Source organism: Callorhinchus milii, unplaced genomic scaffold (assembly GCF_018977255.1).
Source record: "Callorhinchus milii isolate IMCB2004 unplaced genomic scaffold, IMCB_Cmil_1.0 Scaffold23, whole genome shotgun sequence".
NCBI classification, from domain to species: domain Eukaryota; kingdom Metazoa; phylum Chordata; class Chondrichthyes; order Chimaeriformes; family Callorhinchidae; genus Callorhinchus; species Callorhinchus milii.
Window position 1 is genome coordinate 9,025,428 of NW_024704764.1, and position 113,523 is coordinate 9,138,950.

At 52.0% G+C, this 113,523-nt stretch overlaps 11 protein-coding genes across 17 annotated transcripts in view; 6 read left to right on the forward strand and 5 right to left on the reverse strand.

The window, feature by feature from the left end:
* cntd1 (cyclin N-terminal domain containing 1) overlaps positions 1–2,082 on the forward strand; it is a gene marked incomplete at its 5' end in the record, with an annotated part of 2,578 nt that extends 496 nt beyond the window's left edge. Inside the window, 5 exon segments of the mRNA XM_007911899.2 lie at positions 74–245; positions 490–652; positions 1,050–1,194; positions 1,525–1,621; positions 1,753–2,082. Coding sequence (XP_007910090.1) covers positions 74–245; positions 490–652; positions 1,050–1,194; positions 1,525–1,621; positions 1,753–1,860 — 685 coding nt within the window.
* A 740-nt stretch (positions 2,083–2,822) lies between these two features.
* On the reverse strand, positions 2,823–11,458 carry becn1 (beclin 1, autophagy related). The gene is made up of 12 exons (XM_007911900.2): positions 11,365–11,458; positions 10,343–10,471; positions 9,094–9,161; positions 8,926–8,981; positions 7,982–8,072; positions 7,316–7,452; positions 6,556–6,750; positions 6,096–6,242; positions 4,941–5,090; positions 4,522–4,582; positions 4,227–4,369; positions 2,823–3,722 (listed from the first exon to the last, which is right to left on the reverse strand). Exons 2-12 carry the CDS (start codon positions 10,467–10,469, stop codon positions 3,554–3,556), a joined length of 1,344 nt encoding a protein of 447 aa, XP_007910091.1. The 5' UTR covers positions 10,470–10,471; positions 11,365–11,458; the 3' UTR covers positions 2,823–3,553.
* Positions 11,459–12,238: 780 nt separating this feature from the next.
* psme3 (proteasome activator subunit 3) lies at positions 12,239–22,169 on the forward strand. The gene is made up of 11 exons (XM_042343386.1): positions 12,239–12,337; positions 15,347–15,379; positions 15,847–15,909; positions 16,473–16,580; positions 17,088–17,136; positions 18,169–18,281; positions 18,623–18,691; positions 19,772–19,839; positions 20,329–20,383; positions 20,962–21,048; positions 22,017–22,169. Exons 1-11 carry the CDS (start codon positions 12,293–12,295, stop codon positions 22,095–22,097), a joined length of 771 nt encoding a protein of 256 aa, XP_042199320.1. The 5' UTR covers positions 12,239–12,292; the 3' UTR covers positions 22,098–22,169.
* An 8,040-nt stretch (positions 22,170–30,209) lies between these two features.
* On the forward strand, positions 30,210–35,924 carry aoc2 (amine oxidase copper containing 2). Of its 2 annotated transcripts, none has more exons than XM_042343364.1 (5): positions 30,210–31,878; positions 33,550–33,838; positions 34,447–34,576; positions 35,085–35,380; positions 35,786–35,924. In XM_042343364.1, the coding sequence occupies exons 1-4, from the start codon at positions 30,300–30,302 to the stop codon at positions 35,361–35,363; spliced, it is 2,277 nt and encodes a 758-aa protein (XP_042199298.1). In that variant the 5' UTR covers positions 30,210–30,299; the 3' UTR covers positions 35,364–35,380; positions 35,786–35,924. The 2 variants fall into 2 exon arrangements, with proteins under 2 accessions (XP_042199298.1, XP_042199297.1); XM_042343363.1 differs by having other exon boundaries at positions 35,085–35,365; positions 35,786–35,922.
* Positions 35,925–39,222: 3,298 nt separating this feature from the next.
* Positions 39,223–44,612, reverse strand: g6pc1a.2 (glucose-6-phosphatase catalytic subunit 1a, tandem duplicate 2). Its single transcript, XM_042343384.1, has 5 exons — positions 43,962–44,612; positions 42,587–42,696; positions 41,903–42,008; positions 40,453–40,568; positions 39,223–39,948 (listed from the first exon to the last, which is right to left on the reverse strand). The coding sequence occupies exons 1-5, from the start codon at positions 44,189–44,191 to the stop codon at positions 39,434–39,436; spliced, it is 1,077 nt and encodes a 358-aa protein (XP_042199318.1). The 5' UTR covers positions 44,192–44,612; the 3' UTR covers positions 39,223–39,433.
* Positions 44,613–50,424: 5,812 nt separating this feature from the next.
* aarsd1 (alanyl-tRNA synthetase domain containing 1) lies at positions 50,425–57,762 on the reverse strand. Its single transcript, NM_001292804.1, is given in 12 exon segments — positions 50,425–51,029; positions 51,523–51,617; positions 51,936–51,990; positions 52,323–52,414; positions 52,782–52,848; positions 53,301–53,431; positions 53,927–54,043; positions 54,614–54,770; positions 55,259–55,316; positions 55,686–55,845; positions 56,000–56,128; positions 57,694–57,762. Coding segments are annotated over 12 exon segments (1,239 nt in total). The 5' UTR covers positions 57,733–57,762; the 3' UTR covers positions 50,425–50,890.
* Positions 57,763–59,937: 2,175 nt separating this feature from the next.
* On the reverse strand, positions 59,938–65,032 carry ptges3l (prostaglandin E synthase 3 like). The gene is made up of 8 exons (XM_042343391.1): positions 64,773–65,032; positions 63,917–64,057; positions 63,408–63,474; positions 62,855–62,953; positions 61,952–62,038; positions 61,523–61,576; positions 60,912–60,941; positions 59,938–60,631 (listed from the first exon to the last, which is right to left on the reverse strand). Exons 1-7 carry the CDS (start codon positions 64,799–64,801, stop codon positions 60,933–60,935), a joined length of 486 nt encoding a protein of 161 aa, XP_042199325.1. The 5' UTR covers positions 64,802–65,032; the 3' UTR covers positions 59,938–60,631; positions 60,912–60,932.
* Positions 65,033–66,296: 1,264 nt separating this feature from the next.
* Positions 66,297–83,574, reverse strand: LOC103172411 (ceramide synthase 6-like). Of its 4 annotated transcripts, XM_042343381.1 has the most exons (12): positions 81,006–81,015; positions 79,058–79,181; positions 77,359–77,559; positions 73,622–73,727; positions 72,915–73,045; positions 71,231–71,288; positions 69,550–69,600; positions 68,950–69,042; positions 68,440–68,568; positions 67,975–68,081; positions 67,293–67,449; positions 66,297–66,782 (listed from the first exon to the last, which is right to left on the reverse strand). In XM_042343381.1, exons 3-12 carry the CDS (start codon positions 77,550–77,552, stop codon positions 66,705–66,707), a joined length of 1,104 nt encoding a protein of 367 aa, XP_042199315.1. In that variant the 5' UTR covers positions 77,553–77,559; positions 79,058–79,181; positions 81,006–81,015; the 3' UTR covers positions 66,297–66,704. The 4 variants fall into 4 exon arrangements, with proteins under 4 accessions (XP_042199315.1, XP_042199316.1, XP_042199317.1 ...); XM_042343382.1 differs by lacking the exons at positions 79,058–79,181; positions 81,006–81,015 and adding an exon at positions 83,454–83,574; XM_042343383.1 differs by lacking the exon at positions 79,058–79,181 and having other exon boundaries at positions 81,006–81,034.
* rundc1 (RUN domain containing 1) lies at positions 80,770–91,121 on the forward strand. Of its 2 annotated transcripts, none has more exons than XM_042343366.1 (5): positions 80,770–81,165; positions 86,512–86,670; positions 87,840–88,038; positions 89,585–89,677; positions 90,226–91,121. In XM_042343366.1, exons 1-5 carry the CDS (start codon positions 80,770–80,772, stop codon positions 91,089–91,091), a joined length of 1,713 nt encoding a protein of 570 aa, XP_042199300.1. In that variant the 3' UTR covers positions 91,092–91,121. The 2 variants fall into 2 exon arrangements, with proteins under 2 accessions (XP_042199300.1, XP_042199301.1); XM_042343367.1 differs by having other exon boundaries at positions 90,229–91,121.
* A 7,183-nt stretch (positions 91,122–98,304) lies between these two features.
* rpl27 (ribosomal protein L27) lies at positions 98,305–102,139 on the forward strand. The gene is given in 5 exon segments (NM_001292847.1): positions 98,305–98,346; positions 100,240–100,323; positions 100,669–100,838; positions 101,356–101,466; positions 102,059–102,139. Coding segments are annotated over 4 exon segments (411 nt in total). The 5' UTR covers positions 98,305–98,346; positions 100,240–100,242; the 3' UTR covers positions 102,108–102,139.
* Positions 102,140–104,008: 1,869 nt separating this feature from the next.
* ifi35 (interferon-induced protein 35) lies at positions 104,009–111,231 on the forward strand. 2 transcript variants are annotated; one of them, XM_042343377.1, is made up of 10 exons: positions 104,009–104,131; positions 104,728–104,776; positions 105,726–105,776; positions 106,413–106,571; positions 106,924–107,040; positions 108,067–108,214; positions 108,457–108,563; positions 109,141–109,327; positions 109,882–110,009; positions 110,300–111,231. In XM_042343377.1, the coding sequence occupies exons 2-10, from the start codon at positions 104,768–104,770 to the stop codon at positions 110,546–110,548; spliced, it is 1,155 nt and encodes a 384-aa protein (XP_042199311.1). In that variant the 5' UTR covers positions 104,009–104,131; positions 104,728–104,767; the 3' UTR covers positions 110,549–111,231. The 2 variants fall into 2 exon arrangements, with proteins under 2 accessions (XP_042199311.1, XP_042199310.1); XM_042343376.1 differs by lacking the exon at positions 104,009–104,131 and adding an exon at positions 104,260–104,349 and having other exon boundaries at positions 104,730–104,776.
* The last annotated feature ends 2,292 nt before the right edge of the window (positions 111,232–113,523 follow it).

A 113,523-nucleotide genomic window follows, 5' to 3' on the forward strand; every position in this document is an offset into this window, starting at 1 on the left:
AATCGAAATCTTTTCCTCCCGAAAGTTTTCCTTTCGCACGAGGCTGACGGGATTTCGGTTTCGTGATCCGCAGGTTCATGATCCGATACATCGAAAAGCTCCGTTCGTCCCCGCAGCGAGATTCCGACAAAAGAAAATTGGAACAGTGCGGTTGGGGTTTGTTGCAGGTCAAAATGCGCGATCATTTCATTCTGCGGATCATGTCTTGCGTTCAGATAGCGAGCAAGCTCTCGTTCCATTATCAGGTAAAGATATGATGATGATAATAATAATAATCCTTGCGATTTGACACAGAGCCTTATCATGTCTTCGAGTCGTCTCAAAGCGCTTCAAAGAAGTGAATCGACTGTATATTTTGCGGGCGAAATGCGGCAGCAGTGTAATATTGCAACAGCACGGAAAGGGAGAGGGGAGAGATTGTGAGGGGGTGGGGGGGGTGTTTTTTAATATGTGGTTTAATGGTCTCCATCTCTCTCCCTCTCCGCACAGATTGTCAATAATGCTATCGCCCTGAAGTTCCTGCAGTCTCTGGGTTATTCCTATAAAAAGGAAGATATTCTCAACTCGGAGCTTCTCATCCTCAAGACGCTGAGCTTTGAAGTGAACATTCCCTCGCCCTTCACTCACACCGAGACCTTGCTGGAAGTCATGGGTAGGTTACAAAAGCCTCCGGCTGCCAGTTAATCCACGCTGCTTCCTTCTAACAGAAAAAAAACTAACAGATCGTTTTAAAAACAATGTCGTGATGTTATCATTTCAACTTGGACGTTTATACTAATTGGATCACACACTTAGATATCGGACCACAATGTTTGTTGTTTAGAAGCTTGATGCCATAATAATAATAATAATAATAATCCTTGCATTTGATGCACCATCACGTCGTCGATGTCTCAAATGGCTTCAGGGGATTTTACAGTCAAGTGCAGTCACTGTATCTTTGAGACGTCTCGAAGACATGATAAGGCGCTATATAGAATGCAAGGATTATTATTATTATCTGGAAGTGAAATTATCTGAATATAGTATCGCTTCAATGCTGTTTCCAGGGTACAATGATCCATCTGTCCCAGTGAAATACCTGCACAGTATCTCCTTGACAGTGCTGAAATATGTTTACCTCACGAGAAACACCATCTACGAAAACCTACTAAAGATTGCCATCGAGAATTCCTCCCCCAGCGATCTCCAAAAGCAAGTATTTTTTTACATGGAACACACATAATCTCAAACCTAGTCTGTGTTCAAGGTCAATATCAGTCTTAACTTTTATTCCTACTCTTTCCTTTCGAAAATTCCAAACCCAAACTTAAGACAGTTACAGATTTTGCAGAATGTTCAATTTATTTGTTGGTTCCGGTAGATTTTAAGACCTTTAAGTTTAAAGTTTCTCTGTTGTCGTCAGTCCTCCCCCTCTCTCCCCACCCCCCTCACCCCCCTATCTCGGTGTGCCCAGGTATTTGTTCCCGGTGGTTTGACTTTACGTTGTTAAGGAGATAAGGTTGTCTCTTTACATTGTTTTAGAGCCAAATTTGTGTCTGTAAAAGAAGACTGTATGCTTCTCGCTGTTGGTGTCATTGGAGCAAGCGCATTCATACTGAACTACACACCTTGGGACAAGGTAAGCAAACAAGCACAACATAAAACGACTCTGGACGGAGGGTTTTGGGGTCAACAGAGGTCTTTTTCACTGTTTTTAGTGCAGGATAGTAGCAGGGGATTATTTCTGACAGAGATATTGTTTCTTTAAAGGTCATGGAGCAGTTGGCCTCCATTAGTGGGGTGACCGAAGAGAGCATCTCTGAGTTTTCTCAAGTTATATTAAGGCAGATACTCGCAGGAGCGAGCTACGCACAATAACTTCCACCACAAGTTTGCTGGAGGCGTAACCAGGATTGTAGTGATCTAACAGATACCAATCTACAGCACTTAAGACTACCTCGCTGGGCATATTTACTGTAGTGTTTAAACAACTAAGTAAAACAAAATTGTATCCTATTGTACATAGATATGATATCCCGCTACTTAAGTCACGTCCACTTAATTACTATAAAAATACTCGTTATTAAAACATTGCAATTCAAAATTCATGATTTTCAGTATTAATTTTTGCAGTTTCTCTATGAATTGTAAGATGTATTAATGGAGCAATATATTAATAACAAGCCTTGCGTTTGATATAGCACTTTTCACGTCTTTCAGAAGTTTCGCATGAACTTATTATAAAGCGATTTGTGTTTGGTAAGCAAACGTGGCAGCCAATTTGTACACAGCAGTGTACCCCCCCAATGTACAGTATTATATATTTCAAGCCTAAAAAGGTTAGGGGAAAAGCTGCATTTTTGACAAATTTGAATTGGTTAAAAAAAGGCTTAAACTGAAGATCATTACTGCAAGTGTTTGATTTACATCCACGTTATTAGGATGTAGGACATATTACCCTCTATCAAAGCTGAGTCAGTGCAAAGGGAATTAGATACATACCCGAGCATAAAGATATAAACACAATGAATGCGTAACGAGGGAAATTGGATTGGAGTAGAAAGCTTCAGAGGGGAGCCAGCACAGAATGGGGTAACGACAGGCTAAATGATTCTATCGCTGCCGTTCGTGAAGCTTTGTGTGCCCACAACTAGAAGTAGCACCAACACAAATCGCATGGAGCTCAAGCTAGTGAGCTCCGGTGATTAAAATTAGTGGCAGGTAAAGAGGTGACCCTTGTTGCTGTTTACTGTACGTGGAAAACGAGGCTGATCAGGGCAGCTCATCTTTAAGTACTCCTGAACATCGAGCAGACACAAAGTCACATCAGATAAACGTAATGCCGTTCAGCAACGTTTTATTTTGATAGCTATTGCGTTTTATTTTATTTGTACACAGCAATGTGAAGTACTGAACACGTTTATCATACAATCATTTTTTTTAAAAAACATTTCATCAGTGCACCAACATCGCAGCAACACACTGCATCAAGTACTTGAATTATTAGATCATTTACACATCTGCGATCATTTTTAAATCATCATTTACAAACCAATACACAACCGCGATTTCAGAGTGAATTTGTGTAAGAAACTGTGTGTGTGTGTATATGTTCTTAATTACAAAACCCCATAATAATAATAATACTTGCTTTCTGTGGTGCTTATAATGGTAAAGCTCTTGAAATTGTCCATTCACTGAATCAACTGAACTGCTTCATGTTTTTCTTGTCAGCCACTGTAACGTACTCTGACCCTCTGTAGTGTACTCCAGCTCAACTGCAGGTTAACCTTCCCAACAGCAATGAGAAACGGTGTTTGTTTGACACCGTTACACTGAAATACACCAGAGAGAAGGCCTTCTTTACCATTTTGTACAGCGGGGAGCACAACCATGACCAATATTCCCAACAGTAAAGGGACCCAAAGCTCGAGAGAAAATTCTGCTCAGACCCGTGGGAGTCTTCTCAAACGGGGCAGTAAAACTGTGAACAAAAAGACATGGGGGAACTCGGTGGGGAAGGGGGCAAGGGGGACGGGAGAGAGAGAAACACTGTACAGTCGTCTCCTTGTCACTTATTGTAGAACTGGGAGGACACCCAAGCCAAGCCCCACTTCAGGTTGGTTAGCATGAATTTGAGCGCCTTCGTCCATTGTTCTTCCGAGTTGAATTGGGTTTTGATGGAGTAGGAGCCACCGCTTCCTCCCGTGTCTTCAATCTTTCCCTTCTCCACGTCCATTCTACGGAACCAAATCAACACAAACAGGTCCTGTCAGTGAACGACTCGCATTTACCTGCCAACGGGCGGCAGATTATGGCAGTTGTTGTAGATCCAAGTTGTTGTTGTTCAATATCGACTAGAAAACCATAGCTGTAAATAATTCTTTTGCGGAGATTATTTAGCAGGATTGAGGTACCCTACTAAATAATGACCCCAAATTATTATTATTAATCCTTGCATTTGATACAGCGCCTTATCAGGTCTGCGAGAAGTCTCAAAGCGCTTCACAGAATATACCGTAAAGTGAATTGGACCTCTATTCTCACGCCAAGCATTATGGATTGACACTAAACGTTCACGTTTATAAAAAGATTGCACGAGCTAATGTAAGACTTTTAACATTTTTATTTCATTTTAAAAATAAACTCTGTACGCTCAGCCTCTAAGGTATTCAGCCCCACGTCAGCTGCTTTTGAATTCGAATAAGAAAACTGGTTTGGTTTAAGCAAAGCGACGTTGGTACCTGTAAGGGAGGCAGAAACCTGTGTCTCCTCGTTCCACCTCTTCTTTAAACTGCTGAACACAGTCCAGAAATGCCACCATGGCGTGATCAAACTTGTTATCCCAGAAAAACCTCAGGCCTCCAGAGCAGTACAAGGGCAGCTCCTACAACATGAAAAGACACAAAACTTATTTAAATATAATAATAATCCCCGCATCTGATTATAAAGAACTGGATCAACCCATTTGTTTTAAGGAGAAAACACACACACACACAACTATACAACCAGGGTTGTTAAACCATTGAAAATACTGACCTTCGCTCTGTCTGCAAGTGATTCCAAGTATGAGTGGTTTCCGTAAGGGACAAGATGGTACCTGTAATACAGAGAGATTTCATTTCAAACGCCGAGTTTTTATCCATCTCCTTGACAAGGATAGGTTTTAGCTTCCCCCTTCTTCCACTGTCTCTTGCTTTGCCTCGCTCGCCCCCTCCCTTGCCCCCTTCAAGGCCACGTCTCAAGACCCTCCTCTTCGACCTCGCCTTCGGCTGTGTCTGGGATAAGCTACGGTCGGAGGCTGGCAATGTGGCGGCGGAGGAGGAGGAAGGCGGTCCTGTCCTGGTCAGGGACCGGATGTGGGGATGGAAGGACAGCCGTGGGTCGAACCCGACGCCTAGGTTGCGTACCGATAATCATGAACCTGTTGGAAGTGCAGCAGCGAGGCTGATACGTACCGTTGAAACTTCAGGCCCATCTTGTTGGCCAGCGCGTGTAACAGCAGCACGGTCTGTCCCCAGGCTGCGTTAATCTCGTTCCACTCCACAGGGAGGCTCGGCAGGCGCCCCAGCCGAAAGTTATTGATCGTTCCAAACTGCCCGCTATGCCTGGAGTTTGCATCGTTCAACAGTGATCGTTTCAGTCCGGATTGCACGGAAATTTCACAGAATTGTACAAATGTTACAATAATGAACCTTGCATTTGACGTAGCGCCTTATCACGTCTTCGAGACGTCTCAAAGCGCCTCACGGGAACAGGAGGAGGCCATTCAGCCCCTCGAGCCTGTTCCTCCATTCTATAAGATCATGGCTGATCTATACCTCAACTCCAATTACCCACACTGGCCCCATATCCCGCGATACACTTTGCAACACAAGTGGTGCATAAGAGAGGATGTTGAATCTATAATCTATTCACCGGACAATATAAATTTGATATCCAGTGTTAACCACCATCACTTGGCATTAAACCAAATTACCCATTTTGCCCCATTTTATCAGTGGTAAGTTTATCCGATCTATTGGTACATTTGCTGAACGGACAGCACAAAGTTTAGGAAATAGCCTCAACCCATAAATTGGATTATTGTTCTGAGATCCTTCACAGCCACATAATATCCTCTTTGTCGTAGCTGATCACAACTAAGTGACTAAGACGTGCCTATTTATAGATACACTGACCTTACGTTTTTGTTATCCTCTTGAAATACTATTTATATAGTATTGTAACGTGGCCTGTTGTTCCCATGAACGGTGGCGTTGCTTTAGTGTTTCCTTGTGCGGCTTTACATTACTAAACTATAATGATAAATCCTTGCATTTGCTATAGCATCTTATCACGGTGTTGAGAAGTCTCAAATTGCTTCACAGGATATACTGTAATGTGAATTCTCTGTCTATTTTGTGGGCGAAATGCCAATTTATAAATATTTATTCTCATCGCACAGATATGCATTTTAAGACAGATTTTTCGCCTCCCACTTAAACAAATACACAGTACGGGGACAGGATGGTTTGCATGTCATCAATTTTGAAAGGGACCACAAACAAATGAAACCAAACAAATGTCAGGGGCAGAAACTCAAGCCACAGATAAACGAGGCCGGTGCTCACCAGATGTGGAACGTAGCATTGAACACGTTGGTTTTCTTCAGTTTATCTAGCTGGACCTGAGCATATCGCATCTGATTCTCAACACTCTTCAACTCATCATCGAGCTCCAGTTGCTGCCTCTTAAATTCCGAATATTCCTTCTGGTACCTTTTGGAGGGTGGTGGCGGGGGGAGGTAAATACAAAGAGTTGAGCTAATCCGCTCGGTCGGTGTGAAATGGGTCACTTTAAGCAACAGCTTTCCTTGGGTATTAATGTTTTAGCGTTTCGCCCACAAAATCCACACACGGTCTCTTTGCCTCGCTCCCTCCCTCGCCTCCTTCAAGGCCACGTCTGAAGTCCCTCCTCTTCGACCGCGCTTTCGGTCACTCTCCTACTCTCTGCCCTCCACCCCTCCTGATCCCCCCCCGCCGCTCGGGTACAAATCCCTGACTGTCCAGCGCCTTGAAACCATCTACTTACTGGGCTTCCTCTTGATTGAGTCTGTCGGTCTCTCCTCTGACCTTGGACAGCTCGTCAGACACCTTTTTCCGCTTGACCTCCACATCCTCCAGGTCCTGGATGAGATGGTCCTCCTCCGATGTGAGATCTTTCAGCTCCTCCAGCAGCTTCTCCTCGTCTTCCTCGTTCATTTGCTCGAGTATTTCCAGACAGTTTCTGCAGCGGCAATGCACAACTCACTTTGAGAGCAAGTGTCTAAACAATAATTCAATGACACCCCCCAAAAAAAAATGTCCAGGTGTAACTTTGCCTTGGCACCTCTTGCCAATGGGTTCCCGTAGCTTAGTGGTTAGAGCGCCCGCCTTGCAAGAGGGAGGACCTAGGTTCGATTCCCAGGCAGATCAGGGCAAAATCTTCGGCAACTTTCCTTACTCCGCACACACGCCTGTTTACTTAGAAGTAAGTAGGAACCCGGTTGTTAGTTGATTGGCAGATCGCTTTCTGGGGCTAAAAATCCCTCCAAAGAAATTTGCTCACTCAATCCACGACTGTGAGCAATTGGCTGCCGCGTTTCGCCTACAAAAATACACATTATATTTTGAGAAGCGCTTTGAGACGTCTCAACGACGTGACAAGGTTTAACGGGGCAGAGCCCGATGCTGAGCTGGGGGCGCGGGGGGGAGAGGGAAGAGGTGACCGTAAGCATGGTCAAAAATGAATCTGTCCTCTTACCGGGGGGCGGGGGGGGTGCCCTATTGGTTGCTGTAAGCAAATAACCTACTTGTAGTTCTGACACTCGTTCTCTGTGACGTTCAGCTGTTGGTCCAGTTGATCGAGCAGCATGTCTGTGCATTCCTCACACAGAGGGTGATCCACGTCCGTCTGCCCAGACATGATGTCAAACAGATCGCTGGTTACCTACAAGTAAAACGCAGGCGGAATAACATCAGTGTGTGTTGGGGAGTGAGAGGGCTGAATGGTGATCAAACGACAGTGGTACCTGGGGAGAAAAAAAGGAACAAAGGCCTACCCAATTTGTCCTTCGGATGAGACGTTAAACCTCTCTGCCCCCGTCTGCCTTTCCAGGTGGACGTTAAAGATCCCAAGGCGCTATTCGAACAGTTCCCACCCCCCCCAAGTAAAATTGGTCACTCACTCCATGGCTGCTGGTGGGACATTGCGGTGTGCATTGGTGCTGCCGCATAATACAGTCACTGCACTTCACAGTAAATCCAAGGAAGCGCTTTGAGTTGTCCTTCCAGCGTGATAAGGCGCTCCACCAAATGGAAGGATTACTATGGCCTATCTTTCCACCTGAGACTAAATGCTGTTCACAATTTAGTCTTTTCCCGAGTAACATCCCATTAGATGCTCATTAGAGAGTGAAATGCCGGCTGCACAGCTGCATCAGACCAAAATATACAGTCAGTTAATCAGTCAGACTAACCTTCAGCCTTCGGCTAAGGTTTTCCATGGTGCCGCCATCAGAAGCCTCGCCAATTAGCGTGAAGCTGTTGGCACTTTCCGTGGACAACATCCTGCAAAAGAACATAAAATAAGTGGTAAATATTTGTTGGTAACGAACCTCCGCAGTGCAGTGGTTTGAAGCTACAGCATTCCATTCCCTGGTGTGTGTGTGTGTGTGTGTGGGGTGGGGGGGAAGCGGGGAAGAGATTTAACTAGATTCTCACCATAGCTCCTCTAACTTGAGTTTGGTGATCAATAGACTCATTTTTAATCTGAACAGACCAAGGTTAACGTTTCAGAGGAAAATATTACCTGTTAACGCAACCTTTATGCTTCAAAATTCAAAGCTGTTGCCAAGTCAGGCATTCCCGAATAATTCCATAAATTAATTAGAAAGGTGAGGGAAGATCGGGAGTAAATTCTAATTCAGTGCCCCGAGACGTCCTCCCGACCGGAAGGGTATACTATACAAGTGTAATTTGTTGTTGTTGATAATCACGGGAGAAAATATAATTTTTTTTAAAGAGGAAATATAATGGATTACATTTTGTTGCTGTTGATAATTATGGGAGAAAGTTACATTTTCCCGCGGGAGGTGCTGTATCAAATGCAAAGATTATTATTATTATTATTTTGTTCACTCTTTGCCTCGTGGAAGGAGATTCAAGGTGCGGTTATAGTTCTGCTGGACCCAAGAAACAGTGAACATGAACACTGCCTTTCTCCTTGTGAGGAAGTACTGAACTCTTCCCTCCCCCAACTGTGCAGGTTTGAGAATCATCCATAGGCCAACTGCCAGAGCACAGTTACCAACACTGCCCAACCCCTACCACCACCACCAGCGCTGGTCGAATAGCTAAAAGCCCAGCGTACAATAAGCCACTGAATGTCACAGTAACAAAATCAATGAAATTATCTCTTTACCGAGCCGGGGGGATATACTTCCGAGACACGTCCTGCCTGTTCTCCAAGCACAATTCCTGGTGGGGAGGAAGAAAACGGTTTCAAGTCGGAAAGAGTTTCAGCAGCAAACACTCCGGCGTTTATTTAAAACACGTGCCTACAAAATACAGGGACCGGGTGAGTTCTTACCTCAGGCAAGTTGCCCTCCTCTGCCCGAACGTCCTCTGGTTTTACAGGCGTCACCATGACTAGAGGGGCTGAAAAGATAAGAGATAACCTTGTTGTGATCTTTGGCTGCAGTTCTCAGTCCTTATTTCTGATAAGCCAGCTTCACTTTTGCACCCACCTCTTACTTGAGGTACTTGTAGATATTATGCAGTATCTTATGTTCGCAGTGCGATCATTTCAGTTTACCAGATAATCTGTTCCACCCTGTTTTGCCACTTCGCCGTATAATCACAAGGAGAACGTGCAAACAAAACGAGTCGTTCACTTCACGGCCGTTTGCAAGACGTTGCTGTGCACAGCTCGGCTGCCGTGCTCGCCTACAAAACGCACAGCCGCTAAACTGTACAGTATATTGTGTGACAGACGAGACGTCCTCTTGATGTGAAAGGCACCATATTAATTGTTTATATATAAAAGGGAAAAGTTATCGTAGAGCCGTACAGCGCAAAAAGAGGCCATTCGGCCCATCGAGTCTGTGCCGGCTCTCTGAATAGAGTAATTGATGTCAGTCCCACTCCCCGGCCCTTTCCCCATAATCCCGCAAACCCGTCCTCCTCAAATACCCGTCCACCGCGTTTTTAAAAGTTGTTATCGAATCGGCCTCGACCGCCCTTTCAGGCGATGCGTTCCAGATTCGAGCAACTCGCTGCGTGACAACATTTCTTCTCCCCTCCCCTCGGCTTCTTTTAGAGACTATTTTGAATCTGTGACCTCGAGTCACCGACACACCCACCAGTGGACACAGTTTGTCCCTTTCTAACCTGTCAAATCCTCTTATGATTTTGAAGACCTTATCAGGTCTCCTCGTAACCTTCTCTGCTCCAATGAGAATAATCGCGGCCTCTCCAGCCTTTCCTCATCATCACGGTCCCTCATTCCTGGTCCCATCCTCGTAAATCTCCTCTGTACCCTTTCCAATGCCTTAACAACCTTCCTATATAGGACTGGGCGCAGTATTCTAACTGAGGCCTAACCAGTGGTTTATATTGGTTAACCATAACCTCCTGACTCTTGTACTCTATGCCCCTTTTACGTTATGACACTTTTTACGTTACAAGAGGGAGATTCAGCGGAAAGAAAGTTCACTGGACTCCTGCAACACGTCGCAGTAATACTCCTTCCGTTTCAAAACACAGTAATTAAGTTGCTCGAACTTTTTGCTTGGTCTCTGACCCAACTGGCGTCAAGAGTCTGGCGGTGACCTTCCTACCTGTGAGCTCCTGAATGGTGACTTTATCCAGCACATTGAAGGAAGTGTCCAACTTCAGGGGCTGGCTGCAGCGCTGGCACACAAAGCTCACCTGCATGGTGGAGCTTGATGACTTCGAGCCCTCCATATCTGCAACACGGTAAATAAGGGCATAAGGAATTTGCTAGACGAAAGGGGGCCGTGTTCCGTCCAGTTCACCCGACACCGTCCTGGCAGTCGCTTGCACATGTGATGTCCCGAACTATATATATATATATATATATATATGTGTATTGCATCCCGAGATATTATTTCTTAAGAGAATCAACACGTTTTGCTTCCACCGTCTCCCTCGGTAGCCGTTTCCGTAAATGACAAGACTCGGGAGGGTGGGGGGGGGGAGGGAGAAAAGAGTGAGAAAAGGTCATTAAGAACATCAAGCTGTACTTCCCCCCACACCCCTCCTAACCACACACACACACACACACACACACAGGATTCCTAAACCGTCCTAACATTTGAACTTCCTGATTAATCAACAAAAACAAGTTCCATTCGACCAAAACACAGCAGCACATCCACACATTCACTCACCAGCTTCCCTCCTCACTCACTCACTCACACACACTCACATATACACTCTCACACTCACACACACACTCACTCACTCACACACAGAGCATCCGGAAAAAAAAGATTACTTATTACGTTTTAAATAGGAATCAAAGACAACCACCGGGGGAAGGCGTTAGAGGGAGAGGACATGATGTGATCACAGCAGCGCTCTGTGTCACTACACAACACTTAACTACAACTTCCTTTCCTCAACCCCCCCACCAGCCCACACTCCACTCCCCTCCCAAACTATTCAGAGTTTTCGATCAGGACATAAACCAATGCGTGATTTGTGGTGGTGTTGTTGTTGTTGGGGGGGTGGGGGCACAGAGACAAACAGAAAGACAAGGTGGTGAGGGTGGGGGTGGGGGGTGATATATATATCTATCTTATTTGAATGTCTGGGGTTAGGTGTTGTAGTGCCTTACCTGTGGTTTAAGGTAAAACCGCTTCGAGTGTTCAGCCCATCCCAGTGTGTCTGTGGGAGGGGGTGGGGGTCAGACAGACAGACAGACAGAGAGGGTGAGGGTGGGGGTCAGACTGACAGAGAGAGTGTGAGGGTCAGAGACAGACAGACAGAGAGGGTGGGGGTCAGACAGACAGAGAAAGAGTGTGAGGGTGGGGGGGTCAGACAGACAGACAGACAGAGAGTGTGGGGGTTGGGGTCAGACAGACAGCGAGTGTGAGGGGGTCAGACAGACACAGACAGACAGAGAGTGTGAGGGGGTCAGACAGACAGAGTGTGAGGGGGTCAGACAGACAGTGTGAGGGGGTCAGACAGACAGAGAGTGTGAGGGGGTCAGACAGACAGACAGAGAGTGTGAGGGGGTCAGACAGACAGACAGAGAGTGTGAGGGGGTCAGACAGACAGAGTGTGAGGGGGTCAGACAGAGAGTGTGAGGGGGCAGAACAGACGGAGTGTGAGGGGGTCAGACACACAGACAGACACACAGACAGAGAGTGTGAGGGGGTCAGACAGACACAGACAGAGAGTGTGAGGGGGTCAGACAGACACAGACAGAGAGTGTGAGGGGTCAGACAGACACAGACAGAGAGTGTGAGGGGGTCAGACAGACACAGACAGAGAGTGTGAGGGGGTCAGACACACACAGAGAGTGTGAGGGGGTCAGACACACAGACAGACACACAGACAGAGAGTGTGAGGGGGTCAGACAGACACACAGACAGAGCGATGGGGAGAACCTCTGACGGCGTTTCCGGGTTTTGCGGCAACAAAACACAAATGGCAACAAATGGCGACCGCCGGCGGCCAATGGGGTGTGAGGCGGTGACGCCACTTCCGGTCCCCCCCCACCACCGGCACTCCGCTCCCGCGCGCCACAGCCCCGTCCCACCATGTCGTCAGGACTCCTCAAACTGGACAGTGAGCTGCGGACCAAGGTACCCCCCCATATAGCCCCCCACACCCCCCCCCCATATACCCCCACACACCCCCCTCCACACCCCCCCACACCCCCCCATATACCCCCCCCACACCCCCCCATATACCCCCCCACACCCCCACCCCCCATACACACCCCCACACCCCCCCCATACACACCCACACCCCCCCACATAACCCCCCCATACACACACCCCACACCCCCCCATACACACCCCCAAACCCCCCCATACACACCCACACCCCCCCCACATACCCCCCATACACACACCCCCACACCCCCCCCATACACACCCACACCCCCCATACACACCCCACACCCCCCCCCATACACACCCACACCCCCCCATACACACATATCTCCACATACCCCCCCATACACCCACACACACATACACCCCCCCACACCCCCAAACACACATACACCCCCCCACCCCCCCTCCACACCCACCTCCACATACCCCCCCATATACACCCACACACACACCCCCACATACACCCCCCCACACCCCCCATATACCCCCAAACCCCCCCACATACACCCCCCATATACCCCCCACAACCCCATACACACCCCCACACACACCCATATACCCCCCCACACGCACACACCATATACACCCCACACACCCCATAAACACCCCACATACCCCCCCCACACACCCACCCCACACACACACACACACATCCCACACACTGCCTCCCCCCACACACACCCCCACACCACCCCCCCATACCCCCCCACATACACACACTCCTCCCCCGCACACACCCCCCACATACCCCCCCCACATACACACACTCCTCCCCCGCACACACCCCCCACATACCCCCCCACACCCCACAAACACACACCCCCTCCCACACTCCCCACCCCACACTCCCTCCCCACCCCCCATCACACCCCCTCCTCACACCCACACTCCCCCTTCTTTCGCTCCATCTCTCCCCATCTCTTCTTTCTTTCTTCTCTCCCCCCTTTCTCTCACTTCCCCCCCCCTCTATCATCCCCCTCCCCCCTCTATCATCCCCCCCTCCCCCCTCTATCATCCCCCCTCCCCCCCTCTATCATCCCCCCTCCCCCCCTCTATCATCCCCCCTCCCTCTTTCTTGACATTTCATTCATTTCCATCATTGTTTCCATAAGGACAAAAATATCTAAACAATTCTTTCTCTTAATATCACAAACTCTTCCCTTTACTCCCACTCAACCCCCCCCATCCCATACCCCCCATCCCATACCCCCCCATCCCATACCCCCCCCCATCCCATACCCCCCCCATCCCATACCCCCCATCCCATACCCCCCCCATCTCATTCCCCCCATCTCATTCCCCCCCATCTCATTCCCCCCCATCTCATACCCCCCCATCTCAAACCCCCCCCATCTCATACCCCCCATCTCATACCCCCCATCTCATACCCCCCCATCCCTTCCTCCCCCCCCCCCCCGCAGCCCATGTGCTCTCAGCCCGAAGCACCGACAGTTCGACATGTGCCACCGCTTTCTGTTCTTTATTTCTTTATCTCTGTATCTCTTCATTGAGTCTCTTTCCCCCCCACCGTCCCCCGTCTTCTCTCCATCACTCACCCCCCCCCCCCGTCTTCTCTCCATCACTCACCCCCCCCCCCCGTCTTCTCTCCATCACTCACCCCCCCCCGTCCCCCCCGTCTTCTCTCCATCACTCTCCCCCCTCCTCCCCCCCCATATATATATATATATATATATATAGAAGTGTTATTGCTCTCAGCTCTGTGGCTGAGATTTGATCACAAATCCGTTTAATCCGCGTTGTTGATGGTGGTGTCACACACGGGGGGGGTTTGACGCTGATGGGGATCCACATCCCCGGGTCGCGGCGAATGGTTTCCTCCGGGTCTGGAGACGATTTGATGGGGCCTTTCCCTCCCCCACAATGGGGGCCGCCGGGCATTAAATACCTCTCTCTGTCTGTCTCTGTCTTTGTCTCTCTCTTTCTCTCTCTCTCTCTCTGTCTGTCTCTCTCTCTCTGTCTTTGTCTCTCTCTTTCTCTCTCTCTCTCTGTCTGTCTCTCTGTCTCGCTCTCTGTTTGTCTCTCTCTCTGTCTATCTGTCTCTCTTTTCTGTCTCTGTCTGTCTGTCTGTCTCCTGTGTGTCTTTCTCTCTCTCTCTGTCTGTCTCTATCTCTCTCTCTGTCTGTCTGTCTCTCTCACTCTCTGTCTGTGTCTCTCTCTCTGTCTGTCTGTCTGCCTCTGTCTGTCTGTCTGTCTGTCTGTCTGTCTGTCTGTCTGTCTTTGTCTCTCTCTGTGTCTGGAAGGGGGTTTAGTGAGCGAGCCGGGCCCAGATTGGGGGGGTGGGGGGGGGGTACTTGCTCTGTTGGATGGTGTTCACAGCGCGAAGTGGATTTGGCTATAAAGTGTTGTTCTGTGGTTTTTCCTTCCTGGGAGGATGGGGTAAGGGCGGAGGGGGGGGGGGGGGGTTGGTTGTGGGGCTGAGAGTTGGAGGGGAGGGAAGAGAGAGCGGGTGGGGTGGGGGGGGGAGAGAGGAAGGGAAAGGGGAAAAGCAATGCTTTCAGTACAGCTTTGCAGCCCACATCCATCCACTCCCCTCTCCGTCTCGGACATTCGGGGATTTGGACCCGAAACGGGGAGTGGGGGGGGGTGGGGGGGGGTGTGTGTGGCGTGTGTGACAGTTCCCATTCTCTGCTCTTTCCCACACTCCCCCCACACCCAACCCCTTCCAAGCGCCATGTCCCTGGGTCGGTATTGAACGCTTCCCGCCCTGGGAGCTGGTGAGACATTCGGGCCGAGACGTCTCAACGCTGCGGCTGATTCGCTTTACTCGTTGCGACAGCCCTTTGCGCCCGACCCAGCGCCTCGCCTTCGCCGTCGTCGGAACGTCTCGGAGCTCGGTCCGGGCTTTACCCCGGAGCCGCGCCGACCTTGTTATCTGTGTCGTTCCTGCTTTCCGAACTGTCCCTTCACGCGAGGCCCAAACGCCGTATGTTTTCCCCCTCTTTCTCTGTCCAGGTCGATGCTTTCAGGGAGCGAATCACCAGTGAAGTAAGTACACAACATCCACTCTCCTTTTGTGTCCGGGCACTTACCGCGACGGGTTGTTAACCCGAGCCTTAAACGTGTCCCGTGCCGCACCCAGACAGACGTGCGTGTGTACCGCGCGCGCACGGGTATATCCGCGGGTTCGGCTTCGGTGCCGAGGGGTTCCACCGGGTGTCCGACACGCGGCTGGGCAGGGAAACAAAAAGATCAGCTCGCGGCGCTCGCCAACCGGGACCCGAACCGAACTGTCCCTGGTGCTGTAAGCAGCGGCTCTGCCCGCTACACCGTGGGTGGGGTGGGGTGGGTGGTGGGGATGGGGGGGTTGGGGGGTAGGGTGGGGGCTGTAGTGTTGCTTGGCATTTACCAGTGAGTTTGGAGGTTGAGCTGCGTTGTGTGTTTGTTGGGATGTTTCGCGCGTGAGTTATTATTATTTTTTTGCTCTTCCTGATCGGATTCCTCTTGCGTTCCAGGCTGAAGACTTGGTTGCCAGTTTCTTCCCGAAGAAGTTGTTGGAATTGGATTGCTTCCTGAAGGTATCGAGTCGGCAACGCCAGCCAGATATCCCGCTAAGTTTTAAGTTTAAATATTTAAACCGGACAAGGTTTAACGGAGGGAGACGCAGGGCGGGGGAGGGGCTGTGCCTGAGGAGGAGTTTGCTATATTTAACAAGAACTGTATCAAAAGGGGGGGGGGGGGCGTGGGGGTGTGTGGGGGTTGGCTCCGGGTTGGAGATTCGGAGGGTGGAAGGGGGTCAGAAAGGCTGAGGGCTCACCAGCCCGCTGATGGTGGGGAGGGTGAGTGGGAGGCTGGTGAGCGATGGGATTCGAAGAGATCCCAGACTACAAGCTTTCAAGAACAAATGAGACAGATTCCTGTGAGGAGATGATATCCGGGGGATACAGTGCAGTATATAGTTTGGGGACAGTTGTTGTAGTGCAAGCGACTGCCAGGATGGTGGAAGACCCAACGGGGTGGACCTTGGACCTAGCAAGCTCTTACGTTCTTGCAAGGGGCGCCGCGGGCGCTCTTATTTGCCGGGTTAAACCCGAGGATGATTCCGTGCGCTAACCCGCTGTGGAACCTCCCGTTGCTTCAGGAGCCGCTGCTGAATATCCAAGACTTGGCGACCATTCACTCGGACCTGAACCTGCCTGTGCCCGAGCCCATCGTCCTCTCCAACAGCCACGATGGGTTGGACAGCGCGGTGAGTAGCCGGGAAGTGCGGGGGTCGGATGGAGCGCACGCTGAGCGAGCGAGGGGACCTGGGGTCGATTCCCGGGCGGGTCAGGGCGAAACCTTAGGCAAATTTCTTACCCCACACGCGAGTGCGCGCCTCCGTTTACCGAACAGTCAGGAGGAACCCGGTTGTTAGTCGATTGATGGATTGCTTTTCCGGGGCTAATAATCCCTTCAAAGTTCTTTTAAAAAGAAATTATAATGATTTGGTCGCTCAATCCACACTGCTGTGCGCAATTAGTGGGGGGGGGGGGGGGGTTAAGGGCATTAAGGGATCTGCAGGGAAATGAGTAAAAGGTCTCGTGGGATTCACTCTATGGCAGAACAGACTTGATGGGCTGAATGGCCTCCACCTGTTCCTATCTTCTTAGATGCGCTGAAAGTGTCCGGCTCAGTTAAAGTTGCTCAGCCTGTGTTTTCCTGTATGTTCGGGGCTGCTTTGTACTGTAAGAAATATTTTATTCACTCGTTTCAGCATAACGCAAAGAAGAGGAAACTGGAAGACAATGAGAGTAATTGCTCAGGTAACACACAACGGTCCCACTTCGCTTTATACAACGATAATGTGGAGTCCTGTAGCTCAGTGGTTAGAGCACTCGCTTTGCAAGTGAGAGACCTGAGTTCAATTCCAGGCAGGGCGAAACCTCGGGCAAGTTTCCTTACTCCACACAGAGCCTAATAATAATCCCTCCAAAACCAACAACAATAATAAATTGGTCATTTTCAATCCACGACTGTTTGTGGGACATTGCTGTGCGCAATTGGCCGCCGCGTTCGCCCACAAATATACAGTCAATTCACTTTACAGTGTGTTCTGTGAAGCGCTTTGGGACGTCCTCCCGACGTGAAAAGCGCTATATCAAATGCAAGAATTATTATTATTATTATTATTAATGTGGTCACTCGACCCACGACTGTTTGTGGGGGGAGAGGGCGCTGCTGTGCCCGATTGGCTGCCGCGTTTCGCCCACAAAACGTGCAGTGGGTTCGCTTGACGGTGTGTCCTGCGAAGAGCTTCGAGACGTCTCAAGACGTGCTGAGGCGCGATATCAAATGCCAGGATTATTATTATTATCATTATTATAATCGTTGCATTTGATGTAGTGCCGTCTCACGCCATCGGAGACACCGTCCTTCAGACGAGACGTTAAACCTCACTCCCCGTCCGCCTGTTAAAGATTCCAGTGGTGCTATTCAAACAGAGAAGGTAGTTTCCCTCTCTCTCTCCCTCTCCCGGTGTCCTGGCTGACACCCCACCCCCCAAATAAAATTGTTTGTGGGATGTTGTCCTAGAAACACAGTCACTACGCTTTTACAGTCGGTCCAATGAGTGAATTCTCGTTGAGAGAGAGAGAGAGGAAGGAAGGAAGGAAGGAAGGAAGGGAGAAAGAAAGAAACAGAGGCACTGTGCTGCGCGTGGAGGCGGAACAAGCGCAAAACCGGCGGGGGGTTTGATGTAAAGCGTAGTGACCGTGTTTTGCGGCCAAACCTGCGGACGGCGACGTGGGGCGAGGGACCCTATCTTATCGTTCCCGTCTTGTCTCCCCCCGTCGCAGGCACCAAGGTCTTTGTGATGCCGAACGGGATGTTGAAGAGTAACCAGCAGCTGGTGGAGATGATCGAGAAGATCAAGCCAGAGATCCGCACCCTGATGGAGAAGTGCAACACAGTGAGTCACGTCTTGTCTCTCACCCGGGCACCCCCCACGCCGTCAAACCCCTCTGAGACGCTCACCCGCGCGGGGGGAGTCCTTGCCTTTGTAATATTGCTCCTTATCGCGTCTTCGAGACGTCTCAGAGCGATCAGGCGCTGTATCAAATGCCAGTACTCTTATTATTATTTCACAGTGATTCCCGTGAGGCGCTTTGAGACGTCCGGCCAACCTGATCCAGGCGCTGGACCGAATGCGAGGATGGTGGCGATTATTTATTACTAATAATCATTAATAATAATAATAGATGTTGCGTTACCGTTTCTCTGTCGCTAACGCCAGGGTTTGTTGTTTTTCAGGTTAAGATGTGGGTGCAGCTCCTGATCCCCCGAATAGAGGATGGCAACAACTTTGGAGTTTCTATCCAGGTACAAGGCTGCTCGGGTGACCAAAGGTTTGCGGGCTCGAACCCCCAGGTCGGGGACGTTCCCGTGGGAAGCGGCTGCGGGCAGTTGTGTCGCCTACAGTTGCACGCAGTCACTGCGTTTCGCAGCGTTTCCTGCGAAGGGCTTTGAGACCTGATGAGACGCTGTACCAAATGCCATCACCTCCAGATCATTATTACTATTATTATTACTGCGTAGACAAAAAAAAGGAGGCCTGAGGTCCATCCAATTGGCCTTCTAGTGTCTTGGTAGTCGCTCGCTGCAACGATGGAGATGTTGGTAGCAACAATTCTATACGGATTAGTCCACAACACCCTGGGAAGCTTCGATCCAAAGTTTCCTGGTTTTCTCCCAATGTCCCCAGCCATACTCCCCATTTCCTGTATGTCACGTCTCAAATGATTCATGTACTGTCTCCCCAAACGTGCCTTCCTACCTCTGCGGCCTCCTAAGCCCCTACCAACCCGCCCGCTCCCTCCGCTGAGCCGGCTCTGGCTGCTCCACGTCCCCCGACCCGCCCGCCAACCTCTGGAATTCCATCCCCCGATCACTCCGCCGCCTCGCCCCCTCCTTAGCCTCCTTCAAGTCCCACCTCAAGACCGTCCTCTTCCACCATGTCATCGGCCACCCCACCCCCTCCCTTCTCCCCCCCCCCCCCCCCCCGATCCCAGCTCGGGTCTGAAATGCTGTACACTGTCCAGTGCCTTGGGAGGTCCTCCCGACGTGAAAGGCGCTATACACATGTCATCTTGTTGTTGTTGTTCCTAAAAGAATTACGCCATTTACTGTTAGGGCTCAGACCAGGAGGAAGTGTTGAGGTTCAGACACTGTCTCTATCAACTTCAAATGATCAACTGGTACCGAGTTCTCTCTCTCTTTCTCTCTCTTTCTCTTTCTCTCTCTCTCTCAGTCTCTTAGTCTAATGGAGCTTTCACCTTAATATTCATTTATTTCAAAGCGGTGCTGATTTCTCTCACCAATCCTTGCTTTTCCCCTCCTCCTTTCCCTCTCTCCCTCCCCTGCCCCCCCCCCCCTCCAACCCCCCCACATCGCTACCCGCAGGAAGAGACTGTGGCAGAGCTACGCACGGTAGAGAGTGAAGCAGCTTCATACCTCGACCAGATCTCCAGGTGTGTTGCAGAGCATTTCTGCGTGGTGGCGCGGTGGTGGGGGGGGTTGGGGGGTATATGGTGGGGCGCGGGGGTGAGGGGGGAATTACTGAGCTGCAGTGGAGCAGGTCATAGTCGCGGTCAAACAGCTGAAACGTCGTGGCTGTGAAATGTTTTTAAAAATGCTACACGTGCACAGTCACTGCACTCGACAGCAAATCTCTTCTCCCCACACCCCCCCAGCCCCCAACCCCCACACCCCCCCCGGGGTGAGGTGCTTACGAGGCTATTGCTGTATCAGAGGGTGGGGTGGGGGGGGCTTTAAAGAGGAAACCGTGCTGGTGGGAGTGAGCAGACATCCGAGTGAAAGAATTTTCTCCGCTCGTGTACGTGACACTAACCGTTCTCAACTCTCTCTATTTGTCTCTTCCTCTATTTCTCTCCCTCTCTCTCCCTCCCTCCCTCCCTCACTCCCTCCCTCCCTCCCTCCCTCCCTCTCTGTCCCACCAGATACTACATCACAAGAGCAAAGCTGGTGTCCAAGGTGGCTAAATACCCACACGTGGTGAGTACATTCGATGCACAAATGCAGCGCATTAGCCTTCGGGTGTTACAGGTTACCCTCACGGTCTGCGGTGTTGGAGGGGGTTCTGTATTCCCCTCTGTTTATCCTCTCCCCACCCACCCCCCCCCCCCAAAAAACAAAGTGCACCTCAAGGACTTCTCCAGCGTGTGCTTTAAGCCGTGTTCCCCGTCTTGCCTGTTCGGGCGGACGTCACAACGATTCCGTGGCGCGAGTCGAAAACCCAAGGGAGTTCCTTTTCTCCCAGTGTTCTGGTTAACACTATTCTCCCTTCTTTTTTTTCCTATTTTTACTCTCTTTTTCTATTCTCTCCCCCCCCCCCACCCCAATAAAATCAATCATTCTCTTACCGTTATCGCGATCATCCAAACCCCCCCCCACACCACCCAACCACTGCCCCAGTCGTTGCTGTGCACGTGAGGGAACTTCTCTGGGAGACGTTTGGAGAGGGATCATGAAGTTGTAAACTTCCCATCGGGAGCAGCCATTTACCCGCTTCTCTCTCTCTCTCTCTCTCTCTCTCTCTCTCTCCCCCCCCCCCCCCCACCTCCCCCCCCCAGGAGGATTACCGCCGTACGGTGTCTGAAATCGACGAAAAGGAATACATTAGCCTGCGACTAATCGTCTCTGAGTTGAGGAACCAGTATGTAAGTATCTCTCGGTTCCTCTACACCTCGAGCCCCGTCGAACCCGACGACTTGGACTCGCACAGCGCCCACTTCGCGCACGCGGGGCAGGGTCTCGGGAGACGGTGGGGGCCGGGAGGGGTGGGGGCTGTCAACAAGTCGTAGCTAATTCAATCGCTTGCAGGAAGCGACATCCATCCGCAGCGATCTGATGACCCGGAAGTTGGTGGTTCATGTTGGGGTGAGTGAGGTGGGGGGAGAGAGAGAGAAAGGGGGAAAACTCGATTCAAAATAGCCTTTTTTTCCCTTAAATTATCCGTCAGAAATCTGAAAGGGCACAACACAGCGGATTTTCTGCCAGTGGCAGATAAGAGCAACCACGACACGGTTACTCCGCGAGTTGGGTTAGAGTTTGGGTCTTGCTCTGCTCCAACCTGTTCCCAAAGACCGGTGGGGATCGGGAACGCTCTCCTTGCCCCCCCCCCCCGAAAGGCTGTGGATTATGGCTGGATCCATTCGGAATCTCGAGACTGAGGAGGACAGGTTTTTTAAGTCAGGGTATCGAGATATTTCACACACACACACACACACACACACATATACATATATATACATAAATAGAGGATATATAAAGTGTTTCGCCTATAAAATACACAGTCGATTCACTTCGCGGCGTGTTCTGCGAAGCGCTTTGAGACGTCTCGAAGCACGTGATGAGGCGCTGGGGTCAAACGCGAGGATTATTATTATTATTATTACACGGGGCAAGGTCAGGTAATTGGAGTTGAGGTACAGACCAGCCATAATCTGATAGAGCGGCGGAACAGGCTCGAGGGGCCCTGAATGGCCTCCTCCTGTTCCTAATATTCCTCTTTCTTTTCTTTTAACGGTCGCCTTTTCCCTTCTCGCTCAGTCGACAGTCCTGTTCCTAATATTCCTCTTTTTTTTTTTAACGGTCGCCTTTTCCCCCTCTCGCTCTCACTCGACAGGTGACGCTACATGACATGATTTTGAAAAACATCGAGAAAATCAAGAGGCCAAGAAACAGCAACTCGGAGGCACTGTATTAGCGATCGGATACTTTGCAAACCCGTCTCTGTAAACCCCTCTCCCTCCCCCTAACCCCCCACACACGTCCCACCCACCCCCCAACCCCACCCCCACCCCTTACCCACCCCCCGAAAAAAAAAAAAATCCTCTCACTCTCCACCTCCCTCCGTAAATAGAAGACCACCATTGCCTTGCTTTGCGGCGTGGGGAAAAAGTAAGTCCGTGCTTGAGAAAAGGAAAAGGATTCGGGGTTCAAAGGAAGGAAAAAGCACAGAAATTTAGCGGCGTTTCAGTGAAGTATTGCAGGAGTATTTTTTTTCTTCTCCTCCTCCTCCTCCTCCTCCGGTTCACCTTGTACCTGTGCGTGGTGTATAGATTTTTTTTTAAAAAAAATAATAATAATAATAACAATAATCCTCAGGAGCTTTGGTTTGGGTTTTTCCCCGCTTTTTGCCTCGACGCAAGCTTACGGCGACGTGCGGTGCTGGCGGCCAAGGGTTGTGTCTGGAGACAGTTTTTTTTTTTTTTTTTTACGCGCGCGCTTCCAAAAGGTGGTGTGTGTTTTGCGCTGTGCGTGTGTGTGTTTGTGTGTAGGGAGTGGGGGGGGAAAATAGCGTTCTCTTCCCCCCCCACCCCACCCCCCACCCCCACCCTAGCCATCCGCCCGCCAGCCTTTATAATAATCCTCGCATTTGATATAGCGCTTTTCACGTCGGGAGGACGTCCCAAAGCGCTTCACAGAACACACTGTAAAGTGAATGGACTGTATATTTGTGGGCGAACGCGGCGGCCGATTGCGCACAGCAATGTCCCACAAACAGTCGTAGATTGAAAATGACCAATTATTGTTGTTTGGTTTGGGAGGGATTATTATTAGGCTCTGTGTGGAGTAAGGAAACTTGCCCGAGGTTTCGCCCTCTGCCTGGGATTGATCTCAGGTCTCTCGCGATTTTCGGGCGAGAGGTTTTTGACCCGACGAGAGGGGCGGATATTTTTTGTGTGTGTTTGTGTGTCGGGCGTCTCTTTCTTTCCTCCTCTCTGTGGTCTGTGAAAGGTAGAGGTGTGAAACTCTTTCCTCCCTCCATCCCTCCCTCCCTCCGTCCCTCCCTCCGTCCGTCCCTCCCTCCCTCTGTCCCTCCCTCCCTCCCTCTCAGCAAACTCTCCACTCTCCGTTCAGAGCTGCTTTTGTCCTCAGCCGCGAGCGAGTTCTTTTTATATAAAGAGAAAAGAAATCCGCGTGAAGACGCGCTTTATATCTCGCGCTCTCCCGCAGTGTAAACTCTCCCCCTCGTCCCCTAACCCACTGCCCCGAACCCCCCCCCCCCCACCCCTCCTCTCCCCCCACCCCCCCCCCCCCACGCAGTCTGTTAGTGGCGGATCATTTCCGTTCGTCTCGTTTGAATAGCGTTCTATAAAGTAATGCGGGTTTTTTTCCGCCTAGGCCTTTTTACGGCGTGTCCTCCCCTACCTGCCGGTGGGATTTAAATGAAGTTACAGGTCCCAGATAAGCTCCGTGTTATCGCTCTTAAACCTGTTCAAACACCCCCCCCCTTCCCTCTCCCCACCCGCTCCCCCCCTTCCATTAAGATACCAAAGTGGTGATTTTTCTCATGTGTTTCCCACCTTGAGTTTTTTTATTGCGTCGTTTCACCTGTTGCGTGGTGTGTGCGCGTGTGTTGTGTCGCCTCTTCTGTTTTAAAGAGGAAAAAACCCTCCACCCGTCCTTCTCTCTCCTCGCGCACCCTCCCTCCCTCCCCCACCCCCCACACCCCGCGCCCCCCCTCTCCCTCTTCCCGCCATCCAGTTTTTCCCCAACCAGTGTTTTTTTTTAATTATTATTTGCCATCTCTTTTTTTTTTCTCCCCTACCACAGAGGTTTTGAAACCTGTGTTCAGTGGCCCCGGACTCGTTAATTAAAAAAAGAATGAATTAATGTTTAAGTGCGCGTGTGCCGTGTGGGTGTTTTTGAATTAATTAATTGATTGATTGATTAATTTTAAAAAAAGAGAGAGAGAGAGAGAGAGACCCACACGGACAAATCGTCTCGACTGCCAGCGAGCGCGGTGTTCCGACCGTGAATAAAGGTTCCAAGAAAAAAAAAAACACCACCAATAAAATGTTCTTCCTACGCGTGTTTTCGTGTGCGTGTGTTTCGGAAACCGTGATCGCGCTCGTCAAGAGCTGAGCTCGAGATCCTCGTCGGGACCGGCGCGCGGTAGGGACGAGGAGACCGTGCGGGACCGCGGACGTAATAACGTGTGGGTGGTCATGTCGCTCGGTGGTTAACTCTCGAGCGAGCGAGCGAGAGGACTCCGGGGTTTGATTCCCAGGCAGCGCGCAACCTTGGGCGAGTTTCCTCACTCCGCGCGCACCCCGTCTTTACCCGGCGTTAAGCAGGAAACCCGGCTGCTAAGGTGGATCGCTTTTCTGGGGGGGTGGTGGGGGGTAATAAACCCTCCAAAAATAAATAACTACAAGCGACCACTGTGAGGAGCTTGTGGGCCGGAGGATGGCGAGAGCGAGACTCTCTCGTGAGAACAGTTCTAATTCGATCCGCGACTCTGCCCGAGATCTGCCGCCGCGTTTCGGCCGCGCAAAGTCTGCGCTTGGCCGCGCGCTCTCCGCGGAAGGCTTTCGAGACGTCCCCGACGCGGCCAAAGCTCCGCCTCAAACCGCCAGCCCGGTTACGTGACCGTTTGAAGCCCCCCCCCCCAAAAAAAAAGTCGACGGGTTGTAAGATGAAACACGGATGCGTCCGGGGGTGGGGGGGGATACGGGAGAGGGCTGGAATCTCGGACGTGCTGCAGATCCCAGTGGGCGGCTGTCGGGGGGACTGAGCCACTTGGTTGGAACTCTCTCCCTCAATCCCTCCTCCTCCCTCCCTCCCTCCTTTCAAATCCCACCTGAAGACCTTCCTTTTTGATGGTGCTTTTGGTCGCCTCGCACACCACCCCCCCCACCCTCCCCACCCTCCCCTTGCCCCCCCACCACCACCACCCACTCCACCCGGCTCGGTGCCAGACTCCGCCGCTGCTGAGCGCTGCTCCGTGAAGGGTAATGTCAAGCGATGGAATCGCACGTCGGTGCTCTGCTGAACGCTGCCCTGTTGCACTTCGAATTCCTCTCTCCCCTCCCCCACCCCCTCAGCCCCACTCTCTTCCCCCCCCCCCCCCCACCACCACCTCCTGGTCGAGCAGAGGGGCCTCTTTTGGGGCTTTCACATTATCCCAAAGCAGCCGACGTTTGACAGTCTTCCTTCCAGAGCAGCTGGAGATTCCGCTCATACTTGAACGGAATTGGTGTCTTATTAACCCTTTGGGGCCACAATCCCTTGCCTTCAGCCCTCTCTCCTACCCCCTTTCCCCCCCCCACCCCACCCACCCATTGTGTTCCAAGCAGTCGGAAATGTGTGGCGCGCGTGTGGGACATCGACAACAACAACGAATTACATTTGCGCGGCACCTTTCGCGTGGGGAGGATGTCCCACGGCGCTGGCTGGGCCGTGAAGGGTTTGCCCCCGAGTCAGGGGGCGGGGGGGAGGTTTGAAGGGTGACCGAAGGCACGGTCCGTCAAACAGGAAGGTCTTGAGACTGGCCCCGAAAGAGGCAAGAAAGCGGGTGAGGGGAAAGGGAAAGAAACCGACTGCTGATCTCAGGGAGGGCTGTGCGTGGGGGGCAATGGAGCAGGTGAGTGCCCGCCGAGCAGAGAAGAGAAGAGCGGGCAGGCTGGGGAGACGTTTGAGCCGAGGCCAGGGAGGAGCAAGACGGTGGAGGGCTTTAAAGGTGAGGACGAGGGTCTTGAGCTCGATCCTCCGTGGTGGGAGTGTGGGGGCGGGGGGGAATCAGGGATAGAGAGGCAGTGGCAGAGGTCGGTAATGTGGGACTGGGTCATGGCACGGACGCGGGGTATCAAAAGACCGCTACAGAGTTTTCGATCGCAGTTGGTTTCCTCAGTTGTCCCGACCCATGAACTTTCTAAGCAGAGCCACAGAGTGAGGCTGTGGGGGGGCCGGGATGAGTGATGGGACGGGGTGGGGGGGGGGGGGGGGGGTGCAGGCGACAAGGTTGAAACTGCGCAATACATTCGGGTTAACGTAAGCAAGAGGTTGGCAGTTTACACAAAGCTCCAGTGTTTGCACAACACACAGCCCTCCACGCCAACTCCATTCGTGTCTGGTCAGCGATAACGACGACATCGACAGCTTGCACTCGCGCCGCGCCCCTCGGGCCGGGGCTCGGGGCCTCCCGGAGGGCTTGGGAGCTGAAGGGTCTTCCCTTGTACGGTATCTTTGTTTCCCTGGTGTGTTTGGGAAGGGAATGATAACCATACGGACCACACGGTGAGAAGGCCAGCAATTATTTGAAGGGGGGGGAGGAAAATTGGCACGAGAAAGCTCCCTCGTGGTTTGTACCAGCGAGACTTGGCAGGGGAAGGGGAGGTGGGGGAACGGTGGGGCGGGAAGTGGGGGGTGGGGGTGGGGGTGTTGCTGTTGTGCTCAGCGCTGTTCAACAGCATAACGTCACCAGAACACTCAACAGATGTGACATTGTGCAGTTGCTTCGACGCAAGCTGTGGCTCCGTGTGAAGCCGCTTCGGTCTGTTTGCCCTGCGTGGGGGGGGGTGCAAGTTGTTTTATGGGGGTCAACAAGTGGTCGCCGCCCTTCGTATTTTTGAGCTGGAGGGGGCGAGGGTAGTGGGGTGGAGAGACCTTCACTGTGATCGGGAACAGTCCGGTGCTAGTCCCTGCGCGTTTGCATCCTCAGATCAGGGAGGGTGTCTCGAGGCAGGGAATGCTGTAAAGTGTAGTGACTGTGTGTGTGTGCGTGAAGCGGCAGCCAATTAGCGCCAGGCAGCAGAGATGCTGTTCCTTCCCGGCTTCCCACCCCGACCGAAATCAGTCGTTCACTCCGTGGCCCTTTGGGGACGGTGGTGAGAGCACCGCGTCCGTCTTCTCTTTTCTCTCCTCTTTCCCCCTGCGTTCAAAAAAAGAATCACAAGCGGTAGTTTTAAGTAAAGTCTCCAGTTCCTCTCTTCAGCGGTTCGGAAGCTCAGAAACTTCTCTGGGTTACGGAAACCGCGTAATCTCCGTATCTGGTCCGTGATAACAGCAACAACCACTCACATTTACATTAGTTCGCCCACAAAATACACTGTCGATTCACTTCCCGTGAAGCGCTCTGGGACGGCTCGAAGAGTTGATAAGGATTATTATTATTATTATTATGATTATTGTTGTATATAACGGCCCTTAAGATCCCGGAGGCTTGGGAGTTTGCGGCTGTTTTTTGTCTTGTTTTGCTGTTGTCAGCAGTGGAATAACTTCCATACTGTGAAAAGGGAGCTATCTCTTCCGGACCTTATTGCTACCGGAGGGGAAACGTCTTAGCGTTGGAGACATGTTTAGACATGGATGGCGGCAGCTGTATTAGACAACCACGTGAGGAAAACTCCCCTTTACACACACTGAACCTCAGCAAAATTCTACTTGTTGCCCAACCATCCGCGGGAACTCGCACACAAACACTGGTGTGGGCTGAACTGATTGATTCAGCGCTCACAGCCCAATGGCTCGAATTAATTCACAACTAATGAGTGTAGGTCATGATACCGGAGATGTATTTGCCGCGTAAGTTAGAATAGCCCTGAATCCCAATGAGAGGTAAGCTTTCCGCCCTCCTGCCCCACTCCCTGAATCCCTGTGTGTCAACCCGGATGAGTGGTAGCACTCTCTCGCTCTCTCTGGCCTCTGAGTCAGAAGGTTGTGGGTTCGAGCCCCACCTTAGGACTTGGTACCGCATAGTCTAAGACGACGCTCCGTTGCAGTCACTCCACCTTACAGTGCATCCCTTGAAGCCCTTTGAGACGTCTCGAAGATGGATTAAAGCCAAGGATTTAGGCACTATCCCACTACCTACGCTCCCAAAAGTGTTTTGTTGGCTTTACGCTGCGTTTCAAAGAGCTGTCAGCCCTCAACGAGATGAACCGAAGTTCCCAGGAACAAATAGTTAAAGTCGGTCAGAGGAATGCTTGAATTTCCAGCGCGTAACACATTCCAGGCTTTGGCTTACTTCCATATTTAGCTAATTGAGTTGAACTGCTGTTCTGACGAAAGAACATGGAATTGCCAGGCTGGTCCCGTTATCACGGGTCCCTGAAGTTCACAGTGGGGGCTTTATTGAACTGAATAATATCACTACCTCTTCCGTGCCACTGAGACAGGAGAATTAAAATAAAAACTAACCCGACTAACCGTAGCCGGTGTTAGCAAACGGTTAAAAGTCTCGGCTGTGTCTGGAGTGGCTCTGTGAGCCGAGCAAAGCAAAGACTCAAGGCTCTTGACCGAAGAGGAAGGGGTTTGTTGGAAACAGAGTGCTCTGAGAAGTTGTGTTCCTTGGGTCCCATAAAACCAGTGACTGAGGGGGTGAGTGGGTGAGTGGACGGGTTCAGGACACTAAGACGTAAAGTTTCAAATGCTCCAGTTGCTGTGTGAGCCATGAACGTGAAGTTACCGTGGTCGCCCTCAATTGGATCCTGGTGATGGGTTTGAGCAAAGACCCAACTCTGCCCGGTGGCCATCCCACACAGATTTGATTGAGCAGCAAAGGGACTACCCTACCCTGGCCCTTTGGTTTCTCGACCATCAGGAGAGCAAGCCTCCGAGATGACCTGGCGCACGGAGCCAAGATCGAGGGGAACATTTTGGGGGAATGTCCACACTCACTTTTTTTTTTACACTTCAAGGTTGATTTGGACCTAAACGGTAGGTTTGCATGATGGATTAATTCACAACTAATGAGTCACGTCAACAAATTGTGGCTGTATTTGCCGTGTAACCTTGCGTCGTGTCAAATCCCAAATGAGAGCCAATCTTCCAGCCATTTTGCCCCACTCCCCGAATCATTCTGAGTCAGAAGGTTGTGGGTTCAAGCTCCACCTCGGGACTTGGTGTCACGTAGTCTAGGCTGATGCTCCAATGCAATGCTTGGCGTGGCGGAGTGGGGTGGGGGGTGTTCTAGTGTCCCAGGTGCTGTTCTTTGGATGAGACGTTAAACCATCTGCCTGTTCAGGTGGCCCTAATCGAAAAGAAAACGGAGCTTCTCCTTCCCGGAGTCCTGGCCAACAATCCCCCAAATACGTTTGGTTCATTGCCCCACGACTGTTTGCGGTGACGCTGCTGTGCACAAACTGGCTGTCGCGTTTCGCCCACAAAATACACAGTCGCTCCACTTGTCGCGCTCTGAGACATCTCGACGACGTGATAAGGCCCTGCATCCAACACGAGCATTAAAGCCTACGATTTATGCGCTGTCCCTCTGCGTTTAAAACAGCTGTCAGCCCTCAACGAGAGATGAGGAGATTAATTATTGGCTTGCAATATTCTTAATACAAACAAGTGAAGTCGCCTGAACATTTCGGCGTTCTCGCTTGCCGTTGGCTTAGAGGTTTTACTCGGGTTGTTGGCTCGTGGAATGAGCTCCAGGTCACGCCTCCATCACTAGCCTCCATTATATGTTAAGTTGAACCTCCCCAACCCTCTACCCGCTGCCTCCGCCCGACTGACTCCGTCCTGCTGCATGTCCCTCGCACCCTCCACTCCACCATCGGTGGCTGCGCTTTCGGCCACTACCCCCCGAAACTCTAGAACCCTCTCCGCCTTGCTCCCTTCCCTCCCCATCTTTAAGTCGGGTCTGGAGACCTTCCTCATTGACCGTGCCCTACAGTCACCTCTCACCTCCGTCTCAGAGGAATCGTGGCTTAACTGTGCTTGAAGCGGGGGCGAGAGAGTCATTAAACGAGATCCCCGAAGATCACAGGGAGGTAGAAGATCCGTTATCCAACTGAATTACGTCACGACTCTCCTCTGTGCCTCTAAGGGAGGATTTTAAGAAACTCCATAGATGGTGTTAACAAACAGTTAAAGTCTCAGCTGTGTCTGAAGGATCTCTGGGGACCTGAGCAAAGCAAAGCCTCAATGCTCTGACCAAAGGGGAGTGGTTCATTAGAAACAAAGTCTGCGTGAAGTTGCGTTCCTTTTGACTCCGTAAAGCCAGTGAGTGAGTGAGTGAATGAGTGAGTAAGTGAGTGAGTAAGTAAGTGAATGAGTGAGTGAGTGAGTAAGTGAGTGAGTGAGTGAGTGAGTGAGTGAGTGAGTGAATGAGTGAGTGAGTGAGTGAGTGGGTTTAGGACAATAGGTCTCAAATGCTGCAGTTGTTGTGTGAGCCATGAATGTGAAGGTCTTATTGACGTTCCTGGCACTGGCTGTCGTTGCCATCATCGCCCTGAATTGGATCCTGGCGGTGGGTTTGGCCAGGTCCCCTACCTGCCCGGTGGTGGTGCTAAACGACAAGATTCATCAGGAAATTGAGCAGCAAAGGAATACCCTACCCTGGCTCTTTGGGGACCTCAGCCCAGAGGAGATGACCAGCGTGCTGGAATACCTCAAGTCTCACCTTGAGGTGAAACTGGTGAGCTGTAACAAGGCACTGCCCAGCGATAATTTCATTTACCTCATCGAACTGCAAGTGCCCCCCAAAGGGGAGGTGTTGAGGTTTCTCAACGGTCAAGGGAGCAAGCCTCCGAGGAAGGCTCGAGCTGTGGTTGTGTTTGGAGGCCAGGCTGAACCCAATGTAACAGAATACATTGTAGGGAACCTTTTAAAACCTACCTACCACAAAGACGTGACCTCCCAGAAATACCAGGGGGTGAACTTTAATTCCAGACCGCTCCCAACTTCTGAATATGTGGAGATATTCTTCAAGATGGGTTTGGGCAAAGTAGCTCAGGTCCTGAAGGAGAGCTTCGGTGTTGATGCGAAGGGCTTGTTGCCATTGGATTCTGCCCCTCGGGGCTTCAAGTCTGGGGACAGAGAAACCTGGTTCCCGTTCCTCAGGAACATCGGTGGGTTGTTTATGCATCCGGTGCCCTTTGAGGTGTTGATGGACCACAGCAGCAAGAACAGCTCTGATTGGAAAGTCAAGAAGGTCTATTACAACGGCCAGTACTTCGATAGCCTGGAGCATTTGGCCGATGATTACAGCAACGGGCGTGTGAAGAAGATAATGCTGCACAGAAAGCAGGATGAGCCCAATTATGCTTCCCTTAAACCTCGAGGAGAAACTAGAAAAGTCCTGCCCCCAATGCAATATGAGCCCGAGGGTATCAGGTATCATTATGAGGAGAATTGGGTCAACTATTTGGGTTGGAATTTTGCCTTCAGGCAGAACGTGGAGTCTGGTTTGCAGTTATTCAATATCGAGTTCCAAGGGAAAAGGATAGTCTATGAGCTGAGTATCCAAGATCTCACCAGCGTGTATGGAGGTATCACACCATCCATCATGAGGACAAAGTTCCTCGACACTGCCTATGGAATTGGGAGATTGACGAACGAACTGGTTATGGGAGTGGACTGTCCCTATGTTGCCACCTACATAGACACCCACCATTTTCTAGACTCTGAGGAACCCCAAACTGTAAGGAATTCCATTTGTGTCTTTGAGCAAAACTTCGGGAAGCCTCTCAGACGCCACACTTCCAGCTGGTTTCCTCCCCTCTCGTACGGAGGGCTAAGCAACAGCGCCCTGGTCCTCAGATCGATATCAACCATTGGCAATTATGACTACGTGTTTGATTTCATATTCTACCAGAACGGGGTGTTGGAGACCAAGGTGCAAGCCACAGGATACGCACAGACCACGTTCTACTCCAAAGACGGGCTGAAGTACGGAACCAGGATCGAGGAGAACATTTTAGGGAATATCCACACTCACTTTTTACATTTCAAGGTTGATCTGGACGTGGAGGGTAGGTGGCTGTCGGGCCGGTGAATGTTGAAAGTTTAATAATAATCTTTGCACTCGATACAACGCCTTATTATATCATTGAGACAGTCATGGATTGAGTAACAAATTTTATTTTTGGTGGTTGCGGGTTGTGGGGGGCGGTGGGGTCGGGGGTGGGGTAGAGCGATCTCCTAATCGATTAACAACCAGGTTCCGACTTACCGCTAGATAAACAGAGGTGTGTGTTGCGTGTGTGTGTCTGTGTAAGGAAACTTGCCTAAACAATAAGAAAAATTGGTCATTTTCAATCCACCACTGTTTGTGGGACATTGCTGTGCGCAATTGGCTGCCGCGTTCGCCCACAAATATACAGTCCATTCACTTTACAGATTGTGAGTCAGCATTCTGTGAAGCGCTTTGGGACGTCCTCCCGACGTGAAAAGCGCTATATCAAATGCGAGGATTATTATTATTATTATTAAAGGTCCTCCCTGCCCGGGATTCGAACCCGGGTCCTCTAACCACTACGCTACGGCGCTGTTGAAGCTCACCGCGGACTCCCAAACCTAAATAGAGAAAAGCCACAGAGCCAAAAAGCTTTGGAGGAATTCAGTCCTGACTCACAATCTGCCAACAATTATAGTCAAATGGCTTCTTGTATCCCCGCAGTCCTATCGCGGGAGCATTGAAAGTCCAGAAGGAACACAGTCTTGATTTGCAAAGCAGATTGAGACCCTCTGGGACGGAACGGAACGGGGTTGGGGGGGTGGGGGGGGGGAGGGATGAAAGACTTGTTTGTGAATCGAACCGCAGTCTGCGAAGCCTCCGCCCCCTCCCTCTCCCCCCTTTCCCCCCCTTTGCCTCTGCGTGTTCGCTCACTTTATATATACTTCGGGTCGTGCCCTGCGGTCCCTAATGATGAACAGTCAGTTCTGAGAAAGAGCAAATAACATGACCTTCGCAGCTGCAAGAGGAGAATTAGTTGGAATGAAGAGACTGAATCTTGTTGATTCCTCACCTCACTCCCCCCCCCCGCGCCCCCCCCCCACCCCGCCCGCCCGCCCCCCCCCCACACTCCGTCCCAACCCGCTCTTACCCTTTCTGCTCGCGCGCAGTCAACGAAAATAATACTAATATTAAGAATAATCATCATAAGAATCCTCGCGATTGATACGGCACCTCGTCACGTCGTCGAGACGTCTCAAAGCGCTTCACAGGATATATTGTGAAGTGCAGTGACTGTGTACGGGGTGGGGGGGCGGGCGGGCGGGCGGGCGGGGGGGGCAAAAGAATGGGCAGCCGATTGGCTGCCGCGATTGCCTACGCAACGCACAGCCACTTTCGCAGTAAAAAAAAATAAATCGCGTGAAGCGCTTTGAAATGTGCTCGTGCCGCAGTGCGGCTCTGTGGGATATTTATTAATATTATTATTATTATTATTAGGAGCGCTTAATCATTTTGTGTTGGGGGGGAGACACGCTGCTGTGCGCAATCGGCCGCCGCGTTTCGCCCACAAAATACACAAGTCGGTTCGCTTGACGCTACGTCCCGTGAGGCGCTTTGAGGCGTCTCGAAGAACGCGAAGAGGCGCCGTGCGCTACCCGAGGGTTATCATTTTGGCAATGCTTCCCCACGGTTCTCTCGGCGGACGCCAGTTTAGGGGTCTCTAATCGCTGTCGTTCCTTCCCTAAAGGGACCCAGAACTGTTTCGAGACCAAAGACGTGGTGTACGAGAAGCAGAAGAACCCTCTCAATCCCGACGTGGAGGAGTTTATGCCCACCATCAACCGGCAGGTCCTGGAGACCGAGGACCAGGCGGCTTTCAAGGTGGGGCAGAAGACACCCAAATACCTCAGCTTCATCAACCTGAACAGCAACAATGAGTGGGGTCACCCGCGAGGCTACAGGATCCGGGTTGTCAGCTACACCCCCGATAATTTGCCCCCGGAGGATCCGCAGGAGAAAGGAATTTCCTGGCACAGGTACGTTGGGGTTGGGGCGGTGGCAGCGGGGGAGTAGGGGTGGGGATGGGGGCGGGGGGGGGGGGCTGGTGGAGTGGGGGGGCTGCATTTCTGTGAGCGAGTAGTAATCGTGGACGGAAAGTGTCGATTCTTTCAAGAGCAAATGAGATCGATTTCTGCTGGAAAGTAATATCTGGGGCGACGGCGTACAGTCTGGGGACAAGACATGTGCGAGCGACTGCCAGGGATGGTGGAAGGCGAACCAGATGGACCTCGGTCTTCTTCCGCCAGCAAGTTCTTACCTTCTTATGTCCGAGTCCAGAGGCAGGGGCGTGGGGGTGGAGGTTGGTGGGTGGGTGGGGAAGGGGAACGGAGGGGGAGGTATGGAGGGCAACAGGAAGTGAGGCCTGGGACCTAAAGAAAGTTTCAAGACCCTCCTCATCGACCGCACCTGCGGTTTCGCCCCCTACCCTTCCCCCCCCCCCCCACCCCCTCCCTCCCTGTCCTCCAACCCTTCCTGATCCCAGCCCCCGGCTCGGGTCCAAATCCCCGACTGTCCAGCGCCTCCTGACGTGAAGGGCGCCGTGTAAACGTCATGTGTTGTCGTTGTCGTCGTGTCTGGTGATCAGGTACCAGTTGGCTGTGACCCAGCACAAGGAGGGGGAGAGGACGAGCAGTAGCATGTTCAACCAGAACGACCCCTGGAATCCCGCCGTTTACTTTGCCGGCTTCATCAACAACGAAACCATCAAAAACCAGGTAACAGTATCGTATAATATACAATGCGGAGCCAAACTCCCGATTCCAACTCCCGCTTACGTCTCAAATGGGTGGTGTCCTGCCGGCCTAATTCCGAAAATTATTAGCCGCAGGTTGGGCGAGAGCCAAGGCTTGGGGGGGGGAGGTGGGGGGTGGTGGTGGGATCCCAGAGTCTACCCGGCTAAACCCACACGTAGCTTGGCCATTGATAGCGCTGTCTGGCCAAGCTCTCCCGCTGCTTGTCCAGCTCGGACCATCCAACCCTTTAGGGCTTTGGCTGCTGGGTTAACAGGAGCCGAGTGAGAGGATTCCCTGCCCCCAGTGACTGGTCGGACCCTTCCAAGGGCAACCGAGGCCGTCACAGGTAGAGGGCTCAATTCCCACATTCCGTTGCCAAACATGTCACCTTGGGGCCAGCTCTCCTCCAAGGTGACGCGTTTTTTTTTTCAGCATCTCTCCCTCCCACACCCGACGTAACATCGAGGCCGATTTGTTCCCTGTTCAAAAGGACCTGGTGGCGTGGGTGACGGCCGGCTTTCTGCACATCCCGCATTCCGAGGACGTTCCCAACACAGCCACCGTCGGCAGCGAGGTGGGCTTCCTCCTCCAGCCCGTCAACTACTTCAAACAGGATCCCTCCATCTTCTCCATGGACTCCGTGTACATCGAATCGGCCAGCAAAGAGCAAGAAGACCACTGCAAGACCAATCCCATGGCCTGCCTGCCTAAAATGGCCAGCTGCGTCCAGCCTTTCCCGCTTTTCACCTACGGACAGACGGAGGATTAACCGTGAGAGTTGTGTGTGTACGTCTGTGTGGGTGGTGGAGGGGGCGGTGTGGGGGGGGGGGGGGGGGGGGTAAGGGGGGAGGTCTATGTCATGTTGAGGAAAAAAACCCAAACCTTTCCATTGCCAAGTGACCAGCACGTTCCCGGAGAGTACATCAGGGTGTAGAATCGTCGAATCAGAGAGTCTTACAGCACAGAAGGAGGCCATTTGGCCCATCGAGCCCGTGCTGACTCTTTGAAAGAGCCACCAACTAGTCCCATTCCCCCTCCCAGCCCCCCCCCCACCCCCCACCGCCCGCTCTAACCCCATAGCCCTGCACACTTACGTCGGGGGGTGGGGTGGGTGGTGGTGGTGGGGGGGGGGGGTGGCAGTAGTTACGAATTGTGGCCAACTTCACCCTCTGACTCTCTCTGGTTTTGTAGATACAGTCGCTCAGTGGATGGACAAAAAACAGCGACACCACATCACCAAACATCGCCAGAATCCGACCAAATGTACATACACAGTGTTTCCCACACAGGGGGGGCATCGCGAAGCGCTTCCCATCGCTGCCCGGGCTCCCGAGCCGGGTGAGTGGGGGCGTGGGAGAGGGCGGGTGGGGGGAGTGGGGTGGTCGTGGGGTGGGGGGGGGGGATGGGGGTGGGAGAGGGAGCCTCACTATTGCAGCTCAGTGGATGGTTACTGCACTGCACCACTCATTTATTCACTCACTCACTCACTCACTCACACACTCACATACTCACTCACACACTCACTCACACACTCACATACTCACTCACACAATCACTCACACACTCACTCACTCACTCACTCAATTACTGACACACTCACTCACTCACTCACACACTCACTCACTCACTCACTGACACACTCACTCACTCACTCACTCACTCAGACACTCACTCACTCACTGACACACTCACTCACTTACTCACTCACTGACTGACACACTCACTCACTCACTCATTCACTCACACACTCACTCACTCACTCACTCACTCACTCAGGTAACCACATGGAGAAACATGTCTGACAAACTGTGTTTCCCAACCACTATGTTTAAAGCCAATCTTAGTCTTGTGAAAGAGTTTCAGTTTCAGATATTTTATTATTAATAATAATAATAATAATAATCTTTGCTTTTGATATAACGCCTCATCACGTCCTCGAGACATTTCAAAGGGCTTCACAGGATACACGGTTTACTTTGGGGGCGAAACGCAGCAGCCAATTTGCACGCGTCCCGCAAACAGTCGTGGATTGAGTGACCGAGCGCAAACTCACGCACAAACACACACACACACACACGCACACACACGCACACACACACACACACGCTCACAAACACGAGCACACAAACACACACCCACACTCACAAACACGAGCACACACACACTCACAAACACGAGCACACACACACCCGCACTCACAAACACGAGCACACACACCCGGACACACATCACACGCGCACACAACCACCCGCACCCACACGCACACATCCACACCCATACAAACACACACACCCCCCCCCCCCCCCGCACACACACACACCACACACGCTCCTAGTTAACTGGTGGTCAGATAAGTTGTGACGGATGACTGAGCACTGAATTGTCTTGAATGAGGGATCGTTGCTAAGAGTAATCAGTGAGATATTGTCTATACTCCAAACGTCTCACGAGAATGTATCATAGTCACTGTGTTTGATAATGATCACCTTCGGCCGTAATTAAAAAAAAACAACAGCGACAACATCTTGTGTTTACAATCAATATACTGTCGTTATTATTGTTGTATCATTATATTATAATATTATATTATTATACAATAATGATCCTGGCATTCGGTACGGCGCCTCGCCAGGCTGTCGAGCCGTCTCAAAGCGCTTCCCAGAGCATACGGTAAAGTGAAGGGACTTCTGTGTATTCTGTGTGAGCGAAAGGCGGCAGCTAATTGCGCACAGCGGCGTCCCCCCCACCCCCCAACACCCCCCCCCCCGGCCACCACACACACACACGCGCGCACGCACACACACACACACACAGTTGTGGGTTGAGTGACCGCATTTACACAGCGCTGTGAGGGACAACAGGGAAATTCCGTGGGTGCGGAGCCTTTCCCGTTGAGAGGACGTCCCAGGCTGTAGCAGCGGGAGGTAACGGCGAGTCATGCCAACTGCTGTCTCCGTCCCTGGTTTGGGTGCGTCTCCGAGTGATTCAGAGCTGTGTTTTTTTCTCTCTCGCGAACAGCTATCGAACGCCAGGCTATTTCTCCAGCCGGTGTATTATACCACCCTCTCTCTGCAGGTCAGTCCAACTACAGCCTCACAGCCCTCTCCTCACCTGCCATTTTGCGACGCTGTTTTAAAAAGCATAGAATTCATCATTACGATCGTTAATAACCACAACGGTGCTCACTCCGCCGCCGGATCCGCTCTCAGGCGGAGCGGACCGGCCGCGCGTTCCTTCATTTCAAGCCAAAGAACCACACTCTCAGGCCGGTCCGGCTCCTCGGTCCGGCTATCGCTTCGACGAGATGGGTTTAATGTCTATTGGGATTCGTAAGGGAATGAGTTGTGGGGCTGGTGTGTGTGTGGGGGGTGGGGGGGTGCGGGGGGGGTGGGTTCAGGGGGAAGCAATGGCCAAAAAGCGGGGTCGAAGGGAGAGATGTGCTCGATCAAATGTAATGGAGTCAGCCAGAGTCACTGGGTAAATGGGTAGAAATATAAGATTGTCACCAAATTACCGAAGGAGGTGCGTTCGGGTAGTTTTAATAACAGTCCTTCCATTTGATTCAGCGGCTTTCCCTTCTGGAGGGCCACCCAAAGGGCTTCACGGAATGGACTGCGTTGGTGGTAAAGTGCACTGACCGTGCGTTTTATTATAATAATAATAATTCTAATAGTAACGATAATAATCGTTCCTTGCATTTTATGAGCGAAGGAGGCAGACAGCAAGTTGCGCGCAGCAAAGCACTGCGGTGAGGAGGAGGCGTGGGACGTGGGACATTAAAATTAATCAAAAATAAAGTACGGTTAAACCCGGTAAGAGCGCAAGATGGAAACGCAGTGAGACAGGAGTCCGAGGAGTAACTTCACAGCTATTTATTTACGACAAGAACTCTTCAAACATAACAACAAATTTACAATTGCAATTGGTTAAAGCTGATCGATCTTCTCGATGGAGCAACAATGTAAAATAAATACCCTCCGGCCCCAAGTTCCCAGAGCGGGTGCGTTGTCTGTGTGTGTTTGTGGGGCGAGGGGAGGGGAGGGGTGGGGTGGGAGGGTGGGAGGGTGGGTGGGTGTTGTGTGGGGGGGTGGGGGGGGGGGGCGGGTGTCGATGGGGATTCGAACCGTGCCCTGTACCTGGCAGGTGTGTGGGTGTCACATTGTCACACATTGGGTGTCACTCTGGGTGTCCGCACTCTGACTACTGGACAATCTGCGCAGAAGGCTCCTCGGTCAACCTCCTCCTCTGGACATCTCGCTGGAGGGAAGACTTGGGTGATTGGCAACGTCGACAGACACGGTCCTCGACGCTCACACCGGCTCCGAGCGCCTCCCAGGTCCATCGCTGACGGACTGAGTGTAGTGACTGTGCAATTGTCGGGAAGGAGACAATAATGGCCACCCGGCAAAGGGAGGGGAGCCCAGGCGGCTGTTATCCGGATGATGTTGACTCGGATTCTCAGGAAGATCAGGAGCGAGCGCGAGTGCGAGAGGGAGAGAGAGAGAGAGAGAGAGAGAGAGGAACCTGGAACACGATCAGAATTACGATGGACGGACGGATGGACGGACGCCCGCCATTTACACAGGTCAGCGAGCAGGTCACGTGGCGCACAGACAACTACAACAACGACGACAACAAATTGTCCCAGGACGACAGAACAGGAGGTCACCAGGCAGAGCAGGAGATCCCACCACAGTTTGGGAATGTCGTCTCTATTCAGTTGGATTCTGGTTGCCGGCACATGAAAGGCAGATCGATTGCTGGAAGGAAGGATTCCCGTCCCCTGTCCCCTGCCGGTGCTTTACCCTCCCCTCCCCCAGGAGCCTGGCGTTTTCTCGCTTACAGGCCCTTGGCGTTGTGCGGAGAGGACACGAGGTGGGAGAGGCAGTAGGGGATGATGGCGGCCGAGGCCAGAGGCACAGCCGCGCTCTTGCAGAAGGAGAGGAGGTAGAAGGGCAGCTCGGCATGGGTGGGCGGCTTGACCGAGTCGAACAGGTGGAGGAGGAGGAGGGAGGCCCCGATGCAGCCCAGCCTGAAGGCCGGCTGACGCCCCCTCTTGCCCCCGCAGCTCTCTGCGTACATGGGCGAGTTGAGGGCCAGACCGAGGCCGAAGAAGGCTCCCAGGTTCCTGACCAGCCCGGCGAAGGGCGTCGTGTCCATGTGGACCCACTCGTCCCTGGCGCACCAGCGCTTGGCCTTCTCCACTGACCACAGCAAGTCCACACCCAGCACCAGGAGCAGCAGGTAGAAGCCCAGAGCGAAGAAGAAGAGAAACAGGGTGACCTTCAGGTATCTGGCCAGCGTGGCGTTGTAGATCCCGTTGATGCGACCGAAAGCCTCGGCCACCACCATCCCTGAGCACAAAGGCAACAACAGCAATGAGTCAATACATTATTAATAATAATAGTAATAATAATAATTAATAATCCCTGTATTTGATACAGCGCCGGCCTCATCGCGTCTTCGATAACGTCTAAAAAGCGCCCGACAGAGACCCGATTATCATTATTATTTTTTTTAATAAAGAGAGATCATTTGCCCCGGAATCGCGATCCGCCAGTCGACTGACGACCGACCGGTGAACGGAGGCACTCGGAGCGAGGAAACGTGCCCAACGTTCGGGAATCGAACCCGGGATCCTCTCGTTTGGGCTCCAAACAACTACAAGCCCCCCCCCCTCACCCCCACCCCCCACCACCCCTCGGGTTTGACGCAACACACGGCGTCTTTCATGTCGGCTCTTGTGAGTTTTGTGGGTGAACGGGGTAATGGAGCGAGCCCTGGGTGGGGGGTGCAGGGGGCGGGGAGGGAGGGAGAGAGAGAGGGAGGGGGGGGGGGGTTTGGGCTTAGGCACTGACCTGAGATGACCCCCATGAAGACCTGATGGGGAAAGTGAGTGGCCACAAAGACCCTGGAGGCACAGACGCTGATCTGCATGATCCAAAAGGCTCCCCACAGCCCCGCTCGCAGGAACCTGTCACACACAGAGCAGCACAAGGTTACCCCCACCACTTCCATGTCGCTCACCCCTAAAGCTCGAGGCCTGACAATCCGCCCCGAATAGGGACTCCGCCCGTTACACCCAGTTTACATCCGGACCAAACCCGGAGCCGAAAGCTCCTCTCCCGGAGGAGAGATTGTAGGCACAGGAGGATGCCGTTCAGCCCCTGAAGCCTGTTCCACCGGTTTATTGGACCCCGGCAAATCCTTCCATCCCCGTTTACTGTCTTTTCTGTAAATCCCTTATAATCCATAATCTCCAAATAGGTGTGTATCTTTTCATCCCTTTATTCTTCCCTCCCTCCCTCTCTCTCTCCCTCCCCCTCTCCCTCCCCCTCTCCCTCCCCTCAACAACAGCAACAAGATTTCATTTATAAAGCGCCTTTCACGTCGGGAGGACGTCCCAAGGCGCTGTACAGTTGGGTCGGGACCCGAGCATTGGGGGGGAAATGGTCAGGGTGAGGGGAGGGAGGGAGCGAGGAAGGGGTAGAGAGTCGAGAGGGGAGCTGAAGGCACCGTCAAAGAGAAAGGTCTTGAGACCGGCCTTGAAGGAGGAAAGGGAGGAGGCGGCGAAGGCACTGAGGGATGGAGTTCCAGAGCCTCGGGGCTGAGAGGCTGAAGGCCACCGATGGTAGGGCGGTTGGGGCGGGGGATGTGGAGCAGACCGGAGCCAGAGGAACGGAGGGTACAGGCAGGTAGGTAGGGGGATGGTAGGTTAGAGAGGTAGGAGGGAGCGAGGCCGTGAATGGCCTTGTAGGTGAGGATGAGGATCTTGAATTTGATCCTCTGGGGGATGGGGAGCCAGTGGAGGGGNGTGAGGGCGAGGGTGGGAGTGATGTGGTCGCGGTGTCTGGTGCGGGACAGCACACGAGCTGCAGAGTTCTGAATGACCTGCAGTGTGGAGGGAGGGCCGGGAAGGCCGGCGAGGAGAGAGTTCCCATAGTCCGGCCTTGAGGTGACAAAGGCGTGGACCAGAGTTTCAGCCGCGTGAGGGGTGAGGTAGTGCCGTAGTCTGGCGATATTCCGGAGGTGATGGAAGGCGGTGCCGGTTGTGGTGCGGATATGAGGGAGAAAGGACAGCTCAGGGTCGGACAGAACCCCGAGGTTCCTGATGGCTTTGAGAGGTGGAGAGTGCGGCCTTGGATGCTGACGCTGTCAGCGCCTGAGGTGCGGAGGCGCTGACGCGAGCCAATCAGGAGGGCCCTCCCTCCCTCCATCCATCCCTCCGACCATTCATCCCTCCGTTCTCCTGAACGGTTGGTGCTCTCACGCGGCGAAGTGACCGTTCACAGGGAGCAGGACACTGACCAGCTCTGGATGCGATGCTCCTTGTTGCGGAGGGCAAAGGTCAGGACCGCTGTCACCATCACGTACCAGATGCCCGCTGACCCCATAGCGTGACCCGAGGGGCTTCCTGTAACACGGGCGCGGCGTCAGGTCAACAACAACAACAACAACGACACCAACAACAACGACGTACATGTTTTTGCACGGCTTTACACAGCGCCTTCCCAGTCGGAAGGACGTCCCAAGGCACTGGACAGCGAGGGACTCGGACCCGACCAGGGCAATATAATAGTTGTAATGATCCTTGCGTTTAATAGCGCGCCTTCTCACGTCTTCGCAGGACACACTGCCGTAAAGTGAACCGACGCGGGCGCAGTTTGTGGGCGAAACCCGGCAGCCAATCGTCCCCCGCAAACCGCCGCAGATTCAGCGACCAAATTATTACTATATTAATCAAAGGATTATTACCTCCGCCACCCCCCCCCCCCGAACCGTGATCAGGAAGGAAGAGGGTGGGGGAGGCAGGGAGGGTGGGGGTGGGGGGGGGGTGGGGTAGGAGAGTAGGGTCTTGAGGTACGCCAACAACAACAATACAGTGCCTTTCACACAGGGCAGCGTCTCGGAGCGCTTAAACCACGAGAGCCAAACCCAACCCAGATTTCCTGCCGGTCACGACCCTCCTGGTCTCCGAGCTCAGGTACCTACCTGGTCCTGTCTCGCAGGTGATGGGAAATTGCTCCAGGTCAGGTACGGGGGAGCCCGCGTAGTAAGAGGTTTCGTGCACCCACCAGTAGGGTCTCTGTCCGAACAGAATCCTGCACAGAACAACCCCAAAGGGCAGGTCATTGTCACAGCATTGATCGCTCTGTGTGTGGGTACGCGTGTGCGTGTGTGTGTGTGTCTGTGTGTGTGTGTGTGTGTGTGTGTGTGTGTGTCTGTCAGTGTGTTTAGGATCATCTAATACTAATGATGATATAATATTCCTGCCTATTAATGCCAGGTATGTGACTGAGAGACAGCATCAGAGCTCTTGTTGAATAATAATAATAATCCTTGCATTTGATATAGCATGTTATCTATATATGTGTGTGTGTGTATTACATATAATATTATTATTATATACGCCATTGAGGTGAGATAAGGCGCTATGCCAAATGCAAGGATTATTATTAATTATTATTAAAATCCTTTAAAGAGCTTTCAGATGTCCTAAACATTATAGGCAGGATTATTATTATTATTATTATCATTATTATTATTATTATTATATTGCTATAAATCGCTGATGATAAACCTTGTGAAAGGAGGTAAAAGTTGTGGACGGTGTTTTAACCTATTGTGCTAATCCTGCACTGAACTGAGCGCTCACAAATGCTGTCTGTCTGTCTGTCTGTCTGTCTGTCTGTCTGTCTGTCTGTCTGTCTGTCTGTCTGTCTGTCTGTCTGTCTGTCTGTCTGTCTGTCTGTCTGTCTGTCTGTCTGTCTGTCTGTCTGTCTGTCTGTCTGTCTGTCTGTCTGTCTGTCTGTCTGTCTGTCTGTCCTCCCAGAGTCCTGGCCAAATGGACCCATCAGTCAACGACATTGTGGCTGTTAACTCGGAAACGACGCTGGATCCATTGGGTCAGAAGCCAATGGTCTCCAGCACAGGGCTCCTCACGACTGCGGCATATCAGGGGTTAAAGAAAGCACTAGTGTGAGGGGAGGGGGGGAGCGGGGGAGGGGGGGGGTTGGGGGAGGGTGGGGTGGGATCGGGGGGGAGGGGTGCAGAGAGTCAGTGAGATGTGTCCGAGGGATTGACGACACCGCATGTGTGAAACGCACACGTTTGGTCAAAAATAACTCAACTCGCACCCAACCTTTCGAAGCGCTTCACGGGATACACTGTCGAGTGTAGTGACCGCGCGTTTGGTGGGCGAAACCCGGCAGCCGATGGCGCCCGGCGGCGTCCCGGTGGATGGAGTCGTCGCCGTGCGCGCCTTGGCTGTTTTGCGTGGACCTGTCCCCCATCCCACGTCTCCCCCCCCCCCTCCATCGCAGACTGTCAACCATTAGACAGATCGGACACCGGTTGGGAAACTCACCATTTGAAGATGAGGTTGAGCCAGTCCCCGATCACGGCCACCCAGATCAGCTTGACCCCCACGGCCTCGCACACGTGGAACCAGATGGGGAAGAAAACGAAGAAGGTGTTCCTCAGGTCAGCCACGAACGAGATGAAGGTGAACCAGCCCTGAGAATCCTTGTAGTTCACCTGTAGATACTGCACCAAGTCCACCCCAGAGCTGTGTAGCAGGTCCATTCCAGCGTCCATCTACACCGAGGTAGGTCTCCCCCTCTCTCTGTGTGTGTGTGTGTGTGTGTGTCTCTCTCTCTGTCTCTGTCTCGCTGTGATGTTCTCCTCTGTCTGTCTGTCTCTCTCTGTCTCCCTGTGTCTGTCTCTGTCTCTCCTTCTCCGCGTCTGTCTCCGTCTGTCTCTATCCGCCTCTCGCTCTGTCTCTGTCTCTCTCCGCGCGTCTGTCTCCGTCTGTCTCTATCCGCCTCTCGCTCTGTCTCTGTCTCTCTCTCCGCGTCTGTCTCCGTCTGTCTCTATCTGTCACTCGCTCTGCCTCTGTCCCTCTCGTCTCCTCTCCTCTCCTCGCTGTGTGTTTCCTACTCTTGCCTCGAGCTCTCCGGGTCCGTTATATACCCTCACAGGCAACAGACACCTGCGCAAACCGTGATCTTTGGACTGAGCAAACTTGACTGAGAAAAAAAAAAAAAAAACACGTGCAAAGCACATTACGCCAACTGACGCAGCTTTGATGGAATCCTCCTACGACTGACAAGAAAACAAACGGAATCACTCCATCTATTGATCGGGTTAATAAAAACAGCCGTAACATCGTCAGACAAAGTTCCTGACTACACCGGGTTACAAAATCTGCTTCTGTGCGTTTTTGTTTTTCCGCTTTTCTCAGCGCCTGCGAGTGTGTGTGTGTTTGCAATGCGGTTTCTTTTGTTGTTGTTGCTGTTGTTTAAACGCCCCCCACCCTCCCCGCCCTCTAACGAGGTTATTTCGGCGAAAGGTTAAATTGCTTTTCGTCTTTAATCAGAGCACCACTTTGTCTCGGGGGCTGTGATGAGAGAAGACGATCGGTCGGCGATTCCCGGCCGGAGATGTTTTAGTTTTGCTGCCTCTTTCGGCTTTGTTTATTCATCATTTTTGTTATCGGTGTTTTCGAGTGAGTGTTAATTAAGAGCTTGTGAAACTCTGTAACTCAGTTACTCGGGACAGGAAAATCAACAGCTCAAACTTGTAAACACTCTGTTGTTGCCTTATGTTACCCCCAGAGTTGTTGACGGGGTGTGGGGGTGTGGGGGTGGGGGGGGGGGTGGGGGAGCTTTGCTGCAGCAAAGTAATAAAGTAAAAGTCATAACCCCTTAAAAAATATTATGATGATAGCAATAACAGTAATTCGGGCACTCAATCCACGAGCGTTCGTGGGGGGGACTCCGCTGTGCGCCGTCGGCTGCCGCGCTTCGCCCACGAAATGCGCAGTCACCGCGCTTTACGGTGTATCCCGTGAAGCGCTTCGAGGCGTTTCGACCACGACGTGATGAGGAGCTGTGTCAAACGCCATTCGGTTCTCCCCCACTCGCCCCCCCACCCCCCACCCCCCACCCCACCCCGACGTTGGGCGCTGTGAGAAAACATCGTCACCGTTACAGGAAAACTTAAACTGCAGACGGTTTCTAACGTTGAAGCCGAGGAGAGGCTAAAGTCCAGGGAAAGGCTGCACGTGCTGCATTCATGGGCCCGAGTGACTGAGCGCCTGGTTTTTAATCGCTTTAATAATTATGACGGCCTTTTTTACAGCCACGGGATTCCCTTCATCGACCCACGTGCCCGACAGCGAGACACAGCCCGGACTAACGGACACATCTCTCTCTCTCTCCCTCTCTCTCTCTCTCTCTGCAGCCTTTAACAGATCATGACAACATGCCGCCTCGGCGCGCCCTTCGAGACGTCTCAAAGCACTTCACGGGGTACAACGTAAAGCGTAGTGACTGTGTGTGTTTGTGGGTGAAACGGGGCAGTTTCACTTGCGCGCGGCCGGTTGAATAGCCGCCGCTGTTAATCGCTCCGGGAACCCTCGTCCCCTTCCCGCGTGAAGTTGTGGTGGTGGTGTTGGAGCAGCGAATAACGCGCGGGGTTAAAACTAAGGGTCCGTCACCGAGCGATGACCGGAGGAGAGGAGAGGCGAAGGCGGGGACACAGGAGGGTACCTGGGGTGGGGGGGGGGTCGGGGTCGAATGGTCTGGAGCCTCAAACCCAGTTAACGTTTAATAAACCTCCTTTGCGGAGAGACTTCTAATGGATAACCAGAGAGAGAAAAACAGACACCGACTCGGGGCGGTGGGGGGAGGCGGTGGGGGGGGGTGGGGGGAGGGGAGGTGGGTGGGGGGGTGTGGGGGGGAATGCGGAGGGGAGGAAAGTGACTCGGGGCGTTTTAGCGACGATGCAGCAGAAAATGATTTAGCCGTTCAGTTTATCTGTCAGACGCTGAGCTCTCTCTTTCTCTCTCTCTCTCTCTCGGCCAACGATTCACCTTCTAAAATCAGTCGTCCGCTTCGAGGCTGGGGGTGGGGTCGTGGGGACGTGGCTGGGAGCGAATTGGCTGCCGGGTTTCGCCCACAAAATACACAGTCACTACGCTTCGCAGAAGCGCTTTGAGACGCCCTCCCAACCGGAAAGGCACCCGCATCAAATGTAAGGGGATCGCTCTCATCATCATTATTATTATTATTATTATATTCTTTATGATAAAAAGAAAATTATCCCTTCAAAATAATAATAATAATAATAATAATTTGGTCGCTCGAACCACGACTGTTTCGCTGCTCCGCGCGATTGGCTGCCGCGCTTCGACCCACAAAATACACAGTCAATTCCCTTCACCGTGTATTCCGTGAAGCGTTCGAAGACGCGATGAGGAGCTGTATCGAAAGCAAGGACTTATTATTATTATTATTATTATTAAATCAGAGAGCGCGAGAGCGAGAGAGAGAGCGAGAGCTGCGGGGCCCGAGGGAGGGGGGAGAGCAATTATTGCCGCTTACCGGGTGTACGTTGGGAATAACAGTGAGTGGATTCCGCCCCAGGTTACAGCAGAATAATTGCCCCCGCGCGCCCCGACTGGAGCGGGACATCTCCGGCTCCCTGTCCCCGGGGCTGTGCGGGACACAGACGCGGCCCTGTGCCGGCCACGGCATTGACCTGGTTTTTCTCGCTGGGTTTTGAGACGAGGCTCGAGCTGATAACGGAAACAGTGAGAAGCTCTCGTCCGCGGAATAAACCCTGAGTTGGCCGGGGAGAGGGTTGGTGGGGGGAGGGGGAGGTTTGGGGTGGGGGGGGGGGGGAAATAAACAAACAAACAAACAAACAAACAAATAAATAACGTAATCATTAAGTAATATTTGTGGTCACTCAGTCCGCGACAGTTTGTGGGGACGCTGCCGGGTTTCGCCCGCCCACAAAGACACGCAGCCGCTCCCCGTCGCAGCGTATCCCGTGAGGCGCTTTGAGACGTCTCGGAGACGTGATGAGGCGCTGCATCGAAGGCCGGGATTGCTATTGTTATTATTATTATTATCATTATATAACCACAGCAAAAAATGACATTTGTACAGCGCGATTCAAGGCTCTGGACTCAGACGTCTCAAAGTGCCTTCGCAGAATATACCGTAAAGTGGAGTGACTGTGCATTTCGTGGCAGCCAATTGCGCACGGCAGCGTCCCTCGAACCCCCGTGGATTGAGTGACCCGTTATTTTTTTTCTTTCTCGGGAGGGATTATTTCCCAGGGCGAGCGATCTCTCCAATCGTCTGACACACAGGGCAGTGACGTGACTGGGGGGGCCAGCGGGAGCCAGTTAGGGAACATGGCTGCGTCTTGTCACAAACCCCGGCCTTGTGGGGTCAGGACGTGCGTTAGGATTTCGCTCTCGGTCCGTCCCAGTGACGTGGTTTGACGGAGGAGGGCGATGACTCCGTTCGGACCCCGGGGTTTGCTCAGAGATTACCGATCGTTGGTTGCAAACAGCCCAGATAACGCCAGGCAGCAAAACAGCCGTGGCCTCACACACACTAACCCCTGAGCTCCCGAGACAGCCATCGCCAACTGCTCACAGGACACCGACCGCAGAGAGGCCGAGAGACACGGTGAAGTGCGGAGAGCGAGCACCGGGCCGGACCCCGGCTTCTACAGGGGGATTTACAAGGCCCACCCCCCCCCCACCCAGGGATGGTTCACCATCATCTCCCATCAACCTCCGACTTCCCTCTTTCCGCTCTGTGCAGCAACAGCACTAATTATAATAACAAATCCTCGCATTGGACACGTCTTCGAGACGTCTCAAAGCGCTTCACAGGATACACTGTAAAGTGGAGTGACTGTGTTACGTGCGGAGGGGGGGGTGGGGTGGGGAGATCAACAACAAATGACATTTACAAAGCGCCGGGACAGTCAAGGGTTGGGACCAAAGCTCGGGGTTGGGATCAGGAGGGGCGGAGGGCAAGTGGGAGTGGGAGGACGACCAAAGTCGCGACCAAAGTGAAAGGTCTTGAGATGGGCCTTAAACCCAGACCTGATACACGTTCTGGCCCCCAACCCACCATAGGTGACCGAGCCTTGTCTCATGTCGCCACCCCCACCCCCCACCTCCTTCACCCCTCCCTCCCATCTTGCAATTGTTCTTGTTATTTTGGTGAAATTCACAGATTACGGGCGGGAGGTTAATGTGTGACAAACTAATCATGTTTACGTCTGTGGCCATGTGTATTCCCAAGGTGTGTGGGGGGAGGGGGTGGGGTGGGTGGGGGGTGGGGGAGACAGAGACTGCGGGAGAGGGGAGAGGGGAGATTTAATATGGGACCGTAGGAATTTACAGCACAGAAGGAGGCCGTTCGGCCCATCGGGTCTTGTGTCGCTCCCTCGAGAGCAATGCTTTCCCCGAACTCCGAATTTCTCTCCCACTGGATCCTGAGTGTCCACCTTTAACAACGGGAGAGGGAACTGGAGGGAGGACAGGGGTGGTGGGGGGTGGGGGGTGGGGAAGGGAGGTTCCAGAGGCGGAACGGGCTTGAGGGGCTGAATGGCCTCCTCCAGTTCCTATATATATATGTGTGTGTGTGTGGCAGGGGGTGAGTGGGTGTGCGGAGCTTGAGACGGGAGGTTTTAGCCACAATCAGACAATGTGGCTGATCATTAACTGAAGTGGGGGGGAAGAGAGGTCAACATCAGGAGGGGGAATGGGGGGGTAAGACGCGATGTCAGGAGACGTGATAAGAAGGGGTATTTAATTTAGTTTGGCGCTGTGGTCACACACTCACTGATAGGCTGTTCCAGAGTAGGGGTGTTTACGGTGCGGAGGGTGGGATGGGGGGTGGGGGGGGGGGTGGGTGGGGGTGGGGGCACAGGTCGTAGGTCAATTCCTGTGTAAGGTACAAATGTTATTTATTAACCCTGGTGTTTGCTGTCTCCTCTCCCCGTCCACCCCTCTCCCTCGTTTGCATTTGACAGAAGGTCACGTTATTGACCCAAACTCTTAGGCGTTGGGGGCAACGTCTAAGAACCCCCCCACCCTCCCCCCCCACCAGCGTTGAGCGTCAGCCCGGATTGTGAGCCCGTAAGCCCTCCCCGACGAATCGGTTGACCCCCCGACGAGAGAGGGAGAGGGAGCGAGAGCGAGCGCGGGTGGAACCCAAGCGGTCAGTTCAGTTCAATGAGTTTGAGGTCTGGACACTGAGACACTCGCTGCAGAGTCCGTGACTGGTGCCATCTTCTGGCCATCAGAGTGACTGCTACCACTTGCTCAACTGTTGGCGGAACACGAAACCGAGCTCAGGGGGTGGGGTGGGGGGGGGGGGGGGGGGGGGGAGAGGGGAGTCGGTTCGCGGCCGGAGAGTAAGGTCTTCACGTCCGATCCGATGGCTGGTAAAGAGGGGCGAGGAGGGTAAGTATCGCCCGGTTTAACCAGCTTTTTGACAGCGAGAATAATCCTTACATTTGGGCACAGCGCCTCATCACGTCCCGGAGATGCAACGGATGCGCTGTAAAGCGCAGCGACCGCGTATTTTGTGGGCGAAACACGGCAGCCAATTGCGCCCGGCGGTGTTGTCCACCACAAGCGGCCGTGGATTGAGTGACCGATTTTTTTTTTAAGGGGAAGGGATTATTACCCCCAGAAAGCGATACTCGAAATCCACTAACAACCGGGGTTCCTACTTACTACCGGGTAAACAGAGGCGCGCGCGTGAGTGCGTGCGTGTGTGTGTGTGTGCGTGTGCACGTGTGTGCGCGTGTGTGGAGGAAGGAAGGAAACTTGCCGAAGGTTTTCGCCCAACACCCGGGGATCGAACCCGGGTCCTCCCGCCTGCGAGGCGAGGGCTCGAACCACCGTGTTCAAACCCCGGTGCTGAAAAGGGCACGTGGGACCCGTGGGGGGTGGGTGGGGGGGGTGGGGGGGGGGGGGAAAGGAACACAGAGAGCCCCTCACTCAGGAGAAAAGTCAAACCGAACTTTAATTTCACAACAATTTTAACCAGATCTGACGACACAGTAAACACGCGTCGGAAAGTACGACGGCGGCTAAAAATAACAGCGTTAAAAGTAGAGAAAATAATAAATATCCTGTCAACGTGTAAAAGCCTGACGTTGACCACACTGTGAAGGGAGCAGAGCATTAAACGACGATAACAACAGCGGCAGCAATAAACAGAAGAGGTCGTACAAGCGGGTTGATACGCGCACGGGGTTGGGCTAAAATGCGGGTTGGGCTAACCGTGGGTAAATCAGGCGCGGCTGGCCCTCAAGTCAGTATTGAAGCGTGAGCAGTTTCAGTGGAATCACCCGTCATGTCTTTAACGCTCACTAGGGGAGGCTGCATGGGTTAGGACGTGGGCTATTTAGCCCAGATTGCACGTTAACCTGTTTTACAGTGTGTGTCTGTCTGTCTGTCTGTTCCGGACTCTATTCCTCCTTCGTGTCCGGGGTCTCCAGGTGTTTCCGCAGCAAAGCCTCCACCTCGGGTCGTTTGCCCATCTTGTTGGCTTTGCCCTGGTATCGGCCATTCTTCCCGGCGCCTTTACCGTCCAGTAACAGCAGCGCTCTGTGGCCGAACACCGCAACAGAGGGTCACCCGGGGGCCGGGAGCCTGCTGACCGCAATCACGCACTCACACGCACACGCCAACGCACCCCCAGAGAAGCGCCCACCAACAGGCGCCCAACACACACCCACCGACACGCACCACCCACCAACGCGCACCCGCCCACCAACACGCACCCACCCATCAACGCGCACCCACACCTCACAGCACTCCCTTTCTTGAGGACATGTTTCCGTTCGTGCTTTGACCCCCCCATCGTGTTCCCTGTGGCGTGGTTTGGCGGGGAGGAGGGGGTGTTAAAGAGAAGGGGGTGCCCACCATGATGAACAATGCTTATAAGATCACGTTGCAGATATTCAGGGGGTTTTGTGTGGGTTTTACTCCCTCTCCATCCCCTTCACACCCGGCCACCAGCCTGGTTCAGGTGATGGCTTGGATGACCCCCTTCCCCCCACCACCCCCTCTCCCACCGACTGAGTGAACGTGTCCTTACTTCGGTCCGAGAGTTTCCACCGCCTCCGGCCGACCGGCCAACAGGAAGAGCCCCGATCCCTTCTCCTCGCCCACCGTCAGGAACAGCAGCTCCACCTGCGGGGGGGGGAGGGGGGGGGAAGAGAGCGAGAGAGAGAGAGAGCGGGGTCAGTGGTCAGAGAGCCAGGACCCCAACCGGCAATCGCAGTCACTACCTTCACACTGTCAGGTGCCCAGAATCCCTCCGGTCCACCATCAGCAGCCGCACTTTCAGCCAATACGCCCCGAAACTCTTCCTCTATCCCTCCGACTTGCACCCCCCGCCCTCCCCTCCCCGGCTCTGGGACGCTGCCAGGGGTGAGGGGTGTGGGGGGTGTGGCGGGGGGGGGGCCCTGCGTAAAAGGCAAGTTGTTGTGTTCGTGACATGGTCCTCACCTCAGCCACGAGTTCGTTCGCGAGAATGTTCATAAATTCACTGTCGCCCTCCTTCCTAAAATCACAGAGAAACATCAGAGCAACGACACCGAGATCTCCCGATCCCAACCCCGCAACTGTGGGGGGGGGGGGAGAGCGGGGGCGGGGGGTTGGGATCAGATGAGGGGGATGGAGGGTGGGGAGTTGGGGCGGTGGGAGGGTGACCGAAGGCGAAGTCGAAGAGGAGGTTCTTGAGACGGGTCTTGGTGCGGGAAAGGACACAAGTTGCAGCTTACGGAGGGAGTGAGGGAGGAAGGGAGGGAGTGATCGAGGGAGGGAGGGAGGGAGTGATCGAGGGAGGGAGGGAGGGGAGGGAAGTGTTGGGAAGTGAGCAGTGACATTACTGACCTGTGTAATACAAAGATCTTGCCCTTGTTCGGGTCACTCTTGACGGTGTTGGCCGTCATGATGGCCAGGTCCCTGAGCATGCTCACGCTGTTCTGCAGCGGCCGAAGGAATGAGAGTAAAGGGGTCAGCGAGGAATAAACAGCAGCCCCCTCCCCCCCCCCCCCCCCACCCACCACCCTCACCCCGAGCGTGGTGGGTGGGGGCGGGCGGGAGAGGACGGTGGTGGCAGGAGAAGCGGGGGGGGGGTGGCGGCAGCGAGTGAGGAGAGGAGGGAGGAGGTCACGGAGGTACGAAGGGGTGTGGAGGTGAGGGGGGGGCTGTTCCAGATCTCGCATTGATCCTCGCCCTTCGCGTCGGGAGGATCTCGCCGCGAAGTGTAGTGACTGTGTGCCTGCAGGCAAGGCCGACACCAACGCCAAAGGTTTAATCAACGCCCAGATCCCATCGACACCGCCTCACCTTGTGCAGGAGCTTGACTGATTTCTGCAGCTTGTCCACCCCTTGCACGTGCTCATTCGGGCCGTTCCTGTCCGATAATAACAATAATAATCGCTGCCTTTGCACCAGCGCCTCACCGCGTCGTCGCGACGTCTCAAAGCGCCTCACGGGATACATTGGGAAGTGAAGCGGCTGCGTAGTATTTTTGCCCATTGCGCACAGCGGCGTCCGTCCACCCCCCCCCCCCCCCGACCCCCGCGGCTTGAGCGACCAAATGATTATTTTTCTGGGAAGGGATTACCACCCCCGGAAAAGCGATCCGCCGATCGACTGCGAGGCACACAGAGGCGCCCGTGTGCGCGGAGTAAGGAAACTCGCCCAAAGTTTCGCCCTGCCCTGCCCCGCCCTGCCCGGGAATCAAACTCAGGTCCTCCCACTTGCGAGGACTCCACATCGACAGGGGTGCCGGGTGGGGGGGGGGGCCGATGGGATGGGGTGGGGGGGGGGGAGAGACGGAGGGGGTGGTAGAGGGTCACTCACTTGAGGAGCGAAGTTAGCGCTCTCTCGGTTGCTAAGCATTTGTCCATGTAGCTCAGGACTCGGTTGCCGACCAGGAAAATCAGGTTGGTTTTGTTCTTTTTCCCTTTGTCCGTCCCCAGCAACTTAATGACCTGAGGGTCAGGCAGAGGCGCCGAGTGGGCGGTGAGGAGGAATAACTAGGAGCGGGCCGAGGCCATCCAGCCCGCGAGCCTGTTCCTGCGAGTCTGTTATGTCGGGGCAGATGGTCCCGGTTTCTCTGCCGTTTCTTCCCGACGCCATTTAATTCCCAAATCCCTCGCTCCTGCGATGGAGCCACAATCGCTCGCCCCTTCCTTTCCAACTCCTGCACCCACCTCCCCCAACCCACCCACCACCCCACACAGACACACGCGCACACGCCCACCCCACACACGCACACACCCACCCCACACAGACACACACACACACCCCACAGACACACGCTCACACCCACCCCACAGACACACGCTCACACCCACCCCACATACACACACACACACACACCCCACACAGACACATGCACACACACCCACCCACTGTGTATTTACAGAGTAAGCGGACACACTCCGGATTGCTTCCCACACGCGTGTCGGGGATCCCGCGCTCACCTGCAGGTGGCTCAAGTTGGACACGTGTGTCCCACAGCACATGTTCTGATCCACTCCCGGGATCTCGATGACCCGGATGGGCCCCGCCCGGTCTCCCGGTAATCCTGAGCTCCCGAACTGGGAACAGGACAAGACGAAGAGGGCTCCGGTTAGCAACAGACACCTGACCGGTAACGCACAGCTTCACACCCACACCATCGACAATCATTTACTTTATTTATGTTATTCCCTCCACCTCAACCCCCTCCCTCTCTCCCACTCTTTCTCTCTCCCTCTCTGTGGCAGAGTGACAGAGACAGAGAGACACAGACAGTGACAGAGATATAGACACAGAGAGAGAGACACACACAGAGAAAGACACGGAGAGAGAGAGAGACGGAGAGAGACACGGAGAGCGAGACGGAGATAGAGACACAGACAGTGACACACAGAGAGAGACACCCACAGAGAGAGACATGGAGAGAGACACGGAGTGAGAGACACAGACAGTGACAGAGATAGAGACACAGACAGTGATACACGGAGAGAGATACGGAGAGAGACACGGAGAGAGAGACACAGACAGTGATAGAGTGAGATAGACACGGCGAGAGATGCGGCGAGAGACGCAGAGAGGGACGCAGAGAGGGACGCAGACGGCGACGGGTACAGCTGATCAGACGCTGTGTGACTGGCGCGAGTGAGTACCTTCTCGGCCTGGGGATGGTCGGCCGAGACCAGCTGCACGGTGACGGGGAGGTGAGCCCTGATGTGCTCGTTCACAGTGGCCTCCAGCGCCTGCACCTGCTCAGCTGTCACCGCCTTGGTGTCCAGCTCGATCACACTCCGCTGGCGGCCCAACTCCCTGGGGCGGAGGGGGGGGTGGGGGCAACAACAGGGGCTCAGAACCCGGGGCAACGGCAGGACAGAGGGCAACAGCAACAACAACACCACCAGCCCTGCCCTCGTTCCCTACCTCGCCTCCTTCGAGGCCGCATCTCAAGACCCTCCTCTTCGACTGTGCCTTCGGCCACCCCCACCCCCCCACTAACCCCCCCACCCCCCCACACCCTCCATTCCCCCACCTCCTCCTGATCCCAACCCCCAAATCTCTGACCGTCCAGTCCACCCAGCGCACTGGGACATCCTCCCGATGTGAAAGGGCAGGCGTCTTGTAAGTGTAATGTGTGGTTGTTGAAACCCCGCACCCCCCCTCCCCCACCCCCCACTCCCCCCGTTCCCTCGCCCCCACCCCGATGGCCCCCTTTAACCTCAGCCTCACGGAACCTCCCCACTCCAGCGACGCGCGAGATGGAAACTCGCAGACAGAACAACAGAATCTCCCGGACTTACCACGAAGTCGTTACGAAACCGAACATGGATTCCGCCACAGCTGAGATTAAGTGTTGCCCTGGGGTGGGGGGATGGGGTTGGGGGGATGGGGTGGGGGGATGGGGTGGGGGGGATGGGGTGGGGGTGGGGGTGGGATGGTGAGAGAGAAAACAAACGACAACAAATGACATTGGTGTAGCGCCCTTTCACGCCAGGGGCGTAAGGAAACTCTGCCAACTGCGCACGGCAGCGAAGGTCCCACAAACAAACAGCCGTGGATTGAGTGACCAAATTTTTTTTTTTCTTTTGGAAGGGGTTATTACCCCCCCCACCCCACCCCCCACCCCCCGGAAAAGCGATCCGCCAATCGACTGACGACCGGGTTCCCGCTGACTGCTGGTAAACGGTAAAGGCGAGGGGTACAGAGGGCGTGAGGCGCCGCGTTTACCGGAGTGTTGCTGCATGTGATCGAACCTCCGATCCCAGTCGATCTTGATGTGAACCTCATGGGACGGCTCCAGGGGCGACTGGACGAAGTGGACGGCGTCGCCTCCCTCCCTCGTCACCCTCAACACCGGGATCTCCTCGATGTACCCGCGATCATCGGGCTGGGAAAACGGAACATCACGTCGCTCCCGTAAACTTCCCACACCCCCTTCCCCCCCCCCCCAACCTCTCTCTTTCTCTCGCGCTCTTCCCCCACTCACTCCGTCCCTCCGCTCTGCAAATTCCCCCCCCCCTCCACCACCCCACCCCATTTACCTGTCCCCCTCCCTCGGGGAATAAGATGGTGTCCTTGAGGATCACATTGTAGCCGTCAAACTCCTCCTTCTTCCCGTTCACCTCGGTCTTCAGTTTTGCCGGAGTGCAGGACACCACTGAGCTGGTGAACTGGGAGCAAAGGGCAACAACAACAACAACAACAGATTACATTTCACGTCGGGAGGATGCCCTAAGGCGACTGGACGATCAGGGATCGGCACCCGAGCTGGTGGTTGGCATCAGGAGGGAGTGGAGGGCGGGTAAGGGGGCAGGAGGGTGACCGAAGGCACGGTCGGTCGAAGAGGAGGGCCTTGAAGGAGGCGAGGGAGCGAGGCGGAGGGACTGCGGGATGGCGTTCCAGAGGGTGGGGCGGTTACTCTGCGACATCTCCCTCCTCTGCCTCCACCCTCCGGCCGCCAAGGCCCTCATCCAGGCTTGGCCAAGCTAACTCCCTGCTCGCCGGACTTCCCAACTCTTCCCTCCACAAGCGCTGCAGATGGTTCAGAACTCTCCAGCTCGCGTCCTCTCCCCCCCCCCACCCCCCAACCCTCGCCAGGCTCCACTGGCTCCTCATCCCCCCCCCCCCCCAGAGGATCGAGTTCAAGATCCTCCTTCTCACTTTCGAAGCCCTCCACGGTCTTGCTCCTCTCTACCCCGTGCCACCTGCTGAAACGTTACCAGCCCCTGTGCCCCGTCTCTGCTCGGGGGGCACTTCAGCCCTCGCTGCCCTCGCCCTCCGGAACCCCTCCCTCGCCTCCTTCCGAGGCCAGTCTCAAGGGCTTCCTGTTGGACCGTCACCCTCCTACCCCCAACCTGCCTGCCCTCCGCCCCCTCTTTATTCCACCACCCCACCTCCCACCACCACCACCACCACCACCCAGCTCTGGTGCAAAACCCTTCACCGCCCAGCGCCTTGGGACGCCCTCCCGGCATGAAAGGCGCTGTGTGTAAATGCAGTTGGTTGTTGTTGGGATCCAAAACACTGACCGGCTGTGCCAGCTTTTCAACAGAGACAAACAGACAGACACCCACACACACCACACACTGGGTGTGGGGGTGTGTGTGGGGTGTGTGTGAGAGAGAGTGTGTGTGTGTGGGGGTGTGTGTGAATGTGTGTGGGGGGTGTATGTGTGGGGTGTGTGTGGGGGGTTGGTGTGTGTGAGTGTGTGTGGGGGGTATGTGTGTGGGGGGAGGGGTGTGTGTGTGTGAGTGTGTGTGGGGTGTGTGTGTGGGGGGGTGTGTGGGGGTGTGTGTGGGGGGTGTGGTGTGTGTGTGTGGGTGTGTGTGTGTGTGGGGGGGTGTGGTGTGTGTGTGTGGGGGGGGTGGGGGTGTGGTGTGTGTGTGTGTGTGTGGGGGGGTGGGTGTGTGTGTGTGTGGGGGGGGGTGTGTGTGGGTGTGTGGGTGTGTCTGTGTGTGTGTGTGGGGGGGGTGTGTGGGTGTGTGTGTGTGTGGGGGGTGAGTGTGGGTGTGTGGGGTGTGTGTGTGTGAGGGTGTGTGTGTGTGGGGGGTGTGGTGTGTGGGGGGTGTGTGTGTGTGTGTGTGTGTGAGTGTGGGGGGGGGGTGTGTGTGTGTGGTGTGTGTGTGTGTGTGTGAGTGTGGGTGTGTGTGTGTGTGTGTGAGTGTGGGGGGGGGGGTGTGTGTGAGTGTGTGTGTGTGTGTGTGGGGGGGGGGTGCCCTGAGGCCGGGCCTCTCACCTCTCTGCTGTAGCTCTCTCTCTGACACGCGAACGCCATGTTGCCGCTCTCACACACACACACACATTTGTAGCCACTTTCGGTTTTGTGAATGAGGTCAGAGTGGGCGGGGCTGCGGGCCTGGCCGCGCGTGCGCAGTGGAGGGGAGACACTCAGGAGCGACGGGTGGGACACATTGTATCGCCGTCGCCTGTCAATCAACACGGCCCCGCCCCCCCTTTGTCCTGACCCCCCCCTTTGCCCTGACCCCTCCCCCCTTTGCCCTGACCCCCCCCCCACAAATACCCTACAGCAAAAACTCCCCCTTTTTGGGCAGTAAATGACATTAAACATCACGGGGGCGGGGGGGGGGGCGAAAGAATTTGCCGGACGAAATAAGACCATCCAGTCCATCGCCCCCACCACCACCCCCCCACACCCCCCGGCGTTTCGCCCCCAACCCCCGCCTTCTCCCCCCCACCCCACCCACCACCAAAAAAAATTACACAGTCCCGAGGACGTCCCAAAGCGCTGGACAAGTGTACGGCGTTTCGGACCCGAGCTGGGGTCGGGGTATGGGGGGGGGGGAAGAAAGGAGGGGGGGTGGCCGATGGCATAGTCGAAGAGGAGGGTCTTGAGGCGGGATTTGAAGGAGGCTAAGGAGGGGGCGAGGCGGAGTGACGGAGGGATGGAATTCCAGAGGTTGGGGGCAGAGTGGCTGAAGGCTCTCCCGACAGGGGTGGGGCGGATGGGGCGGGGGACGTGGATAAGGCGCTGCATCAAATGCATTATTATTATTATTATTATTATTATTATTATTAATAATACCACCTTCCACCATTCTGGCAGTTGCACCTCAGTGGCCGCTCGTCCTGTAGAGAGCCCGTTCCCCGCAATGCTTTGTGTCTGGACACAGATCGCGGAGGGTGTTTTGTAGTTCGTTGTGTGTTTTGTTGGGGGGGGGTCGCGTACAAATTATTTTAATGATTTATAAATCGATATAAGTATATTTTCAAGCAACAAAATCCTGGCGGTTGCTTGCACCATGTCATGTCCGAAATTACTCCCTGGTCTTCTTCCACCCCGCGAATGGGGAGTCCAGCAGCGTAATGGTTAGAGCGAGAGGACCTGGGTTCGATTCCCGGGCGGGTCAGGGCGAAACCGTAGGCAAGTTTCCTTACTCTGCACACGTGCCTCTGTTTTGGTAGCAGTAAGTCAGGAACCTAGTTGTCAATCGCTTGGCGGATTGCTTTTTCAGGGGCAATCATCTCTTAAAAAAATAATAATTGGGTCACTCAATCCCGCTCCTGATAACTAGTCACTGAGCCCTCTTCTTTCGGAGCCACAAGTTATCAGGAGTTCACCGTATGATAAATGGTCTTTTATAATAACAGCAACACCCACATAAACGGCTCTTTGTGTAATAAAAGTCCAAAGCGTGGGTGTAAAATGATTTTATGTGGCCGTGCGTTTGCCAAGTGCCAGATAAACTTCCAACAGTGTTTACTGCCGGGTGAAGGGGGAGAGGGGGATTATCACCCCTAAAAGCGATCCGCCAAGCAATCAGGTTCCAACTTACTACTCGGTAAACAGAGGCTTGTGTGTGGAGTATGGAAACTTGCCTGAGGCTTCGCCCCCTCCCGGGTCTGAATGCTGTTACGTACCATTAGGGTACTCCAGGTCTCTGGGAAGAAGGTGTGCCCATCCTTATTTGCTTAAGGAATCAATGGCGGGTTCAATAACAGGAATAACAGGGTGTGGTTTGCCAGGAAGTGGAACTCACTCACTCCTGCTCACTCATTGGATCCCTCTGGCTCTTCCTCTAACATTTCATCAGCAGATGGTCAAAGGTCCTCCCAAAGGCTTGGGTTGATTGTTCAAGCCAAGGTACACTAAATCACATCCACTAAATCAGAGCCTTGTGTGAGATGGTGTGACCCGTCTACTAGTCTACCAGTAGACTACACATCATCTACCGCTGCGTCTGCCGAGAGCTACGTTGTCGGGTCCGCATTTGAGGCAGCAATAAAAAAAAATGTGGCCACTCAACCCACGACTGTTTATGGGGACGCTGCTGTGAGTCACCGGCTGCCGCGTTTCGCCCACAAAATATACAGTTGGGGATCTCTTAAGCGTGCGATTTGTCTAATCCTCTCGGTCTCTCCCCCCTTCCCTTCCCCTCGCGCCATCTTCTCTTTTCGATTCATTTCCATCCATCTGCCTGTTGATGTTGCTTCCGCCCCCGGATGAATAAATAAGCAGAAGTTGATACAAACCTCTTTATTACACTGGTATAAATGAACGCAACAAACACACAGGGTTTCTGCACTCCACAGCACACCTTAAATACATCGCAATACATCCCAATTTCCCCTGAAAGCATTTGGTGTCTTTTCCCTCCTAATCGAGACGGTTCCACAGATGTTCTCTGGTATCTCTCCGCATCCCGAACTCTCTCCCGAGTGCTCCTTATTGCCTTTGGGCCTTTCCAGCGCCTCGGGAGATCTTGTGAGGCGCTGCACAAATGTAATTTGTTGCTGTTATTGTTAACGGTGAACGCAATCATAGCCAAGTGATCGTGTCCTGATCAGAGATGGAGATAGTTCCAAACTGGGACCCAGGCTGATTTTTACCCCCTGATACCAACTGTGCACCCTTCGCTCCTGCCCCTGGTGGGATCTGCTCGCTAACTCTGCACAGATCAGGGTTACGAGCCCCTGTGTGGGGCTCAACTCACCTCTCGGCCTTCGGAAAAGCTTCCCTCACTCAACTAAACATGCACGCACGCACACACACGCCTGACTTTTCTCTACAAACCACACTCTTCGTACGGGAAACGTATTGGGAGGTTTAATAGATTCTTCAAAGCAACACGGAAAATGTCTTCATGGCCATTCGTATTCCCCATTGGTCTCTCCCTTGCTTCTGACCCTTTCCTCCTCTGGCTTCCGGCCCGGCCCTGTCGATGAGAAGACATTCCATCAGAAATCACCGAACCCACCTTCCCGTCAAGCTTTCAAATCAAACACTTGAACCGTGCGAGGGCTGAATAGATACAAATCATTTCTCGCCTCTGACAGCACTATTCACCCTGGGTGACGTTTTGAGTTAATGATAATTAATAATAATATTAAGAGTAATAATAATAATAACGTCTTGAAGCTCTTCACATGATTTCGCTGTAAAGCGCTGTGACTGTGTGTTGTGTGGGCGTTAGCCTTTAGCCCTTAGAAACTTACCTCGGTTCTCGGTCTCCGCAGTCAGTCGTCCTAAGGGGGGAATTAGAAAGGGGTCGAGTGTTAAAAAACAAATTGTTGTAACGTGGAGAAGATCACGCCCACAAATGACAATTGTTCATCGAAACCACTCCTGTGATCTCGTCAAGCAAACAGGATGTTTGAAAGGAGGTTGGATTAATCAGGGTATAATAATAATAATAATATTAATAATATAATCCTTGCATTTGATACAGCGCCTTATCGCGTCATCGAGACGTCTCAAAGCGCTTCACGTGACACACTGTAAAATGGAGTGACCGTGTATTTTTGTGGCCGATATTCAGGGCTATGGAGGAAAGATGGAGAGATGGGATCAAAAGAGCTAAGAAACTGACGAAGCAGGCTCGGTGGGCTGAATGGCCTCCTCCTGCTCCGTATGCCCTAGAGCTTTCCCTGCTGGCGTTACCCGTCTGTGTGGCTCAGGGCTGGGAGCTGGAGGTGTCCTGGGGAAGGGAGCGCAGAGCTGGGGAGGGCAGCCTTGGGTTGGGAGGGTGGGGGGTGGTGGTGGGGGGGGAACCCACTGAGAGCTGAGATACTGAGCTGTCACCACTCCCAGCGACTGACACACTTACATCCAGGTCGTCCATCGAAGGCGGAGGGCCATTGTCCTTCATGTCTTTCATCATCTGGGAACAGAAACGGCCAAGTTTACACCGAGTGGGGCTCAGCCCCTTAGGGGGAAGCGTGTGGGGTAAGGAAACTTGCCAGAGGTTTCGCGCTGACCCGCCCAGGAATCGAACCAGGGAGGGGGGGGGGTCATTGCGCTTGAGAGGCGAGCGGGTTAACCACTAACCATTAACCACGGGGACTCCACAATGAAGCTCGAAGAGAAGACAGACAAGATTGAGCTGGAAGTTGTGAGGCACGCGGAGCGGGGTGGGGTGGGGGGGAGGGGAACGGGCTGCGAGGTCGTTTCCTGGGCGCTGCCCCGCGTGAAGGGCGCCGCGGAAGTGCAAGTTGTTGTTGTTGTGAGGACGCCGCATGGCGAGAGCTGGCCTCACCTCCGCGTACTGTTGGATGTCCAGGAGTTGGTCATCGTCGGTGCTCCAGTCTCTCCAGTTGTCAAAGTTCACCATCAGCCAGACGTGCTGTGCCAGAGACACATACACACACAGAGACACACACACACACACACACAGAGGTACACACACACACAGAGACACACACACACACACACACACACGCAGACACACACACAGAGTTAGACACAAGGCGCCTGTGTCGGGGCTAACTGTGTGAGGAGTTACAGCCCATTCATTGATACATCCCTTCCTTCCTTCCTTCCTTCCTTCATTTTTGTTTGGGGTGGGAGGGGGGGTTGGGGGGGAGGGTTTGGGGTGGGGGGGGGGGTGGGGGGTGGGGGTCAGCCGGGTGCATTTACGTCACTTTTGTGAATATCTGTGTCGCATACTTTTTTATTCTGCTCAGCAAACCCGTCACCATCCTTAAGAGTCTCCAAACCCAACTGAGAATTCCATGTATCTCACCTACACATGGAAATCCCAGAGATAGGGGTTGGCAGGAGCCAAGGTTTTGGGGTGGTGGTGTGGGGGGTAGGAGGGGTATATTTATTGGGTTTTATATGACTAGCGGCTATTGAAATAATATTAATACAATAATATTCTTCGGGTTTGATATGGCGCCTTATCGCGTCCTCGAGACGTCTCAAAGCGCTTCACGGGATATTCTTCAAGGAGAAGCCAAACAGCTACGTTAAGCAACGCACTCACCAACAGGGAGGGACTGGGAATTTTGCTGAACCCTAACTGTACCGGGTTACTCAGGACATCGCCGCAAATTCTCCGGCAGCGCAGTAAAAACAAGAGGGCGGGGGTGGGGGGGGGGGTGGTGGGGGCGTCCGACAAGCCGTGGAGCCACGCATGTCCAACCCAAGGCAAACGTACCTTGACCTTCTCTTTGGTCAGTCGCGGCCAGGCTCGTTTACCTTCCACCTTCCTCATGAAGAGCGTCACCGAACGATCCGAGCGCTTTTCTCTCGAATCCTGGTCCGTCCACGGGGGGGGGGGAGACATAACAGAGGCGTTTTAGGGACGAGCAAAGGGCAGGACGTCCCACCGAGGCTTTCGCGACTAAGATTCCCAACCCAAACTTCGCGCTTCTGGCACCCCAGCCTGCTGACACCCTGCGCCCCCCCCCCAAACCCTTTGGCACTCCATCCCACAATCCCCCCGCCTCCCCCTTCCCCTCCCTTCCATCCCTCGCCTCCTTGAAGGCAGGTCTCAAGGCCCTCCTCTTCAACCTCGCCTTCGGTCACCCTCCTCCGCCACCTACTGATCCCAACCCCCAGCTCGGGTCCACAAAACCCTGACTGTCCAGCGCCTTGGGATGTCCTCCCGACTTGAGGAGCTCTGTTGTTGTTGTTGTTGTCGTTGCTGTACTAGTTACCGGTGAAGAATAGCGATGGCTGTCGGCTCAATGCTGGTGAGCACTACTTACACTGGGCTGCACTCTTGTATACAGCTCAATGTTATTGTACAGCTCCACATTATCCTCTGTTTTGCAACTGTTGAGGAAGGAGAACGAGTGTCACTGGGGTTCAGAGCGACTTGCGAACAAATCCCTCCTCAAGTCGGTCCCTCAATCCACGACTGTGCGCGGCCGGCTGCCGCCTTTCGCCCCCACAGAACATACGGTCACTACACTTTAACAGCAATGATAACCCTCGCGTGTGACACAGCGTCCTATCAGGTCTTCGAGGCGACTCAAAGCGCTTTGCGGCATATACTGGAAGACGTAGTGGCAGCCAATGGCGCACAGCAGCGTCCCCTCAAACACTCGCGGACGGAGCGACCAAATTTTATTTATTTTTGGAATGGATCATGTTGAAACTTCTGAGACGTCTCGAAGACGTGACAAGGCTCTGCGTCAAACGCAAGGATTATTATTATTATTATTCATACCCACTGACGCAGACCGTTACCAGCTGCGACCGGTGCAGTTTGTACCTGAATATCAGCCGATCTTTTTTAATCTTCACGTCGACCTCTTTGCTGTCTTCCACCAGAAACTCGACAAACACGTAGTTTTTGCGGTCGTACCACTGGGTTTTCGCCGGCTGCCTGTGGTCGTACGCCGCCGAGGGTTTCCTGCAAATAAAAATAAAGAGAGAGAAGAAAGGGGACGTTTAAAATAAGGCAAACCTCAGGCGATCCTTGTTTTAGGCTTCGAAGCAAACTTCAAACCGATGCTTTTATATATATACGTATACATATATAAAAAAAAACTTCCAGAACTTCTCACAACTGTAAGAGCTTTGGCCTCGTCGTCAGTGAAAGCCGTTGCCTTGAAATTTTAAACCTAAAATGACTAAAATAATCCGAATAATCCTCATCGTCGTCGTCATAATAATCCGTGAGTTCGCCGCAGCGCTTTTCACCTCTCCGGAGGACGTTCCCGAAGCGCGCCACGGGATTCGCCGTGAAGCGTAGTGACTGTGAAAGTTGTAGCTGAACGATTGAGATAAGTGAACGAGACATTTTATTTCGTCTTAAACCTGCCGTAAAAAGGGGGGGGAGGAATTCTCTCAACAATCCCATTGGAATTAAAATCTCCTGAGCAACCCCCACCACCCCCCCCCCCAACCCCACCCACTGTCAGTCAAAGCCCAGGATGGGGGTGAGAAGGGCTCACATAAGCTTTAAACTACACCCCCATTTGCGAGGGGCCACTTTTATTTAAACCAACATCAGTCACTCAAGCCTCAATGGTGTCTGTTTCTATTGCATCAACCTCCCATTAAATTAGAACACAGCCCTCCCAGTAACATCTATATATATAATATATATATATGTATAAAAATACCTGCAAGCTCCTTCTTCCCCATTGGGCATGGTTGAGTCCCAGAGCGAGAGAGAGAGAGAGAGGAGAGAGAGAAAGAAAGAAAAAAAGAGAGGAAAAAAAGAAGAAAACTGGAAGGGAAAAGAAAGTTTTCAGCCGAAGGTTTCAACCAAGTTTACAAACGTTTAGGAAACAGTCGCGCATAAGGCAGTTGCTGCCTTGTAAAAGCAGGTCCCTGGTGTCTATATTTAGTTTGCCCATTTTTGGAAGGGTTTCTGGTCATCCACTTCATCACATGTTCTGCCCTTTGCCAACGTACAATGGTTCCCCTCCGTTAGCACAGCTGTCTCACACCACAGGCTATTGGCCACGGAGGCCGTCTCTCACACCAACTTACCCCCCCCCCCCCCCCCCCACACACAGAAGTTTCTGCCAAACTTTTTTTTTGGAGAGAAGAGTTCCAGACGTTTCCAGAAATGTCACCGAGCCTCTGAGACGTGGAGCCGAACGACGCTTCCGAAAGTGGATAATAATAATAATAATAATCCTGGCATTTGACACAGCGCCTAATCACGTCTTCGAGGCGTCTCAAAGCGCTTCGCAGAACGCGCGCTGCGAAAGGGTGGTGACTGTATATTTCGTGGGTGGAACCCGGCAGCCAATCGCGCGCAGCAGCGTCCCCCGCAAACACTCGCGGATCGAGCGATCAAATTGCTATTATTTCACATCTTCGCGACGTCTCGAAGCGCTTCACAGAATATACTGTAAAGTTAATCGACTGTGTACTACGTGGGTGAAAGCTTTGAAATGTAGTGACTGTTGTGGTGAGCAACCCTGTAGTTAACGTGTGAAAAACAAGCCACAGAGCAGAACAGCCAATTAATATCCATTTCTTTTTGGGGGGGGGTGGGGGGTGACTTTGTGGAGTTTGGCCAGGAACTCACGATAATTCCCTCTCTTCCATGTGTTACCCTGGGAACGTTGCCAGGAAGTTCAGGGTTTCACGTCTCACTCCGTGATCCATTGGGCGTCGGGTTGGAATCTGGTTGTGTGCGCAAATCGAACCGATTCCCAGCGACTGAGCCACGGGAGAGATTGCGAGCGTGTTGGTGTTTAGAAATAATAGTGACTGGAGCTCTCTGCTCTAATCCCATTCCCTGCTCTCTCTCCCCGTCGCGGCTGTGCTGGTGCTCGCTTCCCCCCACCACTGGAGCTCTCTGCTCTAATCCCATCCCCCTCCTCTCTCCCCATCGGACCCGGGTAAGAATTTCCCCGTACTGCAAACTTTGCGAGACGAGCAGCGAGCGAAGAGGTGGGGAAAAAAAAACAAATGACATTTACACATCGCCTTTCACGTCGGGAGGACGTCCCAAGGCGCTGGACAGTCAGGGGTTAGGATCAGGAGGGGGGGGGGGTTGGATGGCAGGGAGTGGGGGTAGGAGGGTGACCGAAGGCGCAGTCGAAGAAGAGGAGGGTCTCGAGACGAGAAAAGTTAAAAAAAAAAGCAGGAGGAGGTAAGGTGTTGTTCTTAGAGAGAGAGAAAAAAAATCGAAACAGGTAAAGTTTTATTTGCAGAAGTCAAAAGGAAGAAAAAGGTTTCCAGCAAAGCAGGTCCAAAAAAAAAAATCCTTAATTGTTCTTTGGGAGAGTTTTAATTACAGTGTAATATTCCGCCCTAGAAAAAAAAAATCTTATTTTAATTTGTTTTGATCAGGTATATAAACAGTCCAATGTACATTTCCTTTTTTTGTCCAAACGAACACGTTACAAAATAAACATCCTAATGAGCAAATGCGATCTTGACCGTCTCTCTCTCTCTCTCTCGCTCTCTCTCTCTCGCGCTTTTTTTTTGTAAAAAAAAAAGCCTCTTGTTTTCTTTTTGTTTAAGACACACTTGAATCCTGAGAAGTACTTGGTTCCATCGAGTCACTGCGCTAAAAAAAAAAACAAGGACCGTCACTGTGTTTTCCGTGCGTCCGGTTGATCTTCTTCCTCTGAGCTGCTGTCTACATCACTTCGGTCATCTTTGGACACCTGAGAGAGAGAGAAAGAGAGAGAGAGAGAGGGAGAGAGAGCGTCACCTTCTCGTATTTGCATGAGAAATATTTGCAACCGTTCGGGCTTGGCCCCAGCGCAGCGATTACGCTCAACGAACTGGGCCGACGGGTGTGGTTAACAAAACGTCTCGTTAATGAACGGTAACCGTAACAATCCTGGCGTTTGATACGGCGCCTGGTCACGTCGTCGAGACGTCTCAGAGCGCGTGACGGGATGCGCGGGGAAGTGCAGTGACCGTGCATTGCTGAGGGCGAAGTGCTGCACTGGAGAGTCACCTTAGACCACGTGGTTAGTAAAAATAAACTAATAATAATACTAATACTAATAATAATCTGCAGGTTTGGGTGAGGCGGGAGGAAATCTGGAGGTGCTTGGAAGGATTTTGCCGCGAGGTGTAGTGACCGCGTGAGTTTTGGCGGGCGTGTGACCCAGAGAGAGAGAGCGAGAGAGAGAGAGAGCGAGAGGTGTGGAGAGCGCGGGCTGCACCTTTCCCTTGTGAAACGCTTTGAAGACCATTCGGATGATGAGGTAGGACCAGTAGATGTGCATGACCTGGAGGGTGAGCAGCAGCAAGTTGATGAAGCCCCAGATCCTGAAGGGCCCGATGATCTCCCAGCTCTCGTAGAACACCGACCTGACACTCCTGGAACGTAGAGAGAGAGAGAGCGTGTCACGGAGACAGACGTGTGTGGGGGGGGGGGGGGGGGGGGGAAGGTGCGGCGATGGGGGTGGGGGGCAGATTCAAAATGCCGCTTCAAACGCTTGCAATCACTCGCTTCAAAGCTCTGCTCAAGACCCTCCTCTTCGATCGTACCTTTGGGCACCCTCCTAACCCCCCCCACCCCCACCCTCCCTGCCCCTCCACCCCTCCTGATCCTAACCACCAGATCAGGAGCAATGTCCAGCGCCTCGGGATGTCCTCCCAACGTGAAAGGCGCTCTATCAATGGAATCTTGTTGTTGTTGTTGCTTTGCCAACAGGCCTCGTGGATCCCTCTGACTGTAACCTGTTGGGTGGGGTGGGGGGGTGGGGGGGGGTTGGGAGAGCCTGGCTTTTTTTTGACCCGACAGCTAGAATTGTCACACGCGCTGCCTCAAAGTGGGGGGGGGGGGTTAGGGGGGGAAGGTCCTCTTGCCCTCGCTGCGCGACCACACGAGGACGGACTCACTTGATGGGATAGATTATCAGCCGGGTCACGATGAACACCACGGCGAACAGCAGGAAGAACGTATTACACAGCCTCTGCCACTTGGCGTAGTTTGCCATTTTAGCGAGCTGCAGAGATAAGGAGGAGAGGGGTTAGCGGGGTGGGGGGGGGGGGGGTGGGGGAGAAGGAGTGGGGGGGAGGGTTTGGAGAGAAGGAGGAGGTGGGGGTGGGGGCAGTCTATTTTTTCCGACTCGTGGTTACACCTCGATGTTTCTCTCAAAGACGTGATGAGGCGCTATGTCAAGTGCAAGGATAATTATTAGTAGTAGTAGTATTATTATCGAAGCGACCGTGTATTTTTGTGGCCAGTTGACGAGCGGATTGACAGTCGACAAGCCCCCCCCACCCCAATACCCCCCCTCTCCCCCCCCCCCCCCCCTCTCTCCTCCAACACACACCCCCGCCCCACTTAGGCTCCGCGCTCACCTCTAAGAAGATGTCAGCCGCGTCGTGCAGGAGAAGGACAATGGCCCCGGCTCGAATCATATTGGCCACGTACGCGATGGTGAGCAGCAGGATGGTCACGTGGTGGTGGATGCACATCACCACAAAGTCCTGAAGAAGACGCCGCCGCCGTCAAAAAATAACCGTTATATTGGGGTCCTCCCCCACCCCGCACCATCCCTCCACCCTGAAACGCCCTCCCCCGCCCTGACCGCCCCCACCCTCCCATTTTACCAAACGTTTGGGATGGACGTTGAAGATCCCGCAATTTTTACCGGGGAAAGAATAAGATACGGGAGGAGGGAGGAGGGGAGAGGTTCAGGGGACGACGATAAAATGTCGGTAACCTGGGGGGCAATACAAAACAGCCTCAACCCCCCCACTCCCCCCCCCCCCCCACACCACCACCCCGACGTCACAAACGTCTCCTGTCGGGACTGGCCCGGTCCGCGCGGGAGGGAGGCCAACGGCGGCAGCGGGAGCCGGTCTTACCTTCCTTTTCACGTCGAAAAACTGGGAGAAGATCAGAGACCCGTAGAAGCCGAACTCCGTCATGTAATGGATGTAGATTTCAAGTGAGAGTTCCTGCAAAGGGAGGGCAGGGTTCACCCAGACCGCCCCCTTCCTTCTTCTCTTTAACTGCGCCTTTGGCCAGGTAGCCCTATTTGCTCCCCTTCCCTCCCCCCCCTCCACCCCCCAGCCCCAACGCCCCCACCCAGCTCAGCCACTCCCTCCATCCCAGGAAAGTACTTTGAAAACCAGCCCCGTGTAGTGCCAACTGATCCCACATCCTCCCCGGAAGCGAACGCGCTACTACCCGTTAAAGCTGATCTTTCCGATGATTCTTCCAACGCGCAGTAAAACCCACGGCCACCACACTCGACAGTTAAAACCCTCCGACGCCGCTGACGCGAAAGCCGCCGCAGCGGACGCAAAGGGTCATTATCGTCCATTGACAATAACGGGAACAACAAATGATTAGTAAAAACACTTTCCGACCGACCGCGAGGATTTTTTTTAGAAAAAAAAAATCGCATAACTTTCTGGTGTTTTTTTTTCAAAATAAAGTCGAGGTAGTGAAAGAATTCTTACGTGAAAGGGGTACTTGTTCCAACATTCCCTGGAATCCCAAAGCCAGGGACTCTGCGAGAGGAGAGGAAATACACACGGAATTAATATTTCCAAACGGATTTAACTTTTTTTTTAATATAGTTACCATCCCAGTCCAACCCCCAAACCAGCAGATTTCTATCCAGCTATTTTTTTTTTGGGGGGGTGCGGTGGGGCGGGCGGGGGATTTAATATTTTCTTTAAAAAACTTTCTGTCATTTAAATGGAGGAACTGTAGCGCAGCAGTTAGAAGCACTCGCCTCGCGAGCGAGCGAGGGTGGCACCTCGGGGAGAGGTCATCAAACTGGGAAAATGTTACCGGTGGAGTTCCACAAGGACCTGTTTTGGGACCACTTCTGTTTAATGTTTTTCAGGAAGGACCGGGGACCAGGACGGTGGCTAAGTTGGCGGATGACTCCGAGCCCACGAGGGTGGGAGGTTGCGGAGCTGGCCGGGGTAGGTGGCAGGAGGACTGGAGCGCGCTTGGGAATTGGGCGGATCAGTGGCGGACGAAATTCAGCGTGGAGAAATGTTAAGATACTTCACACGGGGACAAAAAAAAAAAATCCTGGAAGGGACTATTTATTTGAATGGAAGGGAAATAACGTGTGTGGGAAATGAAAAGCACCTGCGGGGTCCTGATTGACAATAAACTGAAGCTCTCCCAACAATGCTCTGTGTCGGTGAGTAAAGCAAACCAGACGTTGGGATGCACCAACAGGTCAATAGCAGCCGAAATAGTGGGGTCGTCCTGCCACTGTACACATCATTGGCGAGACCGTACTTAAGAGTCCTTGCGTGCAGTTCTGGTCGCCGCAGGACAGAAGGCGTATCGGAGAAATCGAGAAGATACAGAGGAGGGCAACCAAAACGACTGAGGGAATGGAGGGGACTGGACTACGAGGAGCAAACTAAGTAAATTGTGTCTGTTCGCGCTGGAAAAGAGCAGATTGAGAGGCGACATGATTCTAAAGGGACAAAGTAATAGAGATCGGGACCGGCTGTTCCAACTTGTCCAGAACGGCAGAGCCGGAGGGCACGGCCCGCGATTGAATGCAGAACGAATCTACGCAAACGCTACGTCAGTGGGCGAACAGCGGACCTGTGGAACAGGCTCCCGAGGGAGACGTCGATTCTTTCCAACGCAGGTTAGATTTCTTTTAGGAAGTAACATTATGGGATGTAGCACGTGGGGAGTTTGGGGCACGTGTACTTGCGACCGCCAGGAAGGCGAACGAGATGGTCCTTGGGTCCAGCATTTCTTTTGCTCTTATGGCCATCGATTCCCGGGCGGGGTGAAACCTTAGGCAAATTTCCTTACTCCACACAAACTTGCCCAACATTTCGCCCGGCCAGGATTAGAACTCTCTCACGTGTGAGGCGAGCGCTCCAACCACTGAGCTACAAATGCAAGGATTCTTTGAAATAATCAGAACAATAAGAACAATTATTATTTAGCGTTAGCTTTCCTTTCGGGGAATCGTGTGGAGTTTAGGGGCAATTCGCGCAGGTTTGGGATGATTTCCTGTTGTTCTTCCTCACCCGCTCAACCCCCCCCCCCCCCACTCCCGCCCGCCCCCACCCCCACCGCGTGTGCGCAGGTGCCACGAGGTGATAATTGTAATAGTTGTGCAACCTGAATTCAGTGGAATTGTTTGCTAACCTTTGACAGGTAATAAAAGCCAAACACAAAGGCCCAGAGGTAGAACGCAAACTTCCACCTGAAAAGAGAGGAGATCAGAGCTTTGGTACACACGGCAACGAGCCTGTAGACAGCTCGGGTTACATACCAAAACTACCCCACCACCGCCGCCGCCACCAACAACAACAACGTGAATTTACAAAGCAGCGTCCCAGAGTGCTTGGTAGTGACGGAGCTCGACACTGGGGAGGGTGGGGAGAGGTCGAAGAGGAAGGTCTTCAGGCGCAACCTGAAGATGGGGAAGGAAGGAAGGAAGGAAGGAAGGAAGCCAGGAAGCAAGGAAGCAAGCAAGGAAGGGTCAAGGCAGAGGGATAGTGGGAGGGTGTTTCAGTAACATTACAGGAAGAGGCCATTCAGCCCCTCAAGCCTCCGGTTCAATCTCCTCCATTGTTTTCTGCTCCAATCTCAATTCCCTGCTCTTTCCCCACTCCCCGCCATTTGCACCCTTCCTCTTCCCTGGCAAGAGCCAACTCCCCAATCCACCTACAAACGCACAGTCACTGCACTTCACAGCAAGCCCCGCGAAGCTCTTGAAGGCATCCTCCCGACGTGAGAGGCACTGTGTCAAACGGGGTCGCGGAGAGCTGAACAATGGGATAGTTTGAGGCCGAGCCAGAAAGAGAGAGAGAGAAAGATATATATGTAGAGAGAGAGAGAGAGAGAGGTAGGTGTGGGGTGGGGGAGGGAGGGAGGGAGGTGGCTTTATCCCCTGTATCTACCAAATGTGGCAGGTGTGTGTGAGAAGTGACACAGGCCAGCAAACAAATTCCACATACAGCTCCTTATTGCAAAGCCTCTCGCAAGTCTCAGTGAGTCTCAATGGCAGTGGAGCGCCCGACAGTCACCCCCACCCCGCCGACCACTCCCTCCCGCCCCGCTGACCCCCCACACCCCTCCGACCACTATGTCAGTGTCAAATTCCTCTTGTCCACGCTGCTTCTCCTATTATTATCCTCCCAACGCCGCCCGCTCTCAGCCACTGACATTGGAGCAGAATTTTTCGTTAGGTCAGGGTATCAGGGGATGTGGGGCAACGGGGGGGGGGGGGTGGTAATTGGAGTTGAGCTGCAGATCAGCCGTGATCTTACAGAATGGAGGAACAGGCTTGAGGGGCTAAATGGCCTCCTGTTCCTGTGTTCCTAGAGGAGTGGGCTAAGGCCCATACAGATGGCCCAAGCCAGTCCAGCGGAGGGGGGGGTGAGTGGGGGGGAGCAAGTCAGAGAGATTGCGAGGTGCTGGGGCATCAAGTGATTTTAGGTGAGCGTGAGGGTCTTGAAATCAATACATCCTGCCACAACAACAACAACAACAACAGCAACAAATTACACTTGTATGGCGCCCTTCACGTCAGAGAAACATCCCAGGAAGCCAGTGGCGAAGGCTGGGGTGTTGGGGAGGGTGAGGAGTTGGGTGCGGAGTTTGGTGCTGGTGGGGCAGTTTTGAATGAGTTGGAGTTTGTGAATAGCGGATCTGGGAGATGAGTGAGGAGAGGAGGGCATTGGGGGCTTTATGGAGCTGGAGGAAGACTCAAAAGCGCGTCTCGAAGAAGAGGAGAGGAGAAAGGGAGAGAGGAAGGGAGGGAGGGACAGAGAGAGGAAGGTAGAGAAGGAGGGTAAGAAGATCTCTTGTTGCTAGTGTGAATTACATGCTCTCGCAGAACTTGGTCAGGAGGCTGGGCCGGTCCTGGTATCTCCGGAGCTTGAACCACTGCATCACCTGCCTGGGCTCCCAGTCCAGCTGCTTTGCCAAGTGGCTCAGGTGCTTCTTGCCGGGCTCCTGCAGGGGAAGGAACGAGCACAGACCTCAGACATCAAGCGTCTCGCTGCAACATCTCTCGCCTGCGCTCAGACCAGGGTTACAAGCCAAACCAGGTAACCCTCGGGGAATCCTGCCAGACGCTGATAGCTCAGGAGCGCCAGCCCGCCCGCCCGCCCGCCCCACCCCCGCCTTTTACTGATAATAATGATAATAATCCTCGCGTTTCATACAGCGCCTTATCACGTCTTCGAGGGATGGCCCAAAGCGCTTCACGTGGCGCCCTGTAAAACTGAATCAATTGACTGTGTACTTTGTGAGCGGAACAGTTATGGCAGAAGTCAGTTATAAAGAGGTTCATTGTAATGCGTGTTTGCTTGTGGCTTATAGATGGGGGGGGTGGGGGTGGGGAGTGGGGGGGGGTGGGGGGGGGGTGGGGGGGGGGAGAGAAACTGTGATCCAAGCAAAAAAGTACCCTTTACCCAAAGGTAAAGAAATCTTCTTGGTGGCCGGGGGTGGGGGGGTGCCTACTCCATCCTATCTCCCTCCCCCCCCCACCCCCCACCCCACCCCCACCCACCGCCCTCTCTGACTCACCGTGGTAATGTCTTTGAAGACTTTCTCCAGTACAATGTTCTGCTGTGCCTTCTGGATGGGGTTGCAGTTCACTCCCAGTGCCCTGGCAACCGGTGTTGCCACAAACCTGAAGGGGGTGGAGGTGGGGGGGGGGGGTGGGAGACACACACACACACACACACACACACACGGAACGACAGTCAACATGGCGGGAGATTGCAAATGGCGCTCACTGTCAAGCGTCCTACGGATTCCGCGGAGAACATCTGTCAATTTATTTCTGGTCCCTGCTCTGCCCTCTGTCTCGTGCCCCCAGTCTCCCCCGTTTTGCCACGCAGTTGCCCTACCATACCTCTACCCCCTCCCTCCCCCCCACTCCCCCCACCTCTCGCTCCATTTTCATCCACCTTCACGTCCCGTCTTAATACAATAACAGCAACAACTTATCGCGTTCACAATATCTTTTCGACAGCGCCTATGGTCACCTCACCCCCTCCTCACCCCACTCCCCCCCCCAACAACACACAAACTCTGCCCCGCTGATCCCCCCCCACCTCCTCCTCTCCCTCCCACCTCCTCCCCCTCCCTCCCCGGCAATGCTAAAGCACTCCGAGACGTTTTCTAGGTAAACGCGGGCTGTGCAGGCACGGGTTGTGTTGATAGCTCGCCAATTAAGAGATTTTTTTTTTGACGCCCGGAGGTACAGTGAACGCAGGAACTATAGCGCGCGCGCGTGTGTGTGTGTGTGTGTGTGCGTGTGTGTGTGTGTGTGTGCGTGTGCGTGTGTGTATATGTGTGTGTATTTGTGTGTGTATGTGTGTGTGTGTGAGTGTGTGTATATGTGTGTGTATGTGTGTGTGTGTGTGTGTGTATATGTGTGTGTATATGTGTGTGTATGTGTGTGTGTGTGTGTGTGTGTGTCTGGGTGTGGGATTTTGTTTGCAATCTCTGGAATGAAGCATAACAGGTAGCTTTCGCCATAGGGTAGGGCATTTGAATTCTAAATAAGACTCTCTTAATAAGGACTCTCCCCCCTTCTAACCCCCCCCCCCCCCACCCCCACCCCCCCACCCTCCCCACCCTCCCCACCGAAATTGCCAGCTGAGCACCCGTTAGGGACAGGTAGATCGATCCTTATTAATAATAATACTAATAATAATAATACTCCCGCTATTTGATGCAGCGCCTGATCGCGTCTCAGAGCGCTTCGCCGAATGTGCCGTAAAGTGGAGTGACTGTGTGCTTTGCGGCCGAAAGGCGGCAGCCAATTGCCCCCGGCGACGTCCCGCAAACAGCGGCGGGTCGAGCGACCGAATTATTACTACTGCGAAGGACATTTTTCGAAGGGAAGGGATTGACGCCCCTTCGCTCCTGACCACACTATAAAGCCCCCCCCCCCCCTCCCACCACCGCCCCCCCAAAAAAACTCTCGCGCGCCCCCCCCCCCCCCCCGACCCTTCTCATAAGACAATACCAAGGGAAAACGTTTAAAGCTTTCCCCACAAAGCCGCCCCCAACCCCCTCCCCCCCCTCCCCAAGTCTAAAAATAAATGTGGGCTTTGATTTTTAACCCTTTCCTCGCGACGTCTGCTGGAAACACATTGCAAATGATTTTTTTTTTGGGGTTGAGTTTTGTTTTAAAATGTGGTGGCGGTGGGTGGGGGGGGGGTGGTGGGGGTGGTGGGATGGTGGGGGGGGGGGGGGGGGGAGGGAGGAAGAGAGATCAAACACACCCAGACACACAAATCCCAAAGAAATCTGTGTGGGGGCAAGTGGAATTTGACAGATTATTTAGCTCCCCCTCCTCCCCAGTTAAACCCCCCCCCACCCCCCACCCACCCAATTAAATTGGAGATGACCTGACTGGATATCAACAGGGATTAAAGCTTCAAGATATGGTGAGAAATTGGCCATGAGAGAGAGAGAGAGAGAGAGAGAGGTGGTTGGGGGGGGGGGGGGGGTAGGGGTTGACTCTTTTTTTTTGGGGGGGGGTTCTTCTCTGAGGGTGGGGTTTGGGGGTTGAGGAGGGGTGAATTTCTTCTGTTAAAAGAAATAAGGGGCGTCCTGCTGAACTAGGCGTAGCCAATAAAGTTTGCAGTGCAGTGTAGGCGAAAAAAAAGGGAATTTAGCTTTTCTTAAGAATTTGCAATGCTCTGTCTCAGTGTGTGTGTGAGTGTGTGTGTGTGACACTCTCTGTCTGTGTGTGTGTGTCTTTCTCTGTCTGTCTGTCTGGGAAACTGAAGCTCATCTGTCTGGCTCAGTGTCTTGTGTATCTATCTGTACATATGTGTGTGTGACTCACTCTGTCTGTGTGTGTTTGTGTCTTCCTCTCTTAAGTCTACCTCCCAGTCTCTGTCTCTCCCATGTCTCTCTGTGTGTGTGTCTCTGTCAGTCTGTCTCTATGTGTGTGTCTGTGTGTGTGTCTCCCTCTCTATCAGTCTGTGTCTCTCTCTATGTGTGTGTGTGTGTCTCTCCCTCTCTATCAGTCTGTCTCTCTCTATGTGTGTGTGTGTGTCTCTCTCCCTCTATCAGTCTGTCTCTCTCTATGTGTGTGTGTCTCTCCCTCTCTATCAGTCTGTCTCTCTCTATGTATGTGTGTGTGTCTCTCCCTCTCTATCTGTCTGTCTCTCTATGTGTGTGTGTCTCTCCCTCTCTATCAGTCTGTGTCTCTCTCTATGTGTGTGTGTGTCTCTCTCTCTCTCTATCAGTCTGTCTCTCTCTATGTGTGTGTGTGTGTCTCTCTCTCTATCAGTCTGTCTCTCTCTGTGTGTGTGTGTGTCTCTCCCTCTCTATCAGTCTGTCTCTCTCTATGTGTGTGTGTGTCTCTCCCTCTCTATCAGTCTGTCTCTCTATGTGTGTGTGTGTCTCTCCCTCTCTATCAGTCTGTCTCTCTCTATGTGTGTGTGTGTGTCTCTCCCTCTCTATCAGTCTGTCTCTCTCTATGTGTGTGTGTGTGTCTCTCCCTCTCTATCAGTCTGTCTCTCTTTGTGTGTGTGTGTGTGTCTCTCCCTCTCTATCAGTCTGTCTCTCTATGTGTGTGTGTGTGTCTCTCCCTCTCTATCAGTCTGTCTCTCTCTCTATGTGTGTGTGTGTGTCTCTCCCTCTCTATCAGTCTGTCTCTCTCTATGTGTGTGTGTGTGTCTCTCCCTCTCTATCAGTCTGTGTCTCTCTATGTGTGTGTGTGTGTCTCTCCCTCTCTATCAGTCTGTCTCTCTCTCTATGTGTGTGTGTGTGTCTCTCCCTCTCTATCAGTCTGTCTCTCTCTATGTGTGTGTGTGTGTCTCTCCCTCTCTATCAGTCTGTGTCTCTCTATGTGTGTGTGTGTGTCTCTCCCTCTCTATCAGTCTGTCTCTCTCTCTATGTGTGTGTGTGTGTCTCTCCCTCTCTATCAGTCTGTCTCTCTCTATGTGTGTGTGTGTGTCTCTCCCTCTCTATCAGTCTGTGTCTCTCTCTCTCTGTGTGTGTGTCTCTCCCTCTCTATCAGTCTGTGTCTCTCTCTCTCTATGTGTGTGTCTCTCCCTCTCTATCAGTCTGTCTCTCTCTATGTGTGTGTGTGTGTCTCTCTCTCTATCAGTCTGTCTCTCTCTATGTGTGTGTGTGTGTCTCTCCCTCTCTATCAGTCTGTCTCTCTCTGTGTGTGTGTGTGTGTCTCCCTCTATCAGTCTGTCTCTCTCTATGTGTGTGTGTGTGTGTCTCTCTCTCTCTCTCTCTCTCTCTCTCTCTCCGATCCTCTCCCTCTCCCACGTCTCCCGTTTTACCTTTCGAAAAGCAGCCGCAACATGTAGATCGCCCAAGTCCACGGCACCAGAAAGTACAGGTCCTTGAGTCGGGGGTAGATCGGGTTCTGGGAGTTCTCCAACTGAGCTCTGGTTACGTTGTGTGGCAGCCAGAAGCCCTCGTCCCACACCGAGATAGAGACCCACATCGGGAGCCAACCTCGACCCCCCTCCATCCTGCAACTGCCAACGTTACACACAGTGTCTCACAACTCCGTCTGTCTGTCTGTCTGTGTGTCTCTTACTCACTCTCACTCACTCTCACTCACTCCACTCAATTGCTCACTGCCTGAGGTTTAACGTGACCTCCCAGTTCTCTGCCCCCCTCCCCATCTCGATTGGTCGAACATATTCGAAAATAAATTCTCTCTCTCTCTCTCTCTCTCTCTCTCCCTCTCTCTCTCTCTCTCTCCCCCTCGGAGTTCCACGGGAACAATCAATGCATTTTTTGGATCGAAACAGAACTCGGTTCTCAATTCCTCTCTCTCTCTGTCTGTCTGTCTGTCTGTCTGTCTGTCTGTCTGTCTGTCTCTCTCTCTCTCTCTGTCTGTCTCTATCTCCCTCTCTCTCTGTCTCTATCTCCTTCTCTCTCTGTCTCTATCTCCCTCTCTCTATCTCTCTCTTGTCTCTCTCTCTCTCTGTCTCCCTGTCTCTATCTCCCTCTCTCTCTCTCTCTTGTCTCTCTCTCTCTCTGTCTCCCTGTCTCTATCTCCCTCTCTCTCTGTCTCTATCTCCCTCTCTCCCTGTCTCTCTCTCCCCCTCTCTCTGTCTCTATCTCCCTCTCTCTCTATCTCTCTCTCTCTCTCTCTCTCCCTGTCTCTCTCTCTCTCTCTCTCTCCAGGGGGATTCCTTCTTGAAATGATTTAAGAACCCAAACCCTTTTGCACAGGGACACAGTCAACACTGTAGGGAACACCCCCTCTCCCTCTCTCTGGGCACATGGGGCTGTTATCTGAACCAAACCCTGATGGCAATTTATATTGCCTGTCCTCTCTCTCTCTCTCTCTGTCTGTCTGTCTGTCTCCCTCTTATCTCCTTTCCTCCCTCTTTCTCCTTCCCTTTCTCTTCTTCCCTACCTCTCTCTCTCCCTCTCCTTCCCTCTCCTTTCTCAACAACAGACTGTACCAGAGACACAGCTCAACACACTTCCTCGTCTGCCTGTTCAATTATGAAATAGTCTCCCTCTCCTCCCCATCTCTCTTCTCAAATTGGTTTCGTTTTCTCCCCCCCCCCCCTCCCCTCTTCTTTCCATCCCACGCACCAACCCCCCCCCCCCCCCCCCCCACCTCTGAAACTGCATGTGTGGCCAAAGCATGAATCAAGTAAAAAGTCACACAATTTCTTTAAAACTTTTTTGGAGGGACAAAAGAGCAATAAATGTGCCTCGTCAGTAGAATTTCCATATACACATCCATATGCAGATTAGTTACACGACTAGTTACTACACACACATACATACAGTTACCCAACTAGTTACTACACACATACATACAGTTACCCAACCAGTTACTACACACACATACATACAGTTACCCAACTAGTTACTACACAGATACATTTACACAAACAGTCACTACGCATACACACACATATAATTACACAAGGATTATTATATTGTATTATTATTATGCAAATCGTCACTACACATACACAGGTACAATTAGGGGCGGTCTGGATATACCGGAAATTTCCCGACTTCCCTGTGAATGGTTCCACTCCTCTCCCCTCGTTTTGTCCTGACAATCCCGTATGTGACCTATCCACCAGAAGCAGCTCCCTCCTCCATTCCAGCAGCCTCTGACGGGCTAAAGTCCACCCGAACAGACATGGCCGGTGACCTCGGTTTAATTCTCATCCCATTGCTGTATTGGGGGCGGGCGGGGGGGCATTGGTGTGTTGGGGGGCATTGGTGTGTTGGGAGGGGTGATGGTGTGTTGGGAGGTAATGTGTGTTGGGGGGTGGGCATTGGTGTGTTGGGGGGATGATGTGTGTTGGGGGGATGATGGCGTGTTGGGGGGATGATGGCGTGTTGGGGGGATGATGGCGTGTTGGGGGAATGATGTGTTTTGGGGGGTGGGCATTGGTGTGTTGGGGGGGGTGATGGTGTGTTGGGGGGTGTGGGCATTGGTGTGTTGGGGGGATGATGGTGTGTTTTGGGGGGTGGGCATTGGTGTGTTGGAGGGGTGATGGTGTGTTGGGGGGATGGGCATTGGTGTGCTGGGGGGCATTGGTGTGTTGTGGGGGGTGATGGTGGGTTGGGGGGAGGGTGATGGTGTGTTGGGGGGCATTGGTGTGTTGGGGGGGGAGGGGTGATGGGGTGTTGGGGGGAGGGGTGATGGTGGGTTGGGGGGGAGGGGTGATGGTGGGTTGGGGGGAGGGGTGATGGTGGGTTGGGGGGAGGGGTGATGGGGTGTTGGGGGGGCATTGGTGTGTTGGGGGGGGAGGGGTGATGGTGGGTTGGGGGGGGAGGGGTGATGGTGTGTTGGGGGGAGGGGTGATGGGGTGTTGGGGGGAGGGGTGATGGTGGGTTGGGGGGAGGGGTGATGGTGTGTTGGGGGGAGGGGTGATGGTGTGTTGGGGGGGCATTGGTGTGTTGGGGGGGGAGGGGTGATGGTGGGTTGGGGGGGAGGGGTGATGGTGGGTTGGGGGGGAGGGGTGATGGGTGTTGGGGGGAGGGGTGATGGTGGGTTGGGGGGGAGGGGTGATGGGGTGTTGGGGGGAGGGGTGATGGTGGGTTGGGGGGGAGGGGTGATGGGGTGTTGGGGGGAGGGGTGATGGTGGTTGGGGGGGGAGGGGTGATGGGGTGTTGGGGGGAGGGGTGATGGTGGGTTGGGGAGGGGTGATGGGTGTTGGGGGGGGGAGGGGTGATGGGGTGTTGGGGGGAGGGGTGATGGTGGGTTGGGGGGGGAGGGGTGATGGGGTGTTGGGGGGAGGGGTGATAGGGTGTTGGGGGGGGAGGGGTGATGGGGTGTTGGGGGGAGGGGTGATGGTGGGTTGATAATAATCATCGTAACGCTTGCATTTGACGGAGTATCCTTTGAGGCGCCTCAAAGCGCTTCACGGGATACAACGTTGCACTTGGAAAGGACTGAGTGAGTGAGTGAGTGAGAGCGAGTGAGTGACGTGAGAGGGGGAGGAGACGCGGTAGTGGGCGGGGCTGCGTGGCCAGCGCGCGCGCGCTGACGTCACGGCGGCGCGGCGCGGGCGGGGCGCTGACGTGGCGCTCGCGCCGGGCGTGGGCGCGGGCGCGGCGACGTCCGTCGGCGTCAACCGCCGAGCGCCGGAGCGCGAACGGCGGCCGCTGTCGTCGAGCGAGCGTCGGCCGCGCTGACAAACCCCTCACCCCCTCACACACACACACCCTCACACACACCCACACACACAGAGAGAGACATGGACGAAGGGTCTCTGTCGGACTGCGAGGGGCTGGCGGGGGAGCGCTGGGCCCCGGTGGGCGCCGTGTCCAGTCCCGAGGAGGAGCCGTCGCCGCCGCCGCCGCCGCCGGTCGGTCTCGGGCCCCCCGCCCCGCTAGGCCCGAGCCCCGGCTCGGCCGTGACCGTCATGGCCGAGAAGCTGGTGCGGCTGGAGGGCGAGCAGGAGCTGCTCAACTCGTCGCTGCTGGCCCTCACCTCGCACTTCGCCCAGGTCCAGTTCCGCCTCAAGCAGATCGTCCGGGCGGGCGGCGAGGAGAAGGAGCGGCTGCTGGGCGAGCTCGAGGACTTCGCCTTCAAGGGCTGCCCTCAGGCCTTCGGGACCCGGGGCGGCGACCCGCGGCTGCTGGGGGACCCGGTGAGAGAATCTGGGGGCGGGGGGTGGGGGGGTGGGGTTGGGTGGGGGTGGGGGTGGGGCAGCCTGGCCCCCCCCCCCCCCCGGACCAGCCTTACAATAACAACAACAACAACAACAACCATAATAATACTCATCACCATCATCGATGACAATGAACAGTAATCAATAACCATCCTCGCGTCTCCGAGGCGCGGAGGGTCGAGGGCGGGTGACCTCCGGTCCCCCGACCCCCCGTCCCCCGCGAACGGCTCGAGGGGTTGAGGCGGCCGATTTATTATTATTGTTATTCTTATTGTTGTTATTGCTTTCGTCGTCGTCGTCGTCGTCGTTTCTTTTAACCTCCCGGAAAAGCGATCTCCCCGACGGTCGACTGACGACCGGGTTCCTCCTTACTGCCGGGTAACCAGAGGCGCGCGAGCGCGAGCGCGCGCGTGGAGTAAGGAGACTTGCCCAGCGTTTCGCCCCGTCGGGACTCGGACGCAGGACTCTGGCTCGCGCTGAACTGCCGGGCTCCAGCCTCGGGTTTGGGTGCCAACCCACTGCCCACCCAATGGGACGTGAGACCCGGGTCCTGGAGGTTTGTGGTCTTGCTCAGGTGGAGTGTCCCACGATCCCACTGAGCTACGCGGAGGAGAAGACGTACTCTCTCCTGGTGCCCCGGCAGAAAAATTTGGCCCCTCGCTTCACGGCGGTTTCAGCCGGTCTCCGGCCTGCTTCACGTCCCCTGCCACCCTCGCCCCACTGTTGGCGGGTGGGCCTTCTGCCACTCTGCCCCCATCTCTGGAACTCCATCCCGCAGTCCCTCCGCCTGACCCCATCTCCCTGCTTCCCGTCCTCCCTCCACCCTCCCCGTCCCTCAGCTGGGGTCTGTAACTCTTGTCTGTCCAGCGCCTTGGGACGTCCTCCCTGCGCGAAAGGCACTATACAAATGTAATTTTGTTGTTGTTTGTGGAACTTTTCAGTGCGTGAATCGGCTGCTGACTTTGCCCCCACAAAATACACAGTCACTACACTTTACAGTCAATCCTTTGAAGTGCTTTAGGTATCGAAGATGTAATGGGGCACTGAATCAAATGCATATTATCCAGACATTGCTGGATGATTCTGGATATTCATAGCTGTGACTGCACATTCGGCAAACACAGTGGCCGATTTCATGCACTGCTCTATTATGTGAACTGACATCCTGACATGGGGTTTGAACCCACAATCTGTCCCAGAGCCGGGGGGGGGGGGAGGGATGTTCAGCTATGGCTGGTGCCTGGACCAGAGGGGGAATCCTTCTCTCGGTTTAGCTCAACAGTCCTCGAGAATACTTGGTCATTCACATCATGGCTATTTTGAGGGTGTTTGTTTTGCACAAATTGGCTGTCATTTTTGCCTAATATGTCGTCACTACGCTTGACTGTGATAATTTATGCATCTACTAGTGATTACATGCCCCCCCCCCCCCCCATTCATCGGATGATGGGATTTGGGGTGGAAAGTACAAATGTGTCTTACCTGCTTTCTGTTGCTCTCCTGGAACCTGATCTAACTTCTCTCCCAGTAATATTAATAGGGGTGGCAGTTCTCCCACTATTCCACACCCGTAGAAAGATTTGCTTAACCAATTTGGTGAAATGTAAGCTGTCAGTGCAGGAAAATGTCCAGATCCATTTGAAACTCCTCACTTTTAACTTTAAAGTCCCCAGTTACTTGTCTGTTTATATTGGGTGTGAGTTTACATGCAGTCGTTGACGCTGTATTGCTGCACTGCTAAATTCACTTTGGAGACCTTATGAACTCATCCATCATTTTCAATCTAATATCAAACCACCTCATCAGGGAGGAAGCTATGCACAGACGTGGAACATGAATGCTCATTGGAGCTGTTGTTGTCTTGCCTCCCACTGGGACAGAATCAGCCCTGCATTTTAGTGAGTGTGTGGTAGCCGTTTATCATCGTGTTTCCAAGATAAGAGCTCCACATTTCGTAACCAAATACTCAACTTGCATTTCGTATTGTGCTCTCACCTTTCGGTTTTTTCTCTCTCCCTTTTAATGTTGTACATTATGTCCTGGCTGCAGCGAGACTTTAGATACAGCTTCGAGACCAACCCCAAGTCACTCTTTCCAACCCTTTCCCAAATTTCCCGAATTTTGCCTTTGTTGCAACCAGAGTTAGCATTCGACCACTCCGACACACCAGTACAGCTTTTACAAAGGTGGAAAAAGTCGGTGTCAATTTTGTTCGAAAAACTCTTTTCCTCTCCATCTGCTTAACTGTCTAACAAATAATTGCCTACCTTAGGATTTCGCACTGTGCATTCAGCACAATACCTTTCGGCTGCGAGAATAATCCGGGCGTAGTAAAATATTCCCAGTAGAGATGAAACCGCTGTACATGGACTGTTCAATTATTTTTTTTTTAAAAAAAGCTGAACCCATCCAGATGCTGTTTACGCTGTTGCAATCATTTCCATGTTGCAAGAGCTTTATGGAGAGATCTAGAGCCTGAGAGACGGCGTTAAACAAGGAGCATGACGTTTCCACTGCCAAACAGACCCACAGTCCCTTGCAGCACGTGTAAACCAATCTCTGGGTAATTACTTTGTTTTCTTCAACCACTTGAGGCTTTCACGAAACGTTGCAGTGAAATCTCAAGGGAATGCTCGCCAGACTCCTTCCTGCACTGACACGTATATTTTGCGGCTATTTTGTGTGAAGTAACTTGTTTTGTTCAGGGTTTGGAGTTGGCGTATGGCACATAACGAACAATGCAAGTAATAATACAAATAATTGACTAAACGGTTTGGTTTTAAATGTCCCCATCTTTAGTTACGAGAAAGATGAGCTGTACCTTCGGACTAGAGGGGTTTAGGAAAGGGGATTAGAAGGAGTAGAGGCTCATGTGGAGTACAAATACTGACACCTACTAGTTGCTGTCTTTATAATGAAAATCTTGTATTCAAAACCTTGCTGTTGGATGGGTTTAGACGTGTCTCAGGAGGCCTTTATCCTGACAGCAGCCCTCGCCTCAGAAACTGTTTGAAACACTGGCATGAGAGAAATAATAATAATAATAATCCTTGCATTTGATATGGCAACCTTGAAAAAAAGCCAAAAGTCAGTTTAATGAACCATATCTAATCAAACAATTAGAAAATGTAACTACTTGAAATATGGTTGTGTGATTAATAGTACCACAATATATCATGTTTACAAATATTAAGTAACCCCCCCTTCAATTTGCCTACAAAATATAGTCAATTCACTTTACAGTATATTCTGTGAAGCACTTTGAGACGCCTCGAAGACGTGATGAGGCGTTAGATTGAATGCGCCTTATCATTCAATGAGGCTTATTATCATTAATATAATTAACAATAATCCACAGACAAAATTATCAGCATCAAATGCAGATCAGATTCACAATTGTGTCCAGAAAGAGGAATGATCATTTGATTCCCAAACTTTATTTTTTGAATATAAAAAGAATAATGGCATTGTTTAGGGTGTGGTATTAGAAATAAACTGAAAGAAAGAAAGGCTAAGAATGTTGCTTAAAAAATAATATATGCAAATTACATTTACCTATCGTTTAACAATATGAAATAATATCTAATGTGCTATTCTTTTAATCATGCCTAACTTGTAGGAAGATTTGGTAAGTTCACTTTATTCAAACATTTCCTTCCGAGTGTTTTACAGTATAAATATAGCTACTGAAGCGCCTTCATTACCCCGCCTTTATACTTGGATGTCAGCTTGGCTTAGTTCTTGCACCTTTGCCCTACTTCTAGGTCGTGTGTGTTCAAGGCGTGTTGTTGAGTATGTTTCCAGTGGCTGAATTAAACAGAAAGCACCTTCGTTTGTGGTTTCCCTGTGTGCTGTGTTAGTTGATCGCAAATGGGTGAGCAGTGGGGGGACAATAGATTGCCTCAGCAGCGATGGTTTATAGAGATGGGAATTGAATCAGCCAAGTTTGATTGCGTGTTGTGTTGGAACTATATCTCTGAGACGTTGCCAACTCGGGTTATCTGCCGCAATTGCTGTTAGCGTTAACTGCTTTGAGAGATTGCATGTGTTTTCAACACTCTATCGAGTGCAAGGAGAGATATGATTGTAAAATATGATAATAAAACCAGTCAAGTGCAAAGGCACCAAAATGGGTGTATTGTTTCATGTTCCGTCTCCAGAGCTAGATTTTCTTTCGTTGCCAATATTGGGCTGGGTCAGCTGGTAGAGTTAGTGAAGGTAGCGCTGTTAGAGAGATTCTGATCACGGTTTAGTGAGCCCTGCTGGGAAATGGTTGTCTGGCAAGCTTTCCTGCTGTTTGTCCGGATAGGACCACCCTAACCGTTCGGCCTTTGGCTTGCAGGGTTAATGAGCTGAGTGGGATGACTCCCTGTCCCTAGTGACTGGTCTGTCCTTCCAGGTTCTGCCAATGAGCCAGGCTGGGCTGTGCTGTCATCAGCAGTGCGCTGGAATACTGCGCACCCGTCTGGCTCTTGAACCAGACTGGAGACCGTCACAGAGGGCTTCGATGCTGGCATCCCATTGCCGGACATGTCAGCGTGGAGCCAGTTCAGCTCCGAGGAGACCCTGCTTAGGAAGTGTTTGTGTGGATGTCCGGGCAAGTTTAAGCTCGGGCTCGTCTACAATGCTGCATTGATTCATTGCTTGTTGACTTTCCTGTCCAGATACATGTATTAGTGGCCATTTGGATGAAGTACTTGAGAGAGATGGGGAGAATTTCTCCAAAGAGAAATTTACTCTTGGATCACTGAGTGCTGACCCAGTATTGAACTTATTGAACTTTTACTGTTGAATTTGTAGGGTTTTGGTAGGTTTCCCAGTTAACATTTTTCACATTCCTTTTTGATGATAAATTGAATTGAGATTCATGAATGCCCAGCCTCTGATTAAATCTTCGAAGACCATTTATATATTTATTACATTGGCAAATTTCACAAAGCGTATCTTTGAAATCTGTGTTCTGAGCTCATATCTGTACTTGTGGATGAAGTCACTCCAAAGAACATAATAATTTGCTGGCGAATGAAGACCGAGATCCATTCATTTCGCCTTCCACCATCCTGGCAGTTGCTTGACATGTTGTGTCCCAAACTATATACTGTATCCCGAGATTATTTTCAAACAGAAATCTATCTAACTTGTTCTTGAAACAAACTAAACTTTCTGCTTCCACTGACTCCCTAAGGAGCCTGTTCATAAGAATTTATGTTTTCGATAAAGAACCTTGTTGTGTGCATGAGTTTGGTTCTCAGTTGTTTTTCGTTGGATTTTATTGAATATTAAATGTTAATCTGACCTTGTTTGTTTTCTGTGTTGGAGTTTCAGAGCGAAAGGGAGAAGCTGGAAAGACTTGAGGTTCAGCGCCAGAAACAAAGGGAACTGATTATACAACTGAAGACTCAGCTGGATGACCTAGAAACGTTTGCTTATCAGGAAGGCAGCTACGACTCACTTCCACAGTCCATTGTCCTGGAACGCCAGCGGGTAGGGAAGGCAGCCCTGTACAAGTAACTGTCCCAATACAGTGCCCATACAGTCTAATAAGTGAAGTGTTTGATCTTATGCAGGGGTATAGTAATAATAATAATCCTTTCATTTGATATAGCGTCTTAAGTCTTCAAGACGCCTCAAAGTGCTTCACAGCCAAGTGAATCGACTGTATATTTTATGGAAATGCGGCAGCCTATTGCGCACAGCAGTGTGCCACAAACAGTCAGAGTGACCAAATTATTTTATTTTTTAAAAATTGAAGGGATTATTACCCCCGGACAAGTGATCCACCTAACAGCCGGGTTCCAACTTACTGGTAGGTAAACAGAGGCGTGTGGAGTAAGGAAACTTACCCAACGTTTCGTCTTGCCCTAGGAATTGAACTGAGGTCCTCTTGCTTGTGAGGCGAGCGAGTGCTCTAACCACTGAGCTACGGAACTCCAAGGGGTCGAATGACTTTCCTCCTGTGCTTTAAGTTTCTGTGTTGCGAATTCCTGGTGTCTATGATTTTTTTTCGGTGGCAGGTTCATGATTCAGCTGTTAAAACGCATCCTGACAGTGGTTTGAAACAGCAGATGCCTTTTAGGAAATCATGGGTTCTGCCATATGTTGCTGCCAAGTTCATAAACCAGCACTAATAATGCTTCCGCTGGATACACACAGCCGCTTAAACCTGTATGTGGGATGCAAGAAATATTGGCAGCTTTCCGGGGGTAATAATCCCTTTGGGGGAAAAAATAATAATTTGGCCCAGATAGTCAATCCACGACTGTTTATGGGAAACTGTTGTGACAATTGGCTGCCACGTTCCGCCCACAAAATACAGTCGATACACTTTACAGTGTACGCTGTGAAATACTTTGACGGGTCTCAGAAGACACGATAAGGCGATATCAAATGCAATTATTAAACTGCTCAAATCACTACGGTCATGGCTTATTAAACCATCATGTTTTATGGCTGATTGGAGGAAAGCCATGCACACATTTATTAGTGACTGAATACAAAGATGTATTGGCAAAATACTGTAAGCGGATTGAATGTATGTCTACAGTTTCAGCTGGGGGAATGGTGTAGGGACCTGCACATACAGGTGGGATGCTGGGATAGAGATGATAAGGGTTTTACTGTAACATTTCCCAATGGTACTTGTGTGCTTTCAGGTCATCATTGATGAATTGATTAAGAAGCTGGATGTGAATCTGAATGAAGATATCGGCAGCTTGTCTGCAGATGAACTCAGGCAGCGCGTGGACTCTGCCATCGCCCAGATAGTCAACCCGGCCAGAGTGAAGGAGCAACTGGTCGATCAGCTCAAGACTCAGATCCGTGACCTGGAGATGTTCATCAACTTTCTCCAAGGTATGTGTCCGCCAGGCTAACTGTTCAACAGCTTCCTGGGGGTTACCCTGCACTCGTATCTCTAATCCTTGCCTTTAATGTGGAGTTTCATCATGTCGTGAAAATCTCTCAAAGCACTTCATGGCAACCCATAGCCTTCTGACTCGGAGGTCATAATGCTGTACTGCTAACTGAGTCAGGCTGGCCCTTCCTTGCTGGTCTTGAGTTTGCTGTGAATTGGGTTAGTGAGTGCTCGCTTCCAACACAAAATAATTCTTTAAAATCTTGGATAATGGGTTAACAACAACCTGCATTTATATAATAATACACAGCGCCTCGCGCAGCTTAGTGACCCAGAGCACTTGTTCTGTGTAGGTCACAGTACAGTGCAGCCATGTTCAAACACTCCCGAATTGAGCGCCGCTGCATTTAAAGCACAGGTTTACCTAGGATCTGCTGTAACCTGAAGCCTTGTAGACTTGGCTCCTGGCGCCAACTCGCCAGCTTCCCGCTCTTACTCCCACAGTGTCAAGTCCCCAGTGATGTCACTTCCTAAGTGCTGAGCCTGTGCAGTACGTTCAGCAGTCACAACAGTTCCCCGGTGAAGTGTTCTGTGCGTGTGCAGCCTTGTGTGAGAATATGTGTTTGAAGTCACAGTTGTTGGGGGTTGGGGACAGTAGCTCATGGGAAGGTGATAGTGTCCAACACGAACCTACTTTTCAGTTTGAAACATTCACACATATGTACGTGCGCATCGTCGTGTGAAAATTGTGGTGTCTCTCGCTCTCTTTCTTGTCCTTATTCCTCGTATCAAGAACAGACACTGGTCTATATGCTACTACCTGACCGCAGAATAGCTTTGAATTTCTTAGCTTTTTTTTAAAAAAAAACGAAAAAACAGCCAAGCCAAAAAAACATTCCAGAGCATGTCATGCACTGTCCACATGAGCACAATCAAATCGAAGGTCGGCAGGGATGGGTGATGTGTAACTTTGATTGTTATCTTGAGTCAACATGAACTGAGTTCATGCTGGGAAATTTTAACTGATGTCGTAGAATGAAACCTTTCTCTCCCCCCTCCCAGGGCATCATTAAAAGGTTCATATTCAAGTGTCAGATTTGTAAGATCAATGAGAAGCGCAAATGATTCACTAGCAAATGCCTGCTTAGCAATTTCATTGAAGTAATTACCTGCGTATCTACCGTGTATCTTGTTTGTTCGACTTTGCAGCTGCAGATTGGCTGGTTTGCAGAATATTGTTTTGCCCACAAAATACACAGTCACTACACTCTGCAGTATATTCCGTGAAGCGCTTTGAGACGTCACAAAGACGTGATAAGGCGTTAAATCAAAAGGGAGGCATTATTATTACTCGTCTCATTATTTCTAGGATGTTTCCAGTGTTAATCAGCTCTAATTAATCCCATTCTTTAAAGCGTTTCGAAGAGATTATTTTCTCGCGCACGTTGCTGTATAAATGTGAGTTACGTCAGGCAGACATGAAGCATCTAAACATTGCAATGTAATTGTGTGGCAACTTATGTGCGTGTGTTTGTGTTTCTGCAGATGAAGTTGGAAGCACAGCTCAGATTGAGAACGGGAAGTGTTCGTGTGATTCCAAAGCCTCCACTTCAAAATCACGCTACTCAAACCACCAAGGTTAGACCTTAACCTTCTATAATAATCATAATAATCCTTGCATTTGACATAGCGCTTTTCACGTCTTCTCGACGTCTCAAAGCTCTTCACAGAATATGCTGTGAAGTGAATTGACTGTATATTTGTGGGCGGAACGCGGCAGCCAATTGCGCACAGCAGCGTCCCCCACAAACAGTCTAACTCGATTTAGTTTGTTTACAAGAGCAGTGTAGAGGAGATCTAATAGAGATGAGTGTTAAATCATGGGTGGGGGCTGTTGGTAAGATAAATAAAGGGGAAGTGGGTGACCAGAGGATATCAATGTAACACAATCAGAATAGCAAAGTAACAAGGAAAGTACAGAGGAGGGTTGAATATGTTGAAAGGTTGAAATGTGTTTGGGGTCTGTGGACGGTGTGTTTTTTGGGGGGTTTCTGTGGACGGTGTGTTTGTGGCGGGGGTCTGTGGATGGTGCGTTTGGGGGTGCTGTGGACGATGGATGATTATAATCAGATTATAACCCATTGTCTGAAACATCAGAGAAACTTTATAACGCCTTTTTTTTCCAGCAGCGGATTCAGAGGCAACCGAAAGGATGAGAGAGGCTGGGTTAAACCTCATGCGCCGTGCTCTGGCGGTCCTACAGATATTTGCGGTCAGTCAGTTTGGGTGTGCGACCGGTCAGATTCCCCGCGGCTTGTGGCAGACAGACGAGACCAACAAGGACTACTCTCCGCTGCTCCTGAAGCTGGAGGCGGCGGTGAATAAGGTGAAACAGCTGACGCTCAGCCGTCCCCAGGGAGGGGAAGAGCACGTCATCAGCAGTCAGGACCTGTGCCTCAGCGGGAAGGACAGCCTAACTCTGGCCGTGCGCAAGGAGCTGTGCGTGGCCCTGCGTGAGCTCCTGGCTCACGGCCTGTACGCCTCGTCTCAGGGCATGAGCTTGGTGCTGGCCCCCATCGCCTGCCTCCTGCCCTCCTTCACGACCTCGCCCCAGACCATACACCCCTGGCAGCTCTTCGTCAAGTACTACCACAGCAGGAACGGGCGAGCCTTCGTGGAGTCTCCGGCCCGCAAGCTGTCGCAGTCCTTCTCCCTGCCGGTGGGCGGGGGGGGCTCCATCACACCGAAGCAGAGCCTGCTGAGTGCGGTGCACACCGTCCTGACGGAGCACGGCCCCTACAAGCGCAGCGCGGACTCCGAGTTCAAGGCCCTGGTGTGCATGGCGCTGAACGAGCAGAGGTTGGTGTCGTGGGTGAACCTGATCTGCAAGTCGGGCACTCTCTTGCAGCGTCACTACCAGCCCTGGAGCTACATGGCATGCACCGGGTTCGAGAGCTCCCTGAACATACTGAGCCAGCTCAGCAACCTGCACTTCAACCTGCCCGTCGACATCGCCGTCCGGCAGTTAAAGAACATCAAAGATGCTTTTTAACGTCTCTCTCTTCCCCCCCCCCCCCCCCCCCCCCCACACTGACTGACATCTCTATTATTGTTGTTTTTATTATTATTATTCCGAGAGGAAATATCCTATTGTGAAATTCCTGTAGCTTAAGTGGTTAGAGCGCTCGCTCTAGGACCCAGGTTTGATTCCTGAGCCAGGGCGAAACGTTAGGTATTACTCCCTCCATTCTTGGTGTCCTTATCGGGCAGGATCACAGTGTTTGGAACCCGTCACACATCAGACCGGTGCCTGCCTACACTTGCTCTCTGCAATCACAGCCTTGTATAGAAGTTTAGTTACCAAATTAACAGTAGGAAGGAAGACTTCATTCCTCAGCGCAACTTAATGGGAATCTATTTTGGGTGACTCCAAAACTCCTGCAATTGAATGTCAATGAAATTACGGTTTAAATAAGCTCTCTAGAAATCTATAGTCTCTCTAGATCTGGGTCACAGAGGGGTTGGTTGGCAGGTCTTCCTGATTCCTATGAATGTCGAGGCTAAAGAGAGAGATTTGCTGAGAATCCCAGACCCGTTCTGTGTATTCGCTCCATCAATCAGTTACTTCTCTGTCAGATTTTTATCTGTGTTCGGGCAGCGATGCCTGTTCCAATGTTCATCGGGATGGGCTGAATGGCGGCCCTTTTGTTTGTTTCGTTTGTTTCTGTGTTTTGAAGGGTTTTTCTTGCCCCCCACTCCCTCTTCCCCACCCCTAGCCCTCTATACAGACTGTACAGTAAGAAGGCTATCAGGGGCTCTGTTCCGAGGCTCATGATCTGGCTGCAGGAACAACCTGGCTGATTGTTCTCCCTCCCTCCCTCCAGAAGGGGCAACTTGGCTTTGAGTCACGCCAAAGTTACCGTTGACAAAATAAACTGGCCCAGAGCCCCACTGGGTTGCCATCGGGCATCGGAACATCCACCGTCGCAACTCGGGGCTTAATGTGGGAGATCCAGATATGGATTTTCAACAAGATCAAACACACAGCTTTCGAGTACTCTTCCCCGCACACGCCTCAGGCTGCCTGTTGCACTCAGTTGTGGTTTGCCGACTGCAGCCCCGCCAGGTTCTGGCACAAGCCGGGTAGTCCAGATTTTTGTTGGTTGTTTTTAAAAACTTGTACGGATTTGGAGGATCGGATCCCAGTAGCTTCAGTGAATCTAAATCTCTTGCTTCCCGGGCACGTTTCCCGCTCAAGATGGTGTTGCGCTAACCTGAGCCAAATGGATTTTGCACTTTGGGGGTACCGCATAGCTTAAGAGGTCACTGGTTCAGGAAATCTAAGCGCACTGTTGTAATCTGCAATCAAGCGACGGAAAGACGCAGATGTCATGTCGTTCAGTGGGTGGGTTTTGTTCTTTTAGTGTCTGGACTGGATCTCTCAAATCTTAGCCGTCAGGGCCTGCTGTCAACTATAATCACTACATACACAGCTGTTGTCAGGGACTTCAGCCGTGGTTAGAAATATTGTGTATAATGTCACATTTATTTAAAATTATATATATATATATAGGTCTTAATATATACGGTGTTTAGGTGTAAAGAATAGTGTTGCAGGAATTTTTTTTAAGAAGAAAATCAGTAATTCGATATTCCGCTGTGGTCGTCTCATCTTTCCTGGCCCTCTCTGAAGTCTATGGAATAAGTGTGTTGTACGGTAAGAAAAAAATAATAAAAATTTGAACACTCAATCCACCCCTGTTTGTGGGGACGCTGCTGTGCGCAGTTGGCTGCCACATTTTGCCCACAAAAAACACAGTCAATTCGCTTTACGGTGTATCCCGTGAAGCGCTTTGAGACGTCTCGAAGACGTGATAAGGCGCTGTATCAAATGCGAGGATTATTATTATTAATACCTGATCATTGTTGGTCTCTGTGATCTGTAGTATTAAGACGTCCATCCCAAGTTATAAATAGCACAGATGTATTTTGATATCCAAACCACTTTCATTTATATTTCCTGCCCTTCCCAAAATGGAGTTGTCTTAGGACTTCCTACCAACGTGAAAGACGCTACACAAATGTAATTTGCTGTCGTTCTATAATTCCCATATTTGCACTATAAACACATTAATATGCACACCATATGTGTCTTAATCGCTGTTTAAGTGCATAACTAATCATTGATCATTAGTTCCATCTCCTGTGCGTGCTACATATAGTCTGAATAAGTTCAGGCACTATCCAACCAACAGAGCGACAAGATTTCAAAACTCTGGAGTTAACGCCCGACTTTTTCTGAATGACACACAGAAAGTGGGTAGAATCCTGCGTTAGATTTTGTACGTCGCGCTTCAGATTTGCGGCGGCGGCGGCGTTTAATGGGGTTGCGGCTTCAGCGAGTAAAACTCTGTGATCCGTTCCAAAGGTAAAGCTGACTGAATCAGAATGTATATATAGTTCAACAAATCTATCGTCGCTGAGGGCTTGCCCGCCTTTGTCTATGTTATTAAATTTATTTATAGAAGTTGCTGCTTGTTTTTATGTTTAAAATCTTGAAATGCAGATTGGGTGTTTTTAGTGACTCGCTGGAGACTGACTGGATTCAGTCCCGGGGCTATAGGTTTTTTTTCCATAGATTCATAGAATGTTACGGCACAGAAGGAGGCCATTCGGCCCATCGAGTCTGCGCCGGCTCTTTGACAGAGCAATGTTAAGTGCTGCAGTTTCACCAGAGGAACCCAGCATTGAGTCAATCGAAAGAAGCTGTTCTCTCTGGGGGTCGAAGTTCTTTTGAATGGTTCCCGTTAATAAATGCACACCTTTTTATGAAGTAATTCATCATTTCGTCTTGGGAAATCCACGGTTGCGTTCAGTAAGTCTGTTACAAAAATGAAATGGGAGTGTGCGCCGTGATCCTCGGCATTCATTCGCGTCTTCTCAGTTAAACCATCCGTGTTCAACAACCATTTCGCTCACAAAAATATACAGTCGGTTTACAGTATGTTCTGTGAAGCGCTTTGAGACGTCTGGAAGACGAGACGCTGTAACAAATGCGAGGATTATTGTTATTAACCGTCATTTGCTTTTGTCTTAAAAATAAATATTGTAGAGCGATATTTACCAGAAAACAGAATTCTTTTACCTTCCTCTCTCTTTCCAGCCCCAGGCGATGAGAATATTCTGTACAGACATTAATATATACGTTTTCTTCTACCTATGTCCATGGATACTTAATACTGTCTTCTTTGCCTTGTGTTTTAAGACCATATAGATTGTGCCAATTTTGGGGGTAGTTTTAAAGTCTGTTTACTTGGGAGTGAGGTCTGTGTATACAAATGTATATTTTGGATTTATCGTCGTGTGATCATGCATTCATATGGAGTGGATCTTACTGTATTTGAAACTTAATGAAGTACCGGGAAGTGTGTGTCTAGCACTAATAAAATCTAGGCAACGATCTTAAAACAGTGTGTGTAACCTATTCAATGCGCAGTCAGTCCCCTTTGCGGTGTATTCTGCGAAACCCTTCGAGGCGTCTTCACGGCGTGACTTGAGGGTGCGGGAGGAGAGGAGAGGGAGAGTGCTCCGGGGTTTCGGGGCACGGTGGCCGGGAAGACCTCTTGCTTCTCGGCAGAGTTGAAAATGTTTATGGCGTCGTCCCCTGTCCCCTGATGTGAGTCCAACTGTATCACAGCCCATTGTGGCGTCTGGGCCTCCTGCCCACGCGGCCCGTGTCCTTATCGGGATAAAAGTGTCACCGGGAGCCCATGTGGAGTTGAGCACAGCGTTCGAAGGCCCGGCATCTCTCTTGCGCCCGCACTGGTCTTTCTTTCTTCGGCGCAATGACAATGGACGCACTTCGACACGTTATTAATCCGGCTGTCGATTATCCGCCCCAGCCCGCGCGAGCTCTCCCAGCCGACACTCGATATCAGCCATGTCGAGGACTGCAAAGACTTCCTCGACCTGCCAGTTCTTTTCAGCTGCCAAGCAGCTTGCTCGGATGCCAGAGCTGGTGAGTGCAATGTTTATCGAGCCGGTGGCAGTGCTGCTTTACAGTTCAGCGTCGGGATAAATACTCCTGTGCTCCCAACAAAGTCCCTCTAATCCAGTCTCATTACACCAATCACTGCTCCCGTCTGCACTTCTTTAACCTTCCTCTTTAATTGTACCTTCGGTCATCTCTCCCCTCCCTCCCTTATTTGCGACTTCTTTGTGATACACCGTACAGAATTCATCAAGGCCCGTATTCCACCGCGGTATTTTCTTCTATTAAATGCTCGTTTTATTGGTGCTCTTGAGGCGCTATCTGCGTGAACTGTACATAAATGTAAGTTGTTTGTGCTTTCCACTGTTGCTGCTTGAGCGTTGCCATCGCATGTTCGGCTCTCTCCCACGTTTGCGACTAAGTCCATTCAGCAGGTTTCACTGGACTGACCGGGGTCACCATCACCTGCTCTGCTAATCCTCTCGCGACAGCCTCTATAGAGAAGGTACGTGAGGATGGAGTGCTCACTGGAAAGTCTGATGTGCGACACACACTGAATCCCCTGAGAGCGTTGGAGGTATGAGTCAGTTCAGTTGGCTGAGTTCCAAGGACATTACTTTCCATGGTGTTCTCTGTTTACCTTGTGCAACCGTGTTAAATAAAATATATTTTAAGGCGCTTTTTCCATCTGTTTTTCTCCGCATTCTCTCCTGAAGATACTGGTTCCTTTATTTTTCTTCCACAGGCAGAGGTATCCCTGTGGAAGAAAAATAACCCAACACCACTGATAGAGCGATTGAATATTTATACTTCTCGGCTTGCAGTTCAAGGTTAGTATTGAGTTTCCACCACCTCCGCCACCACCTCCAGAGGGAATGAATGAATGAATATAATAATGAGTGAGAGAGAGAGAGAGAGAGAGAGAGCCCAACAGAAAGAGTGTAATCTACTTTGCAAAGGGGAATGGACTGATAGGAAGTGAATAAATAATACAACACAGAGCTTTTAAACATCAAGGTGTCTCTGAGTGCTTCGTGGGTAGCGGGTTTCAAGTGTAGTGACTGTTGATTCGTCGGTGAATTATTTGCAACTGAGATAATTGCCATGACAGGTGGACGAAACGCCTTAAGAAAAGAGGGCGTTTCGTTTGGGAAACGAGTTTGGGATATCCTCCCGATTTGAAAGGCATCGCATAAATAATTTGTTGTTGATACTGCAAAGGGGAGTGCAGACTGGAGTGTGTTGGGGTCTGGGGGGGGGGGGTGTGGGGGAGGCCGCATTTTTAAGCAGAGAGACGACGAGTAGTCCTGAACTGTAAGCCAAGAAGTTTAAATATTCATCAGACTCGGGCGGTGTTGATTTTGTTGTGCGGTTGGTTACGCGGCCGCTATTGTCTGAAAACGAGTGCCGATCGTATCATTGGAAATAACATTCGAGACCACTTATCGCTGCGCCAATTCAATCGCCATCGGCAGGTAACGGAAGAGCGCTCAATACGTGAGAGGGATTGGACTCCAAGCGAACGCGGTTTCACCAAAATCTCCCCAAATCCGTTGACTCGGGAACATTTTTAGTTGCGCTTTTTGGTTCCGGGGGTTCCAGTGAATGGGCTACGATGGTCATCTCTCTGGTGTCTGTCATGTTCGTGGATCATCTCTTGTGTGGGGGGGGGGGGGGGGGTGGGGGTGAATCGGCTGTAAATAAATAAAGTCGGGATCAATTTTCCTGAACCACGTGAGGCTCTGGGAGGTGCTGGATGAGACGTAAGCCTCAACAGGTCGGAGGAACGAGGCGATCTGTTTACGAAACCAGACTCCCGGACACACTGGAAAACACGTCCGCTTCCTAAGACGACAACACGACAACACGACGACAAGTACTTGCGTTTGTGTAGTGCCCTTCACGCGGAAAATAAAAAAATTGTATTTCCGTGTAAATTTATCAGGGTTAGGACCCGCCCCGGGACAGGCGGCTTTCGGAGAAGGGGGGCATTCGGAAAAGTAAAAGGGGTCTGGGGCGGTGGGGAGGGGATTGGGGAGGGGGGGGTGGGGGGGGGGAAGGCGAAGGGAGTACGATATTGGGAGAGGCAATGGGTCGGGAACGGCACCGAAATTTATACGGTCCTGTTAAGCTGCACTGCCGCCCCGCGCGCTCTCTCTCTCTCGCGCTCTCTCTCGCGCTCTCTCTCTCTCGCTCTCTCGCTGGCGGCTCCGGGCGGTCGACGCAGCTCATCGACGCCACTGAGTGGTTGGAGACGACTACTTCTACGTCCGCATCAACAGAGGATCATTAGGAGGATTGCACAGCGCAGAAGGAGGCCATTCGGCCCATCGGGTCCGTCCTCTCCCCCCCCCCCCCCCGCGCTCTCCCCCCTCCCAATAGCCCCGATCAACCCCACTCCCCCCCCCCCCCCCCGCGCTCTCCGCAATAGCCCGGATCAACCCCTATTAATCATGACTGTCCTGACACTATTGATCACTATTGGGTTGACACTTTCTTTATATGCTGACACTATTGATCACTATTGGGATGACATTATTGATGACGCTATTGATCACTCTCGGGCTGACATTATTGATCACTATTGGGATGACATTATTGATGACGCTATTGATCACTATTGAGTTGACACTATTGATCACTCTCGTGCTGACGCTATTGATCACTATTGAGTTGACACTATTAATCACTGTCGGACTGACACTATTGATCACTGTCGGGCTGGCACTATTGATCACTATTGGGATGACGCTATTGATCACTATCGGGATGACATTATTGATCACCATTGGGATGACATCATTGATGACGCTATTGATCACTATCGGGATGACATTATTGATCACCATTGGGATGACATTATTGATGACGCTATTGATCACTATTGGGATGACATTATTGATCACTATCGGGATGACATTATTGATGACGCTATTGATCACTATCGGGATGACATTATTGATCACCATTGGGATGACATCATTGATGACTCTATTGATCACTATCGGGATGACATTATTGATCACTATGGGGATGACACTGTTGATGACTATTGGGCTGACATTATTGATCGCCGACGAGATGACATTACCGGTCACCACTGAGCGGACACCGTGGATTCCCCGCGGCGCTGTCGCCACCGATCAGCTTCGGGCAGACAGTGGGGTTCGGGAGGGCTGCGAGTCACGTGCCCGAGGGGGGGGGCGGGGCGAGAGGACCGGATGTGACGCGACCGCCGCTGACGTCAAGCGCGGGAGAGCCGGAGCCGCACTTCCTTTACCCCGAGCGGCGGCCATCAGAGCAGCAGCAGCAGCCGGTAACCCGCCGCCATCCCCGGCCATCCGCCCCCGGGGGGGCCCGAGCCGCGCCGCCGCGCCCCGGGAGGGGGGGCCCGGCTTCCGGTCTCGGGGCCCCGGGGGTTATTTCGCGGCGGGAGGGCGGGATCGGGCCCCCGGGGGTGGGGGGGAGGAGGGGGGGCGTATGAAGCCTGACTCAAGGCCTCGGTCAGGCCCACACAGCGCTTCCGCCGGTCCCGTCGGTCCAGGTTCCCGGTCCCGGGGAGGGGGGGGAGGGGTGGGGGGGTCTGTGTGGGGGGGGAGGGGTGGGGGGTCTGTGTGGGGGGGGAGGGGTGGGGGGTCTGTGTGTGGGGGGAGGGGAGAGGGGGTCTGTGTGGGGGAGGGGTTTAATCACTGTTTGCACTTAACATGACTCGCGGCTCCACGCGCTCTGCTCTGTCTGTGCCGATTAATGGGCGCTGGTTTATCAACCTGTGGTGGGGGGTTATATGTGTCTGTGTGTGTGTTATAACTGTGTGTACATGTGTGTGTGTTATAACTGTGTGTACATGTGTGTGTTATGACTGTACATGTGTGTGTGTTATAACTGTGTGTACATGTGTGTGTGTTATAACTGTACATGTGTGTGTTATGACTGTGTACATGTGTGTGTGTTATAACTGTGTGTACATGTGTGTGTGTGTGCTGTAACTGTGTACATGTGTGTGTGTTATATCTGTATATTGTGTGTGATATCTATGTTGTCTATGCTGTGTGTGTATGTCATACAGGTCATACAGGTGTATATCGTGTGTGTGTTACATCTGTGTGTGTGTATACACCTATGTGTGTGTGTGTGTATACATAAATGAAATATACCGGAATAAAACCACACACACGGTATAAAATCACACATGCCACATGTATGAATCGTGCCGGTGTAAAATCGTACATAAAAAATGTGTGTGTGTATATATATGTGCGTGTGTGTGTGTGTATGTACACATATATGTATATATGTGTGTGTATATGTTTGCGTGTGGGTATACTTTATATCTGTGGAGACCTGTAGCTCAGGGGTTAGAGTACTCATCTCACAGCCTTGGCCGGTCAGGGCGAACCAACCTCGGGCAAGTTTCCTTACTCCGTGCACACGCCTCAAGGAAAAAATCATAATAATAATAATAATAATTCGGTCACTTCGATCCACAACTGTCTGTGAGGACACTGCCGTGCACAATTAACACCGACAAAAATATACAGTCACTCCACTTCACAGTGTATTCTGTGAAGCGCTTTAAGACGTCTCGGAGACGTAAAAAGCGCTATGTGAAATGCGAGGATTGTATTATGTCGCGGTATATTATGTGTGTGTGTGTCCGGGTAAATATAATAATAAATAAATAATCCTTGCGTTTAATATAGCGCCTCATCACGTCTTCCAGGCATCTCAAAGCGCTTCACGGGGTATACAGCAAAGTGAACTGACTGTATATTTGTGGGCAAAATATACGGGTGTGGTGTATAATCTGCATCTCATTTTCAAAAATATATTTTTCATGTGCGATTTTACACCGGCACGATTCATACACGTGACGTGTGCGATTTTATACCGTGTGTGGGGTTTTATTCCGGTATATTTCATTTGTGTGTAAAAATGCCACAGGTTGCAATCACTTGCTTTTGAGCCCCATTCGGAGATTTGTTTTGAAAGTGCATTGCCTATTTTACATATACTGTGTGTTTCCTGTATACACTGCATATAAAATATATATACAATACACATTCAAATGTTATATGTCGGTGTGCAAACAGACCTGCGCCGTGGCATTGCATGTTTGGAAAGGAAGATTGCTCACAAATCTGTTCCGTCTCTCTCTCTCTTTAGTGACAGTCTGTGCATTATGTGTGTATTTTCCTTCCATCTGTTACAGAAAATGGGTAAATTTATGAAACCCGGGAAAGTTGTTCTGGTGCTTGCCGGCCGTTACGCTGGGCGCAAAGGGGTCATCGTCAAGGTGAGTCACTGAGCGAGCGGGCGGGTGGGGTGGGTGGGTGAGTGTGAGTGTGGCCTTTGTTAAAGAGTTGGGGAAGTTCTTGATGATCACTCCTCACCCTCCGCGACTCCCAATCAGTCCTTCTCTGCCACCTCCCTCCTCGCTCTCCTGGACACCATCACTGCCTCCCTCTGCTCCAGCCTGGGCAACCTCCGCCAGGACTCTCGGCGATGGTCGTCCCAAAACAGCCGCCCCAACTGCCCCATCGCCGTTAAGCGCTCTGGGACACTCCCCTGCGTGAGGGGCGCTGTATACAACTGCAAGTTGTTGTTGTTGTAAGTCAAATCTCGCCCGTTTGTATTTCAGAACATCGATGATGGGACGTCTGACAGGCCTTACAGCCACGCCCTGGTTGCTGGTATCGACAGGTACCCACGCAAGGTCACAGCCAGGATGGGCAAGAAGAAGGTGGCCAAGAGGTCCAAGATCAAGTCCTTTGTGAAAGTGTATAACTACAATCACCTGATGCCAACCAGGTAACTTAGCGCTCAGTGTTCGAGCTCACAGCCATTAGTTGTCATTACTGAGCCACGAAGGCCTGGAGAGTCCCAGCTTCGCTCACTGGTCAACTTTGAGCCATAGGATGATTTGGAGCATTGCCTCGGTGTTCTTGGGCTAGGGATTCTTTTATTAGGACAACCAGGTGGACCGTAATAGGATTAGGGAGGGAGAGAGAGAGAGAGATGGCCTAGATATTAAACTGCAGGGAGTTTAAACTAGATTTGAAACCATCAGCTGGCAGGGTGGATGCATCTCTGGACAGCACTGTCACTCAAACCGACTGATCTCTCACCAACAACCAAGAGCGTTAAACGGCTTAATATCCCTTCGCATCTGCAGAAATACGACGACAATGAAATTATCCCAGGCCGAGGGGATAAACAGACCGGCCACACAAAGTGCCTTTTGGTGTATCTGTTCTATTGCTGGCAGAAAACTGGCTTTGTGGGTGATGCTTGTGATGCTGATCGAGTTCTATGTTTCTCTCCTCAGATACTCTGTCGATATTCCTCTGGACAAGACCGTTGTAAACAAGGATGTCTTTAGGGATCCTGCTCTGAAACGCAAAGCCAGACGGGAAGCCAAGGTTAAGTTTGAGGAGAGGTAAGTCCCGCAGTCACTATAGTCCCGTGAATGGAGCGATGGCTGGGGTGTAAACCGTCGGCTGGTAAAGAAAGACCCCACAGCTCGGGGACGTGTGGGAGGGTTTAATTTTAAGTCTGTTCTGATCAGCTTTCAGGTGTTTCCGTCTTTTTAAAATAAAAAAAAATCCTAAATAACTAATTCGGTCACTCAATCCACGCCTGTTTGTGGGACCTCGCTGGGAACAAATGACGGCCGCGTTTCGCCCACAAAATATACAGTCAAACCCACTTTACAGAATGTCCTGTGAAGCGCTTAGAGATGTCTCAAAAGACATGATAAGGCACTGTGTCAAATGCAAGGATTATTATCACTACGTGGGAGGATTGCTGTCCACGATAGTTCTATCGCTGTGTAATGGAACTATTACTGTGTGTACTGGAGTGTCCACACTGTATACTGGTACTCTTGCTCTGTCCCCCGCAGCGTGAGTACTCGCTGCGGGTGAAGTGTTAGCTCGAGTGGCCGGTTGTGGGAGCGATTGTCCACAGGCTGATCGCGGTTTAAAATATTTTAATTTTACTTTTTTTTTCCCCCCCCTTTTGACTTACAGGTACAAGACGGGAAAGAACAAATGGTTTTTCCAGAAACTCCGATTCTAATCTGTAATGTTCTGCCAATAAATATTCCTTTCAAAGACGCCTTGTGCGTTCGATTTGTTCACTGTGTCTGTGTGTCTGTGTGTGTGTGTGTGCGGTGGCTGCACTTCTTACTGCCGGGAACTTTCTTCACCGGTGTACGCGAGAGAGAAACATTAGTGTGATTCCTAGTGTGTTTCACGCAAGGACCCATAAACAGCCGTGCGGGTTAATGAACCGTTACTTCAAAGATGCTTGGAGTGAGGGTGCCGGGGGAAGCTCCCGTCTCTATTTCAAATTGTTTTGTGGGGTATTTAAGAGGCTTTCTGGAGATGGAAAGGCCGCTGTCGACACAGTGCTGGCACAGGGCGGGGGCGCCCACAACATTCTGCCCCAGAGTGGAGAGTGCAGTCAGCGCCTTCAGGTTTATCATTGAGCACCGCTCGCTGGTCAGCAATGACACCGGACAGGTTTTGCCTACAAACAGTCACTGCACTTTGCAGAAAATGCTGCGAAGTACGTTCAGATGTTTCAACAACAACATTACCCCAACAACAGCATCGGGTAATCCTCGATGACCCCAGTCCTTGCCAGACTGCACTGGCTGCCCATTCAGGGCCTCGCTCCCTCCTACCTCTCCGACCTGCTATCATACCCCTACCTACCTGCCCGTACCCTCCGTTCCTCTGGCTCCGGTCTGCTCCACATCCCCCGCCCCAACCGTCCTACCATCGGTGGCCTTGAGCCTCTCAGCCCCGAGGCTCTGGAACTCCATCCCCCAATGCCTTTGCCGCTTCCTCCCTTTCCTCCTTCAAGGCCGGTCTCAAGACCTTTCTCTTCGACCGTACCTTCAGCTCCTCTCGACTCTCTACCCCCTCCTCGCTCCCTCCCTTCACCCTGACCATTCCCCCCCCCCGCTTGGGTCCCGACCCAACTGTCCAGCACCTTGGGACATCCTCCCGACGTGAAAGGCGCTCTATAAATGAAATCTTGTTGTCCCATGAGAGGATCAACTTTAAGATCCTCACTCTTGTCTTCAAATCTCTGCACTCCCCGACCTCTCTGACCCCCTCTTCTCACAGCAGTGCCTGTTGCCTTCACTCCACCGGGTCTGGCCTCCTTGTTCCCCCGAATCCTCCGCTCCACCCTCGGCGGCCGTGTCTTCAGCCACTACGCCCCGAGGCTCTGGAACTCCCTCACTCCCTTCGCCTCGCCCCCTCTCTTCCTATTTTCAGGTCTCGCCTGAAGACCTTTCTTTTCGACCGCGCCTTTGGTCACCCCTCCCCCTCCCCCCTGCTCGACCCCGGGATCCGTTACCGCGAAGCGCTCTTGAGGCGCCGTCCGGCGTGGAGGGGCGCCGTATAAACCCAAGTTCTCGCCGTTCTATCCTGCGAAGCGCTTTGAGACGTCCCAACGGCGTGAGAAGGCGCCGCATCAAACCCAAGGATGATTATTATTATTTCACTGAGAGGGAAAGGTGAGGGTTGGAGTTTGTGGAGTCCTGTAGCTCAGTGGTTAGAGCACTCGCTTTGCGAGCGAGAGACCCGAGTTCAATCCCCGGGGGGGGGGGGGGTCAGTCAGGGCCAAACCTCGGGCCAGTTTCCTTACTCCACACGGAGCCCCTAATAATAACCCCTCCAAAAAAAAAACCCAAAACAATAATAAATCGGCCATCTTCAATCCGCGACTGTTCGTGGGGGGGGACAGTGCTGTGCGCCGTCGGCCGCCGCGTTCGCCCACCGGTGTACGGTGTGTCCTGCGAAAGGCGCTTCGGGGCGTCTCGGAGACGTGAGCGGCGCTGTATGGAACGCGAGGATCCATTCTTACCACTGTTGTCATTAGTACTGAGGCCACTTTGGCCCCGAGTGAGGGCTGTGTGGGTGGTGTTCCCTTCAGGAGATGCGCGTCCCTCCAACTTCCTGAAGAAGAAGCCACAAAGTGCGAAGAGTGGCACCGAATTGCGTGGAGCGCGTAACCCGCAAATGGGGACACCATTGCGTTGATTCGAACCGTTTGGCACTGCGCTGCGGGTGGAGATCGCGCACTCAGGTGGGACTTCAGAAACCCTCTGCACTGTGTGCATTTCGAGAAAAAAAAAGGGATTCTTTTTCTTTTCGGATCGTTTTGCGCCGTTGAACGAATGTGAATGCGAAACCATCGCCAACGAATCGAAAGCGAAAGCTTCGCAAAAAGGACTCCGCAGTACCAGAGGTTATCTCTGTCTGTTTCCACTTCCTCTGGATTTTGCTTCTATCTTCTTTATAAAGTGAGGGTATTTATTTATTTTCCTTCCCCCCCCACACCCCACACCCCCCCCCACCACCCCCACACCCCCCCCCCTCCCCCCCACCCCCCCACCTGCTTTTTTCCCCCCGAGAATCCGGGTGGATAGGGTTTTTTTTTCACATTAAAGAGAGGTAAAGTGATGTGACAAACTCAAGCTTTAAAATCGTAGCAAATGTCCTACTTAATGTTTAAATAACTTATATGTCTTCGTTATGTCACTCTATACCCTCCTCCACATAATGGGAAATGCTGTGTTACACCCCCAGGTCTCACTGGTTAAATAACACAGCGGTTTAAATGTCCCCCCAGTCAACTTAATCCACATTTTTCTTAAGATACATATGTCTGATTCTGTGACAGGGCCTAACAGAGGGGCAGCGAAGAAGACATCTCCAGTCATGGAAGAGGTGAGACATTCATCTTTATTTTTGGATTGAAAAGTCTTTGCTCTATAATAATAATAATAATAATAATAATCCTCGCATTTCATAGAGCGCTTTTCACGTCGGGAGGACGTCCCGAAGCGCTTCACAGAACACACTGTAAAGTGAATTGACTGTATATTTGTGGGCGAACGCGGCGGCCGATTGCGCACAGCAATGTCCCACAAAGTGTCGTAGATTGAAAATGACCCATTTATTATTGTTTTGGGTTTTGGAGGATTATTATTAGGCTCTGTGTGGAGTAAGGAAACTTGCCCAAGGTTTCGCCCTCTGCCTGGAATTGAACTCAGGTCTCTCGCTTGCAAAGCGAGTGCTCTAACCACTGAGCTACAGGACTCCACTGCTCTGTACGGAATGGAGTCCCGCGGCTCTAATGGTTGGCGCCCACTCCTCGTCGAGCGAGAGGACCTGGGTTCGACTCCCTGCCCGGGAGAAACCTGAGGCAAGTCTCCTTGCTCTGCGTCTGTTTACCAGCGCTAAGTAAAAACCCGCTTGTTGGTCGATCAGCGGATTGCTTTCCGGGGGTAAATAATCCGTTTGATAAAAACGTGGGCAATTGGCCGACGGTTTCGCCCACAAAATAGAGTCAATTCACTTTACAGTATATTCTGTGAAACGCTTTGAGACGTCGCGAAGACGTGATGTGGCGCTATACCAAATGCGAGGTTTATTATTATTATTATTATATTATTATTATTATTATTATTATCCTGTGAAGCACTTTGGATGTCTTTCCAGTATAACACGTGCTGTAACCGGATTAAGTACAAGGATTATTCTTATTAATTAAAGGGGCAAGAAAAAAACATATTTATTATTGCAGTGAAGCCAGAAGAGCCAAGAGACGGGCATCCTCTTTGACAGCGTCTAGAGTCACAGTGTGTGTTTTGTGTTTCTTTTTACAAATATCCAGTCTCTCGAACAGCAGCTGTCGACAGTCAGGCAAGAAATCCAACAGAATAAGGTAGGAATAAATCACCTGCTGTGTTTGCCCACAACTAGACAGTCACTACACTTGACAGAATTCACTGTGAAGCGCTTGCTGAGATGTTACAGGCGCTGTATCATAATCAAAACCGACTGTGATTACAATTAATAATAATCTTATGAAGGGTTAGGATCTTGTTGTCAGGCGTGGCTCAGTGGTGGTGCTCTCGCCTGAGTCAGAAAGTTGGGGGTTCAAGCCCCACATCAGGACTTGGAATCACATAGTCTAAGCTGACGCTCCAACGCAGCGCTGGGGGGGGGCGGGTGTTGCATTGTCGGAAGTGCCGTCCTTCAGATGAGGCGTTAAACTGAGGTCCCATCTGCCTGTCCAGATGGATGCGGCACTATTCAAGAAGAGAAGGGAATTTCTCTCTCTTCCCCCAGTGTCCTGGCCAACAATCCCCTAAATAAAATCAGTCACTCACTCCACGGATGTTTGTGGGAATTTATGTGCACAACTGGGTGTCGTGTTTTGCCCGAAATATGCACACTACACTGCAGTGTATCCTATGAAGCGCTTTGAGATGTCTCGACGATGATTTGATAAGGTGCTATATCAAATGCAAGGATTATTATTATATTATTACAATGGGTGATGTATACTCCACATCAGGCCCACTACCAGGATGTTTCAAAGGACAAAATAGATTTAGAGGAACTGAAATTCGAACTGGAAAAGAAGACCCAGGAATACACGGATCGAATTCAACGACTTCAGAAAATAATAGACACCGACCAATTGGAAAAAGACAACCAGGGCGCAGTGTTTCAGGTGAGGACATCTCTGCTTTGTATTCATTCTTCTGCTCTTGTTGTTGGAATATTCCCTTTCGACGTGGACATTCCGACGTTGGGAATTCTGAACTTTTGCCTTCCTTCCAGTTACTAACAGGGTCTCTGGCCCTGTCTCCGGTCTCAAGACCTTCATCTTTGACCGCGCATTCAGCCACACTCCCAATTCCATCCCTTCCCCCACCCCCACCCTCCAAACCTCTTGATTCCAACGTCCAGCTTGGGTGCAAGTCCTTAACCGTCCAGCACCTTGGGACGTCCTCCCGATGTGAAAGGCGCCATATAATGCAATTCGATGTTGTCATCGTGGTTATACCTCTTATCATCCACAGAAGCAACTTGATAAGGTTGAGCTGGAGAACACCCAGCTGGCGGAGAAGCAACAAGCGCTGAGGGACAAGTTACGGAAACTTGAGGAGGAGAGATTGGGCCTAGAGCAACAGAGCAAGGTAAGGTGGGGAGACACCGCTCAAAGGTTGACTACACAATATACGGTCTCCATTAGTTTATTAGGGAATCGGGTACCAGCCTGGCTCAGCTGGGAGCACTCTCACCTTTAGTCAGAATCCTCTTAGAGTATAAGAGTAGGGAAGTCTTGCTGCAACTGTATAGGGCCCTGGTGAGACCACACCTGGAATACTGTGTGCAGTTTTGGTCTCCTTATTTAAGGAAGGATGTACTTGGAGGGGGTGCAGCGTAGATTTTCTCGGTTAGTACCAGGGATGAAAGGGTTGAGTTACGAGGATAGGCTGACCAATTTGGGCCTATATTCTCTAGAATATAGAAGAATTAGAGGGGATCTTATAGAAGCCTATAAGATCATCAAAGGGTATGATACAGTAGATAGTAGGAGATGGTTTCCCCTGGTTGGAGAAGCTAAAACCAGGGGTCACAACCTTAAAATCAGAGGCAGCCCTTTCGCACTGAACTTCTTCACTCAAAGGGCGGTGAATGTATGGAACTCGCTACCCCAAAGGGCTGTTGACGTTCAGTCTTTGAACATATTCAAGACTGAGATAGATTTCTTATTGCAAAAGGGATTAAGGGATATGGGGATAAGGCAGGGTTAGATTATTAGCTGGAGTTAGATTAGAAGATCAGCCATGATTGAATGGCGGGGCAGAGGCTCGAAGGGCCGAATGGCCTCCTCCTGCTCCTACATGTTATGTAATGTAATGCACACTGGAAGAGGACTTACCTCGCAGAGGAAATTAAGGATTCATGTCCTGATCGTAATCTGGTATAAAACGCCTTGAAGCTTTTTTGAAAGGCGATATTTCTTTCATCATTTGATTTTATTTATTAAAAAAAAGTCCATTGAGACCAGGATAAATAATAATAATAATAATAATAATAATAATAAGGATCTCCTGATTCGCACCCAAACCCTTGACTGTCCAACACCTTGGGACATCCTCCGGATGTGAAAGGCGCTGTACGAACGTAATGTGTTGTTTGTTTGTTGTTGACTACAGGTTTCCTCCTCTATGCCCAAGAGACCCTTGGTGTTCAATGGAAAGACAAAGGAAGGTAAAACCTGCAACGTGGACTTCAATGTGAAGCCAAACATCCACTATCCAGTCCGCGGGGGGTGTGCGTTGGTTACCTTTGAGGACAAGGAAGGTAAAGAGCTCCGAAAGATCAGTGAGAAAATGGCAACGCTTTGGTGTCTCGCTGTTCGTGTCTCTGGGTCAGTGCCTTCGCCTTTTGACCGAGCCTTCACTCCCCTCTCATTTCTCCCCTGAGGACGTCCTCCTGACGTGAAAGGCGCTCTATAAATGGAATCTTGTTGTTGTTGTTGTTGGGTCAGTTGTTTTGCCATTTAATTATCTCCCCTCTCGTTTCCCTCCCTGAAAAAAACGCAGTTGCCAAAACCATTGTGGACAAGGGAGAGCACGTGGTTGAGATCGAGGACTGCCACGTTAAAATCAAGGCTCTTCCCATTGAACTGCCAATGCTTAAACAAATTGAGGTAAGTGTAGAGCTGAGTGACAACCGCCGTCAGAAGGAAGTACGTCAGTTATGAAGATGTGGTGGGGGTGGGGGTGGTTGGGGGGGGGGGGGGGGCGTTGTGTGTGATAATTCCAGGCTGGGCCACGAGGTGGTGGTATGGCATTCGCAGCTACCAATTGGAGCCTCGAAAATAACAATAATTTTTGCTTTTGACACAAACACGTCAAGGCGTTGCGCAGGGTTCAGTGCAAAGTGTAGTGACTGAATCTGTAGACAAACGCAGCAGCTAGCTCGCGCGCAGTAAAAGCTATGAAGTGACTGACTGACTGGTTTTATCTGCGGGGATTTTTGAAACTCCCTTCTCTCTTCAAACAGTGTCATGGGATCTTTATTGTCCACCTCAACGGCTACGGACGGGATCTGAGTTTAGTACCTTACCCGAAGATTGGCACCTCCAATACAGCGCTCCCCCACCCCCCACCCCCACCCCCAGCGCGGCCTAGACTGTGAGCTCAAAGTCCTGATGGAGTTTGTTGTAGTTGTTAAGAGTAATCCTGATTTTGTTCAGTGTAACAAAGGAGGGAATGTTCCCACAGATTCAGACCTGCGTGTGTAAGGAACGAATCCTCGTGTCCGAGATCCCCAAGCTTCTTGCTGATGACCAGCTGCTGGACAAGCTGGAGCTGCATTTCAGCCGCCCGAGGAATTCGGGAGGCGAGGTGAAGAGCATCGACCTTCTGGAAGATTCTGGCAATGTGGTGATCGCGTTTTGCGAAGATGGAAGTAAGATTGTTAGAAAGAAAGACCGACCCTTCTGCGGAATTTTATGCTTCGGGGACAGGTTGAATCATCCATCGCGCTTTCCCTCTGTAAAAGTTCGATCGGTCGTTCAAACGGTCTTCAAGTCCTCGTCACCTGCTGCCGTATGACTCACTTTCCCCCCCGAGGCTTGGTGGACCACAGACACTTTCCAATCCATCAGTCCCCCAGGAATTGACTGTATAGTTTGTGGGCAAAATGTGCAATTGGCTGCCGTGTTTCCAACAGCCGCAAAAAAAAATACAGTCAATTCACTTTACAGTATATTCTATGAAGTACTTTGAGACGTCTCAAAGACACGATAAAGCGCTCTATCAAATGCAAGGATCATTATTATGAATCGGACACCTCCCTCCGCCCAGCTTTGCGTCAGGCTCCGCCACTGTTAAGCACTCTGAGACTCTACCCCACATCAAGGGCGCTCTATAAATGCAAGTGGTTGTCCAATTCCTTTATTAAGCCTTTTTTCTCGTGGACGGGAGCGGGTCGCAAAGTCACCATTTCCAATTCCTTTTCAGTCGCTGAAAGATTGACCAAGAAAGAGTTTCACCAAGTGGAGTTCCGAGGGAACTCGAGAGACTCGAAGGATAAGAAAATGCGTCTGAGGGTGTCCCCCTTCATCAATGGTGAACTCGTTGATGTGAAGGTGACTTTCTTGTCTTCTCTGGGTGGGTTAGTCCCATCTGAATCCTTTACCCTTCCAAGGCTGGTGGTATGATTTTTCATATCTAACTACGGTCTATATTATCCTTCTGGGGCCGGGTGTGGGTGAGGGAGGGGATTGGTAGTACTCTCACCGCCGGAAGCAGAAGGTTGCGGGTTCAGGGATACTCACCTGGAGTGTTGTGTTGTGACTGACTGGATAACCTTTCCTTTGTGTGAGTGCGGTGGGCTTTTGCTCGTCGAAACTGAGTCACGTTTCCTCTGCCCCCTCAGCTCTCCAACGCTGTGTGTGAGAGAAGCGTCCTGCTCACGGAAATCCCGGACATCATGGATCCCGAGGAATTGCAGGATCTGCTGGAGATCCACTTCCAGAAGCCGAGCATGGACGGCGGAGAAGTGGACACCTTCATGTACTTGCCTCAGGGCCAGAGTGCGGTGGCCCGCTTCAATAAGGATGAAAGGCAAAAGGAATACAAACCCAATTTATTGATGGATTCATTGATTGGTGGGAATCAAATCTAGGCGAGCGGATAAACATCGGATGGACTGAACCTCTATCTCTGTTACCGTTGTAATCTTACACAGCTATTGTACTATAATAATAAGCTGTTGTGAATTATAAGGTTATTTTAGATATTCTTAGAAATCTTCATGAACGAAGAGCAAGGAATCGGGTTTTCCTCTCATAATTACTTCTGTGTTTGGCACGCACCGGGCTCCATGACCCTCTCACCCCCATCCTCGCCCGGCTCCGCTTGCTCCCCATCCCCCAGAGAATAGAGTTCAAAATCCTCGTCCGCGCTTTCAAAGCCCACCACGGCCTCACTCCTCCCTACGTCTGTGATCTGCTAACTCCGCAATGACCTGTTTAATGAGTCCCTCCGCTCAGCGGGCTCCATCGCCCCTGCCCAGCTCAGCCCAGCCCAGCCCACAATTGGTGGTCGGGCCTTCAGCCTCTCTGCCCCATTATACAAATGTAATTTGTTGTTGTTGTTAAAGCAGCCCCCGGGCTGTTCCTCTGTGTCTTTGAAAGTTTTGAGATGTTGTAGAATTGGGTGTCCTGTAGTTCAATGGTTAGAGCACTTGCCTCGCAAGCGGGAGACCTGGGTTCGCTTCCCGGCAGAGCGAGACCTTGGGCAAGTTTCCTTACCCCACACGCCTGGCAATAACCCCTCAAAAGAAAATTAATAAATTGGTCACTTCAATCCACGACTGTTTGTGTGGTGACGCTGCCGTGAGCAGTTGGCCGCCGCGTTTCGCCCACAAATATAGTCAATTCACCTTACAGTATATTCTGTGAAGCGCTTTGGGACCACGAGAAGACGGGAAAAGCGCTGTAATCGAAATGCCGGGATCATTGCGATAATTGTGGAAAGCTCTTTAACGGAGGCGCAGTTTGGAGTAATCGTACTCGTGGGATAATAAAGATCGGCAAATGCATTCGCTGGTACAACGGAGTAATTTACGGTATCCGGTCAGCGCACTTTCACATCGAAGCCTTTCACGCGGGCGGCCTACGCTAAGTGGTGTGTGGGGTTGGGGGGTGGGGGGGGGGGGGAGGACAGGGACAGTGGAGAGCTGTGTCGGGTGGGTGCCTGCTCATTGCTTTGAGTACACGGAGGCCATTTTGGGTTTGGGGTTATTTGGTTAAAATGGATGGTATCTCTATCCCCGCCCCCCCCCCACCGCCGCGCACACGTGTATCTGTGGAGTCCCGGAGTGCAGCGGTTAGCGTGCTCGCCTCGCAAGCAAGAGGTCCTGGGTTGAATTCCCAGGCGGAGCGAAACGGGGTGAAGTTTCCTTACTCCGCACGCCTGTTTCCCTCGCGGTCAGTAGGGTCCGGGTGGTTAGTCGATTGGCGCATCACCTTCCGGGGCTAATAATCCCTCCAAAATCAACACATTTCATCACTCAATCCACTGGGGGGGGGGGGGGGGGACACAGTGTCTGTGATTACCAAGCCTCATCCCATCAGGATCCAAGAACAGACCTCCTAAGTTTCCCTTCATTTGGGACTTCCATCTTTAGACCCATATCTCCACAAACCTCTATTTCCAGCCACACCCCCACCCCCCCCACCCCCCAAAAAACACATCATCTCCATCTGCCTATCCATCAGCCCCTCGATCTCCAGGCCATAATCTCCAGACCCCCATCTTCCCAAACCTCTCGATCTCCAACACACCCCCCACTGCTGTTTGGACCCTCAGTGATGGGACATAGTCTCTCTCTCTCTCTCCTCTCCTCTCTCTCTCTCTCACTGATGCTCAGGCATTTGGTCTGATCGCAGAGGCTCGAGTCTGAGGGAGATCTTAGCAGTTTCACTTTCGATCCATCTCCTTCCTGTCTTCATCTTTCTTTCCTCTGCCGCGACCCTGGGAAACGGGACTGGCGTTGGCGGCCCCCGGGCCAGGTAGGGTACGCGCATCGCCCGCCTCAACAGACCTCATCCAAACTTCTCCTGCAACTTCCTGAAAGTGTTTTTTTTGGTGTTGGGGAGGGGGAAGAGGAGGAGAGGAGGGAGGTTGAGCAGCGGGGTAGGGGTTAAGATAAGTACTCCTTTTTTTTTCTTTTTATAAAAAAAAACCAAACGCAACACCAAAAAAAAAACTCCCAATTGAGGAACAAACCCTTTGGTTTCTGTTTCACCACCAGATTTTCTTACAATGGCGATCAGAAAAATAGAGACCACCAACTCCTTGCAACCTCTGGGCAGCAAGAGGAACAACCAGGGTCTCATGTGCCTTTATCCTGTCCCCCACTCCCCTCCCTCAAAGATTTCACCTGATCAAAGAGGTTGCAAACAACCCCCCATTGGTCTCTCTGTGGGTCAGGCCATCTTGAGATAGTCTGAGCATTAATTATATTGTTGAAAATGTCTCGATTTGCCCCCATTTGAACTCAAAGCGAGCGATAGTTGCCCCATTTCCCCCCCTCTCTCTCTCTCTCTCTACAAGGGATATTGCTCTTTCTCTTCCCCCCCTAGAGGATGTTAATAGTCCATCTCTTCCCGCAAACAGTTAGCAATTTCCCTCTTGAATTAGCTGACTGTTATCCTGGGGGTGGGGTTGTGGGCGGGAAGTAAAAGGTGTCTCTCCTCGGAGCTCAACTGGCTCCAAGGTGACATGTTTCGGCAACGGTATGTCGGAATCTTTTCTCGAGCCAGCCCCTTGTGAAATGCTGGGCTCTGTCCAGCGCCTTGGGACGTCCTCCCGGCGTGAAAGGCGCTACGCAAATGTGACCTTGGTGTCGTTGTTGTTGCGGTGGCGGCGATGGTCTCTAGTCTGGTTCCTAAGCCACGGGGTATTCCAGGGCACTGCTGCTAACAGCTCAGCCCGGCTTCACTGGGGAAGAACAGACAGTGCTATCAATGAAAAGTCATGTGGTTTTAGCTGATTAGATTCCAGCAACAACAACAACAACAACAAGATTCCATTGATCGAGCGCCCTTCACGTCGGGAGGACGTCCCAAAGCGCTGGAAGTTGGGTCAGTGCAC

Bases quoted from the DNA above. Each gene is read 5' to 3' on its own strand.
- becn1 (XM_007911900.2), bottom strand. From the start codon at position 10,469: ATGGAGGGCTCGAAGTCATCAAGCTCCACCATGCAGGTGAGCTTTGTG. The intron at 9,162-10,342 runs GTAGGAAGGTCA...TTATCTTTTCAG, and splicing joins CACCATTCAGGAGCTCACAG to CCCCTCTAGTCATGGTGACG. The intron at 6,243-6,555 runs GTAAGTAGATGG...ACCCTCCAAAAG, and splicing joins CTCAATCAAGAGGAAGCCCA to GTACCAGAAGGAATATTCGG.
- psme3 (XM_042343386.1), top strand. From the start codon at position 12,293: ATGTCGTCAGGACTCCTCAAACTGGACAGTGAGCTGCGGACCAAG. The intron at 16,581-17,087 runs GTGAGTAGCCGG...CACTCGTTTCAG, and splicing joins ACGATGGGTTGGACAGCGCG to CATAACGCAAAGAAGAGGAA. The intron at 18,282-18,622 runs GTGAGTCACGTC...GTTGTTTTTCAG, and splicing joins TGATGGAGAAGTGCAACACA to GTTAAGATGTGGGTGCAGCT.
- aoc2 (XM_042343364.1), top strand. From the start codon at position 30,300: ATGAATGTGAAGGTCTTATTGACGTTCCTGGCACTGGCTGTCGTTGCC. The intron at 33,839-34,446 runs GTACGTTGGGGT...TCTGGTGATCAG, and splicing joins AAAGGAATTTCCTGGCACAG to GTACCAGTTGGCTGTGACCC. The intron at 34,577-35,084 runs GTAACAGTATCG...CCTGTTCAAAAG, and splicing joins ACGAAACCATCAAAAACCAG to GACCTGGTGGCGTGGGTGAC.
- g6pc1a.2 (XM_042343384.1), bottom strand. From the start codon at position 44,191: ATGGACGCTGGAATGGACCTGCTACACAGCTCTGGGGTGGACTTGGTG. The intron at 42,697-43,961 runs GTGAGTTTCCCA...TGTTCTGTGCAG, and splicing joins CTCAACCTCATCTTCAAATG to GATTCTGTTCGGACAGAGAC. The intron at 39,949-40,452 runs GTCAGTGCCTAA...CTTTGTGCTCAG, and splicing joins CTTCATGGGGGTCATCTCAG to GGATGGTGGTGGCCGAGGCT.
- ptges3l (XM_042343391.1), bottom strand. From the start codon at position 64,801: ATGCCCAATGGGGAAGAAGGAGCTTGCAG. The intron at 63,475-63,916 runs GTACAAACTGCA...CTTCCTCAACAG, and splicing joins AAAGATCGGCTGATATTCAG to TTGCAAAACAGAGGATAATG. The intron at 62,954-63,407 runs GTAAGTAGTGCT...TGGACGGACCAG, and splicing joins ATACAAGAGTGCAGCCCAGT to GATTCGAGAGAAAAGCGCTC.
- LOC103172411 (XM_042343382.1), bottom strand. From the start codon at position 77,552: ATGGAGGGGGGTCGAGGTTGGCTCCCGATGTGGGTCTCTATCTCGGTG. The intron at 73,046-73,621 runs GTGAGTCAGAGA...CTTCCCCTGCAG, and splicing joins TCTTCAAAGACATTACCACG to GAGCCCGGCAAGAAGCACCT. The intron at 66,783-67,292 runs GTGCAGCCCGCG...TCTCTCTCTCAG, and splicing joins AAGCGTTTCACAAGGGAAAG to GTGTCCAAAGATGACCGAAG.
- rundc1 (XM_042343366.1), top strand. From the start codon at position 80,770: ATGGACGAAGGGTCTCTGTCGGACTGCGAGGGGCTGGCGGGGGAGCGC. The intron at 81,166-86,511 runs GTGAGAGAATCT...TTGGAGTTTCAG, and splicing joins CGCGGCTGCTGGGGGACCCG to AGCGAAAGGGAGAAGCTGGA. The intron at 88,039-89,584 runs GTATGTGTCCGC...GTGTTTCTGCAG, and splicing joins GTTCATCAACTTTCTCCAAG to ATGAAGTTGGAAGCACAGCT.
- ifi35 (XM_042343377.1), top strand. The intron at 106,572-106,923 runs GTGAGGACATCT...TATCATCCACAG, and splicing joins ACCAGGGCGCAGTGTTTCAG to AAGCAACTTGATAAGGTTGA. The intron at 107,041-108,066 runs GTAAGGTGGGGA...TGTTGACTACAG, and splicing joins GCCTAGAGCAACAGAGCAAG to GTTTCCTCCTCTATGCCCAA.